The 144,179-nt window shown below is 38.1% G+C and overlaps 1 protein-coding gene across 1 annotated transcript; it reads right to left on the bottom strand.

Moving 5' to 3' along the window:
• Positions 1–32,882: 32,882 nt before the first annotated feature.
• On the bottom strand, positions 32,883–105,385 carry BARD1 (BRCA1 associated RING domain 1). Its single transcript, XM_029226131.1, has 11 exons — positions 105,110–105,385; positions 95,285–95,341; positions 91,278–91,426; positions 77,529–78,490; positions 68,521–68,601; positions 66,643–66,815; positions 59,854–59,962; positions 53,984–54,116; positions 53,317–53,409; positions 35,899–35,996; positions 32,883–34,841 (listed from the first exon to the last, which is right to left on the bottom strand). The coding sequence occupies exons 1-11, from the start codon at positions 105,250–105,252 to the stop codon at positions 34,509–34,511; spliced, it is 2,331 nt and encodes a 776-aa protein (XP_029081964.1). The 5' UTR covers positions 105,253–105,385; the 3' UTR covers positions 32,883–34,508.
• Between the last annotated feature and the right edge of the window lie 38,794 nt (positions 105,386–144,179).

Genomic DNA, 144,179 nt, shown 5'->3' with positions numbered 1-144,179 from the left:
CCAACTGATGCTCTTTGTCTATTTCCTATTTGGAAAGAAATCTACCATCTCACATTTCCCAAAACAGTCGCCAATAGGCTTTCACCAGAAGAGGTTCTGAGCACATGTCAGTCAATACCCAAATTTCCAAATTCAAGGTGATGGCAGGGTCCTTAGGAGAAAATACACTTGGTGTGACTTCACACTCAAGTGACTTTTCAGTTTCTCATTTTATAGCACATTAAAGACAGTGAAAAGTGAAGATGGGCAACACAGAGAAAATAAAACACCCATTCTTGGTGCCCATGATTAAATCAACATTTAGATTAAGAACAGTTTTTAGAAAATAGATTCTTCTGCCTATGACATTAATTTAAAAAAATTCAAAAACAGTACACTTTTAATAGAAGTTGGAATATAGTCAGCAGAATTGTATGATTTTTTTTAGCAGCTTTAGTAAAAAGGGTATTGTATTTATTTCCTGTTTTGTCAATATTTCTAATGCTGTTTGTACCAAGTGTACTTGTTGTCATTGTCCCCAATTTCATCAACAACAAACTTGAAGGAAATTTCTTATGGATTGAATGAATTAATTAAAAGGACTGTAGAAGTTTAGGGAATTATAAACTGATGATTTGCTTGGCCAGTCAGTGCAGTATCTGGATTTTGACTCAAAGTCCCCACTCCACAAGGTCCCTTCACGCTGTTTCACTCTCTCTCCTGCTCTTCTGTTCTTGTCTTTTCTCTTTATTTTCCTTTTTTTTTTTTTGCCTTTATTTCCTTTATCTTAGGTACACACAATAAAGATAATGAGGCTCTCCTCATGGCCCACCATCATCACCAGCTATTCACTTTGTTTCATTTTATTTTATTACATACCTGCTTTGTCTCTGTCCCCATCCCATTCCCTTTCTCGTCTCTAGTCACCTACTTTACTGTATTTAAAATATACCCCTAATATACCATATTTATGTATATTAGATAAACAGGTACCCTTAAAATATTTTTGTGTTTTGTAAAATTTCATAAATAATATTAGATTTAAATCTTAGTATTTGTTAAATTTTTCTGGTTACACTTTTCTTGAGTTCTAACCCACACTGTTGTTAATCTAGTTAATTAATTGTGACGGTAGTATAATATTGCACCATGTGGTTTTACCACAGTTTGAGTCTGATTCCCCTAAAGACCATCATGTATCAAGGACCAAATTTTGCCCAATAAAAATGCAGCTGTAAGCTTCGTCAAACACATTCCCTCATGGGTCTGGGCCAGTTTCTCTGAGGTATATACACTGGAATGGGCTTGTGGGGTCTACAAGTACATCTGTATTTAATGTCACTAAGCACAGGAAGGACATTTCGCAAATGACTGTATGTGATGCTTCCCTTGAACAGGGCCTCCCTACTCTCATCATGACTTCCTCAATTTTGATGTTCGTCAAAGTAGTGTTATTCATAAATTTAAGTTGCATCTCTCTATTTACTGAAAAAAAGTGAACATCTTTTCATATACTTCTTAGCCATTTGGTTTCCCTTTCTCTGAATTACCTATTCATTGTCTTTGCCCAATTTTTGATTGGGTTTCCTTCCTTTTCCTTGTTAATTTGCAGACATTTCCTCTATGTTCTAGGTTTTAATCCCTTCTTATATTTTAGAAATTGAAAATACCTTCTCTCAATCTACCATCATATTTTAACTTCATTATGGTAAACTTTGTTAAACAAAAAAAGGTGATTTATGATAAAAGTCAAACATGAAGTTTTACCTGATGGTTAATGCTTTGAGGAATCTGATTTTTTCAAAAATCCTTCCATAATCCAAAGTCATAAAGATGTTCTCATATGTTTTATTTTATTAACTTTAAAATTTTATCTTTACAGCTAAGGTAACTATCAACAAAATGAGAAGGCTACCTACTGAACAGGAGAAGATATTTATAAATGATATATCCAATGGATTAATATCCAAAATATAAAAAAACTCATGCAACTCAACACTAGAAAAAATAAACAAACAACCTGATTAAAAACTGGCCAGAGGATCTGAATATTTTTTTTAAAAAGACATACAGATGGCCAACAGGCACATGAAAAGATGCTCAACATCACTAATCATCAGGGAAATACAAATCATAACCACAATGAGATATCACCACACACTTGTCAGAATGGCTATTATCAAAAAGACAACAAATAACAGGTGTTGGCAAGGATGTGGAGAAAAGGGAACCCTCAGGCACTGTTGGTGGGAATGTAAATTGGAAAGCCACTATGGAAAGCAGTATGGAGTTTCCTCAAAAATATTAAAAATGAACTACCATATGATCCAGCAATTCCACTCTTGGGTATTTATCCTAAGAAAATGAAAACACTAATTAGAAAAGATATATGCACCCCTATGTTCACTGCAGCGTGATTTACAATAACCAAGACATGGAAGCAACCTAAGTGCCCGTCAATAGGTGAATGGATAAAGAAGATGTGTGTATACACACACACATATGTGCATGCAGGCGCACTATGGAATATTACTCAGCCATAAAAAATGGCTGGAAGTCTAGCCATAAAAATCTTGTTGTTTTAGACAACATGGCTGGACCTAGAGGGTATTATGCTAAGTGAAATAAGTCAGACAAAGACAAATACTGGATAATTTCACTTATATGTGGAATCTAAAAAACAAATGAACAAAGATAACAAAACAGAAACAGAGTTATAGATACACGGAATAAACGGGTGGTTGCCAGAGGAGAGTGAGGTAAGAAGAGGAAAGAAATAGGTGAAATTAAAAATAGGAAATTAAGAGGTACAAACTTCCAGGTGCAAAATAAATGAGTCACAGATATGAAATGTATAGTGTGGGGAACACAGTCAACAATTATGTAATGTCTTTCTATGGTGACATAATTAGACATATTGTGGTGATCATTTTGAAACCTATAGACATATGGAATCCCTATGTTATGCATCAGGAACTAACATGGTGTTGTATGTCAGTTATATTTCAAAAACAAACTTGAAGAAAAAGAGATCAGATTTGTGGTTACCAGAGGCAGGGGGTAGGAGGAGGGGAATTGGATGAAGGCAGTCAAAAGGTACAGACTCCCAGTTATACGATAAGTAAGTACTATGGAGGTAACATATAATATGATAAATACAATTAAAACTGCTCTATGTTATATATTAAAGTTGTCAAAAGAGTAAATCCTAAGTTCTCATCACAAGAAAAAATTTTTTCTATTTCTTTAATTTTGTATCTCTGTGAGATGACAGATGTTCACTAAACTTATTGTGATAATCATTTCATGATGTATGTGAGCCAAATCATTATGCTGTATACCTTAAACTTATACAGTGCTGTATGTCAATTATATCTCAATAAAACTGGAAGAAAAAAATAAATACATTGAAAACAAAAAAGCTGGTGATTTCAATAATAAGGATTGGAAAAAAAATTATCTTTACCAGTTTAAATCTTTAACTCATCTGAGGTTCATATGGTATTAAGTAGTAATCCAATTTTATTTTTTCTCTCTATAGAAGGAGAGTTTCTCCAAGATCATCTATTAATAATCCACCCTATACCTACTGTCATATACCAAATACCCATAAATATGTGGATCTAACCCTGGGATATTTACACTCTTCCATTAGTCAATTCTCTTTTCCTGAACCAGTGCCGTCTTGTTTTTATTTCTTTGCACTAGATCCCAAGGGTTAATAGTTCATAGTCCTCAATTTTGTTCTTAAAAAGAGTTTGTTTATTCGTAGACTTATTTTTCCATATACATTTTAGAAAGCCAGCTTCTCAAATTTCATAAAAGAGTCCTCTAGGAATTCTAATTGGAATTACATTGAATTTAAGATTAATTTGGGGAGAAACTAGGTCTTCACTATATCATATAATCTCATCTTTGAATACATCATATCTATTGACTTATTTGTCTTCTTTAACTAACTTTACAAGCTTAAAAAAATTTTTTACTGAAGATGTTGTGCATTCTGTTAGTTTTATTCCTCAGTATTTCATAGTTTCTGTTGCTCTTATGAAAGGCATTTTGTTTTCTTATATTTTCTACTTAGTTTTTATTCTCTTTTGCAGAAGAAAGTTATTGACTTTTGTATGTGAAACTTGTATCCATCATTATTTACTTAGATATTTTCTCCCTTCCCTTTTTTTTTCTTTCTGAGATTAATATTGAAGAAGTGTTGGCATTTCTACATCTAGCCTTCATATCTCTTTTCTTTCATTCTTTCCATTTTTTAAAAACCCTTTTCTGATGCCTTAAAACAAAGTCCCTCAACCAGATCTTCCAACTGACTAATTCCTACTTCGACTGCATTTTCTCACTTCATCTCATTCATCGAGTTATTTCAACAGCTTAAATGTTAACTGAGGACCACTGATTCACCCTCACTGATGCCACATGGTGTAAAAGAATCACCTGGGTGAGCTCTGACCTAATCCCTGATGCACAAGATTGTGAGATATAATAAAATTTTTTCTTAAAGATGCCACTAATTTTGGCCCGGTTCACTGCACAGCAACTGATAACCAGATCGTCATGAGATGGTGGTAAATGAGGATGCAGCTTTGAGAGACAGATGAATCAAATCCCAGTCTAGATTTTGAAAAGAAAACAAAAATAATCTAAACCTGGTTTGATCTAGACTTCAAAAGGAAAATAAAAGCTGCCCAGATTGGTCCCAGTGCAGACAGTCTTTTCCCTGCTCTTACCTCTTAGTGGTGTCATGGGAGTCCCGGCCTAGTAGAAATGTCGAGCTCTCAGGGGGCTTTCACATCACTAGATTCATCTGCGTGGACCACTGTGGGGGCACTTCTGTTCATAGTGCTGTGGCCTGTTTATTAACTGAAGTAGCTCACCTCATTATGAATACATCAAAATGTGCTTGTGTTTGCTCTTTGCATTCTCAGAGTGATTTTTAAAACAGCATTTTTACATGCTGAGAGCCTCTAATGAGGAAAACATCAATTCCAAAAAACATTAGGTTTCAAAAGGAATAGCTAACTAACCTTTCTGCTGGTAGCTTACAGCCCACGCATACGGGCTGAACAATAGATTGTCATTCATCTAAAGAAGACAACCTACCACAGATCTTGAAAAAACATGTATTTGCCTTTAATTTGCCTCAAGTATGTAAAATTTAAAAATCACTTGCCCAAGAGAGAACACTGAGTGGCTGTGTGAGGGGAGAAGAGTTGTTATATACAATAAACCCAGTGTACCACGTGGAAAGAGTAGAAAGGTCCTCGGGAAAGTTGTTTTTTTGTTCTTGTCTTTGCTTTTCCTACTTAGCCTCAGTTTTCTCACCCATAAAAGGAAGATAATAGTACTCATTCTTAGGGCCAATGTGAGAATTTAGTGAGAATTTATATCTAAATTGCCTGAGAAGCACTCAATAAATGGTAGCTGTCACTTTTATTGTTATCATCATCATTATCATTAAAAAGGGAGGAATGAACCTCAGTAATTCAGAGCAGGGTTAAAACCTAGAGAGATCATGGAAAGGAAGTATTTTGTCAAGATGTCACTCCAAAACCAGTGAAGCTTTAGATTAGCTAGAAAACCAGCAGAAGCACCACAATTATGTCACTTGGGGGTGCTGGACCAGAACCCAAAAAGTCAGGTTAGACAGAGTACTCAAATGGAATCAAAGGAATGAAGACCTCATGTAGAAAGAAAATTTTTGACCCATATAGCCCATCCCACTCTCTATGCCATTTTTAAAGGGCAATATGCCTTGATCAATTCCCATCATAATGTTCAAGAGCAGGGAAGTCTGGTGGCACAGTGGTTGAGAGTCCGCCTGCCGATGCAGGGGACACGGGTTCGTGCCCCGGTCCGGGAAGATCCCACATGCCACGGAGCGGCTGGGCCCATGAGCCATGGCCACTGAGCCTGCGCGTCCAGAGCCTGTGCTCCGCAATGGGAGAGGCCACAGCAGTGAGAGGCCCGCGTACCGTAAAAAAAAAAAAAAAAAAGAATACTTTGATAGGGTAGCAGACACTGTCGGTGCACAGCCTACATCTTCTTGGGTCCCTCGTTCTGTTTCTTTGTGCACCTTCACCCCAGCTTCCACGTGCACTTGCCCCTCAAGGCCCATGGTAGTACCTCTTCTTTGAGGGACTGCACTTAGGCTCCTGGAGTCCTTTGCCTGCACATACAGAGAGCCTCAAATACATGACACTTTATTACCCTTAGGTTGGCCCTTGGCCAATGACCGATGGTGCCTGCGCATGGAAGCCCAGTCTTCTTGCCTTAAGTCACAAACTATGAGGTGTAATTTGTATCACACAGCATCATGTCAAGGTAAGGTTTCGCCTGAGGTTACACCTTTGCTTGGCTTCTTCCTGTTCTATGTTCTGCTTCCCTCACTTCTCCAATTTCTCCTGGGAGCATCTGAAATAAATCACTTGCACTTGACTTCTCATCTGAGGGTTTGCTTCTGAGAACCCAACCTAAGACAGTGAGCCACTTCAGTGTTGGCTGCAACAAAAAAAGGATGCATAGGTAACAAAAGGCAATCTTCCCTCTGAAACTGGCAGAGCCTATTAATTGGAGAGCCCTTTGTTTCAGTGGATTTGAGAATTTAAATTTTGCTGAGACACAGCTGGTATTTGTGTGATATAACTACTCCCCCACATACACACATATTCATCTCCTCTGTAAAATATCAAGTAATGTCTATGTCACACACTAAGATATTCACACACACGTGTGGATTCTTTTGAAGAACTGACCACGTGCTGAGTTCCTCATTAGGAGAGGCAAAAAACAAATGCCGAAATTGCTCTTGTGAACCTACACAGGTCCAGAGATTTAGGGTGCATTTCACTCTGGTTACACATATAAAATACAAGAATTTAAGTTGTAACAAACAGACGGAATGGAAAAACAACAGCAATATATTAGTCTTATCCTAATCCATTTGTTCTCCTCTTTCCTTAACACTTTAGTTATGTAAAATGCTTAACTCATCTGTGCCAAATTTCCCATTCTGTTATCAAAAGTAGAACATAATTATAACATTTGTTTCCCTGCTTCCTTCAGTGATCAAACACTACTCTTCACCCTCTCAACTCCTCAGCAGATCTTTTCCCACCTTTCCCTGTCTCCTTCCTCTGGGTGTCCTCCCACCTTCCTGTAATAGAAGAGTGATGTCATCCTGAAGGAACACGCAGTCTCTATTTTCAAGGGCTCTGTCATCACTGCAGCCGTCTGACATCCTGTCATTGCCCGTCTCTGCCAGTTAATACAGAAACACAAACCTTCAATGACATTATGCAAATGTGTCACCTTCCCTGGAGAAATTCTGCCTGGATGTCATTGTCTAGGTATAACTGAAATAACACATTGTCTACTTAGACAGCTGTAACCTACTCTACTGTGTCAGAAGAACAAATAAAAATTATCTTGACCTCATTTGCTAAGGGAATCTACAATTTCTAGCATGGAGTAGCCTTCTAGACCAAAGCTCCCACAAGGAAAAAACGCTTTAGCAATCCATAATCCATGTCATCTGGGAGGAGCCCTCGATGGAAGTCGAATTTAAAACTCACTGAGTAAAATTTCTTCTCCTGGGATCCAACAGGCAACGTAGGCTTTTCAGGAACCATACCACACCCAAACGGAAGGGGAAATCACTCGGTTTTAATCGTGTTCTCCTCTCCTTCAGGTTCATCAGGCCAATGCAAGTAACCTACATGCACTAACCTTTCAAGACACTAAAGCATATAAACTCTTGTTATTTAAGCATCCTAATCGACTGGCTCACCGACAGTTGCTTCTCATGACCATTTCAGCCACCGACATCCTTAGTCTTCCCTTTCACTCAACAAATAGTCCTTAACTATTAACTGTGTTCACACAGTTAAGTCCTGGGAAAAACACAGCACTCAATCACCAACAGCCTGTTGCCAATGAGCTTGGAACCCAGAAGGGGAACTAAGAAACATATACACACAAAATCAATGAGAGATTGCGCATTGTTTTGAAAACCCAGAAGTGCTTCAAGAAGGTAACATTTATAAGCAAATATAGAAAAGAAGGTTACAGCGAGTTTCTAGTTGCAGCTGTAACAAATGACCACAAGCTTAGTGGCTTAAAACAAAACAAATATTGTCTCATAGTAAATACAGTTCTGGAAGTCAGCAATCTACCTTAAGTATTAGAGAGCTAAAACCAAGGTTGTCGATAGGACTGGTTTCTTTTTGAGGCTCCAGAGGAGAATCCAGTCCTTGCCTCTTCCAGCTTTTAAAGGCTACCTTGGCATTTTTAAACTCGTAATAGCATCATTCCAATCTCTGCTTCTGTCTTCACATCACCTTCTCCCAATGTGATCTTCCGTGTCTCCCTTATAAGGACCCTGTGCATATATGGGGCACACCTGGATAATACAGAATAATCTTCCCATCCCAAAATTCTTAACTAAACCACATCTGCAAAGTTCCCTTTTCCATATGAGGTAACATATTCACAGGTTTCAGAGATCAGGATGTGGATATCTTTCGGGGCAGGGGAGACATTATTCAGCCTACCACGGAAGTGTTCCAGGCCACAGACGTTTTCCCGACGAAGCATGGAAGCAGGTGGGGATACCACCACTGGAGGAATGGTTAGGTAAGGGTTTATGCAATGGAGGTAGGAAATCTCCATTTAAGTGGTAGGACAAAATGCTACTAAGGAGGCTGAAAACTATTTAAAGATAACTAGAAGAAATCAAAAGTGTAGAACAGAAGAGTATTTTTAAAAATCAATATGACAGTATTGTACAGAATGATTTGGAATAGGAGTCTCAAATATAAATGGTCTAGGGGCCAGTTACCTTAAGTGAATGAAATGCTCAGAGTGTAAAGAGAACCCAGCTGTGGGAGGAAAGAAGCCCACAGGATCCCTTCTAAAAAGGCCAGCACTGGGCAGCCCGAGCCAGTTGCGGCCCTGACGGATGCAGACCCAGTGGTGTCATAGCATCAGATCTTTCAAAAGAAGTGAGAAATCAGGATTTTATATAACATCTCTCAATTTGTAAATATTAATAACTATTCAGAAAATTTTTTTCAAAAACATTGTAATATTGAAACAAAGCATGTCTGTGAACTTGACACACCCACAGCAGGCAGTCTGCAGCCCCTGAATGAGAAGGCAAAAGGAGTCATTCAGTGCTCAGGGCCAATCTCTGGTCTGTACATGGAAGTATGACTAGTATTAGGAACAAGGTTATAACCTTAAACCCTAAACTGTCCTTTTGCTGATTTCCACATGTCAAAATATTATCCACCACCATTATCTAGTTGGGGAAACAGAACGTAGACATGAGAGGATAATTAACTCCAAAAGTTCAGATATGCTAAGTGTCAGTGAGTATTATATCAACTGTTGCTTCAGAGATCAAAAGGACACTGGTGGTTTGGCCTGACAGAAAGCCTCTTGGATAGAATATTTCCTCAAGTCTGATCTCAGTTATTTGGTTCCAGTCATTACATGTTCAATCAAATATCTTCATTCCTATAGCAGTTGTACTTGTGGCCTAATCAACAGCCAATCCCATCTCTGACTTCTTGCTAACGAAGTCTTGATTCTGTGCAAGAACCTGTATCCTCATCTTTAGTGGAAGCTGGGCCCCTCCCCAGATCTGTGGGAAAATCTTGTTTAGTATAAGTCTACCATGGCAATTCCATTCCTCTCCCAAGTGACTGGTTTCAGAATTGGTCCAACAATTCAGTTCTGACCACTGAGATGAGAAAGCAATTCTGTTGATGTAACTTGTAGGGGAGTCTTCTTTGCTCTTATAAAGGCACAGACACTCTTCTAGACATAGAAGATTGCTGTGTGATGTCTGGAGCTGCTGCAGCCATCTTGTGTCCATGCTGGGGCAAGCATGAAGCAAGATCCATCATGTTGAAAGTGGTATGGCCAAAAGATGAACCAGTATCATTGGTGATATTTGCTGCTAAAGTTAAACATGGGAACACCACAAAAGATGACATGTGGCTGGCTGGTTCAAGAACCATAAGGAAGGAAATCCACAAACACTTAGAGCAATGGTTAAAATCAGGCCTTTTCAACACCAAAGCCAGATGGGTGGGAAGAACAACATGAAAAGTAAGAAAGAAGAAAACAGATGAACACAGTAAAGGGTCAAGGGAGCAATTAAGAGCAGAGCTGACTGTAGAGATTCCAGGTATAATAATACAGTGACAGCAGGAAGATACCAAGGAGGGCAGCAGGGGAAAGGGACAAGCTACACCCACTTCGGACCCTGTGGCCTTCACTAAGAGCATGGGTGTCCAGCCAGCCCAGCAATCTAGAGAGTGTTTAGTAAAAAAGAAATAATTTTTAAAGAAAAATTTCAATAACTGCATAAAGAATCTTAAATGGTACCACTCTGAAACCCTACTACACAGTAACAAAACTTGGGGGCAGTGAATGGGCAGTTTAATTTCTACTCATTTAGTAGCAAACTCAATTTTACCAACTCAAACTGAAATAACTGAGATTATAGGGACTAATATGTGCAATATGATAAGTTAAATGATAAGGAAGTAAGAGGAAAACAATTGGGTGTATAAGTAAATGCACAAAGCAAAAGAAGCAAAAGAATGAAGACAGAAGCAGAAAAAGCTATAGTCATCCTAAAAGAGGAAACATGAGATTGTTATGCAATTTAAATAATGTAATTAGAAAAGAATTATCAATAAAATATAACTCTATTGAAGTATGACCTAAAGATCAGAAAACAAAAGCTAAACTTATGAAAATTATGAAAATTAAGGCAATTATGGTCAAGTAAAGCTAATAATTTAGCTGTTAGAAACAATTTGAGCATCTTGACATTTTTTGAATGAATCTCAGTAAAAAAGTAGAGAGTAATTCTCTATCCCTGATTTTTGATAAATACACAAATTAATATTTAGTAATAAATGTATGATTTCTGAGTCATATGTATTTCCTGAAGGTGCTGATATTGTTGGAAAACCCAATATAGCTTTAAGAAGCTACATGTATTTTAAGAGGGAGAGTCAGCAAACTATACCTGTTAAACAATTTTCCAAATTCAAAGATAGTTATTAATATTTATAAACATTATTAATATTTAATACTATTTCACAGGTTGGAATGCAATCCATTTCTTTTTTACATCTTTATTGGATTATAATTCCTTTACAATGGTGTGTTACTTTCTGCTTTATAACAAAGTGAATCAGCTATACATATACATATATCTCCTATCTCTTCCCTCTTGTGTCTCCCTCCCTCCCACCCTCCCTATCCCACCCCTCTAGGTGGTCACAAAGCACGGAGCTGATCTCCCTGTGCCATACAGCTGCTTCCCACTAACTATCTATTTTACATTTGGTAGTGTATATATGTCCATGCCACTCTCTTTCTTCATCCCAGCTTACCCTTCCTCCTCCCTGTGTCCTCAATCCACTCTGTACGTCTGTGTCTTTATTCCTGTCCTGTCCCTAGGTTGTTCAGAACCATTTTCTTTTTTTTAAGATTCCATATATATGTGTTAGCATATGGTATTTGTTTTTCTCTTTCTGACTTACTTCACTCTGTATGACAGTCTCTAGGTCCATCCACCTCACTACAAATAACTCAGTTTCATTTCTTTTTATGGCTGAGTAATATTCCATTGTATATATGTGCCACACCTTCTTTTTTTTTTTTTTTTTTTTCTTTGCGGTACACAGGCCTCTCACTCTTGTAGCCTCTCCCACTGCGGAGCACAGGCTCTGGACGCGCAGGCTCAGTGGCCACGGCTCACGGGCCCAGCCACTCCGCGGCACGTTGGATCTTCCCGGGCCAGGGCACAAACCCATGTCCCCTGCATTGGCAGGCGGACTCTCAACCACTGCGCCACCAGGGAAGCCCATGCCACACCTTCTTTATCCATTCATCCGTTGATGGACACTTAGGTTGCTTCCATGTCCTGGCTATTATAAATAGAGCTGCAATGAACATTGTGGTACATGACTCTTTTTGAATTACGGTTTTCTCAGGGTATATGCCCAGTAGTGGGATTGCTGGGTCATATGGTAGTTCTATTTGTAGTTTTTTGAGGAACCTCCATACTGTTCTCCATAGTGGCTGTATCAATTTACATTCCCACCAACAGTGCAAGAGGGTTCCCTTTTCTCCACACCCTCTCCAGCATTTTGTTGTTTGTAGGTTTTTTGATGATGGCCATTCTGACCAGTGTGAAGTGATACCTCACTGCAGTTTTGATTTGCATTTCTCTAATGATTAGTGATGTTGAGCATTCTTTCATGTGCTTGTTGGCAGTCTGTATATCTTCTTTGGAGAAATGTCTATTTAGGTCTTCTGCCCATTTTTGGATTGGGTTGTTTGTTTTTTTGATATTGAGCTCCTAAATACCAATGCTTCAAGTGTCTCATAAAATATAGACTTATACATGTATAAGTTTTTTTCTAATGTAAGTTATATTCGTGTCCCCAGATATGTTTTTTAAAGTATAGCTAATTTACAATGTTGTTTTAGTTTCGAGTATACAGCAAAGTGATTCAGTTATACCTATATATGTATAACCTATATATAAATATAGGATATACATGTATGTGTTTTATCCTAATTGCCTACATTAGTGGTTCTCAACACTTTTTTTTTCAGCTTTAACATATGTAATGGACAATGTTGACAAATTCCATTCCCTTGGTTACACAGATTTTGCTGACACAAAGAAAGAAATAGCTGGGACCTCTGGATGTAATGCAGAGTTATAATTCACATTTTTATTCATACTTTCTTTATCCTTACGGTCTTCCTTACTGGTAAAACTAAACAATAATAATAATAATTGCAATTTATTAGGATTTAAATGATTCATAATCTCTCACATATTATCAGTACATAAGTAGCAGTTGCATTTCAAGGACAAGGCTGTGAAATATGAACATTTACCACTTAGCTAATGAATTACAACTCAACCCCTTTCCTCCCATATCAGAAAGCATGTAGGAGAGAGAGTCTTGGGTATATCTTAATTTTTAACAAAAGGTAACTAACTCATTTATAAACTTTGGTACTCTTGTTAGTAACAAACGACCTATACCTGGGTTCACAACCCATTTTTATCACAGGTGCATAAGTGTGGCTTGACATCATTTTGGGGAACTGTTAGCCTGTTAAATGCAAACTAAAGTGTTTGTAAAGAAAAACTTCAATTTTATATGTTGTGTCTGCAGAGGGAAAAAAAAAAGACATAGTAACTCTGGATCATTATAGAACATGAATTTGGAGAACAGGGTCAGGGTATATTAATAATTTTTATTATTTTCTATCTCCCAAGGTCACAGCCTTCATTCTACCTATGGACCAGAGTTTAATGAAAATATGAAATGTTATTATAAAAGAAACAGCATAAGAAAATTCATCATCATGCAGATCCTATGCATATTTTCAAAATCTCATTATGACCTTAATATGCAATTTCTAATGTTCCTTGTGCCTGGTGTGACATGATGGTGAGGGGGGAGCAGCAGGGAAGAAGTGGCTTAAAGTATTTAGGAGTCTGAGTTGATAGTAAAGCTCAGTATGAGTCAACAGTGGCAGGAGGCAATCAAAACTCTCACACATTCTTTATTAGAAACACAGTATTCAGAATGAGGTCCCTGCCTCACAGACTATGCCTAGATTAATATGTGCTATTTGGTCCTCACCTTCTTGAATGGGATGTGGAAAAAGAAAATTAAAAGAAGAGTGACTGGGATGGGTTTGAAATCCTGTATAAAAGAACTGCCTTGGTCTTCCCTGGTGGCGCAGTGGTTGCGAATCCGCCTGCCGATGCAGGAGACACGGGTTTGTGCCCCGGTCCGGGAAGATCCCACGTGCCGCGGAGCGGCTGGGCCCGTGAGCCATGGCCGCTGAGCCTGCGCGTCCGGAGCCTGTGCTCCGCAACGGGAGAGGCCACAACAGTGAGAGGCCCACGTACCGTAAAAAAAAAAAAAAAAAAAAATGAGGATTAGGAATAAAACATTTTTATTTGAGAATATCTCCTCACTTAAGAATGTAATTAACCTTTTCCAAGAAATAACTTACTACCTTAAATATGAAGGAAGGATAATAAATAATCTGAACTGAATTATTATCAGAACTGCATGATAATTGTATCTGGGTAATAACTAATGTATCTGTGATTTTGATAAGAGTGTAAACCGTTTATTTGAAAATATCATTGATTTTATTTACCTTAATTACATAACATCTATAAAATATTTCAAATTTAGATAGGTGGCTAATATTCTGACAATAATATCATAATTATTGCAATCCTGTATCTTGAAACTAGAGAGCATCTGGAGGTGTTATCCATCTCTAAAATATCATACCTGTTTGATGTCAAAAACTTCCCATTTCTCCTGACAGCCCATAACTTTGCCTGCCTGGATCAAGCACAACTATCAGCAAATTTCTTCCCTTGACAGAATAAGCCCTGAATTTAGAAAGGCTAGTATGGTGTTAAAAGCCTCTTAAATTATAATTTCTTATATCTATAAAGGACCTAACAATTTACACGCACATTATAACTTGATGTGCAAAGCAACCCCATGGAATAGCCAAAGATGATTATTCTTGTGGTACAGGTCAAAAAAAAGGAGACTGTGAAAAGCCTTGTCCGAGTTGACAGTTAGTAAATGGCGCAGTGGGGACTCAATCCAGGACATGCCTGGTTTAATGCACTGGCTACTGTATCATGCTGTTTCCAACCACACAATATACTTTAACTTGAGGGACTGATAGCAGAACCTACAACTGTTGACTTAAAAAGGAAAGTGTACATTTATTTTATGTTGTATTAGAAATTACAGAATATTGTAAAGGACAGGGACATAACGTGTGGTTATTGTCAAGAAGAGCCCTTGCAAAAACAGCGCCTCAGCAGAACATATATTTCCTCCGCATGTGTCTTCTGATTCACGTCTGCTTAGCTTACTCAGAAAAAAATAAATTTTTTACTACCACCCCTTCTGAGGAAGCAATCTTGCTACAGAAGAGCAAAATGCATGTTATTCTGTACTCATAAATCAAAAATATAGCTGGCTAAATTCTGATTTCAGAGTCACCATTGTTGGCAATGATATATAAGCCAAAAGAAACTTTCTTTATAAAAAAAAATGGTTTCAGTGCTATGTTCTTAATATATAAAATAAATACAAATATTTGGCAAAATGTTATATTTGAACCCTGTTTCAGAAATACTTGAATTTGTCCTGATAGAGGCAGAAATTCTTGACATCTTAATTTCTGGATGTGAGAGTGCGCTCTGATGTAAGAGTGGCAGTTGCAGATCTTAATATCAGGAGATGGTGATTTAATTTCATAAATCCTTGACTTTTGTGTGGCAGAAATATGGAGCAAAGCTCCAAGAAATTGAGAAACACTGTACTGGCCCAATCATGCCTAGCAGTGATCTGAAATTAGGTAAAGCAGAGTCCTTCAAGCCAGAGAGAGTATATCGACATAAATAACAGGAGATTCTGTGTGATTGCATCAGCTCTTATCTTTACAATGGCAAACACAGAGCAGCTGAAGCCAGCAAACTCCATCAATGCCACAATGAAATGGGCTTGACTCATAACTGCAGGACACAAATATGCCTATCTTCCTCCAAGGGCGATGACGACTCTTAAACACTAAAGGCTCAGTTCTGGATTTTCTGGTAAGATCCCAAGACAGCCCAGCACTTAAATATTTCTCCAATTTTTTAAATGTTTCTTTTTCACTACATGGGACAAATTTTGCCTCTTCTCTGCATTCTTTTGTTACTAGTACATTTTGCCTAACAAGCAAGAATCTCCTCTGAAATAGCCTATCTTATGAAAGGGTAAAAATGAATTTTATTGGACCAGAGGCAAAAGAAATGTATACGGGTCACTGTCCTCTCTCAAATGCAGGCATATTAAAATCACATTACCTTCATATTTTAAAGCACATAGGGGAAAAAAATCATAGTTATCTTTTTCAGCCAGGCTGTTTCCCAGCTTTACTATATAAGAAATTCACCATTAACAGTGAACCTGGGCATTATTCTTCATGGGTTATATTTCTATCTGTTCCATCCATCTTGCATTGGCACTCTTGAAGATTCCTTTATTTAACCCATTACATATACGGCTAAAGAAATGTATGTACCTGTTGTTTATCATCTTAGCTATTGAATACTGCCAGTTGAATTATTTGAGTGAAACTCAGTATCATTAAAATTATTACCCTGTTTTATAGTTACAATTTCTTTGTTTTAAATCAACCTCAGAAATGTGCTTGGCATAACTGTATCTGCATTTACCCTCAGATGAACTTAAGCCTCGTCAAACGAAGACACCAAAATGTCATCTAAATATAATCTGATCATGTATCCACGGTTAAATTAACCTTTGATTATATAATTTTTCGAGCAATGGAGCCTCAGCATTGAAAGTCTTTCTTTTTCATTACAGATCAATAAGGCTAATGAAATCAACCATTTGCAGGGCAAATGTCAATCCACTGGACCATGTTGGTAAGGAGATCTCCAATGTGAAAATGTCACTCTAGCAAAGAATACAGTGTGCAGTGGGCTGATGACAAATGGGCCCCTTCTGATGGCCGCAAAGCCCCAAGCCAACCATGTGGCTTCTATCACCACAGACCACCTCTTGTCCTTTAGAGCAAAGATGATGCTATCAGTTCATTATCTACTGAGTGGATGTTTTGTGGTTTGGGTTTGCTTTCCCCATGGGAGAGAAGATAGGTTGAAAAAAATCTACATTCATTACTGTCTGGACTACACTCATTTATGAGAAGGTTGGCCAAGGACAGATGATAAGGGGACAGGTAATTAATCTCTGGGGAGTTCAAGCCCAATACAGAGGCTTTGTGATAACTCTGCCTAACCAATTAAGGTAACTTCTTAAGACATGAATGTGACCTTTATACATATATAAAAAGGCATCTGCACCCCATTGTTTTGCAAGGGTCAAGCTCATTTTTTTCTGTCTTAAATATTTTAATGTTTGTAGCAGGAACATCCTTTCATTCCCTCTCTAACTTATTTCCCCCGGCTTCTACGAGCTGTTGCTGCTCCTTACGTTTGCTGCTGGCTATAGCTTCTACTGCTCCAATTCTTCCCTAGTTTTGTGGTAGTTTGTTCTTTCTGCTATGGCTTCTGGTACATAATACACACATGTAATCGCCAGGTATAAATACACATGCACACTCACATACCTATGTTGGCTAGCTCCTGCTTCATTGCTAACAGTTCCATTTTCTGCTATTGTTGTTAAGGGTCAACACTTTGCAGATGGGGTGATCATGTGACTTTCTGATCAATGAGACAGAAGAAGCAGATTTTAGGTGTGGTTGACAGAGCTGGTAGCTCTCCGGCTCTCTCCTTCCAGTCTAAAATGCAGATGAGATGGCCAAAGCTATAGTGAACACCTTTAACAATGCTGTAAGGTGGAGAATGGGACCCACTGTACCAGCCTTGGACCACTTGCCTCTAGATTTTTTTGTTACATAAGATAAAAATAATTCCCTACCTCATTTAGACCGCTGCCTTTCAGGTCCATGTGACTGATCTATTCCTAAGACAGATTCCATGTATAATTATTACTCTATTCATGCCAACCACTTTATATGTATTAATTTAATCTTCATGACCCTTCAAGACATTTTTGTCCCCACTTTACAGATGATGAAACTGAGTGTCAGACATGAATCAATTAAGTTAACTTTATAATTTAAAGTTAGTCCATTATTAACCACTACACTACGTCCTCTTTCACACTGCTTTTCCGAGTTCATCCTCTTTAGAGTTGTTGCTTCAGTGAGCTTAGGGACTGATTCTTTGCACTAAAATCTCTTCTGGAGCTACATGTGGGTTCCAAGATGTTGTGGAGGGCTGAGGTAGTAAATAGTTCACGCCCTTGAGTGAGATTATCTGGATTCAAGTCTCAGCAGGACTAAAGCTATCTGTAAGGCTTTGGCCAAAGTACTTAAACTTTCAAATCCTGTTTTCTTATCTTTAAAATGAGACAAAAATTGTACCAAGGAAAGGAAAGCCATTAAGAATTATTTAACACTTGTAAACCAATGAAAATGATGTCTAATCATGGTAGGCATGCAACAAGAAAGCATTCCCTGCTTTGATTACTATATAGTCCTGACTTTTAAGGAGCTTATACAAATTAGGTCATGGTTTCTTTAGTAAGAGCCAAAAGACCACTGACTTTCACCAGTAACTTGAAATAAAAGTTTTGGTAATTTTCTGATAGCTATACTGAGTCAATGTTGAAGTAAAACCCAAATTCTGGAGAGAAAAAAAGAGAGAAAGAAAAAAAGCTAATAATTCATAAGGCAAAAAACCCCAAAAAGTAGTGTTTTATTTACTGAAGTGGGTGATGAACCTCTGATGGCTTTATAAAAGTAGACAATTCCAAGAATCCTGTGGAACCTTGTTTCCTCTTGTATGACAAAGCTAGAAAATCACTGGGGAGCATGGAAACTGACTTTTTGAGACTGAATGCCATTGAACAGTCAATGAGAGGTAAAAATACAGAGAAGGCAGGAGAATGGTGATATGGGGGGAACGGAAGTCTAGCTGAAGCCAAAAAAAAAAAAAAGTAAACCAAAGACAATGCAATCAGTCTTCTGTTCAAGATGTAGATGTAGGGAAGAGGTAGAGGCAGAGACCTTTCTATTAAGGAAGAATGTATTAAAAATATCTGGTGGTAGAACTGGCAATAAGAAAACACTCAAATATAAAGTGGAGAAAAATAGGGGAAAAAAAAAACCCTTAGGTCCAATTCTGTAGCCTTTTAGTTTATACATGATGTAACATTTTAAACAAGACAACTGAAGCAACATGCTATATTTAGTGATCCTTAGATCACCTACAAATGGAAATGATTTATAATGGAACAAAATTTTGGAAAAGGTTCAAAACAAGAGAAGAAAATGGCTCAGGATCGAGATTCTAATTCACAATTTCCTGAAACTCAGCACAAGTTGACAGTATTACTAGGGATGATCCCATCAAGGACATGTTGAACTCTGAATTTTTTTTTTGTTGTTCTATGGAGTCCTTTCCTTCAACAATTATTATATAATATTAAGATATTCTCCAGAGACAAGCACCTGAATATGATATTTCTATGAATTATTTACCACTCATAGCAGGGTAAGAGGTTTATTGCCCTAAACTCCCACAATGTACAGATATATTGAGAATTGAACGACTATATTTTCTTACAGATGAAAAGCCACAAAACCTCAAGCTTACCTCTGAATGAAGAGATGTAGCTTACCTGCCAATTCTTAAGAAATTATAGTGTAATCTGTGTATTTATTAAAGCAATTATTATGTATGCTTCATTTTGTTTATTCTTTTTTCCTCTTTCCTCAACCATAGTTCTAGGAGATTGATAGACTTTCTACTTGGTATTCCACCCTCCAAAATGTCCAATCGGTCATCATCAATTGGCCTTATCTTTTTGTGTCATCATTACCTGATAGCTTTCTCTTCTTATGCCCTTTTAAAATCCCCATCACCTCCCCTACATCTAGATGACTTTCATTTCATCTCAGCAGATCTCCTGTGAATACTGCCTTTACTTTTAGGCTCTAAGATTTATAAATCTCAATAGTACTACCTAAAGAAAAACATGCCTGGTCAGAAAACATTAGGTGGGAAGGCTTGCTGCTAAAAAGATTAACCATGAATATCATGATAGTTTGTATACAGAATACTACAGATGGAATCAGTGGGCTTTTCTGGGCAAAGAATGATTCAGCCATTTAAAATCACCATTCAAGGACCCAAATCTCATTTGGAACTGTTTAACTAAGTTCAGTTAGCAAGTTGCTCCAAGCCCCACATGACTAGCCTGCCTTATTTTGTCAAACATTACTCTAAGAGGGCCAGAGAACACCATTTTAAACAAACTATGCCCAGTTATTTCCAAATGGCAAAGTAGTCCAAAGCACCGTTTTATTAACTAAATATAAAAGGTAAAAATTTCTGGTTTTCAGAAGAATGAGTACAGATGTTAAAGGCATTGTTCCATTGCTTGCCCCTTTCTCTGCCTGGAAACCACACTGCAAAACCCAATATACGGTGGATGAAAACAGTATACAATAGATGAAAATGACTTCGTAGATGGGAGGAAGGTCAAACCCCAGTGCCTGCAGAGGGAACACAGATGAGGAAAAAGAAGTTGACTCACCTCTTAAAACCCCACTCTGAGGGAAAACCATTACCACCTAAGAATTATTTACCAAGCCAAATGTCAGTGGTGATGGGAGAATAAAAACATTTTTTAGACAAAATACTTGGAGATTGTATTGCTTCTCATGAAGCTACTGGAGGATATCCTCCATCAAAATATCGGTGTAAAGCAGAAAACAGGGATTCCAATAGAGAAGAGAAGCAGAGGGGTTTCCAGGACCTGGGAGAGAAGAGAAGTCGCAGGATGAAAGCTATGCAGCAGATATTACCAGTGAGCAGTCCACACTGGAGAGGGGAAACTGGAGGGCTTAGGAGGGAAGTGTCCAGAAAAACACTGAAACCAGTCTATTACCCGAACAGGTTCATCCTGGAGAAAAATTATATTGTGAGACCTTTCTCAAAGATGTCAGGAAGGGGCTTCCCTGGTGGCACAGTTGTTGAGAATCTGCCTGCTAATGCTAGGGGACACGGGTTCGAGCCCTGGTCTGGGAAGATCCCACATGCCACGGCGCAACTAGGCCTGTGAGCCACAACTACTGAGCCTGCGCGTCTGAAGCCTGTGCTCTGCAACAAGAGAGGCCACAATAGTGAGAGGCCTGTGCACCGCGATGAAGAGTGGCCCCCGCTTGCCACAACTAGAGGAAGCACTCGCACACAAACGAATACCCAACACAGCCAAAAATAAATAAATTTTTAAAAAAATGTCAGGAAGTAGTGGAAGATGTAGACATAGGTTCAAACATTTGAACATAAATTTTAAAAACTAACAAAAATTCAAAAAAAACAAAAAGGTTTGCAGAAAGGAAATGCAATCACTGTAAATAACTTGGAAGAGCAGAGAATATTTCCACAGTCATCACGGTGAAAACCCTGAAGAGAGATTTAAGTCACTTATTAGGAAGATTTGGAGAGGAAAGGAGACAGAATCTCAGACTGCCAAGATGACCATGTACCATAAGAGGAAATCAGTAGGTGTCTAGAATGGATGAATCAAGAGAATGCAGGGCACACATACATACTAATGGAGAAGGCAAATACCAAAGTAAACTGCTGAAAGGGTGCAAAATGATTGTTTCTAGGGAGAGACTGAGAGAGAGATTCAGGAGACTGATGCTTTTTCATCTAAATCTTTTAGTATTATTTGACTTTTTAAACTACACAAATTACTTTGCTACAAAATGGAAATTATTTTAAATGCCAACAATCCATATAAAAAGTCTTTCTTACATTAAAAAAAGTCCCTTCTTAATGACTACATCTGAATTCATAGAAAACCAGCATGAATATTAAAAACATGCATTTTCTTGGAAAAAAGGTAGATAACATAATCTGTATAGCTTTAACTACTGTTTAAATTATCTTGAGATTAAATGTGATAACTTAGCAAATTAAACACTGATAGCCAAAAAACCCACCTCATTTCCTATTCATGGCTTCAGCAAGCTACATTTCCTATTTCTGACTTGACTTTCTAATTAAAAAAAAAAAAACCTAATAACATATTGACAAAATGTCATTCTTAGAAATATCACTCAAGGGAAATCAAAAAATGTTTTATGGTGAATATTAATTCATCTGGTCCTAAGAATGAGTCCTAGAAACCTTTTCAAAACATACCTGTCTATCCAGAGCAAACGCTGGTTGGTCCTTCTGCCAAGTCAGTCACGTATGGCTGTGTGTGAGGAAGTCTTCTTGATGCCCCGACACAGAAATGCCCACTAGGGTACAGGTCTCCACCAAGGCATTCTTCCTGCACAGGTGACAGGCGCCAGCCTTGCCAGAAACAATACCACCTGTGCAGTCATCTCTCTACTTGCTGGTTCTCCTGCTGGAGTGTAAGCCCCTTGAGGGCTACAGCCATATCTTATTCACCTTCGTTGCTCCAAGCGAGCAACAAAGCCTGATATCCAACAGTTTCCAGATAAATATTTGATGAATCAATGTACAAAGTAGTGAGGGAATCAGTATCAGACTCTTGTTCAACCTCCTTTGAAAAGGAGATCTATATTTTTCAAATGGAAAAGGATAAAATGCTATGTGTAATTACTAGTGAATCTTTGCATAGCACTTGAAGAGGATACTTACTGAAAAAGTCAATTGCCTGCCCTTTGTGCTTCTGTCATATCTGCAAAAAAAGGTCAATGAAAAATAGCTTCACACTTCATTTACTTTTCACAATGTATTAATTCCTTTTTAAAATAAACATGATATTTATGAATCATTACTTCCACAGCCCAGAAAAATAATATGAATTTACCACCAGGTATCAGAACTCCAGCACTCACAGAAAAAAGAAGTGATTATTATAGTGAGAATGATGATTTTAAGGCACATGCATCAACCACATTCTATAGCAAAAACCGCATACCTTAGCTTTAGAAATGCATGTCTTGAGGAATCAGATATATTACATACACAATATAGAGTTACATCTAGTCAAATACAGGCACATTTTGCATTGCAATAGGTGCATGAATCAGAATACAATCTCTAAATGGTGTGACCACATCACAAATAAATTTCCAACAATAAATAGTACCAAAGATGTAACTTGCACTGTGGGAAGTGCAGGCATTAAAATCACCTAGAGAACTTTTTCAAACCATATTCCTCCTTCCCAATTTCTCCCTGTCTTTGAGCTTTTATCCCCCTTCAACCCTCAACTAGGAGGGCATGGCCTCCCAGTTGAGAATCACTTCTATACTGAGCCACAATTAGTGACTGGAATAGGTCCTATACTTCCTGTATGCTGTGGGGAAAGCAATGCACATATAAGGATTCCTTAATTTTTTCAAGCATGGCTCAGTTTAGTGATGGTAAATACATCCAAACTGATAAACCAACTTGACCAGTTGGTTGTGGCTGCCTGAAGTAAGAGTTGAGAAAGATTTTAAGACCCTTTTTGGTCTCAAAAACAGAAGTAATGATTAGTAACCTCTGCTGAAGTAGAGGCTGGTCGGGGTCACAGCATGCAGGGGATGGATGCCATCTACTCTTCTAGATGCTCTACATCAGCTTAATAAGTTCTTTTAAGTAGAAGTCAGATTATAGGCTCTATAACAGCGAGTGCTTTGGATTTCTTAAAGAAGCAATGTACCCTGGAAGGTGACATGGCAGAAATAGAAAAATGCATGCTTTTAATCTGGGCCCAGCCAATAACGAGGTATGTGATCTAAAGGTCTCCAGGCCCGTTTCCTCATCTTAACACAAGAGCTCCTCACTGGCAAGATGACCCATAAGATCTCTATCAAAAAGCCTAAAATTCCTTTTCTGCTTCTTTTTCTAATTAGCTTCTAACCCATAAGAGCTGGAGTGTTCTGAACCTTACATGTAAAGCCTCATCAACTCATGAAAATCATAGCAATCAGCGAAGGCTCATTTTCTAATTTTTATATTTTAAGCATAACTATAGGTCTTAATTTAAATATGTAGGGTGTGCACTGCATTTTATAGAGATGGTAATGGTAGGTACTGACTTGGCTTGACATTTTAAAGAAAATCTCTCCCTTCCCCCAGGACCAAATGTATTATAAAGATGTTTATCCAGCTTTATCTGTAATGGAAATAACCCAAATATTCAACAGCACAGATTTGATAAATTATACTACATGTTGTTGATAGGCTACGATACAGCTACAGGAAATTACATTTAGGAATATTTAATTACATGGAAAAATATGGGAAGTATTTTCAGGGTTTAAATCCTTCGTTATAAAAGCTATATGTGTGTGTGCTAGCATAGAAGAAAAGATAAGAATGTTAATAGTTGTTATTCTGAGTTGTGGATTAACTCAATATTTCCAAGACCCAAGCAAGTGAATAAAGTGGAAGCGGGGTAAGACAGTAAGGAGTGATGGGGACTGTGGAAAACTGAAACATACATGACCTTTCAGTAGCATTCAATCTATTTTTTTACATTACGAAAGCCAAAAACCAATTTGTCAGTTTATGGTCCCTGAATTTGGCTATTATTTTCTTCCTTGTGTTTTTGTATGTTGCAAATTTTCTACAGTAACTATGTAATACTTCTGTAAGAAGAGTTATTTAAAAACTTGAAGGTAGCCACACTGGTAAAATTTAGAAAAAGACCTATATACTTCACTGATGGAAGAATATTTTGGCAATATTATTTTAGCCAGCAGGCAATGGGGAGTGGTTTTGAAAATTTTGTAGTATTAATAATGAAAATATGAGTCTCACAAGTTATAAACCAAAGGCAGCCAAAAATCAACCTCTTTTTTTTTTTTTTGAGATGCATAAAGTAAGTTTATCCCAAAGTCATACAGTAGAAGGGTTGAGGTGCCCAAAAGGGATTGTGACACAATGCTGACAGGAGAAGTTTGGCCAGTGCTTTCTAAGGGGCGTATATTAAGTATGGAAGGCAAGCAGTCTTGGTACCCAAAGTACATGCATTCAGGGGATGAAAGCCAAACAAAATCTTACCTGAATGGGTAGGAGAGGCTACATAGCTGGGGAAACTTCACTCATAGCTGGGGAGAGAAGTCAGACATGAGACATTAGCCAGACAAGCCAGGTCCTGGATGTTGTTAAGGCTAATGTCAGTAAAGTGAAGATAGGACAGCCAGCAGTTGAGCTGGGGATGGGGACAACAGCCAGGATGATTCAGGACCAAGATGAGCTGTGCTACCCAAAGCCACTTTTCAAGAGCTGCTTTTAGAGATGTCTCTGATCCATCTTGCTCACACAGGAATGAAAGGTGATCCTGTGAGTGCCTACAAGGTGCTCAGTGCTTTATCCACCTTGACATCCAAGTGAGACAGACAGTATTATCCCAACTTTATAACTGTACACACAGGTTAACTAAACTAGTAAAAAGGTGGTAAACAAACCCAAGTCCAATTGACTTCAAAGCTTGTGCAGGAGGCATGCCCTTCCTGGGTCTTCAATCCAATCTTCAAGCCTGATGTTAGGCTCACTGACCTTCTCAGAGTGGCTCGCACAGGCAAACTGGAGCACTGGGACCAAAGGAATCCTTGTAAGTGCTGGGGTGTTAATCACAAACCCTTTAAGCCAGGTCAGAGTCAGAACAGTTTAGTGTTTTCCTCACTTCTCCCATATCGCCATTCTAATAGAAACTTCCAGGTATAGAAAGGTGCACTCAGAGACTTAGAAAGCTACACCAATAACCAACAATCCCTAATTCATAAGAGAGTATGCAGCTAAGCAGCCAAACATAATACATATCAGCTGACTGGGAAGAAAAATTAGAGCTGCTTAGTTTTCAGTTATTAGTTGCTTTGATGTGCATATTCTTGAAAAGGGCTGACTTATAAAGATAAACATTAAGTTCACAATTTGTAGTTCACTCCGTCTTCAAATAAAATAGTGGCTCGTTATCAAATAAAAACATTATTTCCTGCCACATTTAGAGAATAGACATTGGTGACTATGATGAGGTCCACAAACCTTTAGAACATCACTGACTCTTTTTTCTACCCCAACTCATGGAGGCAGTAAGAGCTAACGTGTAATGTGGTCCCCCTCTCTGCATCTTATTTCCACAGGAAACATCAATCCTTCCGAAACACAGTCTTCATCTATGCAGAGGTCACTTAATTGCTGAATTCACAAAGAAGGCTCAAAAGAAAACAAGAAAGATGAAATAAATGATAAGTCTTACCTATGAAAATTTAAGTATCTAACTCAGGTGAATCATTAAAACTCTCACACATTGTTTATTTATCCTTATTTCATCCATAATTCTAATATGCTTCCTATCTGGTTTCCACTTCCCAGAAAGTCAAAAGAAAAAAAAATTAACAAATTAGATAGGGTAATGTATTTATGGAAATAGGTAAGTAGCTATAAAGTAGCAGCTGTCAAGGGGAAAACTGCAAAATACAGGTAGAACTAGAACTAGAAAACAGCCATGTGTAACACTGTAGAAAAGCTCCCAACCCTCTGACTTCAGTAGAACCCTAAGACTCTGACAGAGGTGATTCAAGATGGCAGCATAGGAAGAGGCTGAACTTACCTCCTCCCACAAACATGACAAATACAAAACTACATTTGGATCAATTCCGTCTGAATAGAACCTGAGAACTAACTGAATACTTGCTCCACAAGAAAAGATAAAAGGAGATCAGGATGGGTAGGAGTGGCAGAGAAACACTCTTGCCAAAAATCCCACCCACACCTGGTGGCACACAATAAGGAGGGATTTCACCAGGCAGGTGTTTCTCCTGGAGGAGTGTGGGGTTGGTGCCCCACATCAGGCACCCCATCCCCTAGGATCTATACCAAAGAGACCAGCCTCAAAAATGTCTGGCTTAGGGCTTCCCTGGTGGTGCAGTGGTTGAGAGTCCGCCTGCCGATGCAGGGGACACGCGTTCGTGCCCCGGTCTGGGAAGATCCCACATGCCACAGAGCAGCTGGCCCGTGAGCCATGGCCGCTGAGCCTGCACGTCCAGAGCCTGTGCTCCGCAACAGGAGAGGCCACAACAGTGAGAGGCCCGTGTACAGCAAAAATAAATAAATAAAAAATAAATAAATAAATTAGGCAGTATAGACAACCACAAAGACCCAAGAGACAACTAAGAGCTAGTGCAGGGTTGAATAAGAAGAATCAGCATCTATACGAGGCCACTCCTTCAAGACTGAGAGAAGTAGTTTTGCCTAATACATAGAAAAAATACGGAGAGCCAAGAAGAGTGAGGAAACAGAGAAATATGTTCCAACTGGAAGAACAAGACAAGACCTCAGAAAAAGATCTTAATGATACAGAAATAAGTAATCTACCTGATAAAAAATTAAAAGTAATGGTCAGAAATATGCTCAGTGAATTCAAGACAATGAATGAACACAGTGAGAACTTCAACAGTTAGAAAATATAAGAGGGAACCACTCAGACTTGAAGAATACCATAACTGAAATTAAAACTACACAGATCAGCAGAAGAAAAAGAACAGCGAAAAGAAAAAACGAATTAAAAAAAAAATGAGAATAGCTTAAGGGGCTCTAGAACAACATCGAGTGTGCTAACGTTCACATTATAGGGGTTCCAGAAGGAGAAAAGAGAATGGGGCAGAAAATTTATTTGAAGAAATGATGGCTGAAAACTTCCCTAGCATGGGGAAGAAAAGAGACATCCAGGTCCAGGAAGGACAGAGTCCCAAAGAGGATGAACCCAAAGAGGTCCACACCAAGACACATTATAATTAAAATGTCAAAAATTAAAGAGAGAATTTTAAAAGCAGGAAGAAGAAAACATCTAATTACATATAAGAGAACCCCCACAAGACTATCAGCAGAAATTTTGCAGGCCAAAAAGGAGTGGCATGCCATATTCAAAACGCTGAAAGGAAAAAACTTACAACCAAGGACACTCTGACAAGGGTGTCATTCCAAATATAAAGAGAGATAAAGAGTTTTGCAGATAAGCAAAAATTAAAGGAAGTCATCACTACTAAACTGGCCTTATAAGAAATGTTAAAGGGAATTCTTTAAGCAGAAAAGACCATAAATAGAAATAAGAAAATAGTAATATATGAAAAACATAAATCTCACTGGTAAAGGCAATATATAGTAAAAGTAGCGAATTAACCACTTACAAAGCTAGTATGAAGATAAAAAGACAAAAGTAGTAAATCAACTATAACTACAATAAGTAATAAATGAATAAGCACCAAAAAGATGTAAAATATGATGTAAAAAACATAAACCTTGGGGGGGATGTGGTGTTTTTATTTTTATAAGTTTATTTATTTTTGGCTGCATTGAGTCTTCGTTGGTGTGCACGGGCTTTCTCTACTTGCGGTGAGCGGGGGGCTACTCTTCGTTGAGGTGCGCAGGCTTCTCATCGCAGTGGCTTCTCGTGTTGTGGAGCATGGGCTCTAGGCACACAGGCTCAGTAGTTGTGTCTCGCGGGCTCTAGAGCATATGCTCAGTAATTGTGGCCCACGGGCTTAGCTGTCCCGTGGCATGTGGGATCTTCCTGGACCAGGGATTGAACCCATGTCCCCTGCAGTGGCAGGTGGATTCTTAACCACTATGCCACCAGGGAAGTCCCTAGTGTTTTAAACTGTGCTCAGACTTAAGCAACTATCCACTTAAAATAGATTGCTTTATATATAGACTGTTATATATGAACCTCATGGTAACTACAAACCAAAATTTCTAATAGATATATCAAAAAATAAAGAGAAAGGAATCCAAACATAACATTAAAGAAAATCATTAAACCACAAGGAAAAAGAATAGGAAAAGAAAATAGGAACAGAGAATTACAAAAAACCCAGAAAACAATTGACCAAATGGCAGTAAGTTCCTAATTATTAACAATTACTTTAAATGTAAATTAACTAAATGCTCCAATCAAAAGACATAGGGTGAGTGAATAGATTAAAAAAAAAGACCTATCTATATGCTGCCTACAAGATACTCACGTCAGATCTAAGGACATAAACAGGATGAGAATGAAGGGATGGAAAAAGGTATTCCATGCAGATGAAAACAAAAAGAAAGCTTGGGTAGCAAAACTTATAACAGATGAAACAGACTTTAACCAAAACTGTAACAAAAGACAAAGAAGGACAATACATTATGATAAAGGGGTCAACCCAACAAGAGGATATGACATTTGAAAATATTTATGCATTCAACAGAGGAGCACCTAGATACATAAAGCAAATATTAGCAAACATAAAGGGAGGAATTGACAGTAATACAATAATAGTAGGGGACTTTAATACCACACTTACATCAATGACTAGATCACCCAGACAGAAAATTAATAAGGAAATGTTGACCTTAAATGACACATTAGACCAGATGAACTTAAGAGATATACACAAAACATCCCATCTAAAAACTGCAGAACACACATTCTTTTCAAGTACATATGAAACATTCTCCAGGACAGATCACATGTTACGCCACAAAGCAATTCTCAATAAATTTAATAAGACTGAAATCATCATCAAGCATCTTTTCCAACTACAACAGTATGAAACTAGAAATCAATTACAAAAAGAAAACTGGAAAAAACACAAATACGTGGAGACTAAACAACATGCTACTAAACAATCAGCCAATGAAGAAATCAAAGAGGAAATCAAAATATATCTTGAACAAATAAAAATGGAAACACAACTTTCCCAAATCTGTGGAATGTAGCAAAAGCTCTAAGAGGGAAGTTCAGAGAGACAAGACTATGTGAATAAGAAAATTTACACCTGAAACTAACACAATATTGTACATCAACTATACCTTAATAAATTTAAAAAAAAATTTAAAAAAAGAAATAAGAAAATTTACAAATTAACTTTACCCCTAAAGAAACTAGAAAAAGAAGAACAAACAAAGCTTAAAGTTAGTAGAAGGAAGGAACCAATAAAGATCAGAACAAGAATAACTGAAATAGAGACTAGAAAAATAAAAAACAATAGAAAAGATCAATGAAAGTAAGAGCTGGTTCTTTGAAAAGATAAACAAAATTGATAAATCATTAACCAGACTCATAAGGGTGTGTGTGTGTGGGGGTGGAGTGGAGAGAGAAAGAGAAGCCAAATAAAGTCAGAAATGAAAGAGAAGTTACAACTGATACCATAGAAATGCCAAGGATAAGAAATTACTATGAACCATCATATGCCGAAAAATCAGACAACCTAGAACAAATGGCTAAATTCCTAGAAACACACAATCTTCCAAAACTGAATCATGAAGAAAGATAAAATATGAATAGATTAATTACTAGTGAAATTGAAACAGGAATTTAAAAACTCCCATGGGAATTCTACCAAAATTTTTTGAAGTTAATACTTATCCTTCTCAAACTGTTCCCAAAAGTTGAAAAGGAAGGAACACTTCCAAACTCATTTTACGAAGCCAGCATTACCCTGATACCAAAACCAGACAAGGAAAAAAAAAAAAGGCAAACCAACGTCATCAACAATACATTGAAGGATCATACATCATGATGAAGCATAACGAAATAGGATTTATTCCAGGAATGCAAAGAGGGTTCAATACCTGCAAATCCATCAGTGTGATATACCACATTAACATTAACAAAAACAAAGGATAAAAATCATGATCAATTCAACAGATGCAGAAAAAAACATCTGACAACATTCAATATCCATTCTTGATAAAAACTCAGTAACGTGGGTATAGGGAATGTACCTCAACATAATAAAAACTATATATGACAAATACACAGCTAACATCATACTCACTGGGGAAAAGTTAAAAGCTTTTCCTCTAAGATCAGGAACAAGACAAAGATGCCCACTCTCACTACTTTCATTCAATGCAGTATTGAACGCCATAGCCACAGCAATCTGACAAAAAAAGAAATAAAAGGAATCCAAACTGGAAAAGAAGTAAAAATGTCACTGCTTGCAGATGACATGATACTATATACAGAAAATCCAACACACCATGAAAAAACTACTGGAATACATAAATTTAGTAAAATTGCAGGATACAAACTTTATAGAAATCAGTTGCATTTCTATATACCAAAAACAAGCTATCAGAAAGTTAAGAAAACAGTCTCATTTATAATTGCATAAAAAGAGAATAAAACACCTAGGAATAAATTTAACCAATGAGGTGGAAGACCTGTACTCTGAAAGAATTTGAAGACAACACAAATAAATGGAAAAATACACCTTACTCATAGATTGGAAGAATTACCACTGTTAAAATGTCTACACTACCCCAGGCAATCTACAGATACGATGCAATCCCTATCAAAATACCAATGGCATTTTTCACTGACCTAGAGCAAAGAATCCTAAACTTCGTATGGAATCACAAATAGCGAAAACAATCTTGAGAAAGAACAAAGCTGGAGGCAAACCATAAAACTCCTAGAAGAAAACATAGGCAGTAAGCTCTTTGACATTGGTCTTATCCATATTTTTTTGAACCTGTCTCTTCAGGCAAGGAAGGGACACAAAAGCAAAATTAAACAAATGGGACTACATCAAACTAAAATGCTTTTGCATAGCAAAAGAAACCATCAACAAAATAAAAAGGTAACCTACTGAATTCATAAATCATATATTCCATAGGGAGCTAATATCAAAACTATATAAAGAACTTTTATAACTTAATATCCAAAAATAAAACAAAAACAAAAAACAAAAAAACAAAAAAAACCCAGAGCAACCCTATTTAAAAATGGACAGAGGACCTGAAGAGACATTTTTCCAAAGACATACAGATGGCCGACAAGCACATGAAAAGATGCTCGACATCACTAATCATCAGGGAAATGCAAATCAAAACAGTGTTTATCACCTTACACCTGTCAGAATGGCAATGATCAAAAAGACAAAAAATAACAAGTGTTGGAGGGAATGTGAAGAAAAAGAAACCCTTGTACACTGTTGGTGGGAACGTAATTCATGCAGCCACTATGGAAAACAATATGGAGCTTCCTCAAAAAGTTAAAAGTAGAACTACCATATGATCCAGCAACCCTACTTCTGGGTATTTACCTGAAGAAAACAAAAACTCTAACTTGAAAAGATATATGCACCCCGATGTTCACTGTGGCATTATTTACAATAGCCAAGATACAGAAACAACCTAAGAGCCCATCAAGAGAAAGTGGAAAAAGATGTGACTTATATGTACAATGTTTATATACAATATCAACAAATTCAGCCATAAAAAATAATGAAATCTTGCCATTTGCGACAACATGGAGGGACATAAAGGGTATTATGCTAAGTGAAATAAGACAGAGAAATACAATTTCTCTATGATTTCACTTATATGTGGAATCTAAAAAACAAAACAGAAGCAGTCTCACAGATACAGAAAACAAACTGGTGGTTGCCAGAGGGGAAAGGGGTTGGTGGGTTGGGTTCAGGCAGAATCAGTGAAGGGGATTAAGAGGTACAGACTTCCAGTTATAAAATAAAGTCATGAAGATGTAATGCAAAGCATAGGAAATATAGTCAATAATATTGTAATAACTTTGTGCGGTGATAAATGGTAACTAGTTAACAAGGTGACCATTTTGAAATGTATAAAATATTGGATCACTATGACACACATATGAGACTGATACAGTACTACATCTATTACACTTCAGTTTAAAAAAAAATGAACCACAAGGGAATCACTGTGTAATAAATGACAGTCTTAATGATGATTCCAAACTACCAAGGTTACACTGTATTCAAAAAAGTTTATTTAAGTAATAAAGTACCTAATATACTTTAGAAATGCAGTGCTCAAAAAGACAAGCTTTTGTCAGCTGAAAGATTTCCTCACAAGTCTTGCAGAGGCTCGTTCTTCAACAGTGCAGAGTAAGTCACCTCTATAGAAGAAACAGAGATGTGGAAGCACAAAGAACTTTAGTGATTTATGGCGAATAAAAAGGAAGCTTGAATCTATGACTGAAAAATGAAAATAATTACAAGTATATCTATACAGAAAATACAAGTTTCAAGAGCTTAACATCAACTAACTGCTGCCAAAATAAATACTTAAAGAAACCAAGAACAAAACTGCTTAACAGTGGGACACAAAATCCAACAAAGAGGGAGGAGGACAAACCAAGAAAGTGCAAAGGAAAGCGAGTAGCCACTCCCCAAAGTGTTTTTACAAACAGGGATTCAGATCAGAGGAACAAACACAAACCTGTCTAGGAATATGACCAATGAGGCAATAGAAAGTGACTAGAAGTCAGTGATAAATCAAAAATGACAACCAAAATCCCAGAGTCTTAAATTATTTAATCCAGACATTATCTAACCCCTCAGATTTGCTTGGTGCTATGTTGTTTATCATTCTCCATTTGAATGAAATGTGGAACAAACACAATACTGGTTTGATAGTGTTTCAGAGCTAATTCACCCTTGAAGGTCAGGGTCAGCTGTATTATTGTGTTCACATAATTTATTTCTTCATATAGAAAAATAACATGTCAAAGAAGGGATTAAAGTAAATTTTATTTTGAAATAATCAGCTGAATCTCAAACTTCAAATAAATGGATCTTAAAATGTCCATGAACTTCAGAATCTCAGTATTCTAATCTAATGGTTACCAAACTATTCCCTTTGGCCCAAAAGGGACCAAACTGGTAAGTCTCAACAGTAACACCCTTTCCATGTCTTTAATATTATAAGTACATTAAATTTCTAGAAAGACTTATTAAAGAATTCTACTTCTTAGAAAATATTTTAAAATGATCTAATCTACCTTATTGATTCACAAATAAGAAATACTCAGACCAGAGTAACCTTCCCAGGTCTCCCCATTCTCAGGTGACATCCTGTCTACTATTCTGTAGCCTTGATGGTCCTGGTCCTGATATTATGAATAAGTCCTTTTCACTACTACCATTAAACTTACTGTCATAGCCTTTTGTATCACCTGGACAAAAATCTGTTCTAAATCAAGTAATCACCAACTTCTGCCTCCCCAGCAATCCAAAAGTGAAAAACAATTTATGAAGAAAGAAATTAAGACCTACAGAAAAATTATTTTAGCAATACATAAGGTCTACCAGAAAGACTGCTCCCTAATTTATTTACATTTGACTAGCAATGTCTCTAAAATGTGTTAGAGAAAATGTTCTACACATTTATATATATATAAACAGTTATAAGTTGATTAACAATAAGCAAATATATACAATAAAAATATGTCATGAGCCCAATGTTGACTTTCACCACCAGAGAACAGTAATGTTGAGATTCAAATCATGATTTCCTGATTAAGAGACAAGATTTTTTTAAAAAGGGAACAAAAATGTAGGAACAAGTAAATTATAAGTAGCAAAATAAATACAACTGTAGACAGGAGAAGAATTTAACACCTATGGTGGCAAATTTAGACCAGGTAATCTATTTTCATTATAACAAAGCCAGAATAAATTATTTGACAATATTATTTGCTCTATAAACGAAGGCAAGTATTTTTGCTGGTGGCAGGTGTGGATTTTTTTCATCAAAGAACATTAAAAGGGTGAGACATAATGATACCACTTGTATGTTTAACCAACAGTTCTGATCCCCTCTCATTAATCTTTGACAGCTGATAATGTGAATAGAAAGACATGATGAATCAACACATATGCCAGTTTTAAAAAGAAAAATCCCTTAAAGCAATCTCCGCATCTAAATGGTAAACATAGAATGAATTCATAATCTGGCAATTTTTTTTTTTAATTCAAGGCAAAAAAATGTATGAATGAGTCTACCTATTTATAAAAATGTGAATGATCAAAACAGTGCAGTCACTGGGCTCTCACACTGTGTAAGTTCAATTTGAAATGTACATTTGGTATAGGATTCAGCTGTCAAGAGGGATCAACTCAAAGGACATCACACAATCTATAAACCAGCTGGAAGAAGCCATCCAGACTTTGCCCTGCCTAACTCTCTCTGGGCGATGATTAGACAAATCCTCATAGATGATATACTGTGTGCAGAAGTGCTGATCAGAATCAGGTTTGGCATGGTACGCGACTGTATTGATGGTTTGAGTCACGTCACTGTCTGGCTTGGGCTTTCTACTGAGGATCTGTCCCCCAGATGCAGTGACAAGCTTAATAAGGCTGTCCTTTGGATGGTGTCTGAAGCTTCCCCCAAAATAGAAATAGCATCCATCAAACAGCTTTGGCAACTGAAAAAACAAAAAAAAAAGCTCATTAAAAGCAGACCAAAATATTTAAAAACACTGCATATGAATAGGGAAATAAAAAGAAAAGTCACAAGCAGCTAAGAAGCTACTTAATGAGGTGCTAGGACAAGCTGTATTTCAAATAAACCATTTAGGTAAAAAATATATATACTTATGCAAATAAAGGTTTCCTATACAATTTTTTCCTTAAGACTCTGGTGCTTTTCACTCTTCTCACATTTTAGGTGTGCTCTGTGTGTGTGTCTCTGTGTGTGTGTATGGTATACATCCACATAAAACCTGTTCATCAAGCGTCTTATATCAGAATATTTATTCATTTATTTTGTGGGACTTAAAGCCCCAAGAATTCCTTCCTAGGGTAACTGAAACATGCTTCACGGATACCAAGCTAAACTTAATTGTAAGAGTAACAGCTTTTCTATGGAGTTTTCCAATTCTGCCCATCCATATTTAGGTTCCTATATACTACCAATCTAAGGTCCCCAGGGCAGTGACGTGGGAGTGTGGCCTCCAGGATTCTAGAAATGTTTTCCTTAGAACACAATACATTATATGGCCATGGCTAGGGATCCAATTAGATATGAAACACACTTCTGTGAGCTTTACTGAAAAAGTTTCACAAGTCCCTTCTACAAAAACTTTTCTTTGGCATTTTTAATATACCTATATGTCAACAGGGTAATGGAATTTTATCCATTAAAACTACAATATATGGTAATAAAGACATGGTTAACTAAATCCGAGCAGTAGTTCTAAGTCTTCTCTCAAGCTACTTCATATATGAGACTCACCTCAGATTCTGAAAGGTTTATGGGAATGTTCAAGATGCCCAAAATCTAGTAACAGTATGAAATTATTACCTTCTGGTTTTTACTGCTCATTGTAATCATCTCTCAGAATCAAGTGCTTGAAATAAGCACAATTAAAGTTTTAATCAGTCACCTGTACTTGTTGAAAGGGCAGGAGAAGTTTTTCCTGACGGTAATAATAGTATTAAGTTATAATAAGAACAATAAAAGTGGTATCAAAAGGAAAATACCAGCTGTTCTCTGTTGAGCCTGCTTCTACGTGGTCCTTCAGGAATTTCATACTTTTCTTCCTGTTCATATTCTTTTCTTTGTAGACATGCTTTCACCCCTGGGGAAAAAAACGAGGATAAAAGCAAAATAAATATCAAGTGAGCATTATTTCTTTCACACTGAAATTATGCCATTTACCTAAGTGATTTTTCTTCTTCATGGTTAAATATTGTTCTGAAACAGAAAGAGAAACCTTACTTATGCCAAAACAAAATGTAATAAAACTGGTTTTCCAGGGCTTCCACGGTGGCGCAGTGGTTGAGAGTCCGCCTGCCGATGCAGGGGACACGGGTTCGTGCCCCGGTCCGGGAAGATCCCACATGCCGCGGAGCGGCTGGGCCCGTGAGCCATGGCCGCTGAGCCTGCGCGTCCAGAGCCTGTGCTCCGCAACGGGAGAGGCCACAGCAGTGAGAGGACCGCGTACGGCAAAAAAAAACAAAACAAAACTTGTTTTCCATATAAAGAAAATGTAAGAAATCTTTTCTTCAGAGGACTGAGCAATGAAGTAGTACTGAATACAAATTTTAGTTTTCTTTCTGAAAAACCTAAATCAGTACATTATTTCATGTACCAGAATAAAAATCTAAATTGTAATTTATAACCATTATCAAAATTAAAGTAATAAAAAGTCCCTCATTTAGTTCAGCCCACAATGATCTGACCCCGAGGTCTTATCACCTGCCCCTCATTCTGGTGGTCCTATGCCTAACCTCCTGTTAGACTATAAGTGACCTGACATTAAGGAAAGTACTTGAGTCCAGAACACCTCACTTATTAAGCTGGTCAAATAACAGGGGCTCTACAGCTCTTGTTAAAATAAACAGTAAAGCAGAGTCTGGGACATGTTTGGAATTGACAGGTACTCAATGAAGTCACCAGTCTAGAGATGACTTGGTGAATATTTCAAATGTTTTAGAGCTGCTTCAACTGAGATATTCCAAGACATTGCATAATATATAAAAGTTAGAATATTTTAATGACTGAATACATCTATCTCAACAAAAGCAGAGCTTTGTCAAGGGACTGAATTTTTTCTTAACTTGGGACTATGAATGCATATTCCAGTTGAACACTCAACCCTGGCATATCTATAATTCCCTATCATGTGATTCTTAATTTTTTGCTAGTTTTGCCTGGGGACTAAAACATCCCCAGTGTTTTCAATACAAGGATCATATTTATCTAAGTTTGCTACGCTGAATTCTGCTCTTCTCACTAACTTATCATAAATATGATGGTTTTTATAAAGAATTGTTGGTTTTTTGCATGTAGTAAAAATTATATTTTAAAAATAGAATTTTTAATAACTACTCACAGGGTATAAAAAACAATCTTTCCAATGAAGCTAATACTAAAATATTAACTTTACTGTATACTGAAAATGAGTCTCAAAATAAAATTTTTGACTAGGTCAAAATCATAGGAGAAACACTGACAGTGTGTGCTTACATGACATCATGTATTGGTTCTACATTAAACACCAATGCAAAAAACATTACCAATCTATCCAAATCACTGACTTACCTCAAACTCATTATTTCATATATAAATTATTACTTTTACTTTTTATCACTTAAGCATGTAACCCCCTTCCTAAACCTCCTTTCCTGATGATATTTGAAGAGCATTTATACCAGTATCTTTAGATGAACTGTATATGCCAGCATATAAACCAAGGACTGAACACTGAATACTCCTATAATATCAAGTAACTGTAACAAGTAAAGAGCTAATGTGTAACTACAGAAATAAATAAATGGGCTGTGCCTATGCTGGCTGCTTATCCATTTTATGGGTTTATTTGACTGGTTATTTAAACTATCAAAAAAGCATACGAAAATGGTTTCAATTGATCCAGGCAACATGCCAGCATTACTCAATCAACAGAATGTAGTCTTAACAGATACTAGAATCAGATAAGCAGGGCATCAAGAGAAATGAGATGGCAGACACCAAGAGGGCAGCATGGCACTACCAGAGGAAGATGCCAGTACTCTTTCAGTGTAAATATGCCTCAAGTCACAAAACTTTCAGCCTTATAGCAATTGTTCAGTAAATTTCTGTAAAGGCAGGCAGAAAAATCCAATGCTCTAATTACAATTACTGAGCTAAATGAAGAATGTGTTCCTGATATCCTTTTATTCCAAGTAACAATTTGCCAACTCTCTCTACCACTTAATATCAGCTAAAGAAGGAAAATATAGCTTCCCCGTGAAAACTAAGGAACAGTTTCTAGGTCTATAACAATCTGTTAGAATTGCCGTTGTAGAACAGAAAACATTTTTTGAAATTCGGGTGTGACATCTAGTCCAAAGACTGTAACTCGAACACCTACAAGGGCCACTCAAATTATATAATCATGTAGGGAACCTTGTGTTAAGTCGTAGGGAGTTATGGAGATTGTAACAAATAGGAAAATGTACATCATACCTAAAGACACAAAACTTAAATGATTATGCTGAACTAAACCACATACATTTTATCTGTTTTGGTCTTAGATTGCCAATTTGACTTGATGCTTGTCTAATCAACCTCTTCATTTCATAGATAAGGAAACTTAAATCCTAAGAGATTTAAGAAGCTTTCCCAGTGATACATGTGAGATGAGAACTCAGATATCCTCCAACTTCTAGATCAGTGTTTCTTTATCTTTATTTTATTAAAAAAATAAAGCATCTTAGGAAATGCCAGGTACTCTCCACTCAGATTTAATATACTGTATCTCAAAATAAATGACATAACCACTTAACAGATGACTAAATAGGAGGATCCTTATTTTTAAGAGATTAGCCAAAAGGTATACCAAAGTGTCAAAAACTGCTGACTACCTGGGAGTGGGGGGTTGGAGGGGGGAGAACAATGCATTTGGCTTTGTCTTCAGTGAATTGATGAGTTTGTTTAATCTGACTGATGCCAAAGCTGCCACTCTCTCATTTGTACCCTATGAGTTTCAGAATGTTCATACCTCTCAGTAGACATTTACGATAATTACATTTAATATCAACTTCCTAGTAATTTCTTTTGAGATAAACCAATTGAACTGATTTACCAAAACAAGAATGAAATGCTTTAAACTTTCAGCAACCTAAATGCTGATATATTAACATCATCAATGAAATGGAAGAATCTACAAGCCATAATACTACCTAATTAACAAACCTAAATAATAGATAATATTTTAAGGTTTTAATTACTGAACGTAAGTTAGTTAAGCAAATTGCAGCAAGAAGTGTTAAATCTATTTTCCATGTTAAAAAAACTATCAGAACTTTCACAACATTCCTAGTCATAAACTCATCTAAAGTATAATATATACTGTAATCCTTAATCTCTATAAATATTTTAAAACAGGTCTTTTCCCACCAATTTAAAGATACTTCCTTACTGTATAGCACACAGAACTATATCCAATATCCTATGATAAACTATAATGGAAAACATAAAAAAGAATGTATATATATATATATGTGTGTGTGTGTATAACTGAATTGCTTTGCTGTACAGCACTAATTAATACATTGTAAATCAACTATACTTCAATAAAAAAATACATCCTAAAACTCAACCAAATTATATTTTGTATTTGTACTTAATAAAGTCCATATTATTCCATTATCTGCCAATAAAATAGTTCATCAGAAATGGATTCTTGTGAAGAAATATACATATGCAAGATCACTAGTTAACTTTCTCAGCTAGATAGGAGGATCTGAATCCAAACTGAAATGACTATACATGAATAATTTATATTGTTTATGTAAACACAGGAGATTTCTGAATATGCCAGAATGATATATACTTTAAAATGTGTCAAGCCACTATCCTTGTAAAATGTATGCTTTGTATCATCTTTCTTACTTTTCACATGTTCTATTATATTTTAAGATTTTAACCAAAGCTATCATTTTTCAGAAGTACAGGAATCAACTACCTATCTTATTAAAACTAAGATTCTTTTCAGCGCAGATGTATTCCGGATCATGTGTATACCATTTCAGGTAAGCTTTCCTTTTGCCCTGATTTTATTACTTTTTTATATAGAGATAAGCAGCCCAATTCCCAAAGTACTGCTTAACTCAAAGTCATTAACTCGAAGTCATTAAAGTAGCTCTGGCTACCTAAGCAAAGTCTAGAATCTGTATACTAATGCAGCTTATGAATTCTGGGATGTGATTTTTTTTTTAAAAGAAGTTTGTACCATCCAGAAATGTATTCCTTTATTCTGAATCTCTAGGAGCCACTCTTGCCTCCTACCTCATAAAAGCACATATATCCATGGATGTATATTTTCATTTCAGCTGCATGAACCACTGATGATGTTCATTAATCTATATTAAGTTTAGTCACTTTTCCTAGTTTTAGAAAGAAAAAAAGGATTGCACAAGTGGGAGGGAGTAGAAAAAAGGGTTTCTGAATCTACAGCTACATACAAATGATTATAGAATACAATGAAGACAGAATGAAGCGTTCAAATGGAGATCTGTTAAATGTCCAAAGAGGAAAGTATCCCTCCATGAAGACCACAGAATGTGCTTACTCTCTTCAAAAGCTAGAGCAATAAATAAATTCCTAATTTAAAGAACTGTTATTCTTCTGAAGCCACTGGCTGAAATAGCACTGAAAATCAGAATTAAAAATTACTCTTAGCCAACACTAAATGTTATCCTAAAAAAAAAAGAAAATACAGAATCAAATATTTTATGTCAAAATCAAAAATCCTAATAAATATGTCATTAGATCCAAACCGGGCACTTACGTAACTCAAGAAAACTGCATTATTAGTAAAATAAACACTGAAGAATTTCCTTTCTGATTGTATTGAAAATGAACACCCAAGTTGTAAAAACAACAAAAAATTATTTTTAGATGCTTTTCTAGTAGGCTTTTTAGTCAAATAGGCTATGATATCACTAAACTTCAGACAAAAGGAAATGGTTTTTAAGAGGGAACTTTTTACAACAATGACAAAAATGGAAAAACAACTTTCACTCTCACTGAAATTTTTAAAAAATAGGATGGCAAGTAAAAGAAGAGCTAAGCCCAATACTATGAAATTCCACAGTGAAGAGTGGAAGGACAATAAAATGAAGGCTGAAAATGTAAAATAAAAGGTAAATGCTCCTTTTGTGCCATCATAAACATTTAGATTTAGGAAATCAACTGTCACAGATCATTAGATTTTGTGTTTTCATATAAATACCACTGAAAAATTGTTTATTTTTGGCTACTTTTTAAGCCAATATTCTAATTATAAGCATATTTATACATAAAAATACATTTCCTCATAGGATAGTTTGCTAAATTCATTTATTTTACTTAATGCACATTGAGAAGCAGGTCAAATTCTATCACAAAAATATATTACTGTATCATAAAATTTGCTTGGGCAAAATCTGGGTATCAATTCTAAAACTTTGTATTATGAATAATAATATCAAAACAATCCTCAATAATTTAAAAACTCATACTTGGTGTTCTTTGTTAGTCATATATTTAAAACTGAAATATTTATGTAAGACTTCCATTTTTATTGGACAATAACCATATTAACATTTATCTGCTAGGTCTGCACAACAGGCATCAACAATCTGGTGTGCCAGATTGGAGCAATATACATACACAGGTTCTAATGTCCCTTATTAAGAACGAAACCCTCTGGTGGCGCGGTGGTTGAGAGCCCGCCTGCCGATGCAGGGGACGCGGGCTCGTGCCCCAGTCCGGGAAGATCCCACATGCCGCGGAGCGGCTGGGCCCGTGAGCCATGGCCGCTGAGCTTGCGCGTCCGGAGCCTGTGCTCCGCAACGGGAGAGGCCACAACAGTGAGAGGCCCGCGTACCACAAAAAAAAAAAAAAGAATGAAACCCTCACCTACCCAATTAATTTTTAGAAAAGATCAAAAAGAAGATCTAATTGTTATTAGAACTTGAGAATTTGAACTTCTTCATAAAAAACTTGAATTTAAGAGACATACATTGATTTTGAAACTGTTATAAACTAACAGACCTCTACTACCAATCTACAACTGTTTTGATTGTTTCCTTCCCTGTACATATTCACACATTTATATATTGACAGTGAAGATATAATTGTTTTATGCTCTTTAAAAAATTTAAACAAATTTGTTTTTTCATATTCAGTCCTACTAATTATCATATAAAAATAAAATTTTTTTCATAAAACACCTTTAAGCATTCCAGAATGTTCTCAATTTTCTCATATGCCGGTTATTCCCCCCTACTTCTTGTTATAAGAAATAACAATGCAAATACTTTTTTTTCTTTCTTTTGTATTACTTGCTTGGAGTATATTCTCAGAAGTAGGACTATTATATCAACAGATGTTAATTTTTTTTTATTCTTAGACAATCTTTGTAAAATATTTCTCTAAGCATGAAGTTGCCTAATCAATCTTAGCTGACAGAAATGCTTTGGTATATTTATTTTTTGATAATTAGCAAAATATGACTAGTAAAAACTACCTGTATTTTTAAAATTCCACAGCTCACTCAACATCCATTCGAAGAAATAAATTTTAATAGAAAAGTATGTTTATTAATCTGATTATGAAGCTATTTACAAAATGATGATATAATGATTGCCTCTTAGGATCAATCTTCCTCATCTAAAACAAAAACAAAGAAACACCGTATCTGGCCCTTCCTCTCTTCACAGACACAAGTCCAGTGCAAAATGTCTGGCACATTCCCACAGCAATTCCCTTAGGTGCTAAGGCCTTTCAGAACTTCTATAGCAGCAATTTTATTTAAACTTAGATGAGAGTGGGGAAGAGGAAGAGATTATGAAAGAAAAGAGGACAACCATTTGCTCTCCCCATCACAATGAGATGAGAAATGAAGAGGCAGATTTAAATTTTTTTTTAAAAAAGGTTAAGCTAGATGAGATTTTGAAAGCAGTGTACTGAAAGAACAGGTCAGTAAAATACATTTTTACTTTCTGAAGGCTAGTTTACATCCTTAGGATGCAATTCCACTTTTTTCATTCTCTAAGAGATGAATAAAATGGCATATTTATATATCTTCTAATCTTCATTCTAGTCACCTCTTTCATTACCAAAATTCACTCTGTACAGGGATGGTTATTAGTTGCCTGTGAGGAATTAGCACCAAAACTAGGACTAAAGCAGAATCTCAGGCACAAATTTAATCTTGAAGAAGGAACTTCCCTAGCTGTATCTCCCGTTTCTGTAAAATAAAGATAAATACCATTTGATAAAATATCTGTAAAATAAATATGATGAGACAGAATGGCTACTACAATAGTATAATTATGCCCTATTCTTAGAATGTTCATTCAAAGTTCATTAACTACGACACTGTAATATGCTCTCTCTATATATATAATATAAAGAAGTAAAAGATATGGACCAATTAAGACAAAATAAGTTTCAACAGAAGCCTTCCAATAGTTAAATTTGGATCCAATGGATCCAGACTGTTTTGTATAATTCTTTTTGTTAATTTGTTTAAATTTGCTTAAGTTTTTAAATAAGACAGTTCTCTGCAGAGTAAGTTTAGATGAAATTTCCTCTTTAATCTACTTGGTTTGTGGAAAATGCCATAAAACGTTGATACTAAACTTTCTATATAGTTCAGCCAGTAAAGCTTCTGTCTGCCAGGCAAGCTGGTGGATAAACTCAAACACAAGATCTAGTTTTAATAAGTCATAAATCTTTATGATTAATTTTGAAAGCTTTGGTCCACCACATCTTTCCTTAATATAGATGGTTTTCAACTAGTTTTGAATAGCTGTGAACATTTTTTTAAAAATCACACTAAGTTGCCTGACATTAAGAATAACACAGAGACTTCCGGGAAGATGGCGGAAAAGTAAGACGCGGAGATCACCTTCCTCCCCACAGAACAACTGCTACAGAACACCTACTGAACGCTGGCAGAAGACCTCAGGCCTCCCAAAAGGCAAGAAAGCCCCCACGTACCTGGGTAGGGCAAAAGAAAAAAGAAAAAACAGAGACAAAAGTATAGGGATGGGACCTGCACCAGTGGGACGGAGCCGTGAAGGAGGAAATGTTTCCACACACTAGGAAGCCCCTTCGCGGGCGGAGACTGCGGGTGGCGGAGGGGGGAGCTTCGGAGCCGTGGGGGAGAGCGCAGCCACAGGGGTGCAGGGGGCAAAGCGGACAGATTCCCGCACAGAGGATCAGGGCCGACCGGCACTCACCAGACCGAGAGGCTTGTCTGCTCACCCGCCGGGCCAGGCGGGCCCGGGAGCTGAGGCTCGGGCTTCGGTCGGAGCGCAGGGAGAGGACTGGGGTTGGCGGCATGAAAACAGCCTGCAGGGGGTTACTGCGCCACGGCTGGACGGGAGGGAGTCCGAGAAAAAGCCTGGAGCTGCCAAAGAGGCAAGAGACTTTTTCTTCCCTCTCTGTTTCCTGGTGCGCGAGGAGAGGGGATTCAGAGCGCTGCTTAAAGGAGCTCCAGAGACGGGCGCGAGCCGCGGCTAAAAGCGCGGACCCCAGAGACGGGCATGAGGCTAAGGCTGCTGCTGCCGCCACCAAGAAGCCTGTGTGCGAGCACAGGTCACTCTCCACACCCCCCTTCCGGGGAGCCTGTGCAGCCCGCCACTGCCACATTCCCGGGATCCAGGGACAACTTCCCTGAGAGAACGCACGGCGGGCCTCAGGCTGGTGCAACGTCATGCTGGCCTCTGCCGCCGCAGGCTCGCCCTGCACTCCGTGCCCCCCCACCCCCCACCTGAGTGAGCCAGAGTCCCCGAATCAGCAGCTCCTTTAACCCCGTCCTGTCTGAGAAAAAACAAACGCCCTCCAGCGACCTACATGCAGAGGCGGGGCCAAATCCAAAGCTGAGCCCCTGGGAGCTGTGAGAACAAAGAAGAGAAAGGGAAATCTCTCCCAGCAGCCTCAGAAGCAGCGGATTAAAGCTCCACAATCAACTTGATGTCTGTGGAATACATCAATAGACAACGAATCATCCCAAATTGAGGAGGTGGACTTTGAGAGCAAGATTTATGATCTTTTCCCATTTTCCTCTTTTTGTGAGGGTGTAAGTGTATGCTTCTCTGTGAGATTTTGTCTGTATAGCTTTGCTTCCACCATTTGTCCGAGGGTTCTATCAGTCTGTTGGTTTTTTTTATAATTTTTTTCTTAATAATTACTTTTTAATAACTTTATTTTATTTTACTTTATCTTTGTTCTTTCTTTCCTTCCTTCCCTCCTTTAGACAATGAATCATCCCAAATTGAGGAGGTGGACTTTGAGAGCAAGATTCATGATTTTTTCCCCCTTTTCCTCTTTTTGTGACTGTGTGTGTATGTGTATGCTTCTGTGTGAGATTTTGTCTGTATAGCTTTGCTTCCACCATTTGTCCCAGGATTCCATCCATCCGTTTTTGTTTGTTTTCTCTTAATAATTATTTTTTTATTTTAATAACTTTATTTTTATCTTATTTTACTTTATCTTTTCTTTCTTTTTTTCCTTCCTTCCCTGCTTCTTTCCCTCCTTCCTTCCCTCCCTCCCTCCCTTCTTTCTTTTTCTTTCTTCCTTCCTTGCTTCCTTCCTTCCTTTCTACTTCTACTTTCTTTCTAATTTTTCTTCTCAGCCATGTGGATGAAAGGCTCTTGGTGCTGCAGCCAGGAGTCAGTGCTTTGCCTCTGAGGTGGGAGAGCCAACTTCAGGACACTGGTCCACAAGAGACCTCCCAGCTCCACATAATATCAAACGGTGAAAATCTCCCAGAGATTTCCATCTCAACACCAGCACTCAGCTTCACTCAACGACCAGCAAGCTACAGTGCTGGACACCCTATGCCAAACAACTAGCAAGACAGGAACACAACCCCACCCATTAGCAGAGAGGCTGCCCCAAATTGTAATAAGTCCATAGACACCCCAAAACACACCACCAGACGTGGACCTGCCCACCAGAAAGACAAGACCCAGCCTCATCCACCAGAACACAGGCACTAGTCCCCTCCACCAGGAAACCTACACAACCCACTGAACCAACCTTAGCCACTGGGGACAGACACCAAAAACAACGGGAACTACGAACCTGCAGCCTGAAAAAAGGAGACCCCAAACACAGTAAGATAAGCAAAATGAGAAGACAGAAAAACACACAGCAGATGAAGGATCAAGATAAAAACCCACCAGACCTAACAAATGAAGAAGAAACAGGCAGTCTACCTGAAAAAGAAATCAGAATAATGACAGTAAAGATGATCCAAAATCTTGGAAATAGACAAAATGCAAGAAACATTTAACAAGGACCTAGAAGAACTAAAGATAAACAATGATGAACAACACAGTAAAAGAAATCAAAAATACTCTAGCAGAATAACTGAGGCAGAAGAACGGATAAGTGACCTGGAAGATAAAATACTGGAAATTAACTACTGCAGGGCAGAACAAAGAAAAAACAATGAAAAGAACTGAGGACAGTCTCAGAGACCTCTGGGACAACATTAAACACACCAACATTCAAATTATAGGGGTTCCAGAAGAAGAAGAGAAAAAGAAAGGGACTGAGAAAATATTTGAAGAGATTATAGTCGAAAACTTCCCTAATATGGGAAAGGAAATACTTAATCAAGTCCAGGAAGCACAGAGAGTCCCATACAGGATAAATCCAAGGAGAAATACGCCAAGACACATATTAATCAAACTGTCAAAAATTAAATACAAAGAAAACATATTAAAAGCAGCAAGGGAAAAACAACGAATAACACACAGCGGAATCCCCGTAAGGTTAACAGCTGATCTTTCAGCAGAAACTCTGCAAGCTAGAAGGGACTGGCAGGACATATTTAAAGTGATGAAGGAGAAGAACCTGCATCCAAGATTACTCTACCCAGCAAGGATCTCATTCAGATTTGATGGAGAAATTAAAACCTTTACAGACAAGCAAAAGCTGAGAGAGTTCAGCACCACCAAACCAGCTCTACAACAACTGATAAAGGAACTTCTCTAGGCAAGAAACACAAGAGAAGGAAAAGACCTACAATAACGAACCCAAAACAATTAAGAAAATGGGAATAGGAACATACATATCGATAATTACCTTAAATGTAAATGGACTAAATGCTCCCACCAAAAGACACAGATTGGCTGAATGGATACAAAAACAAGACCCATATATTTGCTGTCTCCAAGAGACCCACTTCAGACCTAGAGACACATACAGACTGAAAGTAAGGGGATGGAAAAAGATATTTCATGCAAATGGAAACCAAAAGAAAGCTGGAGTAGCAATTCTCATATCAGACAAAATAAACTTTAAAATAAACACTATTAGAAGAGACAAAGAAGGACAATACATAATGATCAAGGGATTGATCAAAGAAGAAGATACAACAATTGTAAATATTTATGCACCCAACATAGGAGCACCTCAATACATAAGGCAAAACCTAACAGCCATAAAAGGGGAAATCGACAGTAACACATTCATAGTAGGGGACTTTAACACCCCACTTTCACCAATGGACAGATCATCCAAAATGAAAATAAATAAGGAAGCACAAGCTTTAAATGATACGTTAAACAAGATGGACTTAATTGATATTTATAGGACATTCCATCCAAAAACAACAGAATACACATTTTTCTCAAGTGCTCACGGAACATTCTCCAGGATAGATCATATCTTGGGTCACAAATCAAGCCTTGGTAAATTTCAGAAAATTGAAACTGTATCAAGTATCTTTTCCGACCACAACGCTTTGATACTAGATATCAGTTACAGGAAAAGATATGTAAAAAATACAAACACATGGAGGCTAAACAATACACTACTTAATAACGAAATGATCACTGAAGAAATCAAAGAGGAAATAAAAAAATACCTAGAAACAAATGACAATGGAGACACGACAACCCAAAATCTATGGGATGCAGCAAAAATAGTACTAAGAGGGAAGGTTACAGCAATACAATCCTATCTTAAGAAACAGGAAACATCTCGAATAAACAACCTAACCCTGTAACTAAAGCAATTAGAGAAAGAAGAACAAAAAAGCCCCAAGGTTAGCAGAAGGAAAGAAATCATAAAAATCAGATCAGAAATAAATGAAAAAGAAATGAAGGAAATTATAGCAAAGATCAATAAAACTAAAAGCTGGTTCTTTGAGAAGATAAACAAAATTGATAAACCATTAGCCAGACTCATCAAGAAAAAAAGGGGGAAGACTCAAATCAATAGAATTAGAAATGAGAAGTAACAACTGACACTGCAGAAATACAAAGGATCATGAGCGATTACTACAAGCAACTCTATTCCAATAAAACGGACAACCTGGAAGAAATGGACAAATGCTTAGAAAGGCACAACCTGCAAAGACTGAATCAGGAAGAAATAGAAAATATGAGTAGACCAATCACAAGCACTGAAATTGAAACAGTGATTAAAAATCTTCCAACAAACAAAAGCCCAGGACCAGATGGCTTCACAGGCGAATTCTATCAAACATTTAGAGAAGAGCTAACACCTATCCTTCTCAAACTCTTCCAAAATATAGCAGAGGGAGGAACACTCCCAAACTCATTCCACGAGGCCACCATCACCCTGAAACCAAAACCAGACAAGGATGTCACAAAGAAAGAAAACTACAGGCCAATATCACTAATGAACATAGATGCAAAAATCCTCAACAAAATACTAGCAAATAGAATCCAACAGCACATTAAACAGATCATACACCATGATCAAGTGGGGTTTATTCCAGGAATGCAAGGATTCTTCAAATATACGCAAATCAATCAACGTGATACACCATATTAACAAAGTGAAGGAGAAAAACCATATGATCATCTCAATAGATGCAGGGAAAACTTTTGACAAAATTCCACACCCATTTATGATAAAAACCCTGCAGAAAGTAGGCACAGAGGAAACTTTCCTCAACATAATAAAGGCCATATATGACAAACCCACAGCCAACATCGTCCTCAATGGTGAAAAACTGAAAGCATTTCCACTAAGATCAGGAACAAAACAAGGTTGCCCACTCTCACCACTCTTATTCAACATAGTTTTGGAAGTTTTAGCCACAGCAATCAGAGAAGAAAAGGAAATAAAAGAAATCCAAATCAGAAAAGAAGAAGTAAAGCTGTGACTATTTGCAGATGACATGATACTATACACAGACAATCCTAAAGATGCTACGAGAAAACTACTAGAGCTAATCAATGAATTTGGTAAAGCAGCAGGATACAAAATTAATGCACAGAACTCTCTGGCATTCCTATACACTAATGATGAAAAATCTGAAAGTGAAATCAAGAAAACACTCCCATTTACCACTGCAACAAAAAGAATAAAATATCTAGGAATAAACCTACCTAAGGAGACAAAAGACCTGTATGCAGAAAATTATAAGACACTGATGAAAGAAATTAAAGATGATACAAATAGATGGAGAGATATACCATGTTCTTGGATTGGAAGAATCAACATTGTGAAAACGACTCTACTACCCAAAGCAATCTACAGATTCAATGCAATCCCTATCAAACTACCACTGGCATTTTTCACAGAAGTAGAACAAAACATTTCACAATTTGTATGGAAACACAAAAGACCCTGAATAGCCAAAGCAATCTTGAGAATGAAAAACGGAGCTGGAGGAATCAGGCTCCCTGACTTCAGACTATACTACAAAGCTACAGTAATCAAGACAGTATGGTACTGGCACAAAAACAGAAAGATCAATGGAACAGTATAGAAAGCCCAGAGATAAACCCACGCACATATGGTCACCTTATCTTTGATAAAGGAGGCAGGAATATACAGTGGAGAAAGGACAGCCTCTTCAATAAGTGGTGCTGGGAAAACTGGACAGGCACATGTAAAAGTATGAGATTAGATCACTCCCTAACACCATACACAAAAATAAGCTCAAAATGGATTAGAGACCTAAATGTAAGACCGGACACTATAAAACTCTTAGAGGAATATATAGGCAGGACACTCTATGACATAAATCACAGCAAGATCCTCTTGATCCACCTCCTAGAGAAATGGAAATAAAAACAAAAATAAACAAATGGGACCTAATGAAACTTCAAAGCTTTTGCACAGCAAAGGAAACCATAAACAAGACCAAAAGACAACCTTCAGAATGGGAGAAAATATTTGCAAATGAAGCAACGGACAATGGATCAATCTCCAAAATTTATAAGCAGCTCATGCAGCTTAATAACAAAAAAACAAACAACCCTATCCAAAAATGGGCAGAAGACCTAAATAGACATTTCTCCAAAGAAGATATACAGACTGCCAACAAACACATGAAAGAATGCTCAACATCACTAATCATTAGAGAAATGCAAATCAAAAATACAATGAGATATCATCTCACACCAGTCAGAATGGCCATCAACAAAAAATCTAGAAACAATAAATGCTGGAGAGGGTGTGGAGAAAAGGGAACCCTCTTGCACTGTTGGTGGGAATGTAAATTGATACACCCACTGTGGAGAACAGTGTGGAGGTTCCTTAAAAAACTACAAATAGAGCTACCATATCACCCAGCAATCCCACTACTGGGCATATACCCTGAGAAAACCATAATTCAAAAAGAGTCATGTACCAAAATGTTCGCTGCAGCTCTATTTACAGTAGCCCGGAGATGGAAACAAGTGTCCATCATCGGATGAATGGATAAAGAAGACGTGGCACATATATACAATGGAATATTACTCAGCCATAAAAGGAAACGAAATTGAGCTATTTGTAATGAGGTGGATAGACCCAGAGTCTGTCATACCGAGTGAAGTAAGTCAGAAAGAGAGAGACAAATACCGTATGCTAACACATATATATGGAATTTAAGAAAAAAAAATGTCATGAAGAACCTAGGGGTAAAACAGGAATAAAGACACAGACCTACTAGAGAATGGACTTGAGGATATGGGGAGGGGGAAGGGTAAGCTGTGACAAAGCGAGAGAGAGGCGTGGGCATATATACACTACCAAACGTAAGGTAGATAGCTAGTGGGAAGCAGCCGCATAGCACAGGGAGATCAGATCGGTGCTTTGTGACCGCCTGGAGGGGTGGGATAGGGAGGGTGGGAGGGAGGGAGACGCAAAAGGGAAGAGATATGGGAACATATATGTGTATATATATATATATAACTGATTCATTTTGTTGTAAAGCAGAAACTAACACACCATTGTAAAGCAATTATACTCCAATAAAGATGTTTAAAAAATAAAGAACAACACAGAAACCATAGAAAAATGTATTAGGATAGAAAGTATTTGAGGGTTCTTGCTTTCTTTTTATAAACCCAGCGGCTATTTAAAGTAATTGTCTTAAACTCTAAACCTATTTCTCAAACCTATTTGAACTTTGTATTAGACAATATGGGGATATGAACTTCAGTAAGAGATTCCATCCATCTTTTATCCTGAAAGAACGATTGATATTAGAGTATATTATTCACTACTGTGAAAATCACCAAGCAGCACGCTATTAGGCCAGCTTGAACCCATCAGTGATTCTATAAAAATGACATGACCAAGCCACTAAAGTGACAAAACTCCCATTTCTTAAAGAAGGCAGATATTTGGAAATGAATCATGTAGTCTGTACACATAGATGCAAGTTTGGCAAATTCACAAGAACTAGACTTACTGGGTAAGTGGTAAATGTCTTAGTATTCAAAATTTCACATGGCTTCTTTATTACTGAGACCTTACTATTATGAAAATCCATTCCTTCCTATAACCACAGGCAAGGTTTCTGGCACAAGTTCAGTACAAAAACATCTATAATCATGGATCCATTTTAAGTCATTTTTTAAAATACTGAGGCCCAATAAGACTTGCCCCTTGATTAGAAAGGGAAATGAGAGTTCAAAAGTAAGAGACATAAAGAGAAACTTTTTTTTCTATGTAAATGGCCAGTCAGTCCAGTTGTTTATCATACTTGTTTAACTGGTTGACTGGCAGAGTCTAGTAACAGATATTGACGAGAACAGATAGAGTAGCATTACTAGTCACAGCCGACTCAGACCAAATCAGTGGAGACTACCATCACAAGAAAAGTGGTAGCTGTATTTTATAAAGACGTGAATATCAGTTGCTAAAAGGAAACTTTTTTACAAACCAAGTTAATTTCAAACAACAGATTAAATTAATAATATAAAGATTTTGATTACATCAAGCATCTCTGCCATAAAACCTTCAAAACATAAAGCTATAAAAGATTTTTCAAAACTAATCCATCATTTGCTTCTTAAAAGGAAAGGTTCATTAAAAATACTCACTATTCTTTTTTAAATTTTTAATTTGAAATAATTATAGATTCACAGGTGGTTGCAAAGAAACATACAGGGAGGTTCCATGCACCCTGTCTCCAATGTTAACATCTTACACAACAATAGCACAATTATCAAAAGCAAGAATTTGACACCAATACAATCCGAAGAACTTATTCAGATTTCATCAATTATACATGCTCTCTTTTGTGTGTATGTGTGCACACATGCGCACGTACATCTGACATTTAATCACATGTGTAGACTGTGTAACATAACTACCACTAGGATCAAGATACTCAACTGCATCATAACAAGATTCCCTGTGTACCCCCTTTATAGCCACTATTCTTTTATAAACAATTAGTTAGCAAAAAAGATCATAGTGTCCTATATTAGCCATCATATCACAAGTAGATACTTTAGTGACTGAGGAGTAGAAAATAACCTTGCATGAGCTTTCTTTTTATTTTGTTAAGTTCTAGGTGAATCCAAGGTTAAGAAAAACAAGTGAGAGCTGGGAAGGTGAGAGGCAGCTCCAAAGGTAGTGGTGTTTGACTACATAACTAGAAAGGGGTAATGGGGACACATTTTCATCAGAGGTTTAGAGACTACCTAGTGTATTCGCCCCAAACGAGGTAGTACAGCGCAGTCTAAATTGCCAAATAGCTTCCTAAAATATATCATATTAGCTAAGAGAGCAAAAGAGACAGTTATACAGTTTTTAGGAATCAAAAAGGGAAAGCAACAAACTACTTTCATTTCATAGTTGTATATTTAAAACATACATTTATTAAGTTAAATATATCACATAATAGTAATACAGGTTGTTTAAGCTTACAGGTCTATTACATAATACATTTACTCTTAATTAAAATAGTTGGTACTGTAGAATAAGAGATTTTGAAACATACTTGTGGATATTTACTAAGAACATCTAAATAATACCATTAATATGAGACGCTTTTTCAAAATGCAGTGACTAACCAGAGGTAAAAAAAAAATCAGCATAAGGTCCTTAAATAATTATTGGTAGTAGTGTATTATAAAAATGATATTAGTCAATTTCATTTTATTTCATTACTTAATTCCTTTTGTAATTCTCCCAAATCCAATACTTACATTCAAATTTCAGGATCCAGCAACCACTGAGAATCCCCAGCATACATTTCAGGGTGCTTTGAACTGTATCACCAGGAACAATGACATGAGTTACTGGAAAACAAAAAAAAGCAATAAGAGAAACAGAAATATAAACCGAAATACTTTTTTAAGCAGTCTGCTTTTTATAACCAGTTAGTCTACATTTTATAAACTTATACCTGAATTTTCTTGAAAGGCAACAATTTTTATACTTAGGTATAAGACTTCTTTTATTTAGTTTCATTCTCTATTCTGGCTACCAACATGAAAAACCAGATCATAAACCATATATCTTAAAGCCACAGTAGCCAACACAAATTTTTCTTTTCTATTTCAAATTATAATTAAGGAAGTAAAGCATTACGCTGCATTACAATTTATTTGTCATTAGCAAACTCATAAAATTGCTCTGATGTATTGTTCTGTCTTAAAATAGGTGCAAAGCTTTAAACTTTATATTTCCTAACTAAATTAAGACTTTTAAGTAAGTAGTTTATAACTGTAAAAACATTTTAGAATTATTACCAGATTCAAAGTATATAGTCAGATCCCAATGGTTAAAACATATAAATTATCAAAGGGAGCTCTACAATGGAATTACCCATTTAAAAATTTCTTCAACCGAAAATAAATAAATAATCCTCACCTGTACTGTCAAACTCAGCACATTTTTTAGCCTTAAGAATTGCTGCAAGCTCACTGAGCATTTGCTGTTGTTCTGAAGAAAGTCCACTGCCTATAAGTACAAGAGGCCCATCCCTGCGCTGACCAGTGTTTACCTGTCAGTGGAAGAGGAGAGGCCAGTGTTAAAAACATTTAAAGATTAGAGAAAAATTAAACTGACTTTCAATTGATACAAGCTTGGATTTCATTCCTTAGTTTATCTAGTAATTCCCCAAAATTTCCATTGAACCTTAATGCTCAAGGCATTTGAATAACTGTTTTTCTATTTCTTTACCCCCTTCTCCCAATAAAACACTACTTGGGCTAGCTGTCTATACCCAGGATGTCTTCTTTCCTTGATTCTATTTTTTTTTTAATAAATTTATTTTATTTTTTATTTGTTTTTGGTTGCATTGGGTCTTTGTTGATGCGCGGGGGCTTTTTCTAGTTGCAGCGAGCAGGGGGCTACTCTTTACTGCAGTACACATGCTTGTCATTGCGGTGGCTTGTCTTGTTGCGGAGCACGGGCTCTAGGCGCGCGGGCTTCAGTATTTGTGGTGCACGGGCTCAGTAGTTGCGGCTCATGGGCTCTAGAACTCAGGCTCAGTAGCTGTGGCGCACGAGCTCAGTTGCTCCGCACGGCATGTGGGATCTTCCCGGGCCAGGGATTGAACCTGTGTCCTCTGCACTGGCAGGCGGATTCTTAACCGCTGTGCCACTAGGAAGTCCCTCCTTGCTAAATTGGGTCTCTCTAGGGTTTTACAACTTCATTCTGTCACCAGTAAGCACCCCCCCCTTTTTTTAAAGTAACCCAAAATACCCACTTAAAATGATCAATTCTCTAACTCCCCCCCCACTAACTTATTCCAATAGAGTTAAACTCAACTTGGTCTTTTTAATTTAAACCGAGATTACATAAAAAATTAAAGAAAACTAAGACTTCTAGCACAGCACCAATGGATACCGTTAAAGATTAGACATGCAAGATTCAAAGAAGCAACGGGACAGTGTTTTCAATAGCAGCCAACAGAAATTTAATAAATGAAATTGGAGTGAGAGTTAGCCAAAAGCTACCGGAGAAAAGAAAAGCAATGACCCAGCAGATAAGAAAGAAAACGTAAATCAGCACTACTGTATTACAAGATAAAAAGCCAAACATAATACTTTAATTTTCAAACACCATACAAAGGGTCCTCCTAAATGTATGAGTGTATATGTATTCTGGACATCTGGGCTCTCAAAAGTTCCACAGAACATGAGTGAAACACTGCAGGTATAATTACCAGTATAGTTCAGCAAGCAGATTGGAGAAAACTGATATTTAAATATTCATTTCACATATCTGAGTAGCGATAATTTAATTTATCCAGTCTGATGCTGTACAATATTACACATAAACTGTTGGCTACAACTGTAAACAGATTGATCTCAATAATTCATTCACTCAAAATACATTAAGTAAGATTCTACTATGTATTTAAGTGTGTATTCAAGACATTTTAAAAAAGATTTCTATAAAAAGTTTTTTTAATGGCAATATTCAACACTTAAAAGTTCGGCTTACTGAATTACTTCTTTCTCTAAGGTTCAAGTTGCAAAGGTTTTCCTGGATATGCTGTGCACACACCACACACATACTGACATCACATTTCTGTCCACTTATCTTTCCTATTCACTAAATTATAAGATGAGGTAACCATGCCTAACCTAAACACTGTAAACACTCCATAGATGAAAATAGTTGTCTAATTTATCAATCATTCCATTGCTATACAATGATAATATTAAAAAACAGCATTTCAAATATTTTTGTCAGTTATACAAATAAGTGCCATAAAATAGCTCTAAATGGAACACATTACTTTTCAATTTATATAACTCCACTTCAGCTAAAGTAGTTCTCTGCACGAAATAACAAATGAAAAGATATCAATTCTAAATATAGCATATGATACTATTTCCACCAACCTCAGGAAAGCACCAAAGTGGGTCAAGCATTTTCCTATCCAGTTTCTAAATTAGAATAAAAAAGAGAAACTAGCACTAATTTTTCATAGTTAAGGAAAGCTCTTTAAAAAATGAATAAAATTGGGCTTCCCTGGTGGCGCAGTGGTTGAGAGTCCGCCTGCCGATACAGGGGACACGGGTTCGTGCCCCGGTCCGGGAGGATCCCACATGCCGCGGAGCGGCTGGGCCCGTGAGCCATGGCCGCTGAGCCTGCGTGTCCGGAGCCTGTGCTCCGCAGCGGGAGAGGCCACAACAGTGAGAGGCCCATGTACCGCATATATAAAAAAAAAAAGAATAAAATAAAGCAAACAGCTATCAAAGCCCATGTCTGATATGGGGTGGGAGGTGGGAGTGGGGAAGGCATCTGATTTGAGAGTAAGCAGAGGTCTCAGAACCAGGAGGTTCAAAAGATGTTCAGAAAACATCCAAAAGTTTCAATACTCTGCTTTTAGAGAGATTAGATATTATGTACACTGGCATTAAATACACTTTTATTTAAGGAATAATTAGATATGAAACTTTTTCTTAGAAAAATTAGCTATTCTGAATTTATCCAAATTAATGAGTTTATCAATAATAGGACCTGAAAAACTATACAAGGAGTCTGAGGGAGTGAGGAAGCATATGCCATGTGTACATCTGGCTCCCTACATTTGTTCCCGGTGGAGAAAACAGCTCATGCTAAGGATCTGAAATGGGACCGTGTTTGGGGGGGATTCAAGAAACAGCAAGGCAGCCTATGTGGCTGAAAAAGATGAGTGAAAGGGAGTCTGATAGTGGCTGGGGAAGCAGATCCCAGAGCTTGATTTTAATGAGTACACGTAAAGAAACAACCCTTTCAGGGGCTTCCCGGGTGGCGCAGTGATTGAGAGTCTGCCTGCTGATGCAGGGGACACGGCCGGTCCGGGAGGATCCCACATGCCGCGGAGCGGCTGGGCCCATGAGCCATGGCCGCTGAGTCTGCGCTCCGCAACGGGAGAGGCCACAGCAGTGAGAGGCCCGCGTACCGCAAAAAAAAAGAAAAAAAAAAAAAAAAGAAACAACCCTTTCAACTTGAGGACATTTTACCATTCATTGTCGTTTCCTTAGCCAACGATCTACCATTAAGATAGTAAATAACGATATTCACAGGCTATGTCCCTGTGACATGAAGAAAGTATAGGTTTCTTACATTTAATAAAAACAGGATCGTAATTGGATAGTTGAATTAAAAGGAAGATTGCCACTCTCAGATTCCGATAATACCATAAAGATATCTTTATTTTTGACATATCTAAAATAATCCTTTCCCAGATTTTACATAAAAGAAACATTGGCAAATGACAACTTATTTATGTTCTGCCAGCAGAGTTCAAGTCCAAATGAATAAAGTGCCAATTTATAGTTAGGTATGATGGGACTGAATGAATACTGACCTAAGATTTAAGAAATTTAAGTTCTAATTGATCCATTAAAAAAGTTTTTTTTTTCCTATGGCTGGTTAACCCTGGGCAAATCACACTACGTCTCAGTTTTCTCATTTATAAAATGAGGAAATTAAACTGCTAATTTCTAGGTCTTCCAATTCTATAGATGGGGCACACTTAAAAGGCTTAAGTCTAGAGCAGGACATTAAGAGTTTTCAAAGTATAAGGGTAACCAGCCTGTGACAGCACCTATGACCACCTCAAATTATAAACACTTTCGGTGACCTCCTTATCTCAAACAATGGGGTCAATCACTATTCCACTACCCTCACTAGACAAGAAGTCTTCTCTGAACAGTTCTAGATCTCAGCTCATCCTTTTCTCTCATTTTCCCCCATCTGGGCAGTTGCTAAGATACAGTGCCTCCACCATCCCTGTCTCTCTAAAAGCCCTCATCTCCTCTCCACACACCTCCTCCTTCCCCCACCATTTGTAGTTCCAGTCCTCACCATTTCACACATGGATCCCACTTCAATAGCCTCCTACCCAGTCTTCAGTCCCGGCCTGCCCCCAACTACCCCCTGCAGAGTCCCATTCCACTTAGAGACACGCTAAAGGCGCCCCACTAACTGGGGAATAAAGTCTAAACTCCTCCACAGGGAACTCAAGGTCTTTCACAATCTCTTTACCTCCAACTGCTCTTTAACACACCTCATGCTCCTCTAACGCTGAACTCTAGTTTCTCAAATTTCTAAGGTCCTTCGTGTCTCTGTTTCTCTGACCAGCTGTCCCTTAGATTTGGCCTGCCATCCCTGCTTCGTACACCTGATTGCAGCAAGCAATCAAAAGCCATTCCTCACTCCCTCCACACTAACAGAATCCTAATTTTGTTCAGACACCCACTCTTCAAGGACTGACCCTATCTTCAACCGTGATGTATGCCAAAAACAATTGCGTGACCAGTCCTGACCAGTAAGACATAAAGGGCAAGTCCACTGGAAGGCTTCTGGGAAGGGTTTTGGTCCTAACGCTGGACACTGTCACATCTGGAATTGTGGCAATTATCCTGCAGCCACTAGGAGGGAGATTAGTGAGGACAAAGCCACCAAGCGGAGGATGGTGAAGTAGAACAAAAGAAATAATTTGGGTCTTTGGTGCAGCCACGTAATTGCTAAACTAACCAAATTAAGAGCTATCCTATATTGGGATTATCTTTATATAAGATAATACACTGTCTTTAAGCATTTGAGTGAACGTTTTCGTTATGTGCAGCCACTAGCACTCTTTTAGATACCCTGCTAAAAGTTGTACCTTTAAAGGCTTCCTTAAACACCTTGTCACCTTCTCTTCTAATCCCTCCTAAAGTCAGCTTCTTCCTTCATGATTCTACTGTACATTTTCTATGGCATGTATTACAAATTCACTGCAGTGTGTAATAATTTTTTTTACATCCATATTCCCCACTAAACTAGAGGTTCCTAAGGAACAGGCATTCTTTCCACAAGGCAGTAAATGGCACCACCATCTTCTCCACTATTAATTCTACTCCTTCTCCACACTTTGTATGTAATCCATCCAAAAGTTCTGGTGGCATTAACTCAAAAGTACACACTAATCTCATTACTTCTCATAATCTCCACTGCTGTTACCTTAATCCAGGACGGTATCTTTCTCCTGTCACAAAGAAACAGTCCTAAGTGATCTCCCTGCTTCCACTCTTGCTGCCACCCCACGTTTCTTGATTAAAAAGCAGCTAGAGTGAACTTTCTAAAGCATAAATCAAATCATACCATTCCTTGCTTTAAATCCTATCAATGGTTTCCCATTACTCTTAGACATGCCCTATTCACTAGCAATAATGACCCTCTCTCTAATCTTCAAATACACCAGGGTCATCCACTGAAGGGCCTACATACTTGCTGTTCCCTCTGTTTGGACACTTGTCCTCCAGATATTCACCTGGATGCCCGCTCATCGTCATTCAGGTTTCAGACCAAGTATCGGTTCTTTAAAGGCCCTCCTTGATGACCCAGCTAAAACAGTGCCTTTTTTGGAGCCCCCATTCTCCACTCTGTTACACTCTATAAGATCTGCTTCAAAGCACTCATTTATAAGTTTCCGAAAGTATTTTATTAGTTTACATATTTACAGTCTTTTTCTTTCCTAGCTCTCACCAGAATGTAAGCTTCTTGAGAATAAGAGTTCTATCAGTCATATTTATTGCTGTATGAGTGCTGCCTAAAATATAGAGGGGGCAGGTTAATAAATATTTATTTATTCTGATTATGCCTTTGAACTTGAATTCACAATAGCTACTACGCAGAAAGTGCTCAATTGGTGAATGAAAGCAGTTCGCTAACTGGAAATTTTGTCATTATGTTCGTTTTATGACTGATTTCAATAAAATACATAAATTTCCCAAAGCTAAAACCATACTCACTACTGAACAATGGCTAGTTGATGATGATTCATTCTTCTCTGGTAGCAGCAACAGCGATTTCATATTTTCACTGTCTGTATAATCCACAGGCCGCAGACCAAATATGTTACTGGTAAAATAAGCGCAGATGGGTTTAAGTAAATAAAATGTGTGATTTGATTCTTAACTAAATGAATACACTAGTGGAACAACTTTTTCGACTTCCTTAATAATATACAATTTTTACTAAAAAAAAATGACTCAAGAATTCACATAAGGCATAAGGATCAAGTACCACAAGCTGCTGAATAGAAAAAAGATATAAAATTTCAATTTGACGCCAGACCATTATGGGGGTATTTCTAACTGAATTTATTGTTACTTACACATGAAGTTTTTCACAACTCTGTATTCTTGTGTATTCATATTCATATTTTAAAATATAGCTTCATAATCATTAATCACTATGGGGTGAGATGCTTTCATATGCAAGTAAAAATCATTTACTGTAGCTATTATAGGCTCCATAGTCTATATAAACAAATACAGAAATTAGATAAATTCACAAGGTAGGAATTTAGATCCACTAGAAGGAAAACTATGCCACATGACAAACAATTTAATACAGTAGTAAACAGGGCACTTTTTAGATTAATTTTACTATGCATGTGCACTATAATCGACAGCAATCACAGCCGTCACAGAGCAAACTGACGTGCTGCAGAGCACACGCTGACGCAGAATTCCCAGCATGCACTAATTCACGAGTCACAGAATATGATACTGGAAGAGACCTCAGAAACATCGTACAATGGTTATTTCATAGATTAGAAAACAGAGAGAAAGGTTCCAACGACTTGACAAGGTCACATTTTCCTTCCATTCATTCCAACAATATTCCATATTGCCCATGACTAGTCTCCCAATCATAAATAAATTGTTAAAACTACAGCACCATGTCTATTATTCCACTTCTTTACATATGGTTTCAAAATGATTTTAATTTATTATACCATGGCAGAAAAATTTTCTAAAATGAACATTTCGTTTAAAATTTTCTGTTTTTTTAAGATTACATGGTATCTATATAATGGTCATTAATGTTCATGTAAAAAAATGCAGTGTGGGGGCTTCCCTGGTGGCGCAGTGGTTGAGAGTCCGCCTGCCGATGCAGGGGACACGGGTTCGTGCCCCGGTCCGGGAAGATCCCACATGCTGCGGAGAGGCTGGGCCCGTGAGCCATGGCCGCTGAGCCTGCGCGTCGGGAGCCTGTGCTCCCGTAAGAACCAATGAGATATAAGGTCTGCACAGAGCTCAGTGGGGCAAAAGCAGAGGAAAGAAAATAGGAAGAACTTAAAAGCCTGGTGAAGCTGCTTAGATGTGAAAGGAGAAAGAATAAAAGGAGGTACAGAAGTAGAATGAGTCTCCCAGCAGAGAGTAGCGAAGGCCTTGTGCGAAGGCGTTGAAGTGAGCTAGTGTGGCAAATGAGAAACACCAAAAAATTTAAAAACAAAGAGAAGAGCAAGAAAGACAGAAGAGAAGAAGGAGGAGAAAGACAGAAAGAGAAGAGAGAGAATGCACAGAAGAATGGGGTGTTCTGGAAATGTAAGCTGTGACCAGAAACAAAAAGGATGGTACTGAAGAGGTCGACTGTCTCCTTAGGGCACAAGAAACCCTGAACAGCTCCCTAGACAGTTGTAAGCAGAAGGGATATCATCAACAGAGGCAGGGTAGCTAAGAGCTAGAGTTACACAATCAGATGGCCTGAATTTAGATTCCAGCTCTGCCACTCAATAGTTGTATGACTTTAGAGGTATTTAACCTCCTATGCCTCTGTTTCCTCATCTGTAAAACGAGAATACAACCTACTTCGTCGGATTAATATATGTAAGGACCAAGTGAATTAATGTATCAAAAGCACTTAAAACAGTGCCTGGCAGATAGTAAGTGCTCAATAATTGCTTGCTATTAATATTAACAGATTGGCATTTTGGGGGAGACAGATACAAAATGAAGATATAGGAACATAAGTTACATCTCCAGTGTTGACCTCTTCTCTTTATTTTCTCCAATTTTATGACATACTTCATGTATGCTTTGTAATGACAATTTACATATACACTAAAGGGAAGGACAGAAACCTGGTTTCTTAGCAACATTAAAATAGGAGTAGATTTATGTTTTCCTATATGGTACAACATAAAAGATAAAAAGTATGAATGTACAATGTAAAGATAAAAAGTATAAACTAGATGACTCTGAAAAGTCCTTTCCTCACTAGGATTCTTTTTAATCACTAAGGCTAATAAAAAGGAAGTTTAACACTTCAGGTTTTTTTCAGGAGTTTAACATTTTGGCTTTACCCCAAAGGTAGAGTTCAGAATACAGTATGGCACTTCAATGTCCTCTGCCCCTCAAGAATGATAGAATAGACACCCACCTACAACTGTGCCCAAGATGAGTTTTACCACCAGTAGAAGGGGAGAAGGAGAGATGGGCAAATTTAAACTTGCACTTGCACATATAGATCATTCGATCCCAAACACACATGCAAAAAGGCTTTTTTACTAATGCTAAACCTATCATGCATGACAGACTACCAAGATGGTCCATGATGAAATCCTTTATGAACAACTATGAAATTGCAAACATAGATTTTAAGTTTTCAAGTCACTTGAACTGCGGTGAAGCAAGAAAAAGCAGAGAAATTCAAAAGAGCAACATGCTTTTTTAAAAGCTATAAAACATAAATTATCTGTTACAGATTAATTTTTTAAACATTAACTAGGGCAGTGGAATAATTAATAAGTCCAATGGTCTATATACTATTTTCTAATTAAGAATTCTACATCCTTGCAAGGAAAACTCTGTTAATAGCAGACCAAGTAACAAATCCTAAACTCTGTATTTCTGTTAAAAAAAAAAAAAAAAAAAAAGCATATGATATTCTCCAAACACTCAAAATAGTTCTGATGTGACTGGAATAGCTTTGGTTTTAAGTTCACACTGGGATGCACAGAAGGCAGTGCAGATGGATAGCCAATGAGGTTTTGAACAGTTATCAATATAAATATTCTTGAGCAACAAAGAAGTATAGAAGATATGAACCTTATTCTCACATCTGAAGTTAATATAGAACAAATTTTCCTTCTTAGGTAATGGACTCTCATTTTAGTCCTTAAGAAGTAAATTTCTCATGCAAAACACAAGTAAATTCAGAGTTAAATGAATTAACACTGTATTCAAATGTAAGAGGCATTTAAAAAATGCCAAAGTTTGCACAGCAAAAGCTCAAAGCACATAAGAAATTACTCTAAGCAAAATGTGACTTTAAGAAAACAGTAAAGTATTAGAATATTAAAATTAAATCAAAATAAAAGATAAAGTCAGAAGTACACATATGGCCTCAGATAAAACTATAAAATACGTAAACTTTGTATTATAGTCCACAGGGATGATTTCAGAATAAATTTAATGGGATAACAAAAAGTCCGTTTCTCTTTAGTTCCTGCACTCTATTATTAATACATTATTATTTCAGAGTGATAACAACTAGTAACCAAATTGAGAGAGATCTCCAAATATTATACAGTATGAAAGTTATCAAAATAATGTTATATCAGGTTGGAGACAAGGGACAGGGGATGGAAAACAGGAGGCAGGGTGGGAATTATTTCTGTAAGATACTCCATTCACATCCCCCAGACCAGAGAAGGTGGAAAGCATCCTGATTATGTTTAAGAAGCTGTAAGTATGATTTTCATATCAAAATCTGAGGGCAAAAATGAAACCTAAAAAACAAACCATTCTAACTTACACCTATAGATGCAAAAGTCTTAAATAAAACCCTAGCAAACTAATGTAAAGTATTTGTTTAAAGAATAACACAATACACTAAGTCAAGTTTATCCCAGGCATGTAACATGGTGTAATATTTTAAAATGTGTTAATGACATCAACAGGCAAAAAGTCTAAGATCATCTCAAAATCACTTAATAAAATAAAATACAGTCTTGTTTAAAAATGGTAAAATAACTGGGAAGAAGATTTTTTTTTAATTGAAGTATAGTTGATTTACAATGTTGTGCTATTTTCTGGTATATAGCAAAGTGATTCAGTTATACATACATATATACACACATATATATTTTTTTTTTTCATACTCTTTTCCACCATGGTTTATTATAGGATATTGAATACAGTTCCCTGTGCTATACAGTAGGACTTTGTTGCTTATCTATTTTATTTATAGTGGTTTGTATCTGTTAATCCCAAACTCCTAATTTATCCCTCCCCCATCCCCTTTCCCCTTTGGTAACTATAAGTTTGTTTTCTATGTCTGTGGGTCTGTTTCAGTTTTGTAAATAAGTTCATTTGCATCATATTTGAGCTTCCATATAAAAGTGATATTATGTGGTATTTGTCTTTTTCTGTCTGACTTACTTCACTTAGTATGATAATCTCTAGGTCCATCCAAGTTGCTGCAAATGGCATTATTTCATTCTTTTTCATGGCTGAGTAATATTCCATTGTATTTATACATATACCACCTCTTCTTTATCAATTCCTGTCAATGGACGTTTAGGTTGATTCCATGTCTTGGCTATTTTAAGCAGTGCTGCAGTGAACATCAGGGTGCATGCAGCCTTTCGAGTTATGGTTTTCTCCAGGTGTATGCCCAGGAGTGGGATTCCTGGATCATATGGCAGCTCTATTTTTAGTTTTTTAAGGAGTCTCCATACTGTTTTCCATAGCAGCTGCACCAATTTACATTCCCATCAACAGTGTAGGAGGGTTCCCTTTTCTCCACACCCTCTCCAGCATTTATTACTTGTAGACTTTTTGATGGTGGCCATTCTGACCAGTGTGAGGTGGCAGGTACCTCACTGTGGTTTTGATCTGCATTTCTCTAATAATTAGTGATATGGGTACCTTTTCATGTGCCTGTTGGCCATCTGTATGAGAAGATCTTTATTTTTAATATTGATTTTAATAGTGACTTATAAACCTACAGTCACTATTTTTTAAAAATGAGAATAAAACAAGCATGCCAGCTATCAATACTATTTTAAAATATTGTTCTGGAAGCTGTGACAAAGGCAGTAAGAAATAAAAGTTAATAAATGACCATTAAATCCTTCAAATTAGGTGTTGGCTAGGTATAAGAGAAACACACTAAAATCAACAGCTTTCCTCTATATCAGGAATAACAAGTTTTATTTATTAACAGAATATCCACTTCACCAGGGCAACAAAAGGCTCAAATACCTAGGAAAATCTCAATAAATAGTTAGTTCCATGTGTATACAAACACACATATATAAAACAGATTAAAAACTTGACTAAGATGTATAACAGAAGACTTAAACAAACAGAGAAACATACCATGGTCCTGAGTGAGAAATCAACTTTATTAATCCACTATTATCTATACACTTACCCAATTTTAATCAAAATCATAATAGGATATTCTTGAAACTTAACATAGTAAACCAAACTTCATGTGAAGGAATAAGTTGATAAAAACAGCCAATTCCCCCTCCACCCCCCACTGCTACTGTCACGACTTTAATTCAGACTCTCATCACTTGTCCCCTAGATTATTGGACACACCTCTTCACTGAACTTCCTGCCCAGTGTGGAGGTGAAAGTTTTCAACTTAAAATTTGAACTCTAGGGCTTCCCTGGTGGCACAGTGGTTGGGAGTCCGCCTGCCGATGCAGGGGACGCGGGTTCATGCCCCGGTCCGGGAAGATCCCACATGCTGCGAAGCGGCTGGGCCCGTGAGCCATGGCCGCTGGGCCTGCGCGTCTGGAGCCTGTGCTCCGCAACAGGAGAGGCCACACAGTGAGAGGCCCATGTACCGAAAAAAAAAAAAAAAAAAAAAACCACATATCAAAACTAACAGCATCAAGGTATGGTATATTCCTGTGTTATTAACTTGTTTTTCAATTACATTATATGATTACCTATAAAAAAAATTACAACCTAGAAGCTCTGCATTTTGTAATCCTTATTTGCCTCTGTAACCAGCGTTAAGTCCTGACTTTTGTGTGCTCCTTCCAAACCTGTAGAAGTAATGCTGGCACAGAGAGGCAATTCTTGCATTTTCATTTCAACTACCTCATTAACTGAAAAGAGTAAAATAATATATAGGGAGACATGAACCAAGTTAGAGATTAAAGATATAAAATCCACATACAGCATTTGCTTGTGACACTCTTGACAACAGCAATTTTAAAATGCAGCCGCCAGCATTCACTAATGTGTCTCTCTGCCCTAACACTGCAAAACAATTTACCCAGAGCTCATTTGAATGATGTAAAAAAATCTAAGAAATAATTTGACTGCACTTGCCTAACATCTGAATTCTTACATATTTTAACTGTGGTTACACTAAATATGCGGAAAAAAAAAAAGGAGAAAAGGAATAGAATATTTAAAACAATTCTAAAGTATTGGGAAGCATACAAAGTAGTTATATGCTTCTAATTCTTGCCTTATTAATAAGTATGAATCACTTTATATAATATAAAAACTAAGTGAATTTTGCCAGAAAGTCAAAGCTTCCAAAGTTAACTTGACAACTGTTTCTGAATTAAAAGAGCAAATCTCCCTCAAATATGTAAGTATCATAAAGGAAAAGGGCATGAATGCTGATTTTAAATCCAGAATATAATGGCCACATCTAAATTTAGTTGTGAAAGAAAACAGAGCCATCAACTTGGGTAGTAAAGTCCCTGTTTCATCACAGACCTTGATTCAAGAATAAGTCAGCGAAAAAAACAGTTTTTAAGTTGAACTACTTACACCGCGCTCCTGGAGGCTCCATAGGAGAGTAACAGCTTGACTATATCCACGTGCCCATTCTTGGCTGCATCGTGAAGAGGTGAGTCATTCTGATACCCAGTGGTGTTCACCAACGCCTTGTGCTGGAGCAGCAATTCCACCACCTTCAGGTGCCCGTGATTGCAGGCTTCGTGCTAATTAAAGAAAAAGAAGAGTGATGAGGAAGAGCAATGAACAGCATCATAACAAAACCACACTTCAGAAAAATAAATGTGAACCTCAATCAGTAAATTGGTTCTTACCTAAATACTCGTACTAAACCATAAGTTGTTGACAGAGTAAAAGCCACTATTAATAGTCTTTATGGTAAGATGCGTGGCGATCAAGATTTATGTTATTCATGGAAAAAGATTTTTTTCATTTGAGCCTTGGGTCAAGCTCTCTTAATTTGGAAGAAAATATAGCTTTGGGCCAATTATGGCTCCTAAATTGTTCTACAGTAAGAAATCTAAAACAAGAAAAAAAAAACACAGAAAATATTTAACAACCAGATCATGCATAAAATCTGAAATCCTCCAAGGCTGAATAGAACTCACCAAATCAGGGGCTTAGCCATAAGCTAAGCGGTGCACCTGCATGTATACGTACGCGCCCAACAAAGTGAATATCCTAGAATGAGTATTTATAAGAAAAGCCTCTCCAGCTGCTGAAGCTACAGATACTGTATGGCTGGTGCCAATGATAACAGAAAAAACACAGAGTAGGCACTCAAAAAGAGCTTACTGAATGAATGTTCAAAGATGCTTTACATACACATCTTTCCTTATGTTTAACGATCTGCTAACAATGCCACTGTGCTGTAGTATTCTAATAAACCTCTGGCACGCCATACTTTTTAAGTACATACATTGAAATCTTAATAGGCGATACACCACATTAAATGTCTGTAGGTCTATTTCTAGGAGAAAGGGATCCAAATAAGGCATCACGTCCTCTAAATCACTCACCAACTTCTACTACAGTTTGCCTTAGTGGCTTAAAAGAAAAATTAACCATTCTTTGAAAAGGTTTGCCAGCCTGTGGAGTCCAAACAACAAAGTGACTCTGATCCAGAATAAACACTCCCAGCTTAAAAAATTGGCAAGGAGAAGTCATTATATACAACTTTAAAACCCTATGTGCACCTATTCTAATGAGACTCTCTCAATTTCTGTGAATTTACAGTTCACAGAATAAGGGCATCCACCTCATCTCTTAACACTTCTATGGCTGCATTCAAGCCACATGTTACTGTCCTAATGTAATTAGCCGATATAGCACTTGTTCCCATGTATTTGTACTATTCTTTTTCCAGACTACCCTTCACACTTTTTTTTTTTAGTAATAATAAGCAAAGACTTTAAAAAATGTTTAACATGAGCAAAGATTTCTACTGCGTCTGTGTGTCATACCCTAGATAGGGTATAAGTGAGACTAAGACAGATCCTCGATAAGAATCACTGCCTTGTGATAGATACATTACTACACCCAGTTCCTCCGACCTCTCTTTGTTCCAAGAAATGTGGTTCCAATGACATGCAATGCTGCAGAATGGAGCCGGATGTCAGCTGTAGCAGTTACCTCTCCATAAATGAGCTAAATTCAGCAATATGGTGTAACTGGATTCTTAAATCTAAATGTAGTCAGTCAAAAGGCAGCCAATTTTTCACCCGTCACAACAGAAAAGCTAGATACAACATAATCATTTACTCTTATTTGTTGAAAATATAAGTTCTTCAGATTAAAAAGAGATTGTATATGTGGTAGAGGATGATATATAGGTGACTACATAACTATAAACTATAATAACTATAAAACATAAACAGAATGATAATAAAAAAACAAACAACTAGAAACTACCAATGGTGTCCATCCAGCATGGTCTTTAACATTCGGGTCACTTCCATTTTGTAAGAGGTATTCAACAGAAGGTATGTCGCCCTAGTAGAAAAATGAAAAGGTAGAAAGAAATTAAAAATCATCAAGGACAGAAAAAAAATATTAAGATTTAAGATTTTACCTTCTTCAAGATAAAATTTAAATCTTTTCTTTTCTATGCCTATTGCTCGTGAGTCAATAAATGGTAAGCTATGTATGCATGGATTGTTCTGAGGTACCAACTCATCAAAGCCATGTGGTCCACCACTGAATACAGAGTACAAAATCTCTGCTATTAACAACCTGTATCAAAATTCATTTCAAAATACCAAGGACACTAGCCAAAGATCACCTGATCAAAATGAAGTTTTTAAAGTCACCATTTCGTTTGTGAAAAACATCCTTTCTGAGCACACACGAAAATGGTTTCTGATTTCTGTTTAAAACAAAACTAAAGCCAAGGGGGCTGCTCAGTGAAACCAATGTTAGAAAGCCAAAAACTGTTGTCTTATTGGCAGTTAATCCACTTACCCTCGAAATATTTAGTTTATATTCACCTTATTTGCTCAAAGATATTTTTTAGGCAAAAGCAAAGCTTATTTTCTCCAAAATAACTGACAGCTTACTCTGAAAAAGGCTGAATAAATAAAAGTCACATATGACAAAAGTTATACATGCCAATGTTGTGTGTTGAGAAGAGCTTCTTTAGGGAGAAGGACGTCTCCTCTCTCCTACCACTCCCAGCCCCAGCACTCTTCTGAAATGAGTTTTTCTCTGTTGGTTTGAAAATGTAGAAGTCACTAAGTCCCCTAAATACAGTAACATTTGCTTTTATTGGATTGTTTCGGACTACCTCTCAAATACAGCAAATCTTAAGATGGTAGCTTACTCAGTTTTCTAAAAAAAACAAACCTGCATACAACATATATGTTTAAGATCCTAAATTAGCAAAATGACCTTAAATATTAAATGGGCCTAAAAAAACAAGTATTCTGTATGTTTCAAATCAATTGCCCCACTTCCAATAAAAAAAGTATTTCCCATAGTTCCTTAGAGGTACAAATTCTACACCTCTAGCACAAGTTAACATACACTTAGCACCTTTTGCACTATATTCAAGTCAGTTCCAAATGAGCTCAGGGAAATCTGTCAAGATACAAATTTGGTTTTTTTTAAACGAACCCATGAATATTGGGGCAGATGAACTGCCAGAACCACACGCATTCCTGACCTTCAAAATGAAACTATCCACAAAAATATATATGTAAACCTTCTCAAAAATGTCCTCAGTCTAATTCTACATGGCCAGCACAAAAACATATTAACCTAAAGAAGCCTGTAAAATAATATAAACACAACTGTGGAATGGAAGAGTCCCATAGACAATTAGTGACAATTTAGAAGCTAAAAGCAGAATCTCTTTTCAGGTTGCTAGCCAGTGGTATTTTTCTTTCATGTCACCTCTTCATATTATCAAAAGTGTCTTCTGTTAACATTTTACCCCTATACTTCCCTGAAATGTATAGCTGATCTGCAAATTGCTTGCTTTTTATACCCGATCTGCTTTTTCCTCCCTAGTACTTAAAAGCTCGTCATATTTTCTCCTTCTACTTTATGTAAATTTGATGTCATGCACATAAATAAAATTATGATAATTAGACAGGGTCCACAGTAACTGCGTACGCTTGAACCAATATAAAGTTTCCAGGAAACAAATTAACTTCCGCTTCTGATTTCTTTAAATTATTTTCTTCTCAAACAGAATATTTTCTAAGTAATAAGCACTCACTTTTAGGCTTCTCACAACTTAAAGGAATAATTGAGATTCTCTTAAAACCACAGGGGGGGAAAACCATCTAAGAAAAAAGTATTTACCAAGGCTTATAAAAATTTTTAAACAGACTTGGTGTTTTCAAATAAAACCTTAAAGGCTGAAAACAAGGGAAAATGAGTGTCACATTGAATTTTCTTATTGCTAACCTTTCATTCATAGGAAATATTCTTCATACATGCATATGGCAGTAGTATAAGTTAACTTTCCAAAAACAAATACACACACACACAAATAAAACTTTTTCCTTATAAAGGTTAGCTCTTCTAAAATACTATTAAGAATAAATATTTTTATAAAAATAGTACAGGACATTACAATTAAGTACAATAATGATGACTTAGCCAAATGGTTAAGCTTTTCCACATAAATGAACTAACCAGGTACCTAAAATTTCTCCTTTTAGCAACTAGGTGTTGTTACAAAAAAAAAAAAAAAAAAGTTTAGTCATCTGGAATGGAGCTCTAAAGTTTTTTAAACATTTTCTGGGTGTCTTAGTTATTTACTGAATAAAATAATTTCACAGATGACTCGGACAACCTAGCCATCGTGACAGTAAGTTACTGGTATTACAAAGATGGTGGGTGACAAAGGGAAAAATGGAGACTGACTCCAAGAGGTGCTCTAGAAATTGAAATCTTGAAAATATCACAGATGCCAGTTTGCTTTTGAGTCCTTTGTTATTGTCTGAGGAAGCCAGTATGGAGGATAAGTAATAACATGATTTTACACACAATATAACATGACTGCCTTAAGGTACAATGAATGGTTACAAAGTCAAACCCTAAAGGAGATGCCTCACAAGGGATTTTCTCTCTACCTAAGAAATCCTCATCACCTTTGTCATGTTAGGCATACCATCCCTTGTAAGTTGCCTTCAAAATATTATCTATTATGTCTGCACCTTAAATACATCATGGCATGTCAACTTCAAGCCATTCTTCTATTTCTAATACATTCACTGCCATGGCATGAATTATGAGTAATCATTACCATTTGAAGAATCTGTGCTAGAGAACTTTGGGGCAGTTTATTCCAGCATCAACAAATTCTCAAGCAAAGGTGAAAAAACAGAATAACAAATCAAATTTTTCTCTCTGTATAATGAAATGTCAAATACTAAGATTTTTCTTATTAAATCAGAAGAATAAACAATGAGTGTTTATCTTAGTTTCTAGTAGGCATAATGCTTCCCCATAAAATCTCTGGTTTATAACATAATGTTCTCAAAATCACTTTAGCCATAGGTGACATAGATATTCAAGTACAAACATGGGGGCATGAAGAGAGCACAGTGAATCTCAACTTTTGTTCTGGTTGAATAAGGATACTCACAACATCCCAGACACAGTATTAATAAATATTCTGCTTGAAATTCCATAGTGTAAGAAAATAAATGTATAAATAAAGAATTCAAGAATAATCCTGAAAAAAAAAAAAAAAAAAAAGAATCATCCTGTCTAAGGTATACATGCAAATGGCACTGAATGTCCAAAAACTAGTTGGCTGGCCTATGAGCCCATGATCCTGAGGAGAAAAGGATCTGAGAACTGAGAACATAAACATTATCTGCTGATGATATAGTGACTGTCTACATTCAGGCAGCCTGAATATTTAGGCAATCTGGATATTTAATAAGAGACTTCTACTGCCAAGTACAGAGCGTTTCAAGATAAATAAGGTTAACAGATGCTTTACATTAACCCAAAAGTCCCACTTCTAGGAACTTATCCTAAGGATATACCTGCTCACATACGAAACAAAGATTGCTCACTGCAGCACAGTTTATAAAAGCAGAACAATGGAAACACAGGCATCCATCAGTAAGGAACCAGTAAAATAATAAAAATTCATGGAACGCTATGCTACAATAGAATGTACAGAAAAGTGTGTACTAATATGGAAAGCATTTACTTATATTTGTATAAAGAAATTCACAAGAAAGTAAGCAAGGGCTTGTCAGCAAGAGGGTGGCTGAGGACAGAAATGGGAGTGAGGCTTTCCACTGTAAATACTTTTATTCTTATTTTTGAAGCATGAAGTTATTACTCACATTTTGAAATTACATTTTAAATGGGCAATAAACTCCACATAACCACAAAGTCAAATTGAGGAGTCACATAATAAACAGAAAGCTAAAAACATATAAATGCAAACAAAACAATGTCACCATAGAGGAAAAACCAACTCTGGGAATTCTGTAAAAGACTGATTCAGAAGGCAGGCTATAAGCTAGATTTTGAACGTTAGATACAAAGGATCATGAGGGAAAAGGGAAAGATTCAGAGGAAAGGATATAAGAGGCAGAAAAAAGAACATGTGCCAAGTATTGGTAGCATTAAAGTTCAGTGTCAGAAGAAGAGGGTTCAGATCATGGCTAAGTGGGAAAATCGCTCAATTATTCAACAAATATCAATCTATTACATACCAGGCAGTGTTCTAGACACTGAAGACAGAACACTGAACAAACAACTCTTGCTCTCATTCTGAAGAGAAAGACAGGAAACAAAAAGATCTCTAATAATGATGTCAAGAAATAATAATAGGAAGAAAAACAAAACAAGCTAAGCATATGGCAGAGACTGCTATTTTATGTACATTCAGGAAAGTCTCTCTGAAGAGGTGGCATCTGAGCAGAGGTCTGTAGAGGCCATAAGGAGGACTGTGGATTTTATTTTAAGTGAGCCGGGAAGTTATTGGTAGGGCAGCACAGAAAAGACAAGTTATGGCTTTGGTCAGATGACTTTGGCTGTTATACAAAGAACTGAGTGCAGTAAGTACAGAGGAAAAGCAGAGAAGGTAGTTCAGTGATGTGGATGAAAACTGACAACACCCACACTGCCACCAACAATGTCCACGTTCTAATCCCCAGGGACGTGTGACTATGTTACCTTACACAACAAAAGGAACTCTGCAACGTGATTAAGTGTACAGACCTGGAGGTGGGGAAGATTTATCCTGCACTGTCCGAGTGGCTCCCATCTAATCACATGAGTCCTTAAAAGCAGTGAACTCTTCCCGGCTGGGGCAGAAGGATGGAATACCAGGACTCCACCTGCTGCTGTCAGCTCTGTATACAGAGGAAGAGGTCCACACACCAAGGAATGTGACAGCCTCTAGAACCTGAGAGCTATAAGCCAGCAAGAAAACAGGATCTCAGTCCTACAACCAGAAGGAAGTACACAGTTCCTGCCAACAACCCAAGCAAGCAAAGAAACGGGTTCTCTCCTAGTGTCTCCAGAAAGTAGCACAGCCAACGAACTGATTTTAGTATGGTGAGGCTCATACCAGGCTTCTGGCCTACAAAACTGTAAGAAAATAAATTTGCCTTGTTTTAACTCACTAAATTTGTGGAAATTTGTTATGACAGCAATAGGAAACTATTTCAAGTGGTTAGGACAAGAAAATACAGGTAGCTTCCACTAGGGTGATAGCTATGGCCAACAAAGATGCCCAGACGTAGGTCTGGGGCAAGCTATTAAAGAATTTTATTAATGACGTGACTAAGTTCAAAGATCATTCTATAAAGCCATCACTGTAGCAAGGGAAGCTAACTAGCCCAACAGAAGAGTAAAAGTACTGTGGGGTTCTCTGCCCTCATGTATCCACCAGGCATGCACAGTGCAACCGTGCACACTTAGGATCTGGGGGAAACATGGAAAATGTGGACACTGCATGTCTATAAGATGTTTCAGGGGAAAATAACAACTACAATAACAACAACAAAATCTATCTTTGACAGCAAAAAACCTCATTTGTTCCGGCTACCTGCAAAGTCATCAGGTCTGCATTCATGACTCAGCTGCAGTAACTCTTTCCTTTTCCCTGCTCCTCGTTCCATGTTATAGTACAGCTGACCCTTGAACAACACAGATTTGAACTGTGCGGGTCTGCTCATACACACATTTTTTTCAATAAATATACTGGAAAGTTTTTGGAATATTTGTGACAATTTGAAAAACCTTGCAGACGATCCAGGTAGCACAGAACTATCAAAAGAATTAAGAAAAGTTAGGTATGTCATGAATGCATAAAATATATGTAGATAATAGTTTATCCTTACATAGACATAAGGTGATATTTAATATAAAATTAATAATGTGTTAGTCTTCTTACTGTTTTATAACTTTGCTCTCAAAGAATTACATTACCATACAAGATGCCTCTCTCTTGTAATTGGAGAAACTGCCCATTAGCCTATCATCACAGGTAAGTGGTTTTTAAAAAAACGTAATGATGTTTCCAATACTGTAATATGAATATGACTGTAATACTTAGGCCATAAAATTGTATGATTCATTTATAGTATATAGATAGGCTACAGTGATGCAACTCTATCAGTTACACTAGTCTACCATAAAGCAATCATATTGCTGCTTCTTTTCAATGCATGAATCATTATACATGTAAATAAATATGAATTTCTTCTTCACAATATCTTTTCATTTTTGATGTCTAGTGTTAGTAATACATATACCAACTACAGTGTTTTGTATCATATAAGACAACGTTGATGCATGTACTGACAGACGATTCATCTTATAAACAGATGACGTAAACTTATGCTATCTAAATGCAGTACAGTACCATAAATGTATTTTCCCCTCCTTATGATTTTCTTGATAACATTTTTCTCTAGCTTCCTTTACTGTGAGAATACAGTATATAATACATATAATATACAAAATATGTGTTAATCGACTTTGTTTTATCAATAAATGCTTCCAGTCAACAGTAGGCTATTAGTAGTTAACTTTTAAGAGTCAAAAGTTATACGAAGATTTCGACTATGTGGAGGTCAGCCCTCCTGACCCCTGCCCTGTTCAAAGGCCAACTGTAGCTTTAACTTTAGAGCCACCTCAAATCCTTTTCTGAAGGAGGTGGATACAAAGCATAAACAAGACAGCAGGATTGCAGCATTTGGTTTTCAAGTATGCACAGATTATTCATTCTCGTTTGTAAACAAAAAAATTAGGATAGAAAATGAAATGCATACTATTTATAAAAGGATAAATATACTGATAAATCCTTTGATTTTTCTTCAAGTATCTGTTTGATTATTAAAATCCAGCTGAGATGGGGACATGCATTCAACTTATAATAAATTTGTAAAAGAGGACATTATTGTTAAATAGGCATTTTAAAAAACAATAGAAATCAATTAACTTTTCTTAAATGTACTATATCAGAATCTGCCAATGAATGACAGTATAGTATTTGATAAGTTCAAGAGAATCAAAATGAGTAATTCTAATTCTGGCAAGACAATTGCTAAGTAAAATGACAATCTGACAAAACTTGTATTGAAGCAATCTTGAACATATCAACGGAGAAAATTCACCAAGATGGCATCATGCCAGCATTTTTTCCTGTCTTAAGATTCCACTGGGCTTTTTTCCACAGCCTACGCCAAGCACAGATAAACTATGGCCTGTAGGCCCGACACCTAATTTCATGTGTAAAGTTTTATTGGTTTACATATTATCTATGACTACTTTTGCACTAAAACAGAGTTGAATAGTTAAGACTATATTCCTACAAAGCCGAAAATATTTACTCTAATTTTGCCCCTTTAAGAAAGATGTGCCAAACCATGGCCTAGACTCTAGGTCCTAGAGATCCTCACTAATAAAGATAAATGATTCTTACGACTGAGTGAAAAATTCTCTACCAATGAAAGCAGATGCTTAACTGCTGGTCTGAAAATAATTCCCAGTAAGCACACTGTAGAAACTAAAGCAGTCTACATGTATGTATTAGCCAGAAAAATGAACAAAAAATATTTATTGTCAGGCTAGCTACTTATATCTATGAAGCATTAATAACATTACGTTAGGATTATTATACCTTATATATTATATAATACACACACAAACACATAGATATAAATAAAACAAAGAGGACCAAAAATATAGTCTGCTTTTTAAAATCATGCTTTGAAAAAATCAGACTAAAACGTAACCAGAGCCAACTCCAAAAATTCAAGCTGCTCATAGGATACGAAATGCCTAGAAAGTAGTCATGTTGCAGGTTCTCCCCTTACTGGCATCAGGCGTAGAGATCCTACATTCATCATTTATTGGAAGATAAAGCAAGAAAAAAAAGGTGTTGGAAGAAACTCACTTTTGTGTTTTTCCCTTTCTCCACAGAAAAATACAGGAATCCCTGGACTCAATGCCTACTCCATGTTCTTCCCAGACATTTTATGTTGCTCACCAGCTTCATGTTCAGGGTCTCAAGGGGCTCTTTCCAGACCTCCCAAAGTTCCCCATCCATGCAAAGGACCCAAGGGTTTCCCAGTAAATTTACTGAAAGATCATAAAAGCTACGCTAATTTAGTACTAATCTCTCCCATATTGTATTTTCATAACACTTGCATGAATTCACAGACCAAAGTCTATAAAGCTACGATGCTAACTGCTCCCCTCTACGTGCAGCACTTGCATCAATTTCAAAGATTAACCACTACAAGTATATACACCACATGCTCAGCAAACTAGCCAGGTTCCAAAAAACGAACACTGCCGCATCCCAGGTGTAGAGGCAATAAAGGTAACTCAGTGAATAGGCTAGGAAAAGGAATGGGCTGACTGTGGGCTCCAGAGAAGCCCCTTTGTGGTGAACCACAGGAGCCATTTCTGACAATCAAATTTTCAGGTCATTGGAGAAATGTACAGACCACGTCTCGCAACCTCCCAGATCCCGGCAGTACCCACTAGGAGTGTCAACAATACAGAAGCTCATCCCCTCTCACACTGCCCCTGAGCTCTGAAGTTAGGTAATAAAGATGTGTTGCCAGCAGTAACTTGGCAATTGTCTGTCTATATCCATAAAGCATGAGAAGAATGGGTAAACAAAATGGTGAAAACTGACAAAAAACATTATGGAATAGACAAAAATGAAAGCACTTGGCAAAGCTGAAGCTGAAATACGGAAATATTGGTTTTGTCCTGCAAGATCAAGCTCCTCAGGACTAGGGGCCACTGCTCTGAGGTAGGGATACAGTCCTTATGAATTTCTGCTTCTCTGGTTCACAGGAAGTATCACATCTGGTTAGGTTAATTAGCCTAGTAATCTTATATCATTTTCCACAAACTCCAAAGAAACTGTTTTATACTGGGTCTCATTCTGAAGTTGTATTTTCGAGTAAGCATCCTACCTTAATTGAAGCAATATGGAGCAAAGTCTCTCCTCGATGATTTCTTTTCATAGCCATAAGACTACTGGGCGATAGCTTCATTCCTGAGGGACTACACATCATTCGTCTGTAACTTGGACTATTCAGTGTAGAAGGGGGCGTACCTGGTGAAGGGCTAATGGATTCATCTAATATATTACTGCTTTTCCTCCTCACTGTGTCACCAACTTTAAGTTTCTTTGAAGGTGGTGAAGAACATCCAGGCAATGGCATGTTTTTTGAGAGCACTGTTTGCTTAATAGAATTTCCACTGGTGCTCGGACTGCTGCTTCTACATCTCTTAGAAACAGAACTGGAAAGTCTGTTGCGACGCCCACGTTTCCCATTATGACCTGATGGCAAGGATTTCTTAGATGTAAGATCGTTTTCACAGACAGTCTTCTCAGGAGTCAGTACTTCATTCCTGCTCTCAATTTCTGGAGACTCAATTTGCTCAGCCAATGGTAAAGAGACTTCAGTTAAGCTTCTAAAACATTCAGATTTTGTTATGGAGCCACTTGCTAGTAAGTCTATTTTAGCATTTATCTGCGGACTAGCAATAACAGATGGTTGGCTACAGAAGGATACTAGCTTTTCCTTAAATTCCTCTTCGGAGTCAAGTTTACCGTCTTCTTTTTCTGCCTGTAAATTCCATTTCTGGTTGATTTCAGCCAAAGTTTTCTTTTTCTTTTTTTTTCCAGATTTTGTGGAAGCCTTCTTAGCTCTCTCAGAAACATCCACTGGAGGGCTTGTAGAGACAAATTCGTACATGGAGGCCTGCTGAGCATTTTTATCGTTTATCACAGGAGGATGAGTTTGCACTGAAACTTTACTCACAACATACCTGACCTTCTTACTTCGAGGACTAAACCACATTTTTATTGAATTCTTCTTATATTCTGCATCACTAAATAAACTTTTCCTAGATGTTTCTTCTTTCACATCTGATAGGAAAAAGGAAAAGAAATCTGTTACATGACAATCTCTCCCATCTTGAGCTCCCAAAGAATTTTGTTGGTAGTTCTCCTAAGGTGTATCACCTTTTATTTGTGTACTTCTTCCTTCCCTCCTAGATTTTGAACTCCCTGAAAGCAGATATCCTCGTTCAACAAATATTTACAGAATCCTACTTTATTTCAGACAATGTTCTAGTGGCTGGAGACACAGCAGGGAACAAAACACGGGAAAGAGAAAATATACAAATAAATAAGTAGAACATACAGTCTGCTGTATGGTAGTGATAAGAGCCATGGAGAAAAGCTATACTAAATAAATAAACAGACTGATAGACAGGTATGAGATTTAATAAGCAGTAGTCAAAAAAAATTAAGACTTATTAACTGATGCTTAATTTAAAAAAAGACTTTTGAAAATCAATCAATATAATTCACTGTATCAACAAACTAAAAGAAAACCATGTGACTTTTCTCAACAGATATAGAAAAAAGCAAAATCCAACATCCATTCATTATTTTTAGAAAGGTTCAGCATTAGGGATAAAAGGAAACTTCTTCAACCTGATAAAGGACATCTACAAAACTACACACCGCTAGTACCATCCTTAATGAAGAAAGACTGGAACTACTGTTTTGTTCCTATTATCTTGTTCCTGTCATCAAGAACAAGGTGAAGACGTCTGCTCTCACCATCCCTATTCAACGTCATACTGAAAGTCCTGGATAGCACACCAAGGTAAGAAAAAGATAATAAAAGGCACACAGATTGTAAAGGAAGATATAAAACTGTATCTATTCACAGCTGACTTGATTGGCTATATAGACTATCCCAGAGAATCTTTTTTAAAAAATAAAACAGGTGACTGTAACAAGGTCATAGAATACAAGGTCAATGTACCAAGTTCAACTGCAACTGTATTTCTGTATACTAACAATGAACATGTAAACTGAAATTTTTAAAAAATCTGGTACTGTTTATAATAGTACCAAAAAAATACTTAAGTACAAGTCTAACAAAATATGTACAAGCTCTGATTGCTAAAAATTAACAATATTTATGAAAGAAATCCTATACAATTGGAAAGACATACCGTGCTCATGAACTGGAATATTCATTATTGTTAAGATGTCAATTCTCCCAGACAGATTTATAGACTGTAACATAATCCCAAGAAAATTCCAGTATGTTTTAAAAAAAAAATAATAGACAAGCTAATCCTAAAATTTACATGGAAGAGCAAAGTAACTATAATGTGGAAAAGCAAAAGACCTGGGTGGCCAACACAACACTGAAGAAGAACAAAGTTGAAAGGACTGCGCTACCTGATTTCAACTTACTTCAGACAAAATGAATCTCGGGAATTAAAGATAACAGTCACAACTCTTCAGGTACCATCTAATGTAACCTCGAGCTATATAAACAAAAAACTAACGAGAATGAATGAACTATAACTATATACTCAAACATGCTCTTGAGCAAAAGAAGCCAGATATAAAAGAGTACATAGAACGGCTGTAACTAATCTAACGTGTTAAGTCAGAACAGTGATCATCCCTATGGGGAAAGGAGTCAGTGACTGGAAACAGGCAATGAGAGGGGCTTCTAGAGTACTGTTTATTCTTCTGGGTAAGTTCAGTTTGTGAAAATTCATCAAGTTATACATTTACGATGTATGTATTATATTCTATATAAGAAAGTTTTTTAAAAAAAATACGTATTTATAATCAGGAAATAAAACACAAAGATTCGTTAGAACTTTAAAAAAGAAAATAATCATTGTCCCTAATGACATTTTGTGAGTGAGCACTCTTGCACAAACACCTTGCTGCTTCAGCTAAGGCCATGAAGAAAGGCCTCTCTGAGGAGCTCACTTTTAAGTTGAGACCTAAATGACAAGAGGGAAGCAGTCACTTACGGATCTAGGAAAGTGTTTCCCAGGCAGAAGGCAGAGTAAGTGCCAAGGTCCTAAGATGGGAACCAGTTTAGCATATTCAATGGATAGCATGCCACTGTGGCTGGAACTTGGAGAAGGAGCAGAAAATGGAGGGAAATGAAGTCAGGCAGGTAAGCAGAAGCATTCTATAAAAAGCTCAGTCTCGGGGTTTTTTGCTGGTACTCCTCATTCCACTCACTTCTGAGGTGGGAGGGATCAGGACTTTATCTGCAGTCTCTCCCTTAATAATCATATATATACATAACATACACGCAGTTATTTATGTATACGCTGGCAACTCCAAATGTGTAAGTGCAGCCCAGACCTCTACCCTGGACTCCAGGCTCCACTATTCAACTGCCTACTTAACGACTCTACCTGCATGTCTACTCCTAGTAAGTATCTCACACCAAGCATGACCAAAACTTGCTCCTCCTACAATTTTTCCATCTCAGTAAATGGCACATCCATCAGTCCGGCTGCCTTAGGACAAAACCCTTAAGAGTCAAACTTGTCTCTGTTCTCTCTCTCACATCCCATATGCAAATTACAAGTTCTACCAGTTCTACCTGAAAAATACATCCAAAATCTGACTACTTTTTGCACCTCCACTCTTACCACCACAGTACCATACTGTCTCACTAGATTACTGCCCCACCCTCCTTTGTCCTCTCCCTGACGATGTCTTTGCCTCCTCCGCTCTAAGTGGATTCTCAACACAGCAGTCAGCGGTCCTTTTATAACTGGTCAGATCCTGTCACTAAAACCCACCAAGACTGTCAAGCTGACTCTTAATAAAAGCCACAATTTTAGTCTAAAAGGCCAGAAATAACCAGACCCTCCATTTCCTTCCTGATCTCACCTCCTGTTCTTTCCTTCCTCACCATTCCAGCCACTGGGCCTCCCTGTTGTTCCTCAAACACAAGAGGTGTGCTTCTGCCTCAAAGCCTTCACATTTGCTGACCCTTTGCTTAGAGACCTCTTCCCCAAATACCTGCATGGCTCACTCTCTCACCAACTTCAGGTCATTGCTCAAATGTCACATTTTTTGTGAGATCATCCCTGACACTCTATTTAAATTTACAAATTCTCACCTCCTACTTATTTTACACCTCTTTTTGTGTCTTGTCTGTCTCATCCTATCAGAATATAAGCTCTAGGAAGGCAGAAGTTTGTATCTCTACCCTGCCATTCCCCAGTGTCTACTCAATATCTAACACATAGTAGATGTTCAATTAATACCTCCTGCTAAATAAATGAACTTAATGGGATCATACAATCCAGCTAAAGCAAGCTGGATCTCATTCAGACTCAATTCAGGAAGAATAATGTTTTATGCTTTAGAATGATCACTCTGGCTGCTATTGAGAAGGAACTTTAGAAGAAAAGAATGGACACAGTGACCAATTACATAGCTATCATCCGCTAGAAAGATCACAGTGGCTCTGACAAGCACCGTAGCAGTAGAAATGGTAAAATACAAAACCTAAAAGGCTGCTAATTAACTAAACAAATAGGCAGGGGAGAGATGATAAAACGCTTAAAGCCCAGTAGCAAGAGGGCGTATGATATATTTCAGTAACTAAAAGACAACCAGTACACTTGCCTTGCAGAGAGACCAAGGAATAAAGTGGTTTAAAGATGAAGACTATAAAGCAATAGTCAGACCGTGCAGATTCTTGCTGGCAATGTTAAAGACTTCGATACCTATGCTAAGAGCAATACAAAACCAATAAATTGCTTTATATGAATCAGGTGGCATGACTACACCTGTGTTTTTTTAAAAGATCCCTCTTGGCTTGAGTGTGGGAGAATAGGTCGGAAGAAGGCAAGAGTGGATGCAAGAATAATCATTAAGAGGCCGAAAGGGGAGTCTAAGTAGAAGATGACAGCCTGGGGAGGTGATAGTAGAAAAAGAAAGAAGTAGAATTATTTGAAAATTATTTAGGAGATAAGATTTACAGAATTTGGTGATGAAATGAATAAAGGAGAAGGTGACAAAAACAATTCATATGTTTCTGGCTTGCATCACTGAAGGCACCTAGAGAAAAAACACTGATGCTGGAAGAGACAGGCCGCCCGGGCTCCTAAACATCCCTACACACTCTTGCAGGATGTACCAAGAAGGCAAGGCCCTGGCTGCTTTTTACCCAGGCCATTTCTCAGGGCTGTGTTTGCAGCAAGCCACCGTGAGGGATGCAGTAGTGTCTCCCCAGGGGAAAAAAAGCATGCCTATTTCTGCTTATTATAAAAACAGTCAGTTCCCCAAAGCTCAGAGCTCCTTTCCTATATCGCAACCCTCTGTACGTGCAGGAAGCCATGACAGGCCCTTTGCCAAGTATCATTAAAGATGCAGCACTGCACTGAGGAACTTCAGGGGCAATGTGATAAAGTATTTGCAAATTTTACACGCACATGCTCTTTCACAAAGCAACTTTACCTCCAGTAACCTATCTTACAAAATATACAAAATAGTCATACATGTGCCTGAAAACATAGATGTGTTCATTGCAGCCATATTTGTAATAGCCCAAATTAGGAAAAAAGTCCGTGTTTCACTCACCGGAAATCAGTTAACTATTGTTCATCAATTGGAAGTCAGTTAACTATGCAGCATTTATATTACAAAATCTTATGTAGCTGTGATACATGTCAATTAACATGCAAACATCCTCAAGACACTTTAAGTGTAGCACAACCCTATTTACCTTTTAAAAATTCTATTGTGTTTATGTCCAAATATTTTCATAAATTCATAAAAGAAAGACTAGGAAGGTTAAACAACGAAAACAGTACCTCTGAAAACGATGTTGTGTTTTTTGGTTGGGGATAAAGGGTGAAGGGGGGACTTGCACACTTTACACACTTTTATATTGCTTAATCAGTTACTAAGAGAATGTTCTCTTATATTTCTTAGGTAAATTAAACAAATAGAAAATAAAACTTGCATGAAGTTATATACCTAATTGGTGACAGAGCTGGCATCTGAATTCATGTTTCCACTAAGTAAACATTCAAAAGTTTCACTAAGTACACACTATATGTGATATTGTGATTTACAAGAAATATATATTTGGTCTTTGTCCACTGTCCCAGGCACATAGTTCCTAAAACCCTTGTAATTTCCCGTATGAACCACAGGGGCATCTTTTGTTATATTTAGTTGTGTTCCCAGATCCCAAAATAGCTCCAATGAAAAAGGTGAAATGGGTGTCTTTTATTATTCATAACAAGCCCCATTTCAACCCCACCTGAGTTTATGTTAATGAGGTGACTTTTGGAAAGCCCCTAATGATGGGGGCTTGTTGCCAAGGGAACCAACCTGGATTATAGGGCTAGAACTTTCAGTCCCACCCCCTGACCTCCAGGAAGAGAGGAGGGATTGAGGTTGAGCTAATCACCAATGGCCAATGATTTAATCAATCATACCTATGTAAAGAAGTCTCCATTAAAAAACCCCCAAAACAGGGTTAGAGAGCTTCCAGGTTGATGAACGTGTGAAGCTGCTGGGAGAGCGGCACACCCAGAGGGGGCATGGAAGCCCCTTACCCCTTCAACATACCTAGCCCTATGCATCTCTTCTGTCTGGCTGTTCTGAGGTATATCCTTTTATAATAAACCAGTAATCTGGTAAGTAAAATGTTTTCCTGAATTCTGTGAGTCACTCTAGCAAATTATTCAAACCTGAGGAGTTGACGGGAGCTTCCAATCTATAGCCAGTTGGTCAGAAGCACAATCTGGACTTCAGACTGGCACCTGGGGGGGGGGGGCGGGGGGGGGGGAGGCTGGGTCGGGGGGGCAGTCTTGTGGGACTCTTAACCTGTAAGATCTGACACTATCCCCAAGTGGACAGTGTCAGAGCTGAGTAAACTGTAGACACCCAGCTGATGTCACAGAATGGCATGATGTGTGGAAAACCCACACATCTGGTGTCATAAGTGGAACAGTACTGTATGTAACACAGTAGTGTGAGTAGAGGAGACACAATGGAGAAGTGAGCCTTTTTCTACACACATATAGTATAATCTTTGTATGTACTGTATTTTTTCAGACCTACTGATCTTGCCTGTTAACAGATGCTCCAGAAAGAGTCAGTGATGAACTGTACAGTTTTCCCTTTCTGATTCTGGCAGTGATCCCTCTTCAGGTTCTCTTGCTTTGTTTTTGCCTTTAAGCCCATTCACTTTTCTTTAAAAAATATTCCCTTGAAATTCTCTTCTCTCGCCCCACACAGGCAGGCAAAACCCAGGTCAGCCCAGAACAGAGGTGTGCACATAAATCGTGCTCAGAAAACATTGATGAATTGATGAATAAATTATCTGATATCCTCTCTTAAATCTTGACAGGTATTGATACAAGGGAGGTTAGAATTCAATTTAAGGGCTAGAAGAAATCTGGAGGATCACCTGTCCAATTCTCTCATTTTAAATATGAGGCAGTAAAGTTAAAAAGGAGAGGAAGGGAGTCTCCTAACTCTCAATTCAGTGCTCTTCTCTCTACACAAACTGGATTATCAAGAGGACATTTCAGGTGTAAAAAAGAACACCAGAAAGGCAGGGAAACTAGAAAAAACACCATCACCATGACCACCACCACCTGACAGGATTGACAGTGACTAACAAATAATTTCATATTGCCTGATACTCATTCTCCAAATTAACACAGGCTGAATCTCCTATGACCAACTAGGACAATTGAAATACGTTTTATTTGTCTTATTTTTTTAAAAAGAAGGAAAAAGGACATTATTTGAATCATGTTTTTCTCCTGAGAGGTCACTCCTCATTCAAGCTGAAGAGAACTCTGTATAACAGTTTTCTTACATTATGGAATCAAGAGAAAAATTTTAATGAACCAAGTTCTAACACTAAGTTACTTTAAGAAGAAAACCAACAGCCACCGGTACATCTTTCGCCTAAGGACTGGTAACAGCCACCGTGTAGGGAATAAGCATGTCTGTCATTACTACAGTGTTATAAAAAATTGTCAAGTGTGCTCTTCCTACAAAGCTTTCATAGTTAACAAGAGACAACGTAATTTTAATTTCATTTTTCTTATTGTTTCTGGGAATACATTTCAACATTTCTCATGTCTTAAAATATTAGCAAAAGAAAAGGAAGTTATGAAATATCATTTTTTGAATTCCTTTTAGATATTCTTTATTCACACAGAACACTTTATCAGTTTAAAATTATTAATACACAAGAGGATTAATAAACTAAAAGCTCAGATCTTCTCTAAAGTTCAAAATCTCTTTTGCCTATTCTTTCACCTCATGTTTCTTAAGTACAAAAGTCCTATCCTTATAAATAGATCTACCAAGTAAAAGACAGCACTTTAAACAGATGAGAAAAAATGAAACAGTGGATTTTGAAAAACAATTAGCATTTATCTCTGTAGAAATTTCAGAGATATGATCCCTGCCAAGCAAAAGAATTCAGTCAAACTCCACTCCACTCCAAAGAAGCTATCCCTTCCTCCTGGAAATGGAAAAGGAAAGCACTGCACTGAAAAGTCAGTAAATGATAAACCCAGCTGGAAGGAGGAGTGGGTATCCGAATAAGAGCAGACCCTCTGACACCCTTTTACATCCGAACTGAACATCACCTGCTCAGAAAAGTGCTGTTAGGACAGGATCTTGGAAATAAAAACAATCAGAATGAGGATCCATTCACACAGACTTTATGTCTAAATTCAACAAGGTCTTTTCTCTGCAGTGACAAGTAGATTTCAAAACCAAGTCCTTTCCGACATAATCTCGAGACTAGAGAAAAGGTCAAAATGAAATGTTATCAAGATTACTTTTTAAGAAAGACTCAGGATTACAAAGACTTAAAGGTTAATCCTCTGGTAGCCTGTAAAAACTCGTACTTGAGTTTTATAAATTTATTATTAAACATAGCTGATGACATTTTCAATTAAAAACAATGTCAAATTCTGAAGTCCTCAACACTTATAAAACTTCCAAAATGTAGAATTAGGCATTTTAAAGGAAAATTGAGGCTTGTAGGTAGTAACAACACACTGAATCAACTAAAAAATCTAAATCTAAAAAGACAACAAAACTTCAAACTCAGGAGCACATATTTCCTAACTTATAAAGGAGTAAATGCAGAGAGCATATATTTATGTAGTTTACATTGTACACAATAATCTCACTAGTCATCCAGTAATAAATTTACTTAAGAAGATTTTGATCATGCATCTTGTCCTAACTAAGCAAGAACCAGTACAGCAAGCATGATTTTAAGTTCTGGATTTTACACAGTATAACTAAGTTAGGACTGTAAAAAGCAAAATCACCACCACTGCTGGAACATAAATCATACTACTAACAGCTACAACAGTTTTTACGGGTGAATGCTTCTAAGCGTGATAAATTATCATACTCATTTCATGAAGAAAAATATTGGTCCTTCCTCTACATAGTAAATTTCCTAATGATGACATTTTTAAAAGAATTCTATTCTCTGAATTTAAATATTTCTGAGTACGCCACAAAATATCGAGGAACAGACACACACATGTTGCTAAGGAGCTGCTTAGCCAAGTGTTTCTCTTAAAATTTAGTAATAAACTAAAGAAAAGGGAGGCGATTAGAAAATGTGATTTAGCTATCATTAATCTACATCAAAGGATTATAATGATGTACACTGTGTGCCTTTCAAATTATTCTCTATTATAGGTTTCACAGCAGAAGTTGAGAAAACTCTTTGACAAACTAGCCCCTTATTAAAAATCAAAGGAAAGTACTTTGCTACCATCTGTGCAACATTAACACCTTCACTAAAGAATGATTATTTTGTAAGTTAAGAAGTATTCAGTTCTATTTAAAACAAAACAACAGCGACACAGCTATTCAAATGCTCATCTTCATCTATTATAAAAAAGTCATAGCATATATGAAACACTATGTAATTTGCTACAGAAAGACCAGGATCTCTCCCAAACCAGAAAACAGAAGGGAAAGTTGGGATCCTATGAAAGCATAATCAAAGCATTTTTTTTAATGTCACCAACACCAACATGTGCTTCACAAAACCTAACCAGCACCTGCAAGGTCTGATTTAATATGATAGGGGGCAAGAGAAAATAAAAACTTTTAAATTTAACGCCACTGGTAGAAAGCAGACTACATTTTAAAGAATAAGGTAAAATTATCCATAAATGGTTGTCAGAAAAATTTATGACAGACAACCTCTTCTCTTTAAAGTACACTGAACCAAGAAAAATTTCTTCAAGTATTTAGAAGTTCATTTGAGAAAGTATTACTGTAAATCAAGCTTCTTTATCTCCAGTATACTATATACTATGTCCACCATTTAACAAGTTCTTCCTAATTACCCATCTTAATTATAGTAATTATATATTTTATAGTAAATGAAAGTAACAAGGTTCATTTGGAAGATGAATTGTGAACTACAGGTTTAAAAAAATAAATATAGAAAATGTGGGAGATGTCCAACCATTCCGCTTAATTCATCATCTTCAGCACCTGACTATTTAACAGAACCATATGATTCTGGAGCTAGAACTGAGGAATCACTTAATCTAATACCTTTAGTTTATAATGATATCATTTTCCAGTTTCCTCATTATAAAGAGGATCAACCATTATTCGTCCCCAACTATTAGCTCCATCTACGCATTCACCTAGTTTGCCTTATACTTTAGTTTTAGAAGTACTTGCTAGATAATAAACTAACATAAAGGTATATATACATGAAATATATTGAATAGATAAACTATAAGGAACCAAGGGATATACCGAAAGAAAACACCTCAAGTGCCCTTCAAGGCTAAATTTGTTTTGGGGGACCTTAGGAGGAAAAGTTGATAACAATGCAACTTACAATAAGTAGAAAACACTTTGTACCATGGAAATTACACATCCAGACAGAAAAGTATATGTTTATACTCTAGACTTATTTCATCTTCTCTAAATGTAGCAAAGGAGGATGTCACCATTATAAAATGGATTATTGAAATCAAAACCTAAGAGTTTGTTTTAAAAATTGTTTTAATTAAGTCTAGTCTCTAGGATATGAATTAGTCTTAACACTGCCAATTTTTCTCCAACACAATTCAACAAGTAAAACAAATGCCCACACTTCTAACAAAAGCACCGTGTTAAATGATGAAACAATAAGCAAGAAACTGACAGCATGACCACCCTGCTTGACCTAGGCCCTCAATTTCCTCACCTACAGAATAAAGATCCTAAAATTCTGATTATAGGTTAGGCAATCAGTGAAATTTCAATTCATCTTAAAATAAGTAAACTATTAAAGCCAGCACAGCTAAAGTCTGGTAATGACTAAATGTAATATTATTCATTATAATAAGGAAAATGAACACAAAATGGCCTTTGGAAAGTGAATCACCATAATTCTCTCCCCAAACTCCACCTCTCCTCTGAGATGAGAAAGACAGCATTCCAAAAGGCCTCAGGTCCCACACAAAAACTTGTTCTCAACTCAGCAATTTTCCTAAATATCTTTTTTAATGATGAAATCTTAAGGCATTTCATATTCCATGGTCCACAAAATATGAAAACCATACTGATAATTCAAACATCACTAACTACAGTAAAATTTCTTGAGGAGTCATCTAATTCTTTGCACCACATGGTACGCAGTACCCCGGCAGGCGATAACTGACTACAATCAACCCACTGAAGGTTATTCTGCTCCCCCATTATCACCATTAAAAATATCACATTACTTGTTTATGGGTTAAACTATGTCCCTCCCAAAATTCATATATTGAAGTCCTAATCCCATTACCTCAGAACATAACCTTATTTGGAAACAGGGTCATTGCAGATATAATTGGTAAAGATGAAGAAAGTGGGGTTCTATGCAATATGAATGGTGTCCCTACAAAAAAGGGAAATTTGACACAAACATGCATCCATGCATACCATGTGAACATGAAGACCGCCTTCTACAAGCCAAGGAGAGGCCTGGAACACACACCTCCCTGACAGACCTCAAAGTAACCAAACTCACCCAGCCCTTGATTTAGAACTTTCGCCTTCAGAACTGTGAGACAATAAATGTCTGTTGATAAGCTACCCAGTCTGTGGTACTTGCTTACAGCAGCCCTAGCAAGCTAATATATTACTCTACAGCAACTGAAGAAGAATCAAACATCATGACAGCCACAGACAAAATATAGATAGCACCCAAATTTCAATGCATGGCCAACATTCCTAACAGACCACACATCTTAAAGAATCTGAGGAAAGCTACTTTCACATAGGCATGAACCTTTTTCATATTGTACACTTAACTCAAGAGACTCGCTAATTCCCCCCCCCCCCCCCCCCCCCCCCCCCCCCCCCCCCAAAAACCACCCCCCCCTTTTTTTTTTTTTTTTTTTTTTTTTTGTGGTACGTGGTCCTCTCACTGTTGTGGCCTCTCCTGTTGCAGAGCACAGGCTCCGGACGCGCAGGCTCAGCGGCCATAGCTCACAGGCCTAGCCGCTCCGCAGCATGTGGGATCTTCCCAGACCGGGGCACGAACCCGTGTCCCCTGCATCAGCAGGCGGACTCTCAACCACTGTGCCAACAGGGAAGCCCTAAAAATGCATGGACTCTTAATTAACAACTCCTGTTTTAATCAATGGTAAGGGGGTGGGGGGAGGGGTAACAGATCATACACTAATCTGTTTTAAACAGAAAATAAAACACTGTCAGCACTGGCTTTGATAAAGAAGGAAAACATTACAGATGAACTAATAAAACTTTTCCTCACTGTGCTCTTAAAGAGGTTTACTACATATTATTTTTTTAAAGTACTTTTTAAAACATGTGCATATATAATTACATCTGAAAATCAGTAAAACTTTATCACCATAGCACATTTTGTCATGAAAGGATGGAGTCTAATACAAAAATCAGAAAACTAGACGAAGAAAACTTTTCTTAGGTAAACGGCAATTTAAATTCTTCTCAGAAATATGGACCTGGTCAATACGACTCAAAGTAGTTGCCTTATTTCTTTATTTTGCCCAATCAACTTCACCTTTAGTAGCTGACAATAACACATCATGTTGGAAAACTAAGATCAAAAGTTTTCAAAACAGAAATTCAACCATTTTATATGAGCTTTATCAATCATTCATGGCATCCTGCCAGTCAAGAAAAGGTTCTCCCATAAACACAAGCTAAAATGATGGTATCTGGCCAATAAAAAGACAATTTCAATCTGATTATGAAGATTCAAAAACACTTTACTTGCTTTCCACAGCTAATTAGTTCTCAGCGGAAAGCACAATGGGAAAATACATAGTTAATACACAGAGTGTAAGAACAATTTGAAAAACATTAACCTCCATTTAAAGAGAAAAGAAAATGGATATTAGATTTTTGCTCTTTCAAAACTGTGCAAAATTAATCTAACTAATTTGTAGAAAAGTGATACCCAAAAGGTTGTATTCTATCTTGTGAAATAATAGTTAACTGAGTTTAAGGACAAAATCACTATTCCATATATATTATACAGAAATTATTATAACTGTAAAAAGCAGGTAGTATAGGTGGTGAAAAAGTCTCTGGACTGACAATCAGAAGAAACAGGCTCTATTTCTCCTGCTCCTGGTACTAACTGCATGTGTGACTTCAGGCAAGATCATTTAACCTCTCTGGACCCTGGTTTCTCATCTATAAAATAAGGGAGTCAGACCTAATTACCTCTAAGGTATCTGTCACCTCTTAAAATGATTCCTAACACTATAAATCTTAACATCTGAAATATGTCATTCATATTTTACATACTTTATGAAATCAATATGAATTTATCAGTTATTTAACTAAGAGAGACAGTGAAATTTCTCACCTGAAAAATCAGTGTCATGTAGCAAATTTCGAAGCTTACTACAAAGCTGGATCATGCTGTCCAATTGTCTATTTATCTTCACATCTTGTATCCAGGCTGGGGTGTAACACACTGGACATGCGGTTCCAATGCAGTCACTTACACAATTACTTAAAAAGGATCAAAAAATATATAGATATCAATATATTCAGCAGGATCTGAATTGAAAAAAATGAAGTTTGAACTGAAGTAAATGAAGCAGAGGCTGTTCTAATAAACAATGGTCAATTATAAAATATTAGTTAAAACAGTGTTTTTGAAAGAGTATGACACTGACACACAAACACACACACACCATATCTAAATCTAAAGTTGCTTATGTAATTTGCTACGTAGAGACTACACTTGGCCAGACAATAGTCTGCATAATTTTTCCCTGCAAATAAATCTATAGTTTCTAAAGAGGGAGAGTACAGAGGGAGATATAAAAAAATATTTAGTACCTAATGCACGTAAGCCATGCATCTCAACCTTTCCTACCCTAAAGCTAACACTGTGCTTCATGGAGATACCTAAAATTACTGCAAAGAAATGGGGAAAGGTGTTTTTTCTTTTATTTTTGTACAAGTGTCTAAAGGCTTTAGTTTTTGAGAAAAGATGTCTGGTTCTTTCAGGTACTTTTATAACCTGTAAACTCAATTAAATTACCTCGGGTTATATGTCCAAGAGTTACAGTCTCATAGTTATAAAGGTTTTTCCTAACTTTGGGGGTTACAAACCCTTTGTGACTCTGACGAAGATGTGCACAAGCGTTTGTTCACAATCCCCCCTGAAGCCTATCTGTGAATCCTGAAATAAGAAAGCTCTAAATCCACACCTCCCTTAGCTTCACCAGATGGGCTCTAGCAGGACTGGGTAATATAATAGTCGTAAAAGCCACATCTCCTCCAAACACTACATCCCTTTTCATGTAACCCTCTCGTTTGTAGGGCCAGAGGATTCTTACAATGGAGCCCCCTTCAAAATATGTAACCTGTCTTCTACTCAGCAAAATAAAGAAATCTGCAAAAATGTAAAAGCAGTGCCACTTTTCTATTTTTTCTTTAGTTTGCAAAATAGTTATTTCTCCTTAAAAAGTGTTATTTATGTTATTATGTAATGGGTTTTTTATTGTTATTTTTAAATGAATTAGTGTTTTTTAAATGTCTCAGTTTTATATGGGAAATACACACACAAGTAAACAAAATCTCTTTGCGGTCATCAATTTTCAAGAGTGTAAAGTGGTCTGAGACCAAAAAGTTTGGGTCCCCCTGCCACATGACTTCAAGACTTCTTTTTTTTTTTAAGACTTACGTCTTAAAGAGAGTTCATGGACTACTTTTATTAGGGATTGGCATGAAAGTATTCTGAAGCTAGCAGAACGTGTCAATAAGATAAAAATCTGTGTTCCCTCCAACCTCCCCTTGACTCCAATGCTTCAGTTGCACTGCGACATATCAAAACCATCTTTTAAAACTGCATGGCAGGAGTTCCCTGGTGGCCTAGTGGTTAGGGTTATGGGCTTTCACTGCCATGGCCTGGGTTCAATCCCTGGTTGGGGAACTGAGATCCCGCAAGCCGCACAGCGCAGCCCAAAAAGAAAGAAAAAGAATAAAAACAAAACTTCATGGCATTTACAGCACTGCTCAGCAGCTTTACGTATCTCCAAATCTGCAAAGAATGCAAACAGCTACCCTAATTCTTGGCATCATATAATAAAAATGAACCAAACTACACTGAATCAATTCTTTCCTCTGTTCATATACAGATGACCATTTTCTCTTTTAAGATGTTCTCATGCCTCCCTTAATCTTTCATTGGCCATTTTAAGTCACAGACCCCTTTAGAATCCAATTAAATGTATGGAACACACACACATACACAAGCTTTACATACAATTTCATTACATACAATTTCAAGTTTGTTATGCTCCAGATTCGTCACTAATCTATTATATACAGTGAGTACAACCCCTGAAACAAATCTGCTTGCTTCAGAGTGGAGACAGGGAGCGGCCAAAATTTTATACAGGAATAATGGGAGGGCTCTTGGAGGAGGTAATATCTGAGCTGAAATGGAACTGATGAAAAGCTAGCCTCACAAAAATCTGGCAGAAGTACATTCTAGATGGAAGAAATAGTAAATGCAAAAGTCCTGGGGCAGGAGTGAGTCTGATGTGTTTAATACACTAAAAGGAGAAGGTGGCTGAACAGTGTGAGCCAGAGGGATGTGCGGTCCGAGAGGCAGGCAAGGACTGGGCCCTGCACAGGGTCTCGTGGGCCTCAGTGCAGAGTTTGGATTTCATTCTAATTGTAATAGGAAGTCACTGAAGGACTTTAAGAGCCGTAATGATACGAACGTGATTTACATTTTCAAAATATCTCCTGTGAGATCACCCACAAGAACGTAGAAAATGGGGAAGCGAACCAGCTATGAACTAGTCTGAGGAGAAATAATTTGATGGTGGCTTGGACCAAAGTATAAACAGTAGTAAATATAGAGAAAAGTGGGAAAGTTCAAGATTTAGGGCACATTTTGAGGTGAAACTGACAGAAATTAATGACGTGGGATAAGGAAGAAAAATAGCAACCAGGTATGACTACTGGTTTTCGCTTTGAGCAACTTTGATACCATTTATTCCAGTGGCACCAGTTACTGCTATGAAGGTTACCGAGGCAGGAACAGGGTAAAGGGGAGGACGATCAACAGATCTGCTCTGAACATATCAAGTCTGAAATCCCATTTCGTCATCCAGATGGAGACGTCAGGTAGGCAATAGATACTATTTCCTACCCCATCCTCCTGCTGGATATGCCCTATGTAACAGACCTGTTTCTAGAAACAAAATTGGGACCCCAAGCATAGGTGCCCTCCACACACCCCCAGCCCACTGAAGTCACACAGTAAATTACTGTCACATGTGCTTAAACTTCATATTGCAGTCTGCGCATGCCGGATAATCACAGTCATAACTTGAAATAATTAAAAGATTGATTCAAAGGAGGATATATTAACCCTGTCTCAGACAATTAAACGATGACATCCACTCCTTTAATTGATTCCTCCTGAGTAAGAAATAAGATGAAATGAAAACCTAATATACTAACCTCTCAGCCAGGGCTTTAATGGATATAATTTTATAATAACTGTTATGGCTTAAATTGTGTCCCACCAAAAGATGCTGAAGTCTTAAACCCAAGGACCTGTGAATGTGATCTTATTTGGAAATAGGGTCTTTGTAAATGATCAAGTTAAGATGAGACCATCAGGGTGAGTACCTTAATCCGATATAATTGGTATTTTATAAAAAGAGGAAATTTGGACACAAAGACAAACACGCACACAAGGGAGACTGCCAGGTGGACATGAAGGCTAAGATGAGAGTGATGTGTCTATATAAACCAAGGAAACAATGCCAGAATCCAAAGATTCTCCACCAGAAGGTAGGAGAGAGGCATGGCACAGATTTTCCCTCATCACCCTCATAAGGAACCAACCTACCTGACACTTCGCTGTCACACTTCTAGCCTCCAAAACAGTGAGACAATAATTTCTATTGCTCTAAGCCACCCAGTTTTTGGTACTTTGTTATGGCAGCCCTAGGAAAGTAATCCAGTAACGATAAGAACTAAAGTTTCACAATTTGAAAAGTCTGGATTCAAAACTAACTGGAAAAATAAGAGAGGCATATTTGAATTATACAACAGATATTAATTTTTCCCCAAAACTTAGCAAAGCCACTTACTAAGCTTTGTAACTGTCAACAAGTCATCCTCTTTGAGCTTTTAGTTTCTGATTTGTAAATTAAGACAGCTGAAAGGACCAAAATGAGATAATGTACAGAAAGTCACTTTGCAATCTATGAGAGTTACACAACATAAGGTAATACTAGTATCAACATGATTGCATGACTATTACCTAGTAAAAAACATAGTTACACTAAATTTGTGTGTATGTGTGTATAGCTATCATAAACCATAATTACTTACCTACAGAAGATGTGCTCACATCCTCCTAAACACACAGGGTCCCTCAGAATATTAGTGCTGTTTGAAGAAAGAAAAATAATCAAGACTTAGGTCGTTGTTAGATAAACATTTTTTACTCAACATTTCACAAGTCCAAGGCCCAACACTACCATATTTCTTTCTCAAAACAGAAGATATTAAGGATGTATTTATTCATTTGAAAGGTTGTTACTCCCTGATTAAATATTGTCTCATCACACACCTGCTGAATTCAAATAGCAACTACCAAACTCAGTACAAATTATAACACTTTTTATAATGCATATACTGTGAAATCATAGAAAGAAGCAACTTTGTTCAGTATCTCTGAACCTCTTACAGGCAAAACCAACCACTGGCTGCTTCTTTCAACTAATGATTCAAAGTGTAGACCATAAATCTCAAAATCAGACCCACAAGCAGAATGACTATGTAGTGTATTGTCCAAATGAGAACACTTCTGAGAGCAAAGGGGAGTGATAACTAGATAGAACAGCAGGACTGCCACAGAAAAATAGGACATCTGGTCACTTTGACCATAAGAATTTATGGTCTCCCATTAAAAAAAAAAAAATTTGGTTTCCGGTGGTTGTCAAGTACCCACCAATTTTCTACAGATGTCTTATCAAAAATGCAGCCATTCTTTCATTTTACAGGAAGTTGTTTGTTTTCTTTAAAGCAACTGCAAATGGGAATCATTAGGCTGGCTGTCTGCAGACAATTAAGTATTCCCAACGTTTCCATCAAAAAACACCTGCTAAGTTTGATAATCCTAAGAAGGTAATGCTACTTAACTAATAAACACATATCAAGTCATTATATTCAGAGGGCGTAATGAGGCACGAGCAAACAGGAGAAGTAAAGCTTTTAAAGAACGAACATCTTTTGTGCTTGGTTTATTATACTAACCCTAGGACCTGTAGGTATTTACACCATTATTATCCAATTACCTCTGTACACATACCATATATCAATAAAAACAGTTTTCCACACTTCTTGAAAGATCAAAAGTATCACACTGCACATTTTAATAGATATGAACATTAAAGTGAAATTGAGCTTTCAGAAAGAGTGCTAAAAACAGAGCACACCCACAATGTTATACTCAAGATATCGAAAATGGGGCTCACTGACATTATAAAACCCATCACTTTTTAAAAACCCAGAATATCTGATTTTTCTATCACACTACATAGAACACGGTGATAAAAATATGACTTGTGACGTGCCAGCCACTTCTGTGATTCTGGCAGTTCAGATGATCCTTACTACAATGCGCATGCTGGTCCTATAATTTCTGTTCATTACTTGACCTACCAAACCTAACCCCTGATCTCGAATCAAGTGTGCTGAATTCTACTTCATTACGAGCTCTGCCTCTAAGATCCCAAAAGTGGTGTGATCTCACTTCCTCCTATCATAATATCCCCCTTCTCTTTTATCCCATCACCCTGACCAAACCTTCATATTCAGGTTGCTTTCCACATGGAAAGACTTCCTTCCATTCAGTATTAGCTCCTTGGATTCCCTACCAGCCCAGGCCACAGAGCTAACTTGTTCTGGGCCATCTTCAACACCACCCTAATTCTACTAACCTCTTAGACACTCAAGGATGCCAATCTATTGATACAATGCTAGACAGGCTCCCCAGTCCACTCCCGTGCCTGCTCTCAGGCTCTGAATAACCATTACAAAAAGACAGGAAGATATACAAACTTGTCTCTATAAACTCATTTGGTAGTTTCCTCACCTTTGTATCTCTACCAAAGTGATGTAGTAGACGTTCTGTGGGTAAACAAATGAATAGACAGCTATACAAAACAATCCCCAGGCTCTAAATCCCATTAACCTTACTGAAGGCAAGCAGTGTGAGCTTTTCACCACCAAACTCATTCCTACCTCTCCACCCATAATCTTACCCCTCCCTCCAGGCTCAGAGGAAAAGAACTCCTTCAGTCATTCTTCCTTCGTAAAATGTGCTGCTCTATTGTCCTTAGATCCCTTAACTTCTCTGCTTTCTAACAGTCTATTCTCATCACTACAGTCACCTTTCATCTTCCATCTGTATCTAAACATGCAAAGGTAATCTCTCCTGCAAACTAAAACAAACAAAAAACCCTTTAGACCAGCAGTCCCCAACCTTTTTGGCATCAGGGACTGGTTTCATGGAAGACAATTTTTCCATGGACGGGGGGCGGGGTGGGCACGGCAGGACAGAATCAGGCAGCAATGCCAGGGATGGTTCAGGTGGTAATGCAGGCGATGGGGAGCGAGGCAGATGAAGACTTGCTCCTGCTGTGTGGCCTGGCTCCTAACAGGCCACGGACCGGGGCTTGGGGACCCCAGCGTTATACCGTGCCCCCCACTGCACCGTCTGCCCCAGCTCCTCCCTTTCTTGCAGATGTAAGTTCTGGTAAGTCCTCTGTAGGTGCTCTGTACCAGCTAACTCCATCTCCTTTCCTTCCTAGCTTTAATTCCCACCACTCTGCTCAAACTGCTCACCAAAGCATCTTTTGGTCCTCTTTCTCCCTGACCCTCTGTGAAATAACATCGACCTCACGTTCTTTCCTAAAACCTTCCCTTCCACTGAGTTTTAATTTCCTTAAAGCACATTTATGTACTGATTTCAGCTCGTCCTTAGCTGCTTCTTTTCCCATCTCTCCATGTAGGTTTACCCCCAGGATGCAGTCCACAGCCTTCTGGCTTTCTCTGCCAATACCTGACTCAGTGCCTTGATTCTATTTCTAAACTTAAATTTCCATCCTAAGATGACTCTGTACCCCTTGATCTATAGTTCTTACCCTTCACCCTAGCAACGAGACGCTACAGTGCAAGCAGCAATGAATCTAGTACTACAAATAATTGATCAACTGTACTAATTATTCTAATTAGTGACCTAGAAAATACTTTTTATTGCTGTTAATAGATGAGAAAAGACACTGGGAGAGTGAATGAAAAGTATGTGCACACATGTGCTGGGAAAACGAGCAGAGAGAGGAGTGTTATAGCCAAAGCTGGGAGACGGTAGTGCCAAGTTCAAAAGAATTTTAATGGAAGAGCTCAAAGAATAGATACACTGCACAGAGGGTGGCACGAATCTTTGTCAAAGAGAGACTTTCTGAAAATGTCTAGAGCTTAGCTGAGAAGACACTCTGGAATAAAAGAATTCTTATTACAACCAGACAGTATCTATCAAAATTTTAAATGTACCAAACTTTAACTCAACTATCCTACTGCAAGGAATTTATTCTTCAGATAATCTCAGATGCTTGAAAAATTGAAATCTCAAAACACTAAAGATATCTATCTAAACAAAATACCAAAAGCTTCCAGGAAATAAGAAATAATAAAATGTCAGATACATATGTGTGTGTGTGTGTGTGTGTGTATAAATATATATATATATATTTTTTTTTAAAGGATTCAGAATAGCGTAAGACATCTCACGGGTGACAAGGAAAAAACATTTGGCCTTCACAGTAATGAATGAAAATTATTTTGTACTTTGAATTCTATATCCAGTCATCTTCCATAGTAGAAAGTTGACCAACACATTTAACACCAAAATGCAGAGGCTCCCCAAGCCAATTAAACAATTGGCTTTATTTTTCTTGAGAATAAATAAAATTGTTAACAAGTCAGGGATATGGATAATGACATGAAAGCATCTTATTTTGTATAGTTATTCTGTATGCCATATTAAAGTAAATCATATGGGAAAAACAGTAACTCATGTCTAATTGTTCAGTGTCAATAAATACTGAATAAATCAATGAGTCAAATATCCCCAAAATCAAAGGGGTAATAGAATTCTATCTATTAATGACTATTTATAATAGAATCTACTATTAGGCGACAGATAAGCCACAGAGAATATCATGTATACCCAGCTCAAACAGTTTAGGTTATTTTGTCTTCTATATTCCCTTTCCTCCAAAGCAAAACAGTATCTAAGTAATTGCTGATATTCCTGTCCTTAAAGCATCACTTCCTCCACCCTATGTTCAAATACTGAGTTTCCAGGCTCAGACATAGGCATTCACCTTTATACCCTCTTCCCAGCCCACTTCCAGAAGTATGCCTTCAATTGCCACATATACGTAGGTAACTTTCAAATTTGCCCTCCACCCTGAAAACTGTCCTCTGGGCCCCAGACCTGCATAACAGTAACTTCACTTGTAATTCCATCTCCTCTGCTATGGAGGACAGTACTAAAGGGTGCTCAATGTGTCTGTCTGGTAAGTCTCCCTGGCAGTCCCAAGCCCTATATAACACCAGGCATGTGTAGTCTGTAACAGGACTGTGCATGTCGTGGTTCTAGCTCTAAATCCCAGGGGGAAAGACCTGCACCTTCTACATCTCCCCTGAAACTTTAGTCACTGTTTACTACCAGGAACCTGTGGAGGATTCTTGGCAATTCAAATGTATTAACCAGGTCCTCTGGTATTTCCACCAGCAATGTGATCCTAACTTAACCTAAATTTTCATGTCTTAATTTAACAAACACTAAGAAACTATGTGTCCAGCACTGTGGCTGCAAATGTGAACCTGTCTTTATGAAATGTGCAGTATAACTGAAGGAGACAGGTGTCAATCAAAGAATAAAAATACCACAAAAGTAAATAAATCCCATAATTTGGAGGGACATATGATACGTGAACACTAATGATTTGTGCCCTTTTCTATGTGTATGTCAAACTTCACTAAAAAGTTTTGTTTTTTTTGCGGTACGTGGGCCTCTCACTGCCGTGGCCCCTTCCGTTGCGGAGCACAGGCTCCGGATGCGCAGGCTCAGCGGCCATGGCTCACCGGCCCAGCCGCTCCGCAGCACGTGGGATCTTCCCGGACCGGGGCACGAACCCGTGTCCCCTGCATCGGCAGGCGGACTCTCAACCACTGAGCCACCAGGGAAGCCCTAAAAAGTTTTAAACAATATTTTGCATCCAAAAGACACTAATAATTCCAGAGTCTGTGAATTGGACAGAGCCTGAAAAATCAATTCATCCATTTTCCTCATTTTACATATGAGGACACCGGGGTCCCAGGAAAGTTACACAAATTGCTCTCCTCAGGTAGTAACTATGTGAAACAATGTTAAGCTTCTAATCCCTAGGATCTGACCTTGTCTTTAACACTGCCCACCTGACTCACTCCCCCTCTATTCTACATACTTTTTAGCATATTTTTATTTGCTATAATCCTCTACCCGGCTCACCTATAAAAATCTCTCCAAGCCCCAATTCAAAAGTCCAGGAATCTTTCCTCCACTGATCCCACCCAAGTACTCTTCTCTGCATCCCCTTGGCCTTCATCCTAATTTACCCTGAACTGTGTGTACACTTCATCCCTTAAAACTAAGGATAGCGCCTTAAGGGTGGAAAGCCTCACTGCATCACCACTTACCCAATTTACAGTGCCTCACGGATTGTTTCCTAACAATGAAGGGAGTAATCATCCCATCAAAGGATGAATGGCCTATAAGAATGCCTCTCAACATTCCAAACTAATGAAGAAAGACAAAGGCTAATGCTGGAGGCAGGGAATCTACCCTTTATTTTACAAGCATTCATATAGCACTTAGAACATAACACACACTGCTCTGAGTACCTTACAAATTAACTCATTTAATTCCCCTAACAAACTTAAAAAGTAGAAACTACTACTAACTCATCGGCAGATCAAGAAAAGGAAGCATACAAAGATGAAATAATTTGTCCAAAATCACTGAGCCAGGATTTGAAGCCAGGGTCCAAAATCCATTCTCTTAACCACTAAGCTATGCAGCCTCAAAATATGAGAAAACAATCTCAATCACCTTTACTAAAACGACAAGAGATAATTTAGAAAAATAAAATCACCTATCTTAAAAATCACAAGACTGTTTTTTGACTTTTTACTAAAAGTTGATTAAAAAATCACTAGAGGGCTTCCCTGGTGGCGCAGTGGTTGAGAGTCCACCTGCCGATGCAGGGGACACGTGTTCGTGCCCCGGTCCGGGAAGATCTCACAGGCCGCGGAGCGGCTGGGCCCGTGAGCCATGGCCGTTGGGCCTGCGTGTCCAGAGCCTGTGCTCCACAACAGGAGAGGCCACAACAGTGAGAGGCCCACGTACCGCAAAAAAAAAGAAAAGAAAAAAATCACTAGAACAACAAGGTCCTATAGTATAGCACAGAGAATATTCAATATCCTGTAATAAACCATAATGGAAAACAATATAAGAAAATGTACATATATGTATAACTGAATCACTTTGCTGTACACCAGAAGCTAACACAACATTGTAAATCAACTACAATTTTAAAAGTCACTAGAGGACTTCCCTGGTGGTGCAGTGGTTAAGAATCCGCCTGCCAATGCAGGGGACACGGGTCTGACCCCTGGTCCGGAAGATTCCACATGCCGCGGAGCAACTAAGCCCGTGCGCCACAACTGCTGAGCCTGCGCGCCTAGAGCCCATGCTCTGCAACAAAAGAGGCCACTGCAATGAGAAGCCCGTGCGCCACAACGAAGAGTAGCCCCCGCTCACCACAACTAGAGAAGGCCCACGCGCAGCAAGGAGGACCCAATGCAGCCAAAAATAAATAAATAAATAAAATGAAAATAATAATAATAATAAAAAATAAATAAAAGTCACCAGAACTCCGAATTAAAATTGTGGTAGATGCTAAACCCCAGCCCCCACCAAAAAACAGATCAAGAGGTATCTAGTTATTTAAATTCCCAAAACTGTCATAAGACACCTGGGCTTTTTCATTACAGCTCCCATTTCCTGCTTCCTTTAGGAACCCATTATTCTCATGCTTCCTGTCTCATTTTCCCAAATCTTTAAATAGCTCCTATCTGGTTGTGAGGCTTGGACCTAACACATATGTCACATCTGGCCTCTTGAACAATTTCATCAGCTTCACCTTGGAGTCATATTTATGTTAAAGGTCAAGAAAAGATGCCCTGTAATGTAGCCAATCCACCCTCACTCACAAGTAATGCTTGCCGCAAAAAAGATCCAATATGCTACACAGGACAGGTGACAGCTGGGAGCACGAGATGGATGACAGCTGCAAACTGAATGTGAGGGTAATTGGGGTAATCACTAGCCCACTGGGTAAAACTTTGAAGCTCTGTAAAAAGGACAGACACACTGACACACAATTTCAAATAATATGACACTGTTTTGAATGATGGGTAGCAAAAGCAAGAAGCAGGCCATCCTGAGTTGCTCCTTTGGAGTAATGATATCTCAGGCAGCTACTAGGCAAAGCACAGGAGGGAAGAATGGGTTGGTTTTTTCCTATGCTTTACTCACTACAGACAGTGCCAAACGTGCAGTGACAGGGAGAGGAACACTAATCATTTCTAAACACTAAACCCCATGTGACATTAAATTTTACACCAAAAAGGATTTTTAACCTTGATGTTTTACCTGTTAAAACAGTTTTGCAAACTACTGTCTATGCACCAAATCAAGCCAGTAGCCTGTTTTTGTACAGTCCTTGAGGTAAGAATTATTTTTTTATGTTTTTAAGGGTTGTAAAAAAAAAAACAAGAACAGACACTGTTTGTGACAGCAAAGCCTAAAATATATACTATATGACCCTTAACAGAGAAAGTTTGCAGAGCCCTATGTTAAAATATGCACCAAAAGAAACAGCTGAGATTTAGTTAATCCATCAGGGGTTTGTATATTAATTTTTTTTTTTTTTTTAATCACTGGAGGGGATTTCCTGGCAGGCCAGTAGTTAGGACTCCTCGCATTCACTGCCAAGGGCCCGGATTCAATCCCGGGTTGGAGGACTAAGATCCCACAAGCCGCATGGCGAGCTGCGGACCAAAAAAAAAAATGTTTTTTCATGAATAAACAAATCACTGGAGTTCAGTATCATTAACCATCCACGACAGGTTGTATTAAAAGTCTGGGCCTAGTTACTGATGTCTACTTTCAGTCTTTTGGCTCCTACTGTCTGCTCATTTCAGTTAGAAACTGGAAAAATACTGGTATGGGATAAAAGTGAAACTGGCTTTATTAGATTTCAGGACAACCTATAGATTATTCCTCTTCTATTCCTCTTTTGTCTCCCCCAAACCATTCAGCAAGCAGACTGTATTTTTGTATTTTCATAAAACACCAGCTGTTAATCACTTATTCTATAACAATCACCACATTCACCACTTTACATGTATAATTTCATTTAGTTTCTTCCCTCCCATAGAATGTTAGCTTCATAAGCGTTGGGGTTTCTGTCTGCTTTGCTTACTAATGAATCTCCAATGCCTAGAGTAGTCTGGCACTTGGTAGGTGTTCAATAATATATTTTTTTATTATTAATGAATCCTCACAGGAGGATGAGCTGAGCACCATCGTCACTCAGATAAGGAAACTGAGGCACAGAGATGTTGAATGACTAGGGCCATTCAGCAGTATCAAAGCTGGAACCTGACCCCAGCAGTCTGACTCTACGGTCTAAGTGAGGCATCACGCTGCTGCCCTAGTGCCTTCCATACAGAAATGTGCCATCTGAATGTCTAACTTTCGTTGACTTATGAAGGTGTGACTACAATTGCTTATAGCAACCAGCAGAGCCAGTTTTAAATTTTTTAATCTCTGATGGATGACCCTTGTGCTATGGGAAAACACACACAACATCAGAATGTCTTCATGTACAAAAGTGCCACTTTTCTAAGAAGGGTAATGATGTCATTTTGTCACAAGGTTTAAAGATTTTGTAAAACAAAATATAAGTGCGAAACTCTGACAGTTACGTCCTTTCCATTTTTAAAGAAAGAGTTGCTATGTTACTTATGCTTTATGTACAACAAAGTTCTGCAAGTTGGACATCGGGGGGGGGGGAATCAAAACAAAGTCCCCAAAAAGAAGTAGGGTAGAACAGCTACAAGCAGAGAGAAAAGCTGCCAGAGTGATACGGATGCAGAAATACTGAGCTGTGCACACAGCAGGCGCTCAATAAACGCTTTTGGAAGAAATGAAATGTGAGATAAGCCCTTCTTGGGTTTTATAAACCTTCTTTATTTCTATACTAGGAGGAGCTACAGGAAAAGGAGAAGCAAGGAGTACCAGTCAAGAAGGTGATGTCTTCAGATGGAATGAAAACTTTGAACTTAAAGGATTCCCATGGTGTAACAGCATGAAGGAAAATAAGCAAAAATAATAAACAGCATCTCTTAAGAGCTGGAACCCCAAGCCATACAGTCTTTGATCAAACCAAGGAAATGTGATATTGAAAGAGAAATTGGCGATGTCCATCACCCCGCCATCTTCAATCTACCCCTCAAAAAAGTCCCCCAAACTCTCCTCCCTCCCCAAACAAGGCTGCGACGGAGAAAAGGTCAACGGGGCCAGCTCAGCAAACGGTGACAGCTGCTTCAAATTTAGTGGGCCTCTTCAAACCTAACAGCCCTCGTCCTAAGGTTCTGGTATTACCCTGGTCACAAGAATCACGGGCCCGGTGAACAGTGCAGATGCCTCAGCGCTACAGATTCAAACTCTGGAGGCGGGAACAGGGATCCGCATCTTTAGCCACGCCTCTAGGCTCTCAGGCCCGCTTAAGTTCGAAAACTACCATCTTAGTTGGGTTTGGTGCAAGAAAGGCTAGAAGGCTGCCCAGAAAGGGTTGAATGGGGGCCCGGAGTGGGGATAAATAACACCAGATCCCTGGTACTAACCCTGCTCGGCGGCCCAACTGCTGGGGGGAGGTGGGGAGACGGGAATGAACGGAGGAAACCGGAGGTTTGAAAAGACGCCTGCCCCCCGCCGAGGCCCTCCCGGCAGCCCCCTCGAGGGTCGGTCTTTACCAACGCGAGCAGCGCAGCAGCTTCTCCAGCCGGTAGAGCGCGGCGCGGCTGTGGGCCCATGCGCCGCGACCAGCCGGCTCCATGGCGGGCGCAGGATGAAGCTCGTTCCCGGAGCGGACCCTCGGCTGCCTGTTCCCCCGCATCGCCCCGCCCTCGCGGAGAAGCCTCCTGGGAAAGCGGGAGGCTGGGCGAACTCGGGCAACCACCCAGACAGCGCAAGCCTGCGACCCGACAGCCGGCCCCCCGCCCCAGCTGTTCCCACTTCTGTGCCGGCGGGACGCCTAGGGCACCAGGCGCGCGGGGTGGGCGGGGCATGGCCAAAACGCGCCAAAAGTCCCGGCGCACGGGACGGGGAGCGGGGCCTCGGCGAGGGGCGGGGCCTCGGCGAGGGGCGGGGCCTCGGTAGGACACCCGCTGTCGTTGGGAAAGGGGGCGGGGCCACAGGCTGCCCTGAGGCGTAAAGGTAAGAAAGTGAGCAAGTCCTTGCTTTCCCAGAGTGAGGATTCTAGGGACCCTTAGCCGAATTTAATCAATAGAAAGTCACAAACCGAGAAACTTTTTAGTTGAGCATGGTCTGTGCTGTTTCGACTACTGCTGAGCTTGGAAACGCTTTGCTTGTAACATTGACACTCTTTTAATTCCTAAGAAGGTAACTTTCTTTTCTCTCCCCACCCCCACCCCCGGCTTTTCATTGATGGCCATATATACAGATACACCTACTACGCACCCCTTCACCCTCCCCATCCAGTCCGCTGCCAAACCCTTGCATTTTTTCCCCCTTACTCTCAAATCTTCCCACTTCTGTCTTCACAACAGGCCCAGTTGTATCATTTTCACCTGGAGTGTTCCCATAGCCTTCTAGCTGATAACCTGGTATCCACCCAAGTCCCGCTCAGTCTTTAAGCTACACGGTAGCCATCTAAAACATTTCCAAATAAACACGTGGTTAGTAGACGCAGAACGAGTAAAACTAAATAAGGTCTTATAGGGTGTTTTACCTGACCTATGATAGCACATGAAATTAACCAAATATATATAAATATATATATTTAACCTCACAGGTAGCCAAGAAGTTAATCCTTGATTTTTTTAAGCCATTGCTTACCCTTTGCACAGAAATCAAACTCTAGAGAACTTAAAATGTTAAATGAACTTGGAGAGATGCTATGGTGTATAATGGAGTTAGTTGGAGACCTCAGGAGCAAGGAAGTCCTACTTCTAATCCCACTTCCTCCACTGAATAATTGTGTGATTTAAGTCAAGCCTTAAGTTCTCTGAGCATTTGTTTCCTTATCTGCAAAACGGGGATAATAGTATTTATCCTGTAGATTTCTGGGATTACAGTAAATGTAAAAGCACTCAAATTTACTTACAGTAAATGTAATTACTCAAAACTAATGTGAAGATGATCAGTACTGTGAATGCTTTACTTACCACAGAATGACATTGAATATTTTTATCAGATGCTTTTTTTTATTAGGGCATAATTTAACTGTGATCAGAGTAAATGAAAATTTCACATTTTTGTCAAATGCTTTGAGGACCAAACATTTGTTACTGGCCTGTTCCTACAGTGCTATTAAATGAATTATGATGCAGGTGCAATGACTTCTTTCTCCTATTAGTTTCCTCTTCCTTCTACCACTGCTCCATTACCTCTCCCCAAACTCACAAAATTCTTGGCAGCTGTTTCATGGTGGCCATAGTACACTGGTCAAGAGAATAAGCAAGCTTACTCTTCCATCTGCCGCTTCCCCTTCCATTTGCTTCCTCCCAGCCCTGCAGTGCTACAGCTCAGGTGACTGATGCTTAGCTTTTAGTGGAGATGGGATATGTGGGGTTTTATTTTCTGCTTTTATTTATTTTGTGTGTGCGTGTGTGGTACGCGGGCCTCTCACTGTTGTGGCCTCTCCCGTTGTGGAGCACAGGCTCCGGACGCGCAGGCTCAGCGGCCATGGCTCACGGGCCCAGCCGCTCCGCGGCATGTGGGATCTTCCCGGACCGGGGCACGAACCCGTGTCCCCTGCATCGGCAGGCGGACTCTCAACCACTGTGCCACAAGGGAAGCCCAGGATATGTGTTTTTGAACCAACTCTTCCTCTCAGGCCTGGATCCTGAATTTCAAGAGCCAATTCTTTCTCCCATGTCCATTATGTGTGCAAGTGAAAGATGGGTGACCTACCCAGGGTGAGGTACACCAACAGTGTGTGAAATCCTGAAATTCTGTTCCCAGAAAAAACTTCCCCAGGCAAATGCAGTCCAGCTATAGGGTCCTGGTAAAGCCTTAGCTTAGGGCATTAACAGTATCCCCTCTCCACTTTAAAAAGGGATAAATGGTATCTTATTTCCCTTTCCGTTTCCCTGCGAGGACCCCCTGAGTCCATCAAGTTTAGGTTTGTTGCTCCATTTCACTCCTAGTCTATCCTCCTCTCCTTCCAGTTAAGCAGTATTCCCCAGAACCTTAGAACCTTCAACCTTCCAAAATTATTCATCCTACCCCAGTGTAACTCTCCAGTCCCAGGGGGGCTTCTGAGGCATACAAATTGGCTTGCTTTAGCCCATTTACCCATTCTCTTTCCATGCCCTGCCCACATCACTCTGATTACCATCTGTAATTCTACTGTACTCCAAAGGCATCTCCAGCCTGGATCTCTTTCCCAATCTTCAGGCTCAATATAACAGTTCGTTGAAAACAGTCTAAATGCTAATTTTTTTATTCTGTTGTGTTGTGAAGTATTTTACAAGTAGTAAATCTTACTCATATTCACTTGGATAAACATATATAACAAGTAAAATGGGACAAGCGTAACACCCAGACTCTCAGCCCGTGGAATGTGAAGCTATCTCACAAATTCAGCACGTACACTAATTCTTCTCTGGCTTTGAATTATGGTGTCATGCAGTGAAATCGACCACCTCAATTCTTTTGAGTGCACTCTCTGACAGATATAAATTTTGTTTGCAAGGACCTCTATGAAACCTAGAGTTACCCCCAGAAAATGCAGTTTGAAAACAATTGAATGTGGTAATTGATGGAGTGGAACAAACCTCCACAGCATCTAGGAGTGTGGTGTCTGCTCTCTGCATTTGACTGAGCTAGACTTCCTACGTGAAAATGCCATTAACCTAAGTTAAAGTCATAAGCTCTGTGCCATTTTTTCTGGAATCCAATGTGGCATAATGATTAAGTGCCATAGAGCTCTGGAGTCCAGCAGAACTGGGTTATAAACTGACCCCTGCCATTTCCTAGAATTGAGCCCATGGGTCCGTTGTTTAACCTATCTTGGAACTTAGTTTCATCTTTTGTAAATGTCAGATTAATGTATATCAATCTCTCACAGGGTTGCTGTGAGAAAGGAATTACAAACTATGAAACTGTTCTAAACCAGGAATGCAGCACAACCAATTCAAATCCCTTCACAATGGACTGTCCTGAACTTTAATACATATGTTGAAGCTTAAGTCACAGCGCACAACACATTTTCCCATCTTTAGAACTGGTTTTAGCATTGTTGAGTTGCACTAAGCCAGTTATGCTTGCTTTAAAATTCTCTTACAAAAGAGTACATCTTCTGAGCTAGAGGGAGCCGCTCAATTCCACGACTATGGAACAGAGATACTTGCCGTAGCAATTCCTTTGCAAATATGGTGCAGTAACTCTGAAAGGAAGCTTGAATTTTGCTTAATGACCATAATCTCTCTTAGTATCATCGCAAATGAAGTTATCTACTGAATTCCTAACACCATCCTTGGCATGGTGTTAGGACCCGTTAACGAAAATCCTTATAGTTTTGTTCAGTTAACTTAGAGATCTGTTGTTTATTTTGTTCTTCCTTTAAGAGCAAGGAAACCTCAACAATTAAAAACAGTAATTTTGCCCTATGTACTACAGACAGCTTATATGAAGCAAACAAAACAGTATGGCCAAAACTAATCAGTACCTACCACCCACAGACACCATATGATCAATGTGGACCCCTACTTGGGCAGTACAGTTGTACATACATGTATTGATCAAGTTAGTGGTTACAGTCTCTCTGAGTTGCACATATAGACACAGTCTCAATGTCATGCAGGCCTTGGCATTTACTGAAAAATTACCTAAGTCACTAGAAGCATCTAGATATTTTGAAATGGTTTTTGAAAGGATGTTAACCCCATTCTTGTGGGCACCTGCCAAATTTCTGTTACAGAATCAAAAGTATGTAGTCTAAGGACATAGATATATTATTATGTCCCTTCAGCAATGGTTTTAAAGGTTTTGGTGTCTTCTGTATTTCCTGATCATTTATCAAATTCAGTCTGACACAGATATTTCACTCGTCATTGTTTTTGGTTCAACAGACTTCAGAGTTCAGCTCATTCCACTGCCTTTTATTGCTTGCTGTTTTTAAGGAGAGATCTCAGTAGAAACCCCCTTTTTCTGTACAGTGTAATTACTGAAGCACATAAAGTGGTTATAGCAGGAATTTATCACTTTCAGGTGGAAATACTCACAGCCAAATAAAAGATAGAGTAGGAATGCCAGAAGCAATTTATAACAGGCTCACTGACATTTTGTGTTGAGAAGCTCTACCACTGAATAAGTATTAAGTCATAAATCTCTGTAAACGTGATTAAAGCCAGCAAGTTATTCTTTGACGGGACACCATAATGAAAGAATGTTGTGATGCAAAGCAGGAAGATTCTGTTGACAAAAATCACCAAAAACAGCTGTCTGTAAAATTTACAAACTGCTTGTTTTAAATTCTGTTGAATTCCAGCAGCTGTTTGTTTGCACATAAAATGTTCATTTAGGAAATGAGCATTGACCCTAGTTTGGGTTCCATTGTGCTTCAAAATTTTGTAATCAGTGCAATCAAAATTCATACAATAATTTAAATTTCTTTCCAAGGACATGTAAGAGGTAACCAGTATATTTAAGTATGCCCTGGACACATTATACATTCGATAAATAGGGAAATGAGTGAATGACTGTATACCATTGTTCCCGAAAGCAATGGCCAGTTACCAAGTGCATTTCAGCTTTATTTTTTTTTCCATTCACATATACTGTCTTGGAAATTATGCCTTGTTCATATTAGATTCATTTTGCTAGTATTGATAATAACCCTTAATAGGCCTTTAGAAATACATTTTGGAGTTTAGAACATTGAATTAATATTTAGTTACTGTTGTAAAGTCACTCTCTGTGACAGAAAGTTTATTAAATCTCTCCTCAGTATTTTTGCATTGCCTTCATTTAGTTGCTTTTCTCGCTATCTCAAGAGATAGCTTATATATTTTTTCATCTGTGAAGTAGGGATAATAGAAAATACCTCATGGCTGTTGAATGAATAAAATAAGCTAATAACCTTAGCAAAGTCCTTGACACAGAGTAAGTTCTTAATAAATTCTGTCACTTATTACTCTATAAAAACTCTAGGTTCAAGAATAATAAAATGGGGCTTCCCTGGTGGTGCAGTGGTTAAGAATCTGCTTGCCAATGCAGGGGACACGGGTTCGAGCCCTGGTCCAGGAAGATCCCACATGCCGCGGAGCAACTCAGCCTGTGTGCCACAACTACTGAGCCTGTGCTCTAGAGCCTGCGAGCCGCAACTACTGAGCCCATGAGCCACAACTACTGAAGCCCGCACGCCTAGAGCCCGTGCTCCACAACAAGAGAAGCCACCGCAGTGAGAAGCCTGCACACTGCAACGAAGAGTAGCCCCCACTCACCACAACTAGAGAAAGCCCACGTGCAGCAATGAAGACCCAACACAGCCAAAAATAAATAAATAAAATAAATTAAAAAAAAAAGAATAATAAAATGATAAGAAATTTATTCTTAGATAATAAGAACAATATCCTCTTGGATAGTCAGGTAGATTGCAATCCAGTATATTTCAACTTTTAAAAATATCTGTTCCCCCCAGCCTCAAAATAATATATATATATATATATATATATATATATAAATTGCATGTATATATATATGCAATTTTTAGGTGTTAATTGGGAGATTGGGAAGTTACCTCAACGAATAAACCTTATCTTAAAGATAACTATAACAATACTTTGCATTGTTAAGCCAGACATACATAATGATAGTCTTTCCTTTACATGAATTAATCAAATCATTGAGAATAATATACAGTCATTCCTCAGAATGGGACAGGGGTCAGGGGGGTAGGGAGGGGGTGTTGGTTCCATGACCTATCACGATACCAAAATCCAAGGTTGCTCAAGTCCCATGTAAGCCCTCTGTATCCGGGGTTCCATATCCAAGGGTTAAACCAACCTTAGATCATGTATTAAGTTTGGGATCCATGGTTGGTTGAATCCGTGGATGCTGAAACTACAGATATGGAGGGGCTACTGTGTTTATTGAAAAAAGTCCACAGATAAGTGGACCTGTGAAGTTCAAACCCCTGTTGTTCATGGGTCAACTGTATCCGTTGGTTTTAAACTTCCACAAAGAGTCTATATAATTTAGACTTACCATATAATCCTATCAATCACCTGGAGGTAAAGAGGTCATTATCTATCCAATTGACAGAAGGGGAAAAGGGGCTTCAGGTTGTTTAGTAATCATCCCAAGGACACACAGGTTATAAGCGGCAGAGTAGGGAAAATCGATTCAGGTCTGCCGGACTTCAAAGCCCAGGTTTTAAGCACCTGCATAACCTAGTTTTAATTAACTTCCAAGGACTTTAAGTCCAAGTCAGTTTAAATATGAGGGTGTGTGCTGATTTTCAGCACAATTATGCATTGTACGATTATAGAAGAAGTTTAACTTATAGTCTTTCCCCTCAGAGAATTTACTGTCTACAGACAAGATTAATATAAGAAACAATACAAATAATATGATATTAGACAGGTTATAATTAAGTGTTCAATTATGTGGTGCACATGTAAGTATCACAAAAGGTCAGGGAAGAGAATGCTTAAAATTGCTTACAGGGTCCTGTTGGTCCAGTGGTTAGGACTCAGCGCTTTCACTGCTGTGGCCCAGGTTTGATCCCTTGTCGTCAGGGAACTAAGACTCTGCAAGCCTTGTGGCCCAGCCAAAAAAAAAAAAAATTGCTTACAGAAGACTGGGGAGGACTGCCCTGGTGGCACAGTGGTTAAGAATCCACCTGCCAATGCAGGGGACACAGCTTTGAGCCCTGGTACGGGAAGATCCCACATGCCGTGAAGCAACTAAGCCTGCGTGCCACAACTACTGAGCCTGCGCTCTAGAGCCCATGAGCCACAACTACTGAGCCTGCGTGCTTCAACTACTGAAGCCCACATGCCTAGAGCCTGTGCTCCGCAACAAGACAAGCCACCACAATGAGAAGCCTGCGCACCGCAATGAAGAGTAGCCCCGGCTCGCCGCAACTAGAGAAAGTCTGCGTGCAGCAACAAAGACCCAACAGATCCTAAAATAAATAAACTTATTTAAAAAAAAAAAGAAGACTGGGGTGATCGTGGATATCTTTGTGGAAGAAGTGAAAGCAGAAGTTAAGTCTTATAGATAGAGAGGTTTAAAGTGGTAGAAGGATGGAGGAAGATTATTTCAAATGGGCAAAATGTTATAAACACAGACACAAATGATGCGGGAACATCGGCACCAGTTTGCCTAGAGCAAAGACATTGAACTGAAGCGTAGGTCACAAATGGTCAGATAACAGCAATTTCATCTGGCTCAACCTAATGCATATTAGATAGTAGTGATTACATATAGTACATAGCTGAATGCAATAAGGAACTTCTGGAATTTGGGGAGGAATTAGTGAAAAGTCACCTTCTTGAGAGGGAAGCTAGCAGGAATCAACAAATAATGGTTGAGATTATTATTTGCTCATTCATGCATTGTAAGAGAGATTTGGAAATAGGTTGCTTAGAGATTCAAAGAAAAGCCCCAATCCAATCAAAGCAAATAGAGTAAAATTAAAGGACTGAATTTTTTTTTTAACTTGCCCTTTCAGGGCAACTTGAGCCTGAGAATAAAAATTGTCACATTATTAATAATAACAATCTACATTTATATAGTTTTGGCATCTACCAGTGATGTGTGCTAGCTGGTTTATACAGGCTCGTAAGAGCCAACCTTATATTTGTAGGAATTTTACTAGCTTATTTGTTAAACATAGCCATTATTAAAAAACATATTGTGTAAACTTAGAATTAAATGATTTCTTAAAACAAAAGTAATAAATATTTAAAACTCATCACTTCCTAAATGTTTTACTAATTTTTTTTTTAATCTAACCTCTTAATGTGAATTACATTTTTAAAAAATGTCTATGATGGACATGCCATGGTATATAATGGTATGTCCTTGCACATTTCTTGCCAACTCCACATTCAGTAACATCACCTTGGTAGCTTGAAATCCATGTTAATAATACAGATTAATATGTCATATCTATAGCTCTTGTATTGTGAATAGGTACAAAAAATTAATGATTTATTTTTCCAGTATTCAAAACTGACTGAGCAAACAACTCACTCACATCACTGACAACAAGTTTCACTTTTATCTTACTCATGAATTGAACACAAATATCAGTGAACGTGTGTGGGAATTACTCTCAGAAAGCCAGTTGTTCAACATTTACCCGTACACCAGAGCATCTTCCTGCTGTGTTGGATCTGGTGTCTCCCCCGCACCACCCCCGCCCCCCGCCCAGTGGAAGTCTTCAGGCTATATTTCACGTTTACTCACAAACACAGTGCTATTGGCTACAGTATTGGTATCTAGATTTTCCCTCTTCCTAGACTTTGATTCTGAGCCCTGCAGTGACTTCTGCTGCCTCGGCTCAGAAACCTGATATGCTCTGAGATGGTGAGATTCTTACTCCTTTGGACTCCACAAGCCCTCCAGCTCAAAATTGTCTCTAGCTGCTGCCTTTGGAAGGTACTCTGGGTCAACACTGCTTTATTAGAATAGGGAGATTTCCTTTTCCCCCATCTTGTACCTACTCTGTACTAATTATGTTACCTAGTGCCTTCAGTATCTCCCAAAAAGAATGTATGAAGTTGACGCTTCTGGTTTTGCTGTGCTTTTATGTTCACATCACATGCCTGTGAGGGGCTGGACTGGAGGAACACTTCCTACCCTATTTTACCTTCTCTGTGTGTTTCTGGTGGGTATCACTAGCTAATACATTATATATTTAACTTATATTGATCTAATTTAGTATCTGTGTTTCCTCATGGAATGTAAGCTCCAGGAAAGCAGGGATTTTTGTCTGCTCATTGTTATAACCCCAGCACACAGAACCGCACCAGGAGCTTAGTAGGTATTTACATGAATGAGTGAGTGAATGAATGAGGACAAAGCGACAGATATGCTGTAGTCAGAATCAGCTTGGCCCTTTGATGCTGGGGGCATTATTTCTGGACCAAACTTGCTCTACTTTCTCTTCAATTAAGATAAGTTTGTTGTTGTTGTTGTTTTCTCTAGACATTCCTAAATCATTTGTGCCCTCCAAGTTCTCTAAAGATGATTAAATCCTCCTTGGTGGGTGTTGCTTAGATTCCGCTCCCCACACCATTCCCTAGTCATACATGAAGCCAGAAGTGGAACGTTATAATGTAATCTAACTGAATGAAGAGAAATAAAACCTATGAGTGTGTTAAATCAGAATGTTAAAAAAAATGCATTTTCTTAATGGTTCAGATTGGAATTTCTTTTGTGAGATGGTTTGGGAAAATTCTTGATAAGGTTCTTGGCTAAGAGGGATATTAGCAAAAGCCAAAGCAGCAACAGGCAGTGTTTAAACTACTTTCCATGGACAAGAGAAATTAGGTTTGGGGCTTGGGAAGGAGGAAGGGAAAGAGAGGGAGAGGGACAGAAGGAGGAAGCAACAAGATTGTCACGAGATGGGAACTGCAACTAGAAAAGGCAGCCAGTGAAGGGTCCCAGGAGTTGCGTGACTGAGAACCTTAAGAACAAGTCCTAAGTTATGGAACTCTTTTAGCTGGATATAGGATTACTGTGGAAACAAACCGGAAATCTATGGATTTATGGGGCCTGGCTCCCTGGAAAATGCTATGGATGTTTTCTGTGTACACTGAGTGTAGAGGTGATAATATTTCATGTCTGAACAGGTAGGTCTCTTGTGCAAGTGAACTGGCTGAACACATTATTACTTACAGATCAGAATCAGAACACATCATCATGTGGCCAAAAAAAAAGGTAGGAGCTGGCTGGCAATCCAGGACCTTGAAATGATGAGGAAAGTATGAAATTGTTAGCAAAGACGGTGAGAGCTCAGATTTGCACCAGTCTGGTTTGAAATCTAATCTTTTGTTTTATCTCAGTAGGGCTGGGTAAGAAGCTTCTGGTTTTTGTTTTTTTTTTTAAATATCAGATACTTCCTGCCCCCAAGGGGAAATGGTTTGCTACCAGAACAAGATGGACAAAGGTCGTGGTGCTGGAAGATGTTTCAGGCTTTTATCTTCTCACTCTCAAAACTGTCCAAACAGCCCAGCAAATGAAGGCTTATCCTGCCAGAGGCAAGAAACGACAGTCCGTGTGGGTAAAATATATTACCTGAAATTTTTTCTGATCATATTATCTTCTCAATAGAGTTCTATTTTCACACTCAGTGACTTGATGTCAAAGATTTTCACATCTCTCTGGCTTATTACTTTAGGTGAATGTGGATGCTGTGATAGCAGTAAATATCAAAACCCAGAAAGAACAGGAAAAGGAAAAAGACCCTTTGTTTTCCAGCTCTTTTTAATGGTTAAGGGTATTTAAAACTAAAACGAGAAATATACTTTAAAAGTATACATATTTTTAAGAGAATTCATGAGCATCTCTTGGGGGAGGAGCAGGCAGGAAAAAGCAGGAGAGGTGGGATAACAACTAATGAATAAGCAAAACAAAAACAAAGACAGGACATTGTTCTTGAAACTATAAGATACACGGTCAAGCCCTGGCCCTGTCATTTGCTAATTTTTTTACCTAAGCCATTTAATGCATTCTTCCAATTATCTCATGCATCAGATGGTTCTTGAGTGCTTACATACCAGTCACTATCTTAGGTGTTGGAAGCCCAACCTGACCCCCTCATCACAGAGTTTACAATCTCTGCTTCCCTTTTATTAACTCTACAATGGGAAAAATAATAATTGCCTTCTCATAGTGTTTCTGTGTCCATCAAATGAGAATACCTTACGTAAAAGCAGTTTGTAAACTATACACGTGAATGATTATCATTATATTTCTCTTTATCCAAACTCAAAATAAGAGGTACTCAGCCAACCCTATATTTGTTAAAATTAAAACAAATTTTTTAAACTTCAATCGTCAGTGCACAATGGACTCTGCCGAAATAAATACCTTCTTTTAAAAAAATCTATCAAGATTTTGTGCAACTCCCATTATGATCAATAGACAATGTGGCTTGATTTGAAATGTCTCCTCTTCATTTCATTTCTAAGTAGGAATTAAATTTCTTTTCTTGAATTATAGGGTGCCAGAATAAATGATTGAAACATTGGGGGAGAATCACAAAATCGCACTCATTCTGTTCTGATATTTGAACCACAGCCAAAAAATCAATATCCTATAATTTGAATAGAGATATCCTCAGACTTAGGTAGTATTTAATTACACAACATTAGTACAACATAGTTTAAAAAAAAATCTAAAGATCATTTTTTAAAATACTGAATTAAAGTAACAATTTAATCTGCTTACTCAGAGAATAAATTTAATATCAAATCAAACAGAACCATAGCCCCACATCCTCTCTTATTCTCATTCATGTGCTATATCTCTTTAAATAAAATTACAGCACTAACATGGTCACAGGTCGAGCAATCTTGACAAGCTCAGCTCTGCTTAAGTGTGTTATAATTATTCAAAAATTGTTAAGTATTATTTGAAATGAGTATTTCTTGTATTTTAAGTATTACTTGCTGACAAGCATACCAGTTTTGAAATAGTGGTAATACCTAATTTAAACAGTATTTGATCCATTGATCTTCTAAATAAAGATGCCACTAACTTTTGAAAATAAAGGTTACCATAAGACAATAAAATAAATACATCACCTTCTTTCCTACAAACTGAACTATGTTTGCAGCCTTTGTCAATAAATCAGTATGTGTATTCATTTCTCTGTTGTGCTTTACTTAAATTTACAACCAAGTAAACATAGAACAAACCACTACATAATACAACTAAGATCAAATGCATATAAATGTAATAGTACATACATACAAATATATTATTGTAGTAGGATATAGGATTAAACCTGACTCATTCTTAAATTCATAAGGTTAAAGAGTTGCAGACTCTAGAAATATAGGAAAGAGTTTTTTCTGCAGTAAATTATTGCAGACAGTTGGACATTCCAAAGTGCTAACAACTGGGCCCAAGCAAGCATAAAGAATAAACAGATCACTAAATTTGGTTTATGCAATGTTTAAGCCTAAGCAATGCAGTTTTCGCCTTTATAAGGCAAATGTATTTTAAAATCAATTTGTAATGTGACAGAAAGACAATAAAATAGTTTCAGTAGTCGTGTGATATACTGTGATGGTTTAGTTCTGTGCAAACATGAATCAAGACACCCATATCCTGTCAAGGCAACAAAGGACCTAACCTTGCTAAGAGAGAACAATATGAATTCCAAACAATGCGCTTCTTAAAGGAAACATTTAAGGAGAAAAAGGGCACCAAGCTCTTTGGAAGAGAAGTACAATCTTATTCCAAGTTGATTGTACTGCAGCCTCTGTATTTTAAAGTAACTTCACTTGTTATCTTCTTCTTTGTATACTACTTAATACATAAAGTATATTTATTAAAATTCCTAATGAAAATTTGAATACAAATACAGTACTCATTATTTTACAAGGTTTGGCATGTTTTTTTAATATAGTAAAAGTTAAAAATATTCATGTTTGTGAAAATCAATATTTTAACTCACTGAAATGAAGTATAGGAAGAAAAACTTTACAATTGTGAATTTGTTTTTAAAATAATAAACTTTCTTTTGTAGTTTTCCAACATGACTTCAGAGGGGATAACAGCTCCTTTCTATGATATATTATTCATATTCTGCATAAATGAAATGAAGAATATCATGAAACAATTTATAAAAGTTTATAATCAGTCAATGAACTACATTTTACTTAATAACTATTTAAGTGAAATATAATAAAATCCTGTATAAATCATGTTTTTTATAAGGCATAATGATTTCACATTTTATATTGGAGCTATGTCACTGGTGAGATTTTCTTTAAAATAATCTATTAAGATCAGTTGTAAGGTATCTGAAGAAAATAAATTGCAAATATGGACAGCCTCTTAAGATTCAAACTCAACCTAAAATTTATGCTTAATATTTTTATTGGGCATCTACACTAGAACTAGGGCTGACCAAAAGACCCAGTACTGAAGACCTATGGTTCATTAGAAAGCACTGGGAGGGTAGGTACCCATAGTTCTTATTCCTCACGTGTATGGATGCTCTTGGCTGAATCATAATGAGCAAAGCTGTTCAGTCATATCCCCTTTTTCAATTACTCAAGCCGGGGAGAGACTGAAAATTTATTCTGGTGATGGTATTCTCTGATACTTAGAATTAACAAAAAGAATACATTGAATAGAAGGAGATTCCTTTTCAAGTCCAGAATGAAAAGGAAGGATGTGAGAGATTTGTTTCCACACGTTGCAGAATAGTAATGCAACCAGAATGGCCTCCTCCTGAGATTGTGCGTGTTGTACCTGTTCGATTTGTTGAAACTTGATTTTCATTAGAAAAATTTTGTTTGGTCAGACAAGTATTTAGAAAGATCTCTAAAATGTCCCTGTTTACCACATGGTAAATAAAACCTGATTCTCGATATACAGGACATTCAAGGAGAAAGTCTTGAGGAAGAGGGACAAGAACCTTAGGGAACTGACGACATTAGGAGGCAGGAGAAGCAAGATGACGCAGATTAAAAGAAAAAATTCAGGTATACAGGAAGCATCACTTAAGTTTGAAAAAACTTATTTTGAAGAAGAGTTCGGGATTGTACGTGAATAAAGTGGGTGCAGGGGGGAAGAGACTGAAAAACATCGCGATCACATTCTTCTTTTTAAAAAACTCTCCTCCAGAGCTGAGAGGTCAAGGGTTGAGAACTGGGAAAAGGCCACTGATTTTGGATATTCTACCCCCAAAAGATGATGGCATTCCAGAACAAGTGTTGTTACCTATGTCCCCAAATGCCTGCTCTTTCATCTTTTTCAGAATATTGAGATCTGAAATGGCTCTGGCTCATTCCTTTTTCTGTTTTTGCCCAGTAGGTCCCTGGGATCTGACACTATTTCGTACTGGGGAAGGTCCACGTGAGGTGGGTCCTCTTAACCCCGGGGCAAAATTTCATAACAAATACTAAAGTAGGAGAATGAAAAAAAAAAAAGAGAAGGAAGAGGCGATGGAGAAGAACGAAGAGGAAGATAAAAGAGATTTGATGGATCTTTAGCTTAAAAAATGAAATTTAAATTGTGAAAATAAATTATCTTATTTAACATTTAGGTTATAACTGCAATTATGTGTTCATGTTTTTAAAAATAAATTTATTTATTTACTTATTTTTGGCTGTGTTGGGTCCTTGTTGCTGCGTGCGGGCTTTCTCCAGTTGCCGCGAGCCGGGGCTGCTCTTCGTTGCAGTGCACAGGCTTCTCAGCGCGGTGGTCTCTCCCGTTGCAAAGCACGGGGTCTAGGCCTGCGGGCTTCAGTAGCTGTGGCTCGTGGGCTCCAGAGCGCAGGCTCAGCAGCCGTGGCTCATGGGCTTAGCTGCTCCGCTAATGTGGGATCCTCCCGGACCACGGCTCAATCCCATGTCCCCTGCATTGACAGGAGGACTCCCAACCACTGAGCCACCAGGGAAGCCCTTGTGTTCATTTTTAGAATGAACGAAGAATGAGCTAAAAATTCATTGGTTTGCGGTGTAACATGGCAAAGAAATGTTTTTGATAGTTGGACATGGCATTATTAATCCACTTTTTCCCAGGGGCCTCTCTTAATCCTTTGATAGTCAAATAATTCTCTTTTGAAGCTCCTACCTTGTCATCATTGCTACTGCTTTCTTTTCTCTTCTCCAGTGGTTGAGTGGTGAAATTCTCTTTGCTCAACATTCTAGAAACTGCCCATTGTCACTTTCAGTGACTTCAAGAGAGTTTGCATCTTATGCAATATTTGTATTTTTACTTTGAATTTGATTTGCATTGTATTTATATCATATTGTCCAGGTGCTGATGCTTTAAGCAACAGGGAGTATAGAATCTAGTGTTAGGCATAGAGAATTCTGTGTTGAGTGAGTACTAATTTTATAAATGGCCAGTTTTGTATTATGTATTTATAAGTATTTTGTATTTTCTTTCCTATACAATCTTGTATAAATCCAGGAATTTGATTATGAAAACTCAGAAGAAAGACCTCTCTGATCTCTGAATAATCAAGAATGGCCTGTCTTCCCAAACATCCTATGAATGGCTTGATTTTTATATAAATGAAATGTAATCATTGAGAAATGATTTCTCAAATCATTGAGAAATAAATTGAGCAATATTATTTCACCCTCAGAAATCTTGTTATGCTATTCTCATGTCATAATAATATATTTTGGGAATATATGCCTAGTCTTTAACAAGTTAATCGTTCATCTCAAAATTTAACTTAAAAAAAGCAGAAAAATAATTGCTTACCCACTGTCTGACTGGTGAGCTGTTAACAAACAAAAGATTCTCTATTTTAATTGTTTTTCTCTGTGGCAGTTTAAACTGGTAAAAAAAATGATTAGTCAGATTGTTAGGTTTGTCTTTAACTTTGTTAAGTTGTTTGTATATGTAGGGAAAAGATAACTGTAAATTATGACAATTTGAAATGCAATTATAATCTTATGATACAATGCATATTCACAGTCAGAAAAATACAACGTTGGAATGAGACTTGTTGCTAGGAAATGAAGCTCTCTATACCAATTAGCATTTCTGGAAATTTTCACTTAAAGTGATGTATTGATTCATTTTGAAAGTTTCTCTGGATAAATCTGAATTTTCAAATCTGGTTTACATAAGGAACTAAGATGATAAAAAATGTAAATCAAACTTAAATCTATCCAATCCTTTTCAAAAAATAATTAAGAATGGGCATTCTGGCAAAATCCCACATATAATTTTAAATCTCCACATTCTATCTGACTAGTGATTTAGGAAAAATCATCATAATGCATCATAAAATTTACTTGTTTGGCTTTACAAAGAAAAAAAAAACATTTCCTTCTGGAAGAAGCACTTTCAGGGCCCAAATTGTTTTGCATTTGGTTGCAAGAGAAACCAAGCCATTATTGGCCGACAGATATTCAGTAAATGCAAAGATTCAATAGAGAAGCACCTCCTTTCTGCCATCTTTAATGTTTTTCTATTCTAGTAATTTGGTCCATATCTTGCCCTTTTAAAAACATCCTTTTTTTCCAGTCATTTCTTTATTTAGAATCCTGTGAACCTTCTCATTGCTTTAAACAATGGGGACCACTTCTGACAATACACTGTTGATTCCACTTTTCCCCCATTGTCAGCCACAAACATGCTCTAGTAATTATTAGAAATGACCAACCAATTTCCCTAGGACAATGGCCATAAGATTTGTTTTTAGAACTTGGTCCATGGCAGGAGCAAAAGAACTCTGTCTCATATACACTATTTCTCTCACTTTCAAATGAGTAACAAAGAAGTAGCATCCTATAAGAATAGGTCAGGGAAATAACATAAACAACAATGATGTCTTAGGATGATTCTCAATTACTGTTAGTCTTGTTTTGAATTAAATTCTTCAATAAACTCAATCACACAGTAATTTTAGTTCATGCATATCAAAATTTAGTAAGTTCCTAGAAAGTTAGCAGTACATAAAAATTACCAAATGATTTAAATTTTCCAAGGAGGTCTAAAAAATTATTTATTACTGTGAGAGGTGCATGAGAAAAGATAGATTATAAAAATGCTAGACCATGGTAACTGCCGTGCCTTTCTGCCCAACAATCTCTACGGAAACTATAAACATCATCTGTCATTTTCCTCTGCCTCGCTGAAGCTTTCAAATTCATGACAAAATAAATGACAGACACCAAATTATGATCGAAGAACCCTAAATTGTGGGTTTCTCACTCACTAGAGAAGTCATAATACCCATAAATGTAAGCTTCTATTGCATCCCCTCATCTGCTTTGCTCCAACTTAATTTGTCTGCTGAAGTCAAACAAATGGCACCTTGATCTTTCCTATGTGTTTCTCACACTTTTATTTTCTTCTGTATTTATTCCTGCACTGAAAGTATTTTTCCCTTCCTTTCTTCCAAAGAGAAGGACCTTTCTTTGTGCAAGAAATCAATAAAGATATAACAACTCCTGGACAGTTTTCTCAAATTTAACCCACCTTCCTCTTCACCCTAAGCACTTAGCAATCCTTTTAGCCTTGTATATAGCTGTAACTGATAGTGAAAAAGATTTCAGAAATTTGGGTATTCTTCCTTGAATTTATCCTATCTCCTCAACTGTAGCAATTTAGTGACCCTCATTAGTGCATAGGCTCTAGAATCACGGAATCCATTCCAATTTTACTAAAGAAATTATGCAATTAAACTTGCATTTAGATTGCCCACTTCTGAGAAACTGCCTACCTTCCCCAGAGAAAGTGCTTTATGCATAACTGGACCTGCTGGTGCTTATTCCATAACTGTTAGCCCAGGCTAGACAGCCTGGCACAAAAGCTCTGTCCAAAGGAGATAACCTATTATAAATGCTGCTGGGCAAACCAACTGAATCCTCATCCTGGGGAAGTCAAAACTCAGGCTCAGAGGAGCTAAATTGCTATGATGGTAGACAAACAGACCAGAGAGATTTTATGTGCTGAAAAATGTGATAGTCTGAAAAAATAAGCCGATTCATGCATGGATCACTGGGATGGCCAGCAATCTCATGCTTGTGTCTACACTGCATTTACATTTTATGTACCAAGTAAAGGCCAACTAAAATCAGTGCAAGTTTCCCAGGAATGAAACTTGAGAAAAGTGTTGGAAATATTGAGTGATCACACAACATGCTGAGTTCAAAAAAGTCTTCACCACAGTACAACCACACTTGCAAGGAAATTGCGGCAGGCTTATAAGAGGGAGGTAGAGGGAGACTTGACTACAGAGACAGAAAAGGAGAAGGTGGTGTGATGGTGAAGCAAAGACAGATCTGAAGATGGAGGAAGGAGCCATAAGCCAAGGAACACCAGCAATGCAGCTCTAGAAGCTGGAAAAGGCAAGGAAACAAATTCTCCCCTAGAGCCTCCTGGGGGAGCTTGGCCCTGCCAACACTTTAGTCCAACCCAGTGAAACCGATTTTGGACTTTTGACTCCAAGAACTGCAAGATAATAAATACGTGTTGTTTTATGCCACCAACTTTGTAGTAATTTATGCATCAACCATAAGAAACTAATACAGAGATGTATGTGCATATTCCGGCTTTGTATTTGGTAAATAGAATCATAGATACACATTAGAATTTTTTTTTCCTTTCCTCATCACTAACTGGAGTTAGGTACCTATTTAATACAAATTTCAATAAACTGACAATCAAGGGTTGCTCTGGACAAAATTTAGTTAATTACAAGATCTGATTATCTTCAAATAGCAAGCAAATTCTTGAAATTATTAATATTAATGTGAATTAGCATTATTCGTATTAGTATTATTGAGGTTAAAAATGTACATATATTTTAACATATTATGAGGTTGAAATAATACTGTAAGATGGTAGAAAACAGGAAAATAGAATAAAGGTCCTTGATTGTCACAGTGGTTAAAAAAAAAAAGTATACATAAATATAAGACCTGAGTCTGTATCTTTCAAATCTATTATTTTATTATTTTATCCAGTCTTTTACTTAGTTTTCTATTTAACTTTACTGAAATGGTAGCATGAGACATAGTTAATGTTTTCAATTTAAATTGCATTAGACTTATACTTTGATTTATATTTATATTATATTTATACTTTGATAAATATTTAATTTGCAATTTTGTTGATTTTATATTTTATTTATGTATTTATTTTAGTTTATAAGAGCTACTAGCTTAAGGAGTTTAGGCTTAGTCTTACCTTTGTGTATATATATATGTGTGTATATATATATATATATATATATATATATGTCAACCTCAGTATCAGAAACTTTTTTTTCCCTTTAAAAGCCACTATTTTTAAAGCTATTTTAAAAGCTACTTGACTCAGAAACATTATCCAAAGTTTCTGTGAGGCTTAGCTAGGCAATGGCTTTCTATTCCTCCATACTTGCCCAACAAATTTCCAGGAATAGAGTATATCTCTCAAAGCCTGAGAAAACTTACAGCACCCATACACATGTGCACCTTATTGTTAAAGATATTCCCAGATACCTTTGCTCTGGGATGTAATTTGCTAAATTCAATCTTTATAATGAATTCAACAATTATGTGAGTTAAGCATAGTTTTCAGAATAACTACATACTCACTCTGGTTGGAACTCTTGTAGTTTGAATATGCAAAGTTTCAGTTAAGATAATATTGTTCCTTAGATGACAGTTTACATAATATAAATTCCACAAGTAAGGAACAACAGACAGTTAATAGACAATGGTGATAGATGTTAGAAATGTGAACTCCTTAAATCTTACTCATCTCTGAAAACTCAGCTGCTTTGTCATTCCCCTCCAGAAAGGCTTCCTGGGTCACCAGGCTCCAGCCATGGGCTTGGTGCTGCTCATCTAGACTCTCAGGGTACCTGTCCTTGCTGTGCTGCTTCCCCACTAAACAGTGGAGAGGGCTTCCCTGGTGGCGCAGTGGTTGAGAGTCCGCCTGCCGATGCAGGGGACACGGGTTCGTGCCCCGGTCCGGGAAGATCCCACATGCCGCAGAGCGGCTGGGCCTGTAAGCCATGGCTGCTGAGCCTGCGCGTCCGGAGCCTGTGCTCCGCAACGGGAGAGGCCACAGCAGTGAGAGGCCTGCCTACCGCAAAAAACAAGCAAACAAACAAAAAACAGTGGAGAAAGGAAGGGGGTAGGAGTTGGTCTATTTAATCTCTGTATTAGATAGAAGGCCTGTCTCAAGGCCTCAGACCAGCATGCCTGGTGTATAGTACACCCTCGATTAGTGTTTGTTGAATGAGTCTAGTTCCTACAAATGCTATGTGCCAAGAGGAAGAACACTTTTAATAAGAGGTCCTTTCTCAGGGGCTATTCAGCAAATGTCAAGCCTTTTAAACTGTTGCCTAGGAAAATCTGACACTGGAAACTTCATCCTTTAGAAGCCATATCAGCATTTCCTTGAAAGCTACGTTTTGCAACGAATAACAGGCTACACCTAAAGTCAGCTAACTTGAACTCCGATAACACAGATTTAACAAAAATGTAAAGTGGATAGTGAAATTATCAAAAACCATAAACTCCCAGCTTATTACTCTAAAGCAAAGAACATATTCTCTAGTTCATCTTCTGTTTCCCAATGATCCACGGCCACTTAATCATCCGTAGAATCCAGCCAAATCAATTACAGCATTAGTTCTTACAGCTTCCAGGAAGGAATATCCTTCATCTGGCCACATCCTCACGTTTCCTTGTGGATGCAGAGTTCGTCGCATCATCAGGTGAAAGCTGATTTTTAAAATGACACGTTCTTTGAGTGATTTTCCCTATTTGAAAAAAAAGGAAAAGGTAGGAGCTGCGGAATCAGCAACAGTACAATTGCACTTAATCTGTGTCCGCTCGGGCTTTCTGTACGCTCACCACTTTGCTGAATGCACCTATAAATAGTTTGTGATTCTTAGTCTAGTTTTTCATGAACACACGTACTCATAATTATTTTATATTTTATACATATTTGCATTCATTCAACAAGTATTTCTTGAGCATATACTATATACCAGGCATTTTTCTAGTTCTATATGTATATTTCTGCTAGTAAAATATTTCTAGCTTATATGATGAAATTAAATATATCAATGTTTTGTAAAACTGTGAATCTATGTGTTCTGCAGCTAAATGCAATCACAGCCCTCCCAGGATAGAGCCCATTAAATTATCTGTGCCCATTGTTTAGTCTTTGAAGCAGAAAAAAAGATAAGTCTGGAAGAACCATGTTTCATGCCTCCCTAACTGCAGTTCTGCTACCAGTGACTGGTTTATTTTTTGTCTAACCTGATAGATATAGTATTCTGTTATGTTAGCTTCTCCTGCCCGGTTTCATACTCTTCATGGAACTCTTGATTTATCAAAAACTTATCCCTCCCTTAGCCTTCCTATCTCAGTAAATGGCATGGCCATCAACACAGTGCCTCATTTCAAAAATTTAGGAGTTATCCTTGATTTCTCTCATCTCCTCCTCAGTATCTAATCTAGTATTTTGATGACTATTGGCTTTACCTTCAAAGGTACCACAAACCCATTAACTTATCTCCATCCCCTCTGCTCTCACCTGGTCCACCACCATGTCTCACCTAGTCTACTGCAATTACTTTGCTATTAGTTTTCCCATTTCTGCTCTTGCAATTTTGCAATTCATTCCCTGCAGAGCAGCCAGAGTGATGCTGTAAATGTAAACAGACCCTGTAACTCCAGTACTTAAAGCTCTTCTGTGGCTTCTTCTTCCACACGGGGTATAACTCAAACCCCTTTCTGTGATCTTCATAAGCTTGATGATGTGGGCCCCACTTCCATCTCTAACTTCCTGTCCTCTCACTCTCCACTCTGCTCACTAAGCTGCAGCCACTCTGGCTCCTTGCAGAAATACTAAAGAGGCCAAGTGTCTTCCTTCTTCATGGCCTTTGCATTTCTGTCCCCTGGGCCAAGAACATTCTTCCCTAGTTCTTTGTGGGTTTGGCTGCCTCTTGCTCTTCAGATCTTCAAACAGATTTCAGATTTCTGATTCAGAAATCAAACAGATTTCATGTTCTCAGAAAGGGCTTCCTGGCCACCCAATCTAAATGAGTCATCTTCCCTTTGTTTGCCGATCAGTCTCCCTCATTGGAGTGCTTCATGATCTTGTTTTATGTATTTGTTTATGGTCTGCTTCTACCCACTTGATCGTAATCTCCATGAAGGCAGGGGATCATCTCTCTCTTATTCATCTGAATGCCTGGATCAGGCACTTGTTCACCTAAATGGTTGCCGGGCACACAGTTGGCCAAAAGTACTTGTTGCATGCATAAGTAAATGAATACTTGAATGAAAAAAATTTGTTGAAAAGGCCAACACACTCAGAGTTTCAATGTGACTCATGACATTGCAGTTCGCTTTTCTGACACTCAGAGCTATGTATTTACATAAATGGCCCCATGATGTAGGTACTTGAGTTTGAGGATGGATAGATGGATTTATCTGTTTGTTTACTGTGCATCAGGGTCCGTAAAGCTCAGTGGCTCATTTGATTTGGGTTGAGAGGGCATTGCCTCTGATTTAGCAACACGAGCAGCCATACTGTTACCTAGTAGATATCACTTTAACAGAAAATAAACTAACAGATTCTTCTGTTTCTTTTTTCCTAGGATAACTCACTGCCTATTTTCTGAAACTATTTTCTGGCTTCAGAGAAAAACAGATTCACAAAGCCCACTTTAAACAGAGACCAATCTTTACACAAACTTTCAATATGAATAGGCAGTGATCATTTTTATTCATGCAAATTCAAAACATTTGATTAAAGGAAAAATTTAGTGGCTTAGTGATATGCGGGAAATAAGAAATACATGCTAATGTTTGAACTGCACACATTTGGTAGGCAGAAAAAAGTTTTTTAAAAGATATGTTTCTATAGCTCTGTGTAATTTGCTTATAAGAAGTAATAAATATAATATTTTCTCCTAATTAACTAGGAGTTAATAGAGGATCTGATCCATTTTTATTGAAAATGAAAAAGTGAGTTATTTTAATAAATATTAAAGTTTAGCTCTTGGATCAGACAGAAAAAAAAATCAAGTCATATAGGAAAATAAAATGCTCTTCTGGGATAAAAGTAAGGAAGGCTGGAAGATTCCCACTGAGACAAAAGACAGAATTCAAAAAGATTTAAAAAATCATTGCAAGACACGTATCATTTTATTCTTAAAGAAAAATGCTTTCTTGCTTTAGAACCTCTCCCTAAATCTACATGGAATTACAAACTCTACTGAATGCAGAAGAGAATACAGCAACTTTGTCTGAGGTCTGGGAATTATGAATAAGGATTCTCTAGACTTGCTTTGAATGCCAATGAATGTCAAATTCATAACTTACTAATAATAGCACTAACATTTGTGTAATACTTTATAGTTTATGGACACTTTCAAATACATTATCTCATTTGGTTTTCAAAATAACCCTTGGGAAAATCAGAATATGTTTGGTGATATTTAACTGATAGGGAGAGTTTAGGGCAGGCCCAAAGTCACTTAATACCCGTACTGAAATAAGCAAAATCCTCCCTGCGGCTTAACTTCATTTTACTTGGGAACAAAGCCTCTCATTCCACAAAAGTACCTAGGTTTAAACTGCAGCTGCCCTGGGAGACTTAACACAGCAATTTACATTTCCATGAAGATGCCAATGACTGATTACAGATCCTTTTCTGTGGGAAGATTTTAGGAAAAGGTCAAAGAGTCTCGGTGTGCTCAGCTCCAGAAAATGTGGACGTCCTTTAGTGAGGAGGTTGCTGGAAGGAAGTAGGAGCCCTTGAAGAGAAACCTGGCCTTATTCACAGGTCATCTCAGGCCACCCCGTCCTCACTTTAAGGTGTGCTCGTGAACATCGTGTGTGAAAGTGTATTACTGTTCTTGAAAATGTTCAGCTGTGCTGATTTTTAAAATAATGAATCAAGGCATAGTTTAAATTTGCTAAGTGATGTTTAGACTAAGATGGGAAGAGTGAGTAGTTAGTAGTTAGTCAGGTAAGGAGGAAGGAAAAGCAGCAATATTCCAGGCAGAGAAAGTGACATGTGTGAAAGTCAGAGGCAAGAGGTGGTATAGCCCTCTTTACTACTATGTGCCAGAATCATTCATTGAGGAATGAATTTGTGTTTTGTTTGCACAGCTATAGATGGATCAGAAGCACAAGAATTTTTTTCTCCTCCACAAACCTGTCTGTCCCAGTTAGGCTTTTGGTTGAATGGAGAAGTGGACCTTACCTTGCAGAGTTAAGAAAATTTTGTTTTGTGAAAGAGAATAGTCCAAGAAAGGGGATGGGCTTTGAGGCCCTAGGATCAGGAACTGGACATGACAAAACTGAAAGAGGGTCCTAGGAGGGTGGTGATTAGGGGTCCTGGGAGTAGCAGACCTGCACTAGTCTACCTCTTCAGTTCATCCCAAGGAGGTCTTAGGAGCTTGAAGAATGGCTGGATCCAATCACCAAAGCTCCCAGCCTCTGCAAGGGTCTCAGTGCTCATGTTATCAACGATACCTCTTTACAAAGAAAAGTCCAGGCCTGGACAATAAATTGTGACCTATTTGGGCCAAAGACAAGACCTACTGAATCTGAGGTGGTGGGGGAGTGGGTTGGCAGAGGGAGAGGTGTGTTAGTTTTCTTAGAAGTATGTAATTGCTGTAAATACTCATTTAGGATATGTCGATTGCTTATCTCAGACTCAGAGACCTTCAGACTCAGGTCTGATCCAGGCCTTTGGAATATGAGTGGCTCATATTTACTCTTGTCTCCAGAGTTTGTGGGGTTTCGGAAGGTCTCGGGATCATCATTTCCAGCACATTCATACATTTAGAATTAGAGATACTCATTTTCACCATGGTTTAATAAACTATATTTTACAGTTGTCACGGTCACAAAGAACAGAAACCAATATGAACATAGGCCATGCAAAGGTAGAACATTTACCACAGAAAGGTAAAAACAAGAGGAAACACTCATACACACAGCACAAGCTCTTTTCCAAGTACTGTTTTAAGTGAATGAGCTAGATTAAGTTGCATGATACTCTTAACAACCCTATAGATAAGGTATTATTTTTATCCCAAGTGTGACTACTGCCATGAGAAGGATGGTGGATGAAGAAATGCAAACACTGACTAGGTAGAATTTTCCATCAGGAGAGAAGATGATATTGAGCACCAATGAAGTAAAGCTAAAGGTAATTCCTGGATCAAAATCAAATACGATCAAAAGAGAAAAATAATCTGTTATTTTTACCAACGTTAAAACCAGACACAGAACGACTTTTGCCACATAGAGGATGGATGACGTGATTACGTGAACTTATTTTGCCCCCTCCTTTCTGGGAGTCAGTTGTTTTTTGCATATAAGGCTTTTTGGCATTATCCCTCTTGAGTTTTCATTGAACAATGAAGGCTTACTGTTGGGTGATTTCCAGCATTATCATTAGGAGGGTGCACCATCCTGATTCCAGCCATCATTTCCAGGCATCTAGGGGCCTCCCATTGATTGTAATAAGCCAAAATGCTCTGAAATTGAAAATTTTAGGTACTGTTGCTCAATAGAATCTACTATGCAATTTATTTTACAGCAAAATCTATCACAAAGCATTGAGTAAATTAATCTGGCTTGACTGCCAGGAGAGTCTAATGTTCCAGTATTTTTCCCCCAGAGCACCAAGGGGAGTTTGTTCATCTGCCCTTCATATTATTCCCAGTGTTTTATTGTCAGTGACACGGCTGACCCTAGGCAAAATGGCAAAGCAGCCAAAGTACATTTTAAGAGTCCTTCCTTCTTCTTGTGCATACCCTCTTCATCTTCTTGAGAAAGCATGGATTGTTTCTAGTCACAGGAAGGCTCAGATATCCATTGAAGCTCACTGGATTTATGAAGTGTTTAGACAACCAAAATTTGTCATCAGGATTGAATTGACCTTCCCATTGCTAAATCCACTCATAAATGCTTAGTCCTTATTTGACCTAACTTAGCAGCAGCATTTGATACCTCTTCCTTGATACATCATTTTTTTTCACCCCATTGGCCTCCCAGTTGGACATCCCATTTCCTGGGTTTTCTTCCTATTCCACTGCTAGCTTCTTTTTGATCTCCGTTGTTCCTTCTCTTCCCTCTAGCATTTTAACATTGGAGGGATGCAGTGCTCAGGCTTTGGTTGTCTTCTCTTTCCCTCTGTATTCACTCTCTTTTTTAATTTTAATTTAATTTAATTTATTTATTTAACATCTTTATTGGAGTATAATTGCTTTACACTGGTGTGTTAGTTTCTGCTTTACAACAAAATGAATCAGTTATATATATATACATATGTTCCCATCTCTCTTCCCTCTTGCATCTCCCTCCCTCCCACCCTCCCACCCTCCCTATCCCACCCCTCCAGGCGGTCACAAAGCACCGAGCTGATCTCCCTGTGCTATGCAGCTGCTTCCCACTAGCTATCTACCTTACGTTTGGTAGTGCGTATATGTCCATGCCTCTCTCTCGCTTTGTCACAGCTTACCCTTCCCCCTCCCCATATCCTCAAGTCCATTCTCTAGTAGGTCTGTGTCTTTATTCCTGTCTTACCCCTAGGTTCTTCACGGCATCTTTTTTTTTTTCTTAAATTCCATATATATGTGTTAGCATACAGTATTTGTCTCTCTCCTTCTGACTTACTTCACTCTGTATGACAGTCTCTAGGTCCATCCACCTCATTACAAATAGCTCAGTTTCATTTCTTTTTGAAGGGAGCCTGGTCTCCTCTTCTAATTAATGAGTCATGGGTCTGATAACGGGCTCAGATGTGAACACAGGTGACCATGATCTGCTATTGCAATGGCTGACAACAACCATTTGCTTTCCAGCTTTGCTTTTGCTTATACAAATCAAGCAACAATTGTTATTGGTTGCCTACTTATCTAGTTCCAAGGCACACCCTGGTCAATTAACCATCATCACAGATCCTTGCGGATCCAGTTTCCTTGGTTACCACTACAGTCTGTGCCTGTTATAGAAATAGTTAAGTGATGCCACCTGGCCTCTGTTATTCCAGAATCTTTTCATCTCCCTCATCACCGGGAAGCTCAGTTTCATAGCAGTCTCCCCTATTGTCAACCCTGACCTAGAGATGACATCCATCACTTAGTTTTTCAATGATGCCGGCACCCCCTCACTAGTGTATCCTTCGAGTTTTCTTGAAGAGTGCCTGCCCAGGCCCTTCTAGGTAACAGAGTCAGCTAGTGGGTGCCCTGGACTTAAGTAATAAACCCATCCCTTTGAGTATCAGGACCATTTTCTCAAAATTTTGCTGAGGCAGGGCTGGCATCTCCATCTCCACTGTAGACGTCCTTATCTCCAAGTTCAAGGCGTCATTCTAGCTGCGTACTAAGACCGACTCCAGGCATCCTTGTCAAGGTGTTGCAGTCTAAGTCACAGGAGAGCACCCCATATTGATAAACTCTTCCCTAGTGTTAATGTTCTGTCCCCACCTTACCCCCAGCCCCCACCCATCCCCCTCAAAATTCATATCATACAAACCTCCTGGTCCTTGCTGATATATACTAGCCAGGTTCTGAAGAACTCTGGGGAAATTAGGTGTTTCCTACAAAACAGGGGCAGTATTTCCCCCATCTGATCCATGCTGAGACCTGACCCCAGTCACTGGTCTAGAAGCCAAGAGGGGAGGTGAAGGCAGATCTTGAGGAGAAGAAACATCATTTTGCGAGGCATCTGCCTCAGGAGAGGTCTTTGCATGAGCCCCAGGCAATGGGAAGCTAGAGGGAAGGAGGTGCTCATGCCATCCAGAGATGCTGGAGGGTTAGTGCCAGTAGTAGCGACCCAACCCTCAACAAATAGCGGAAGGGGCTTGCCTGGGACTCACAACTCAGTGGCACAATTCTGAAGTGTATTCCACAAATTCTCTGAAAAAGTCTGCAGCAAGATTGAGCTCTGGTCACTGACCGTGGTAACCTGCTCATCATAATGTTAAATAACAGATACACAGATGCATAACAGGCCAGGCATCTGTGCTAATCATTTAACAACAAGTACTCCTATTGTTCTTGTAAGAAAGGGAGGAAAGCCCATACAAAGTGCATTACTATCAGATGTTTGCTCCTAAAAACAGAAAATTAAGATGACTGAAACATGGCTTTTGGATTTATTTGAATTTATTTTTGAAAAAAAAAATCTCATAATCTTGTTTTTGGTTTTAACTGGAAAGTTTGAGTTAGTCTAGAGCTCCTAAAGGACTGTGTTCTATCAATCCTTGTCCTTGAAGCAGCTAGCCTTACACCTGGTTCATGGTGACATCACCACTGGCCAGAGAAATTAAGCATTCTCCAAGATTTGGGAAGGTAACTACTAGAAGGACAAAACCATTTGTTTCAAGTTATATGTGAAATTTTAAAATATTTTAATTGATCACATTAAAATCCTGTCAAATGAAATAAATTTTATACTTGTATGTGGTAGTATTTGAAAAATTATCAATTCAAAAATATTTATTGAGAACCTACTATTTGTCCCAAAGTGTGCTAGAGACAAGATATTAATTCTCATAATCGCTGTCAGTGGAAGTTTCCAAGGTAGTTAATCCCATTCCTGGTTTTTCTTCTCAGCATCATTCTCATAGGGAAACTGCCCATTCAGTGGATTAAAGAAGGATCCTTCTAGAGAACTGTCACTGGGCTGTGATAGAAGTTCCAGGATGTAGAAGAGAGAATAGTCTGCTGTAAATCTTAGTTTTTCTTGCTGCATGTTTCAGAGCTGTGTTTCATCAGATGGTTGTCCCCTGTGGCACAACACTGAGTTATACAGGAGAGCATTGATATTTCCCACCTCTGTACTCCATGAACAGCATAGAGACTGGCCCTACTCAGCCTCTGTAAAGAGAAAGGTATTTTTGTAAACGACTCTACACACTAGCTCCCTTTATTGGTTTGGATTCTGAAAGTTGTACTTTAGCAAGGTAAACATGTCACTGGCATGATTAAAATCAGTGAATCTGTCCAAAGAAAAGCAAAAAAGGTACAAGATTCCTCATCAAATGCTTTAAAAGAAGATCTAGCAATAATTTGTTTCTTGTCCTTGGATGTCTCTGGGGTTGTCCGTTGTGTCCTTACTGTAAAACACCCTGTGGTGTGCTGGAGCTGGTTCTTCCCTGCTCTTGCTGATCATACCCATGTCTTCCCAGCTCTGCACTTGGTCACATCACCACTGGTAGTTTGAAACCAACCATAAGTAAAATGTATTTACATCATGGAAGTCTAGCAAATGCTATAAATCCTGGCCTTTTTTACCCAAGGAGACATTTACCAGCATACCACTGACACCTTTTATTTAACAAGTATATGGTTCCTTGCACCCAAACTCATTGACAGGAATAAAAGTTCAAAGTCATGAAAAGACACGGAGGAACCAAAACTGCTTATTCCTAAGTAAAAGAAGCCAATCTAAAAAGGCTACATACTGTATGATTTCAATTATGTGACATTCTGGAAAAGGTAAAACTATGGAAACAGTAAAAAGGTCAGCAGTTATTTGGGGAGGGGGATGTATAGGAGGGCACAGAGGATTTACAGGGCAGTGAAAATGCTCTGTATGATATTGCTGATCTAAAGCAAATACACTGCCAGATATTTCTCCAGCAAAAATGGGATTTATTCAGGACCAGCAGAGAATCGAAATTTGGGGTATACAACTATGATGAGCCATGTGCAAGTTTCCCCATGGCAAGGGAAGGAGAGCACTTTTATAGACAGAGAAGGATGGTGGGAGGGCTATAGTAAACAAAAAGTCCACAGCTTTTCACTGGCCAAGTCCTTGCCAGGAAAGAAGAGGCAAGTTCATGTGTCCAAGGCACGATGAGGCCATACAAACTGAAACGTCGGAGCTTGGAGCAGAGAAAGGTTTATTGCAGAGCCAAGCAAGGAGAACAGGTGGCTTGTGCTCAAAATCCCCTGAACTCCCTGATGATTTTCAGGGAGAAGTTTTTATAGGCAAAATTTGTGGCGGGGTCTGCAGGGTGATTGACTTTCTTCTGATTGGTTGGTGGTGAGGTAACAGGGTGGTACTCCAGGAATCTCAATCATCAGCCTTCAGATTTTAACCAGTCTGGGGTCTGAGCATGTAGTTACCTTCTTCCACATGGGTGGGGGTCTTAGTTCTTGCAGAAGAACTCAGAGATACTGTTATGTATGTTCCTTGAGGAGGAACCAGGACCCTGCCCCATCACTGCAGTATTGTCTCTTGACTGCTCTTCCTTTGTTTCTGCATTCCCTCCCTTCCCTGATTAGCAACTGTTTGAATCTGCCCTTTGGTATTCCAGAAGGTCTAGGAGGCTGAAGTCTTTTTCCTGCAAATAAGAAATGCGAGATGGGGGCAATGTGTTTAGGGGGGCAGAATTTGCCACCCCAAAATGTGTCTCTTGGAATATTATGTTAAGCTGGTTATTTTTTAAGAAACAGCAGACGTGGGAAAACCTCTGAAAACCAAGTAGAAGTTACCTTTTCCTAAGAAACATTTACACTTATAAGGGAAATCTCCCTTTGTAATGGTGTCTCTCTCGCTGTACCAGGAAAAGGAGGATGACCAATTCCCTAGAAACTTATCAAAGGATGGTATTTAAGGTGAGGGCTTCAGCCCTTTTGGTGGATTACGCAGTTTTCCTGGGTCTCTCCCACGTATACGTGTTACTAAACTTTTGTTTGATTTTTTTCCTGTTAATCTGTCTCATGTCAATTTAATTCTTAGACCAGCCGAAAGAACCTAGAAGTGTAGAGGAAAATTTCTTCCTCTCCGACAGGGGTATATGGGAAATCTCCACCCTTCTCTCAGTTTTGCTGTGAACCTAAAACTGCTCTAAAAAATAAAGTCCTTAAAAAATATATCAATGGACACCTTAAACAAGAAAAAAAAAGGAATCAAATTTCAAGTTACTTTTCACTTGGACAAGTTCTTCTCTTTGAAGCCCAGTTTCTCATTCACAAAAATGGAAACTATGATACTGCCTTATTTACAGAAAATAATGATTTTATAAGAACATATTAAAACTACAAGTCATCCTATAAAAACTTGATGAAACAGGGATCAATGGCTGTATTTCAAAGCATTTTATTTCTCCTGGGGTAACTCAAGTGTCTAGCAGACAATTTGTTGCTCTGAGCTACTCCCACAAAAAACAAACAAAAAAATAACGCCTCCCATGAAGGTATTAGTAAGAAACATAGGATTTACAAGCAATTTCAGAGGAGAAGCAGAGGAACTTTACTCCATATGTCACTTAGCCAATGATTTAGTAATACCTTCTTAAAATTTTCTCTTTTCCTCTGAAACCTGTTAGGTTGGGCAACCATGTCCTCCTCTTTTTTCCAGAAACTTGCCCCTCCCAGCCTTTATGTCCTCCCCTCCCCCCTCTCCCTTCATATTATTCAAATTACCTTCCTTTTTCAAGAAACATAGGGGCCAACTGGAAGCTTCCTTAGACCCCACTACTGGCATCTCTTCAACAAATCTGTGTCTTCTCCCACAAAGGAATTCTCCTACCAGCTGCAAAGAAAAAAGCGTTTTTCCCCAGGTACTACATATTCCCCTGAGAAAATATTTCCTCCCTGACAAATCATTTATAGAGACTCTGTCCCTTTAGGCTGAATGAACAGAAGAGAAACACAACATTTATATGTGATTCTCAAGCCTTAGGGTTCAGTCACTCGAGCTAGGATGCGCAAGGGTACAGGATACAGGAAATGTTTTCATTTCTTCCCGTAGGGCATCTTCCCCACGCTAGCCCACCTCCCACTCTGGAGAATTCTCCTGTTCTTCATGCAGAAGTGGATTTCATTGGTTCATTACAGGAGCTTGGGGATATAAATTTGCCTGGGAAAGTAGCTGGGAAGCCCATGCTGGGTCCTCAATTACCCCAGAGCCCAGGGCTCATCTCTGGCCTTTCATCCCTGACCCCCACTCCCATTGTCTCTGAGGGCTATACCTGGCTTGTGTCAGCCTCACCTTCAGGCTCCCTGCCTCTGGTGGGAGGAAAGGGGGCTGAGAAGGTAGTAAGTCTAACAAGCTAGAATACCTTCACAAATACCTAACAAGCTGGAATACATCCCTGCCTTATTTTCTTGTCTCAGTTTCTGGAGGACCAGGGTAAAATTTGCCTCATAGATGTACTCCTTCAAGATGCCTATTCTTCTCAAAATAGAAAAAAAAAAAGAAAGAAAAAGAAAGCTGATTGTTTCTCTCAACAGAGTTCCCAGCACTCCTCTGTCTTCCTCAGAATGAAACAGGAGGGAAGGGGTCAGAGCACTAACTTTAAAAGAATGACATAGCCATTGATGATATGACATAAACTGGTTAGAACCAATCAGGCCCAAGATGGAGGAAGATTCCACTTCCAGAGGACCTTGAGCCTCATTATGTGCTATTATAATACATTAGGATATGCTAAATGACACACACACAGGAGCCATGACAGTTCGAGGCTGACCATAAAAGTCCAAAAAGTGGGCAGTGGCCCAATTCCTGGAAATCCCCACCCCCTTCCCCAAAAGGGTTGGAATAATCCTCCCATTCACTAGCCTATAAAATTACCCAGCCCATAAAAACTAACCACCCCATATTTTAAGGCCTGCTCTCGTCTTCTGAGATGGACCACATTCTGCCTATGGAATGCATATCTCTCTAAATAAACTCACTTTCACTTTACTATGGCTCGCTCTTCAATTCTTTCCTGCGCAAAGCCAAGGACCCTCACTTGGCGGCCCATCCCAGGGACTCACCTGAAACCTGGGACATGACCGTCCTCTCAGGCCCCATTTTTCCTGCAACAGGAATACCAGAGGACTGGTGCTCAGGTGGTCGTGCCTATCCTGTCAGGGAATAGGTAGCCTAAACCACCTGTACATTAGTGGGTGGAGCTTAACCAGGAGCTGAGCTTTTCTGTGCATGCTTCTGTGGAGGACTGGGTTTTCCTCTTTTTGAGAAGTCTTCCTGTGGGGAACTGGACTGGAGCTGGGAGACTGAATCATAACAAGTAACTCTAATTCCCCAAGTTTGAACTGGGACTTACCTGGGCAAACTCCCTTTTTGGTTTACCTGCAACCTGACAGCAGCCAGATCTCTCCTTTTCTTTCTTCTTCTAAATTATCTCCACCAATTTTGGCAAATTTCTTTCTGACCTTGCCTCTGTCTCTTAGCTGTCTGAGCTCCTTCAGAAAAATCTGACTGTAAATTGTTCCTGTACCTACCCACAGAAATCTTTCTGACTTTGTCCCAGAGCATCTAGTTTAAATTCATATCGACACCATCTCTCCAGTCCTGGTACAGGGGCTGAGGCCTTGTCTTCTTGTAATTGTATGGTCAGAATCGACCTATTGACGCCGGCCCTGGTAAATCCCTATACTCCTGAATATCTATTGATATATTCCCAGACACCTAAGGTCACAAGAGACATTCGAGGCCTTAAACTCCTGAATAATTCTGAATGCCAGGCCTAGAAATTCTAATTTTCATCCCCAAATCCTCCCCTCCAGTTCCTGGCACTGAGTACCTTGAAAATGCTTATATTTTCTAGAAACATGTAGCTCTCACTTGATAGGCACTTGCTACATAGTCCAATGTCAGCTGCTGAAGGATGGAAAAGGACCTGAATTAGCCCATTTCTCATAGCTTCAGATTCTGATCTTTCTCCAGGAACACTCCCACTTTCTAAAAAACTTCCATGGAGACCGGGTTAACTATTAATTTCTAGCCTGCTACTTCATGAGCTTGTTTCTTGCACTTAACCAGGACCCATTCACCTGATCCTGCATTTATCTGATTCCCAGTAGGATCCATATAATCTTGAACCTTGTCATCTCCCCAAAGACTAGATTGCCTATGTCATTATAGTTTCCACATTCTCTTGCAGAATTTCGAAGGGTGTTCCAAGAACTGACAATCTCCTTGAACTCTGTTTTGAAGAGGTCAGGGTTCCACTGGTGAGGGTACACTCCTGGCTCAGTTCCATGAAAATATCAAGACTCTTGGAATAGTCATAGTGGAAAAGAACTCTGTAGCAGACACAGGAACACTCGGTGCCAGCCTTAGCTCCACCACTAATTAAATGGTGTAACTAAAAACAAGTCACTTAACCTTTCGGTGACTCGTTTCCCTCATATATCAAAAGGGAAATAATAACTAGATTTGTTGTGAGACAAAATTCAATAATGAGAAAGTGCTTTGAAAAATATGAAACTGTACCAGTGTGAGGCAATTTTGTTATTATATAGCCTAAGTTGCTTTGGTCTTCTAATTTTAGTTGAAATTAAACATTTGAACACGAAATATCAATTCTGTAAAGAGAATACAGCAGAAAAAACAGTAGTAAAAAGATCAATTTAATCTAGACTTCATGTTTTTATTATGTGAAGTCATTTAAAAAGAAATGGTATTTTTACTTATAACTTTGGTTTAAGAAAGGAAATATACATTGGAGCAATTGCAAAGAATTGGGCTGTAAATTTTATTAGATTTTGACATCCTTTAAACACACTTCAGGTAAAGGTTATATGTTTGTATCATGCTACCAAAATGGTAAACTCATATGATAACACCGTATAGGGAAAATTAAAAGGGCTTTTATCTTTTGTGTTAAAAAAAGAGGGGTTCTTTCTTTAAAAATATTAGTACTGTAAATAGATTTTAATAATTTTTTGCCTGTGAATTATTACAAGCCATAAGAACAGCAAGTAATAATTCTTTCACTTATAACTCATTATGATTAAAGATTTTAAGTATAATTTTGCATTTTTATCATTAAAAATTTCAACAGAGTTTTTAAACTCTTGTCCCTTCTGGTTTGTTGCTGCTGGTTTACAAGCCTACAGTCAAGGTGATTCAGCAACTCCTCTGCTTGCTTAAAATGATTTGAATTCTATTCACAATCACCAGGGTGAACAATCACAGTGCAAAGAAATCCCTAAACAATCTTGTTTTCAGGCAGCCTTCCCATCTTAATGCCTTGTATTTCTGGGATCAGAACACCTCCTTGGAGCAGACAGAGCGCATTGTGCTATGCCTGGCCTTTTCCATCAGGCAGGTCTATTTTTCCAAATGGAAATTAAAGTTCTTTCCAAATCTGGTGTCAAGAGCACTGGTCTACACCTACATAAAGGGTGCATGCTGATATATTTTTTACAGATAGGACTGTTGCTCACATATTTGGAGTATACTTGTTTAGAGCACCAGAAAACATTTATTTGATGAATGGTGAAATACCTAGAGATCTACAGTTGTTCTGTCTTTTAACAACTTCTAATTTATCTCTTTTTCCCCTTGTCCTCCTGGTTCTTAAAATTCTGAACAATTCAGCTCTGAGTATAACATTCAGCAAAACAGAAGTCCTAGACTTAAATTATTCTACCCAAGTGAAGAATTAGTTCAGGGGCTATATTCCTGCATCTTTGGAATCTCATACACACCCCCAAGTGGCAAAGCAAACTATTTAGTCTCCTCTTTAGGGGTTAGAAGGTAGATATTTGGCATCCTGTTGCTAGTAAAATTTTTTCTATATGTTTACATTTGTAGTTATCCTTGGTTTGTAAATACAAGTGTTTGAATTTATACTTTTCTATTGTCAGGAAGGAAAAACTTTCCCTCTACACTCTTAGATACAGTGCTGGGGGCATGCAAATGTAACTGACAAAAGACAGAATAATAGGAGAAAAAGAACAAAATTTATTAATATTTTTATATTCACGGGAGTTCACAGAAAAGAAGTGAAACTCAAAGAAGCAGTTAGACACAGGAGCTTATGTACCCTTTTTAACAAAGGAAAGATGGTTTGAGCTTCAAGGTATGATAAACTGTGGGTAAGTGATTAGGAAATATATGGGAAAACTAATGGACAATATGGGTCACTTTAGTAAGCCTTTTTTTTTTTTTTTTTTTTTTTTTTTGCGGTACGTGGGCCTCTCACTGTTGTGGCCTCTCCCTTTGTGGAGCACAGGCTCCGGACGCAAAGGCTCAGCGGCCATGGCTCACGGGCGCAGCCACTCTGCGGCATGTGGGATCTTCCCAGACCGGGGCACGAACCCGTGTCCCCTGCAACGGCAGGCGGACTCTCAACCACTGTACCACCAGGGAAGCCCTTTAGTAAGCTTTTAAAATGCAGATTCATCTGGTGATAGGGGTCACTCATCCTGGTATAGGATGGGGGGAAACTTAGTCTTGTTTTTAGGCAGATAAAGGGAGGGCAAATAACTCTTCCTTTATTTGTTGATTCTTAATTGCCTTCAGCTCAAAATAATCTTTATGCCAATGTGGCATGTATTGGGGTGTTATATCCAATCCCCTTCACTATCAACATCTCTAGAGAGTCAGCACCTTCAGCCTCTGAGGCAAACACTCGGTCAGATGAGTCATTGTTATTCCCAAACCCTTTCTCCTTTGCCTTCTTCCACATTGGGGTGGTAAAAGCTAAATATTCTTTTCCCAGGTTCCCCTCCAGCTGGGGGTGGTCAATAAGACATACTAGAAATCTCTAGCTTTCTTAATAAGAGGACAGCTATGACTTGCCATCTACTCTACTCATTGTTACTCTCAACGTGGCTGTACCACTAGAAGCCGCAAACAGCATCTTTGCCACCATGAGATGCTAATCTGAGGGAAAGGCTGAGAGAATTGTACAGGCTTTAGCCTGACAGTCAAGCCACTGGACTGAGAGCCAGCAGCTTCTTTCCCCCAGAATTGTTCTGAGAAAAATATATCCCTCCGTGAGTTGGATTTCTCTATTACTTGAAGCTGAATGCGTTTCTTAACTGTAATAGCCTTCCCCTGAACAAGACAACAATAGTTTGCTTTCGGTTACATCCTGCATTCCTTTCTCAGCAGTTCCCATTGTCACATTAGCTTTTCTTAAATGTTGTACATTGACAAGTCAGATATCTCTGCTTCCTTCTGCTAATTGGATTCTTTTTCTCCTTTTACTGGAGTTTATCCCTAGGAATTCTTTCAGAAAGAACTCATAGATGGTAACTTTTTGAGCCTTGCATGTCTGAAAAATGTCTTTATTTTGCTCTCACACTGAATTGACTGGATATAGAATTCTAGATTTGAGCCAATATTCCCTCAGAACTTTGAAGTGCTTGCCTCACCACTTTCTAGCTTTTCTTGCTAGCAGTGACAAGCCTGGCCAGGGTGCTGTATTACCAACTGCAGGCAGCGGTCTTATGTGATTGGTCCCTCGGGGGCACAGTGAGAGCTGTTCCCACGGGGGATGTAAATTCCTGGGGGCCCTGAGCCTGACACTTATTCAATTTTCATTCCTTCATAGGAATATGTTTTCTTGTTTTCTTTCTGAAAGTCTTGAGGTTTTCTCTTTATTCTTAGGGCTCTGAAATACCTGTAGCATGTGTCTGTATGTGGGTCTTTTTACATCAGAGCTTCAGCACGTGTTGCGCCTTTCAGCGCTGGTGAATTTCCTCCTTCACCTTCCTTTCTGTTTCCTTCCTTTCCTCTCCCTTCTCCTCTGTTTATAATTTCCTCCCTTTCATTTCCTTTGCTCTCTTTTTCATACTGCCTGTGGGAACATCTAAATGAATTATCCAGACTTATCTCTTCTGTTGTACTTTCAGCCTCTTCTCCTGAGCCGCATTCTCAGAAATCTACTTAGCTCCGCTGGCCCCTCACTAAGTCTCCCTTGGTTTGTTCCCAGTCCGTCAATCTACTGACTGTTTTGGGGTAGGGGTCGTATTTTTCATTTCTATAATCTCTCCTTGTTCTTTGCATAGTCACTTATTCTTGTTTTTCTATTAAATGTCTCCTTTGATGTGAATTTTCTGTTGAGTTTGGTGCCTCTGTCTCACAGCTTTTCCTTCAGTGTTTGGTGATTTTGTTTCTTTTGTCATGTAACTATTTGAAAATTCTTCTTTCTCTCTTGGTGACTGTAGGTTCTGTTTAGAGCCGCTTGTCCCTGGCAATTACAGGAGGGGGGAGTGCGTGAAGTCAGGGTACATAGGGATGGTTTGGCATCAGGGCATTTGCGTCCTCATTCCTCCCAGAGAACGTAAGTCACCAGGGCGCTGGCCGGCCTCCTCTAGCTCAAGCACCCACTCTGTGTGCCTCCTATATGAGAATTTCTACTTTAGAAAATAATACTCATGGTTCAGGTCAGTCTAGGGATGAGTCAGATTCTCTCTTGCCTTTTCTTCAGTCCTGCTGTTCTTAAGGGGATCTATAGAGAACTCAGAGCCTGCTCTGCATCTCTCTCCAGCCCTAGCACTCATGTCAGGAGAACTTCTAGGCAGACAGTTTCCTAGGTTTAGAAAGCAGTTATCAGGGACTTCCCTGGTGGCGCAGTCGTTAAGAATCCGCCTACCAATGTAGGGGACACGGGTTCGAGCCCTGGTCAGGGAAGATCCCACATGCCGCAGAGCAACTAAGCCCGTGTGGCACAGCTACTGAAGCCCACACGCCTACAGCCCATGCTCTGCAACAAGAGAAGCCATTGCAGTGACAAGCCCGTGCACCGCAGCAAAGAGTATCCCCCGCTCACCGCACTGGAGAAAGCCCGCATGCAGCAACAGACCCAATGCAGCCAAGAATAAATAAGTAAAATAAATAAATTTTTTAAAAAAAGCAGTTATCAAAGTGTTAGCTGGAGAGCAATATCCATGAACCAATATTCATGTTCCAAACACAATTAATTAATACCCTGATGATATTTTGATACCTCTCACTCTCTCTTGTTTCTTTGAGTTTGGGATATATCTGGACTTTCTCTTATCTCTCCAGTCGTTTCCTCTGTGCATTTCCTTCTTTCAGTCTGTTTTTCTGTTGATATGCTCCGATCTGTTTTCTATCACTTGGGACTTCCTGTTCCACTGATGGCACCCTTGTTTTTTAGCACCATGATGGAAATACCTTCTTAAAGATATGTTTTCTGTTATGTAAAAGAATCCTAGACAGGAAGGTGGGTAGATGTTGTGATTGGTCTTAATTTTTATAGTGTTTTCTGGTTACTACTCATAAATTTGGAAATGCAACTTAAGCCAAAAATAAAAATCACATAACCCCAGTATCTTGAGATAATCAGTATTAATATCTTGATATTTATCTTTTGGGGTATTCTACTGATATTTGTTGAAACAAAAATGGGATCATTGCAAATCTGTTTACCTTT

Source organism: Monodon monoceros, unplaced genomic scaffold (genome assembly GCF_005190385.1).
Source record: "Monodon monoceros isolate NGI ecotype Baffin Bay Population unplaced genomic scaffold, NGI_Narwhal_1 Super_Scaffold_16, whole genome shotgun sequence".
NCBI classification, from domain to species: domain Eukaryota; kingdom Metazoa; phylum Chordata; class Mammalia; order Artiodactyla; family Monodontidae; genus Monodon; species Monodon monoceros.
The sequence above is the reverse complement of the archived record's forward strand: the minus strand, read 5'-3'. Positions and strand labels throughout refer to the sequence as shown.

Bases quoted from the DNA above. Each gene is read 5' to 3' on its own strand.
- BARD1 (XM_029226131.1), bottom strand. From the start codon at position 105,252: ATGCGGGGGAACAGGCAGCCGAGGGTCCGCTCCGGGAACGAGCTTCAT. The intron at 66,816-68,520 runs GTAGTTTCTAGT...TTCTTTAATTAG, and splicing joins ATGCTGGATGGACACCATTG to CACGAAGCCTGCAATCACGG. The intron at 54,117-59,853 runs GTGAGTATGGTT...TTCCACTGACAG, and splicing joins CAACTAGCCATTGTTCAGTA to GTAAACACTGGTCAGCGCAG.